Source organism: Anser anser (genome assembly GCF_964211835.1).
Source record: "Anser anser genome assembly, chromosome: 2".
NCBI lineage: Eukaryota > Metazoa > Chordata > Aves > Anseriformes > Anatidae > Anser > Anser anser.
The window spans coordinates 50635656-50779834 of NC_139721.1; the positions used below are offsets into that span (position 1 = coordinate 50635656).

General features: G+C 40.8%; 4 protein-coding genes and 1 long non-coding RNA gene across 11 annotated transcripts; 2 read left to right on the top strand and 3 right to left on the bottom strand.

Moving 5' to 3' along the window:
- The first annotated feature begins 12061 nt into the window (after window positions 1-12061).
- On the top strand, window positions 12062-44281 carry CLUL1 (clusterin like 1). Of its 3 annotated transcripts, none has more exons than XM_083821881.1 (8): window positions 12062-13008; window positions 32775-32884; window positions 34224-34372; window positions 37059-37226; window positions 39184-39628; window positions 40889-41026; window positions 42507-42721; window positions 43857-44281. In XM_083821881.1, the coding sequence occupies exons 2-8, from the start codon at window positions 32782-32784 to the stop codon at window positions 44022-44024; spliced, it is 1386 nt and encodes a 461-aa protein (XP_083678007.1). In that variant the 5' UTR covers window positions 12062-13008; window positions 32775-32781; the 3' UTR covers window positions 44025-44281. The 3 variants fall into 3 exon arrangements, with proteins under 3 accessions (XP_083678007.1, XP_083678006.1, XP_083678005.1); XM_083821880.1 differs by having other exon boundaries at window positions 39184-39291; window positions 39370-39628; window positions 42507-44011; XM_083821879.1 differs by lacking the exon at window positions 12062-13008 and adding an exon at window positions 17303-17574 and having other exon boundaries at window positions 42507-44011.
- Window positions 44282-44420: 139 nt separating this feature from the next.
- LOC310893234 lies at window positions 44421-48175 on the bottom strand. 2 transcript variants are annotated; one of them, XR_014578835.1, is made up of 5 exons: window positions 48038-48175; window positions 46992-47070; window positions 46740-46854; window positions 45188-45239; window positions 44421-45088 (listed from the first exon to the last, which is right to left on the bottom strand). It is a non-coding gene; the product is annotated as an uncharacterized lncRNA (long non-coding RNA). The 2 variants fall into 2 exon arrangements; XR_014578834.1 differs by lacking the exon at window positions 46992-47070.
- Window positions 47441-61208, top strand: TYMS (thymidylate synthetase). Of its 3 annotated transcripts, XR_014578833.1 has the most exons (8): window positions 47447-48143; window positions 48839-48912; window positions 50133-50307; window positions 56084-56185; window positions 57353-57528; window positions 58556-58603; window positions 59547-59618; window positions 60545-60611. XR_014578833.1 is itself a non-coding variant. In XM_083821877.1 (7 exons), the coding sequence occupies exons 1-7, from the start codon at window positions 47507-47509 to the stop codon at window positions 60680-60682; spliced, it is 1374 nt and encodes a 457-aa protein (XP_083678003.1). In that variant the 5' UTR covers window positions 47457-47506; the 3' UTR covers window positions 60683-61208. The 3 variants fall into 3 exon arrangements, 2 of the variants coding, with proteins under 2 accessions (XP_083678004.1, XP_083678003.1); XM_083821877.1 differs by lacking the exon at window positions 58556-58603 and having other exon boundaries at window positions 47457-48143; window positions 60545-61208; XM_083821878.1 differs by lacking the exons at window positions 57353-57528; window positions 58556-58603 and having other exon boundaries at window positions 47441-48143; window positions 60545-61208.
- Window positions 61209-63820: 2612 nt separating this feature from the next.
- ENOSF1 (enolase superfamily member 1) lies at window positions 63821-72253 on the bottom strand. Its single transcript, XM_083823789.1, is given in 8 exon segments — window positions 63821-65037; window positions 65439-65511; window positions 65513-65551; window positions 68318-68356; window positions 68869-68884; window positions 68981-69090; window positions 71692-71774; window positions 72232-72253. Coding segments are annotated over 7 exon segments (573 nt in total). The 5' UTR covers window positions 71767-71774; window positions 72232-72253; the 3' UTR covers window positions 63821-64816.
- An 8920-nt stretch (window positions 72254-81173) lies between these two features.
- Window positions 81174-133396, bottom strand: YES1 (YES proto-oncogene 1, Src family tyrosine kinase). 2 transcript variants are annotated; one of them, XM_083821876.1, is made up of 12 exons: window positions 133121-133396; window positions 100527-100799; window positions 92868-92967; window positions 91723-91821; window positions 88766-88869; window positions 88432-88581; window positions 88072-88227; window positions 87597-87776; window positions 85662-85738; window positions 85179-85332; window positions 84480-84611; window positions 81174-83656 (listed from the first exon to the last, which is right to left on the bottom strand). In XM_083821876.1, exons 2-12 carry the CDS (start codon window positions 100789-100791, stop codon window positions 83448-83450), a joined length of 1626 nt encoding a protein of 541 aa, XP_083678002.1. In that variant the 5' UTR covers window positions 100792-100799; window positions 133121-133396; the 3' UTR covers window positions 81174-83447. The 2 variants fall into 2 exon arrangements, with proteins under 2 accessions (XP_083678002.1, XP_083678001.1); XM_083821875.1 differs by lacking the exon at window positions 133121-133396 and adding an exon at window positions 132484-132507.
- Between the last annotated feature and the right edge of the window lie 10783 nt (window positions 133397-144179).

A 144179-nucleotide genomic window follows, 5' to 3' on the forward strand; every position in this document is an offset into this window, starting at 1 on the left:
GCTGACTTTGGTAGTTGCCTCAGAAACACAACAGACGCAGGAGGTAATTATCCTGGAGATAAATTTGTCCATTGATATAGTTCTGTGGAGATCTGATCACCAGACAAGAAATCTTGAAATGGATTTCTTATACGGTGAAAAAAAGGTGAAGAGTGCAGCACTGGGATATGATCTGCTTTGCTAACCAAGTAGGCTGCAGCATTTTATTCCACTGGAAGCTTTTTCAGGGTGGTGGTGGTTGTCATAATGGGTTTTTCTTAGCAAAAGGTAACTTGAATCAGAAAAGTCTCGTGAAGATGGGACTGCAACTAAAAATTGCAAAGAATGAAGCGAACAGGTCAATCTTCTGTATGTGTCCAGTTGAACCTTATTGAGTGGATCATTTTGTGACAGCTGAAATTACACATTAACGTCTCTATTCTTGGTGATTTGTGGCAGCTTGATGCTGGTCAGGCAAAACACCCTTATGACTGATGTATTCAGGCAGCATAAAGTGTTTGCTTGGTTGTAGACCCTGGTGTTACAGAATCAGCAGAATGACTTCAGACCCTCATAGCCCTGTGATCATGAGTTTCTTGTAAATGACCATCTTTAATTGTCCTATAATCTGCCAGCAGCTGACGTCTGATCTCATTTACACCCAAACCTAGACAGATGTGCAGCCAGTGCAGGGCCAGCTGGCCCCGCAGGGCCAGCCCAAGGGTGGCAGGTGAAGAGCCTCTCCTTCATGGTCCGATGTGCTAACTGTTCTGCGGGAATTAATTGGTCACGCAGCCAATGCTTTTGTTAATGTTTTTATTGGCAAGGGTGAACTGAAATGGTTTTTATATAATTACACAGTTTTACCTCCCAATTATGCTGATGGGCAGCATATTTGGCCATTAAGAAATCTATATATAATCTTACACTGTATGTAGTGATGAAATATGAATTGATATTGGAACGACTGAATTCCTTCATGGTTTATTAATACCATTGTGAATTTAAGCAGTTTTGATTGAATACTTACTTAGACTCACACTGTTTTATAGCCATGTGGTGCTTTGTAAAGAGGAATATTCTTCTAACTCGTTTGTGTAATATCAGTCCTGATCAAAACATGGAATTTATGTGCTCAGGAAATTTTGCCATTGCAAATATGATTTTATTCTGACTCAAAAGAGAGAGTACATGTGAAATGTATTTTCTCTATCCCCGTGGTTGTCTTTAAAATTGTGGTTTAAATTTTTAAAATATTTTCTGTATTTCTTGTTTTATGTTTTTATGTATTTATATTGATATTTATTAATGTAGGTTTTAGTATTTTGAAATCAGTATGTGACTTCGGTGGTACTATATTTTATTCTACGATTTTAAAAAATCATTAGTATTAGCTTTTGTTTGTTCGTTGAAACATTTTATCTTGTAGATGTAAATGTCTCCTATTTCTGTAGGTTTGAAACTGTTTATCAGATTGTTCAGTTCCAATACAAACAGGAAATACTTGGATGGGAGTGACATGCCAGTTCTTTGCAATAAACAGGAGACACTGTGATCAAGGAAAGTTGTTTCATTCAGTGTCATATAGCAGTTCACAATAATAATTTAAATAGATGATAACACCCAGTGAAGGAATAAAATATTTCATCTGTCATATTAGTATGTACTACATTATGTTATGTTGTCATGCCAACTGCACTGGTGTATAATATGTCATAAGTTTCAGAAGTGATTTTGAAATGGATGGAAGGCAAATACCATCATCATTTCGGAATGCCAAAATGAAGTTTGGTAAGGTATGACGAATTTTATTTTCTTGCAACAGTCAATGTTTGTGCTGAAAGCCTTTGGGGGTGGAGGTCATTTATATCAACATATTTTAAAATGTTTCAGTTTTGATGAAAAGAGCACTACTGTGTTGGAAAACATTTTGACGGAAAAGACAGCCAGTATTTTAGGTACTGTTCTGAGATGAGATGGCAATTTATTAAAACCTACACATGAAGGAAATGACCACATTTCAAGGATGCAAGTGGATGTAGATGCAGATATTGCTGCTTGTTTCTTGAGAGGCAGAGTGAGCTGCTGCTGAAGTCAATGGAAAAGATCTTATTTACTTTTTGTCTCTTACAGGAATCTGCATTGTTTAATTCTTTAAAAGCTGTTAAATATTTACTTGACATTCAGCTGCTCTTTGAAGAGGCTCTTTTAGAGCACTTTTACTACTTTTGCTCTTCTGATGGTGGTTTACCATCAGGAAGCTCTCCTAGCTCTAGAGAGACGAGTAAGGCACCATCTTTACAGACATCCTTTACTTTAAAATTTCACATTCAACATCTTGGAACCCCAGAAGCTGTCACTGAAATCTTGGCCCCATTGAAGTCAGTGGGATATTTGCCACTGGTTTCAGCACAGTCAGGATTTCACTGCATGTCAAGGGGATCACTTTTTCTTATTTTTTTTAATTTTAATTTTAATTTTAATTTGTTATTTTTATTTATTTTTATTTTTATTTTTATTTTTATTTTTATTTTGTATTTTATTGGATGAAGGGAAAGCTGTTTAAATCCAATACAGTTAAACAAACATATGATGGGTTTGGAAGTGTAACTCCTCTTTGTATCTGTATTAGAGGCAAATTATGTTGGAACCTGCCTGTGATCATTGCAATCAGGCATCAGAGTGATTGTGGATTCATAACAACACTCAAAGCTGTTTGAAAGCCAGAGTTTCCCATACATCTGTAGAAAATAATGCTGCAACACTAGCAGCACTGTGGAAAAGATCAAGGCAAGGCCCTATACAAGGAAAGCTGATTTTATTTGGAAAACTGAACAAAGTTCAGTCATACTCTCACTCTCGTGCCCATAGGCTGATGCTGACAAGCACGAGGAGGGGCATATTCCTAAACTGCCCGTCCAGCATTCAGGGATCCAGACATGAGTATCCAGGTGGTCTGGTCAGGACTCCCTGGCTGGTAAGACAAGGGACACCACCTATGAAGTCTTCTCCACATCTCCTGGTTTCTTCTCAGGTTGGCGACAATGCCCTGATTTTAGATGTGCTTTTTTCCTACCATCTAGGAGCTGAAAATAATTAGTTGCTCTAGCATGTCCTATCTCTGCATTTCCCCATCTGGTGTCCTGAGGAGTGGCCTACAGATCTGCTGGGATCTTCATGGACTGCTTCCCCTACTGCTCTGCAGGTGGTTGCCCACCTCGACCTTCCCACTCCCACGCCTTTCGTACCAGCCCTAATGTTCCTATTGCTGTCCTCTACATGTTGATGCAAAATTCAACAGGCTTTCTTCGTCTGAAATGTTTTGAAGGTCTATACAAATTTCAACTACTGTGAATAAATGCAGCCCTCCCTCCCTCCCCCCCCCCCTTTTTTTTTTAATTTTGAAAATGGCTCTGTTCTGATGCTAAGATTAGCTTTCCCTCTCAGGAAAAAGATCCATCATAACGGATAGCTTGTCAAGACTGCAAAACTTCACTGAATAATTCCTATGTTTATATATATTTTTTGTATTACATCATATCGAGAGGCCTCCACAAGACATATTTCTATGAGTTTGTGTTAAAAAGAATCATCTTTCTCAGCTTAACTCTTTGGCTGTGTGATTAAGAGACACACATTTGATGGGGCCCCGGGTGCTAAGCCCTGTGAGATGAGTAAAAGATACCACTTTCCATCAAGTTGTAAACATCACATACTTTTTAAAAAGATCTTGGATCAGGAGACAAGAGAGCAGAGAGGTATCTTAAATCCATTGTCTAATGGTTAGTGTAGTTTTAGCTTTTTATAGATAATTGCATGTGAAGAACAGTGAAGTTGACCAAATTAGAAACAAAACAGCTTACTATTGCAAGAATGAACTGAGGCTTTAAAATGAAATGAAAGAACAACCTTCCGCCCACAGAAACCAATCCAAAAGTAAGATTTTGATTTATTTGATTCTACACATATTTTTGTCATTAAGCTTCGTAGCATATTCTAAACTTTTGCTGTACTGTTATGCATGCTAAGCCACTGATTCCCACATGGTGAGCTAATGGCAAAGAAAACACTTGTGTCACCGCAGTTGTGGAAAAGAGAAAGTCTGAGGCAGAGGCACAGAAGATTTCAGTGCTCTCTCAGACACTTTAACCTACATGAAAATGCCACTGTACAGGATTTCTGTGCTCTTCTTCCCTGTTTTAAGGCACCTATTTGAGCTCCTTGAAGTCACAAGAGCAGAAGAGGGCAGAATTAATGAAACCACAGTAAGGATTAAAAAAGGGAAAGGAAAAGAAAGCTAAGATCAGCTAAGATCTTTAATTTTAGACAGCTAGTCCTGGTTAGCAGGGCAGTTTTGCAAGAAATGAGTCAAAATTGCAGATGTCCATGAAAAAGAAGAAGCGAAGTTGTTGATAGCAGCACTGAAGTTGCATCAGCTAAGCACATGTGTGTGTACACGCAAACGTTGGGATTCCCAGAACGAGACCTTGTGGCCTGATACGGAGCACGTTCACATCTGCGGGAATCCCACCACTGCTGGTGGCTGCCCCAGCTCCTGGCCTTTTGAAGACAAGGGGCTCCTTGGACTCTTTCTTCTTTCCTATAAACAAGTACAACAAATTGCAATGGCTGATATATATGACAAGATGTTCTCATCCTTTAAGTGGGTCAAATGATAATTTCCAGAAGGGTTTCTGTAGGTGGGTGCTACATATACATTAGGAGCTGGATATATAAACATTGCTTTTATATATTTGTTTGTTTGTCTTAAAGCTTGGCTCTTCTACAGAGTTCTGCTTGCTCAGCTGTGTCAGTGCTGGGCCTAAAGAGGTGCAGACCCTGACAGACACATGTGTCCTGCAGAAGCTCTCCTGTATTTCCTAATATCCACCGCCAACAGCTTTCTTCAGAGATGGGAGAAGAGGGCTGCAGCAGCACAAGTCCTTGGACATTGCCCATCCTCACCCACGCTCACACAAGGGGCAGTTCACTGCATAATAATCCAGGCAGGTACAAGCTCCTTCAGGAGATTGCAAGAGGGATGCTGTTCCCTCCAAAACAAAATATTGTTTCATGCGCAGAGATGCCCATCTTCACTTACTAGCAGAGTTATTTCATCAAAGTTGGCCTCCCTCCTGGTGGTTTTCAACAAGACTTAATGCTGTGAAGTGTGCTTGGCATACGTCTTATCAGAAAGGAGCAACTCCCAAAACTGACAAATTTTGCCAACAGACTCTGTGAGTATTTGCAATGTAGCTCCATGAAGTCTTTTTGCTGTGTAAACACAAAACTCTGTTTATCACTGGAAGCTGTGTCTTCACTAAAGGCACTTGCCTGTGTTTATCAGTCCTCCTTACTGAAGTACCATGTAATGATTTGGGGAAAGGAAAGTCCAAGGATCACCTTGCACGGCATTGCCAAAATAGTTTTCACTACAACCAGATACTGAGGCTAAGCTTCAAAACCACATCGGTTAGTTTTATTTGCCCCCCTTTTGCCTGCTCCCTTATTTGCATCTGTGGGAATATGTGTGTTTGCGTGTGTTTTCTTAATTTTTCACAATTGTTTCACTGTCTCCCTTCTGAAGTCTTGGAGACCACACATTAAGGGAACACTGGGTGTAGACTAATTGTAAGACTTTCCTAGTAGCACAAATTTAGCTTGAAATCCCTTCTGCTCTTTTTTTTTTTTTCCTTCCCACAAGCAATATCAAAATGCCAACAGAGAGACATTTTCCATATGGGAGCATCTTTATCTTGCATCATCCAGTGTGCTTGCTTGCTGGAAGGGTACACCCATGAGGGTATGAGAGAGACAAACAAGTTGCTCTGAAGTAAATTAAGAACATGAGCTTATAGCACAGTTGCATCTTGATAATGCACTTCCCTTCTATTTTCTCTTGATGTAAAGGGTTTTACCTGCAGTCCTGGCTGGGTGAGCTACCTTCTGCTGGGAGCACACACAGAAGTACTGCACAGTAAGGTCATGGCTGAGAGAATTGGTTCATCTTTCTGAGTATATTAATGCTAACCACAACGAAGGACGAGATCACTGAAACACGGGCAATGGAGCCATGAAATGTCATGGGAAAAAAATGAAGAAATATGTGCTTCATTGAAAATATGTATGTAAGTGTTATGCTCCTTCGACATAAAGTAAATGAACACACCACAGAAATAGTGCTTCATATTTCTTTTAAATGTGGGATATTTGTTAACATTGTTAGACAAACACAAAGCCAGATGGCTTCGTTTGGAATTGTTATATGGTGTTCTTTTTCCACTGTGCCTAACAAAAAATCATTTATGAAGCAAAAGAAAAAAAATAAACTTATATTACGTAACTGTTAATTCAGCTTCAAAAAAAAAAAATAGAAGAAGAAAGGGAACCTTTTGGGATCCCATGGCAATATAATTGGATTGTTGCTGAAAATTTATTGCTTAAGACAAACATTGGATTAAATGACAACTATTATGATGGCACCTTCGTGGCCAGTACATGTGTTCGTGGGAGAGCAGTTAATATTCCCGGCAAAGCAGCTCAACTTTTCGGGGAGGCAAAAAACTTTACAGGTTTTTCAGAGGCAATTGGAGCTTTCTGCAAACTTGCACTGCTGGAGATGCCCAGGAGCTGTGGGTGCCTGCAAAAACATCCTGCTACCAACACTTTCCTAATCACCACCCGTTCCCAGGGCACGTAGCACAGCCCAGACCCCCCAGTCTTCCCCTCCCCACATATGCTGGCTAGGGATGGAGACTCACAGGGTATTGCATGTGCTTCTTGCATGTGCAACTTGTATGTACAACTCCTTCACCAGCCTCCCTAAATAATAAGGATATGAGCTACCATTGCCACAGTCTTGCAACATCCATGCGTACCAGCGCTGTTGCATGGTGAACGATGGAAACAAGGCAAAGAAGAGCCGTGTGTCATGTAGTCTGATGGCGACAGGGCCAAGAATAAACCTAGACCTCCTGACTCCCTATCTTGTGATTTCACCACTAGACGTCTTCCTGTTTGCCTTTGAAAATGTTGACAGCTTACTGGAGAGGAAAATCTACAAACATTACGCATTCCTCTGTCAAAAAGGGGGCTTTGTTATTTGATATAGGAACTCTTTTAATTATTGTGGTAACTTCACAGCATGAGGTCAAAAAGGGCAAATTTGTTAGCAGCATTTATTAGTGATCTCTCCACGGGTAGCGCGCAATTCCAGAAGAACTGGTGTGTGACACGCTAGAGTTGTTTTACACAGTCCCATTTGAGAACATTTTAATAACATGCATCATAACTTTTTGACTGGAAATGGTGAAATTGGTGCTGATCCAGTGAGAAATGACCTGATTTTTCATGCACCGCTTGAATCAACACCAAAAGCAGTTCCAGCTCCTGTTTCTTTGGATTTTACTTTCAGATGGAAACAGAGGTACACAAATCCAAAGTGAGTTTTTCCCTGAAGGAGCCAAGAATTTAAACAAAACTTCGTACACCTCCATCACTCTGACTGCACTTCAATAGTTTGAGTTTTTGGATAATGGCAAACTTATTAACAGGATGGATTAGACATCTGGATATTCGGTTTAAATGTTTTCGTTAGTCACAAAATATATATATATATATTTTTCTCATGGGTATTTCTATCAGATTTGTTCACAATAAGCCATTCTTGTCACTTCTTTCTAATGGCAACATGGAAGAGGTTAGAACTAAACTATACCACTAGCAAAAGCTCTCTTCTCTACACATGGTAAATGCACGGTAATAAGGAAAAAAACATTGTCATGTAAAAGTATGATATGAAAATTATATTCTAAATTGTTCGCAGTCTGAAATCAGAAGCAAAATTCTGTTACTTTTTTGTCTTCTTATACTTGATATTACAAGGTACATTGGACTCAGCATTTGTACTAGGAGCTGATACAACCTGGCTTTCTTCTTAAGAAAAGTAATGTGTCAGCCTACGTCTAACAAGCTGAAACACACATATTCAGGAATTTTGCATCACTCTCAGAATACCCTGGGTATGGGTTTATACAGGAGGTGAGTCTGCAATTCAGATGGACCATGTCATCTGTCTCATCCCGGGTGCTAGCAGATCCTCTGCAAGGTGCAGAGATTTGCAGTGTTGGGGTTTCCAGGCACCGTGACCATGCAGACTGCTGTAATTGCATTGCTACTGCGGTGTCCTCATGCTAGAGCTTGCTGAGCTCTTCAGAACTTCCTAGAATGCCAGATTGCTAGGTTTATACTACAGGGAACAGAGAACCAGAGTTAGGGCATCTCAGCTGAGCAAACCCTTTGCTACAGGCAACTGTTTCAGGTGCCACAACTACTACAGCTTTATGTTCAAGAGCAGGGGGGGCTGTTGGACCTTGAGTCCCTAAATGATCCCAGCCTGCCCCGTGAGGGTCTCAGTGATGGGCCATGCTCAGGCTGCCTATCCCAAATTTTTAGCCTAGGTTTCACAACTCCTTATTCTCTTGAAAATACAGGACTCTGGGGTTTGGCAGCCTCAGGTCGTAGGTGGTCTGAAGGGCTCACGGAGCTCTTGAACTTTGGCATCACAGTAGCACCAGTGTCTTTCTTAAGAACTGGATTTGTCCTGAATGTCCTCTCCTGGCAATGCAATCTTCAGGGGTAGCTCTTTATAACCAACCTTACATATTCCCAAAGAAGCTCATGGGGCTACACATGAGCTGAAGAGTCTCAGCTTTAAATAGCTAACCCCTGAAAACCTTTATATCCCTTGTGGATGTTTGCATGAACATAATACCATACCTTCAGGAGGAAGGTTTGCTTTCTGCCTTCTCTGATCTTTACACGTGAAATACTTTAGATCATCTATATCATATAGCAAGGTCAAGCATTTTAATTTATGGAGGGTCACAGTTGCTACTCCTCTTAAACACCAATGGAATTTTTCAATATCCTTGAAGTAAATCCCCTTTTCAAAACAGTAAATGTTAGCATGACAGTATGTCAAACACAGATTTGTTTCAAGATTATTTACTTACAATTAGACAACTGTGCTGGCTCTCGGAGAGAACAGTCAGCAAAACCAACATTATTTGAAAGAGCAGCAGGGATGGCTAGTGCTTTAGAATCCAAGGAATGCGGTTTTCATGGATTCCACAGCCTTATGAGGTGCCACAGAGCTAACTAATTTGTTCTCTAAAGGTTTGTTTGGGCCTACTTTATGTGTAACTAAATTTGAAAGGGGTTACATTTTGTAAGGAAAAAGCGAACAGCAATTGCTCCATGTGAAAGCCTGTGGGATGAACATTCTCACATTAAGATCAGCATGTTTTCCATTCTTTTTTTTTTTTTCTTTTTACTTTTACTTTGACGTATGCATACATGCACCACATAGATAGTCCTCTTGGGCAGGGCAGAAGAGGGAATCGGCTGGTAAGCAGCTCCGAGGAGTGAAATGGCCAAACACAAAAAGGCAGCTAGTCTGTCTGAAACTCTGATCTGCCTAATGGCACCGTTAGCATTTCTGCACGCTGTGATCCTGACTCTTCTTTGAAACTGCTGTTCCTTAATAAGCATTCCTTGTAAATCCTTCCTGCTTGGTTAGCTCTTTCCTAAGCGGGATGCAAAAGGTAGAGCCTGTAGTTATGTGCAGGGAGGCAGTTTTTAAGGAGACATTCTTTCTGATGTGTGTTTTCAATAAAATCTTAATTACCCTCTTCACTGAATTGACATGCTTCTCTTTGTGGGCACAATGTAGCTCAGCCTGTACTTATGAAGGGACAGCTGAGGAGCTACACAGCCCACTCAGGAGTTTAAAAATGGGTGTTTGGACATCTCTTAGGCACACATGGAGAGGCTGGGTTCTGGCTTAGTGTAACCTGACAGAGCAATGGCAAACCAGACGTGCAGCAGTTCCCTGCCTGTACCAGGGCAAGAAGCAGGCAGCAAAGCAGAGAGCTCCTGGGGCAGAGCATCTGCATGGCCAGATAACGGCAGCCTGGAGGCTTCCTTCACCTGGGCCACAGCTCTGGACAGGCAGACATGCTGCTGCTTCTGCTTCAGCTGCTGAGGTGGCAGTTCTGGATGGCAAAGCCCTTCCAGGGAGCCCCGGCGAGTCCCCTGCCCCTGCCTGCAGCTGCTGGCATGGGAGCAGCCCCGCTCTTGGGGAGCGCAGCGGAGGTTCCTGCAGGTCTGGTAGGATGCAGGTCGTCTTACAGGGGAGTAAAGTGTGCAGGGGAAGGTCACTAAAGGAAATGTTTTAAATGGCTTAATTAACTTGCTGCATACCCATCCCGTTTTCTCTGCAGAGTAAAGAGTCTACATCCATTGTAGGAGAGGCTGCAAACAGAAGCAGTTTTCTGGGGCTTGCTACTAGTTTTCAGATTAACTAAATAAAGCCCTTGAAATCACTGATCTATTTACAGTAACCCGATGAGTTTATCTTGTTTATTTTTTTCAAAATTTAACATTTCTGCTTTCCCTCTTGAAGAATAATTCTGTGAGATGCTGAGTTGCCCCCCTCCCCCCCCCCCCCATTTTTCGCCCCATCACAATCAAGTGGGACTGGGCTTTACATGGATGAGAGCAGATAAATGAAGCAGCAGCCAACAATACTCCACATCAGAAGAGACAGCCAAGGAGGAAAAAAATATATAAAAAAAGAGACAGGAAATCATAAGGTTTTAATATGTGTTACAAGGCATTTTTCAAACTCAACCTGAAGAGAAAAAGGGTCAGTGAAAAAGACAGTGGATTTTCTTGCAGATTTGCGGATTTGTATTTACTTGATAAGTAAGGTAGAGTCTTGCTAAAACATTAAAGACATTTTTGTACTCAGCGTTCACATAATGATGTGGAAACAGATGCCAGGAACAGTCTCAAGGGAGGAAAAAGAAACAGTGAACTAGGAAACGAGGCTCCTGTTAGGGCAGATAATTAGAATATCTGAAGAGTGACAAAATTCCAGTGCCAGAAGAGCTCCATTTCACATCATGAAGGAGGTGCCACGAAGATAGAATATAGCAAAGAGCCCAGAAAATTGCTAGTTTCTGTTAAGCCTGTTGTGGTAAAGAGCCCATACACTGGGAAATTTGCTTCACAAGAATAATCTCTCCCGTTCTAGTCTTAGCCAGTTTGTGTTTTTGTTACTTGGGTATACATCCTTTACAAATTTACAAGTAATTTACAAATTTACTACCATGGGGACTCACACCACCTCGAGCAAAAGACATTTTAGGTGCTTCAGAACTAAAATGCACACAAGACCCAGGCCCAGGACCACACCAGGACTGGCTGTAGACCTGGGGATTTCAGCCCTGCCACAGTCTGCGTGAGACCCCCTTGCACAAGCAATCTGTCTTCTAAACTGGGGGACCTGGGGTGCAGTAACCACCAGGACTTATTTCCCCTTCAGAAGCCTGTTCTTTACCCCGGGTTGTGTAAGGGCAGGGGGAGGAGGAGGTATCTGGCAGCAAGGAGCAGAAGAGCAGGAAAGAACAGAGGCCGTGTTTTGCTCTGCTCCGTGGAGTAGCCCTGCCCTGGTCCATTTGTTGTGCAATCCAAAACTGCCTGTCAGCAGCGTTATTTATGGCAATGCACAGGCTGAGCCTAAGAATCAGGAAGCCAAATCCAGCTTCCCTGATGTCATTCTCCACCCAGGCTTTTAGATTTTCAGCCTGATTTCCTAAGAAAATGAATCTTACATGACTTTTGCAGCCCGACTGTATGACCATTTATCTGTCTGCTCTCAATCTTTTCTTGGTAACTTTGTAATGCAGTTCACCAGTTTCAGTCAGGTTTGACGGAGGGGCACAGGGCTCGATATTGTTTAGTCCCTAAATGTTTGATCAAACCATTTGTCCTTGTAAAGAAATGAGAGCCAGAGGGGCATCTGTTCCTCGAGGGGAGGCAGACAGAGCTCAGCATTTGTTCAGTCTGGAAGTGTCCACCCGACCCACCCACTTGTGCGTGTAGGCTGGCCAGATGGCACGCACACAGGTCCAAGCCAGCCGCAGCTTGGCTTCCCAAAAGATTTGGGGGCACTGAAGGACACTGGAGGAAGTTATCTGTGTTGCAATGGTCGGAAGCATGGGCAACGTGAGAGGAACTGGAGGCATGGGGCAGAGCAGCATGCTTGTGAGGACACAAAGAAGGAAAGGGAGAATTCAACAAGAGACATAGAGGCTATGGGATGCGAGTCTGTGGTGAGCCAGCTCCAGCCCTATGAAGCAAACCAGCCATCGCGGGGCTCCTGTGCTCAGCACAACCCCATCTACATCCAGCTGAAATTTGAGAGAAGTGGCCATACATCAAAAGCAAAACTGAGCACTCTTCATGGCTCTGTATATTTCTTGGCATAGACAAAGCACGGGAGATAAACCAGACTACGCATAAAGTCACAGATATTAGTTCAAAAGGGTTAAGGAAATGCGGCTTTTGACTTTAAAAGCTCCAAAGGAACCTTAAGGGTGGAAATAGGAATAAGAAGGGTCCAGGGACATGTCAATAGCTGAGATGATTGCATTCCTAGTAATAAACCAAGGGGCTCTGATTTAATCTATGGAATGACCAGACACAGAAGGAATTCGAGCGGAATTTTTCTGCCTGCAGAGCAGTGGATGAAGCATGCAGGACGAACAGCGTACTGAGAGGGGGCACAAGGTTTTTGAAAAAAGTGCTGTGGAGTTTATCTAGAAACTCAGAGAGGGGCATGCTTAATTGGAAAGGACTCCTAGCTTCCTTCAGTCCCAAAATGTCTCTTATTCACTATTAGCAGCTCAGCAGGGGTGGTATGATACAATTACTCATTAGGTAAAGGAATGTCAAACCTTTGCCCTAAGAGGGGACTAAACTTGTCACTCAGACTCAACCCTGCATCTTTTCGTGGGCCTGAGTAGTACTGAAACAAAGATCACAGAGCCAGAGAGACAGGCTCTTTTTTTTTTTTTTTTTTTTTTTGAAACCAGGAGTTTGCTCCTGCTTCTAAGTGCTGAGCTGTCGTGCACGCACAGTCCTGCTTGCTCCGTAAGACTGAGAAGGACTAGTCTCATCTGTGTAAGTTCGTTTCCCTCATGAAATGCATCAAGTACATTTCCTAACAAAATCATCAGCTATGAGTCTAATAACCATATTTTATATTCTGGGCAGAGGGGAAGATGCAGACAATGAAGCTGCATAACTTTGTGGCCATGTCTGCACTGATGATTAATCTTTCGTGTTGTCATGCTGCTGTTACTGCAGCTTCTGGGGTTTAAGGCTACAAGAAAGGTACTATTTTTTATTAGACCAAATATTTAATTCAAAAAATAGGCAAAGCTTTTTAGATTTGTGTCCTTTTTTTCAACTGTGGCAGCTAGGCTAGTAAAACGTATTTCCTCTCTCTACAAGTCCTGCTTTTCTGATTAAATCTCTGCAGACTAAATACTGCACTGACTTACAGCACATTCAACATTATTCCCGTGTGTCACTCTTTTCAATGACTAATAAATAAAAATATCAAGTTAATGTACATCAAAGGCGTTTCGAATAAAATCTTCAAATTAAACGGGAACATATGTAGCTCATATATCTTTATTTGAATAAAGAATATGGAAAAACTAACAAAGTGTACGATTTCAGCTGATCTGTTTTCCTCAGAAAACTTTGCTGAGTAAGACACTGAAATGTTAAACTTTGTTGCTCTTTCCATTTCTGTTGCTGAAGGAATTTTCTACAATACTGTTGAATGTGTGTTGGGAAAATAACACTACTTTAGCCTTTTTTTTTTTATAAGACACTTTGATTCTCTTTTGTTATGCCAGAGATTTAATGTTTCTTTCGACATCGTAATGGCTGTTTTTGCAAGGATTGCCTGGGACAGCAGAAAAATAATCTTGCCAGCTCCTGTCCTCATACGCAGAAAAAGAAGCTACCAGATACCAAGCAGTTTTAATGCAGCTTAGGTGGATAACAAGGAACTAAGAAAATCTCACAAAATTCTCATAAAGAGACTGAAAAAAAAGGAAGCACAAGTTATCCAGAAATAACACCACCCTCTTTGGGACCAAACCAAAGAGCAGCATCTGAGCTTTCTTTGGGTGGCCACTGCCTGGGATTAGGTGCTCCTACAGGACACATTCTGCAAGCCAAGTTGTTTTTTTTTCCCAAGACCTGTGTGGGACTGCCTCTGCTTTCCTCAGTGGAAATACCACCCGAAGGACTGAACTTGCTGCCTTTGCTTTTTCAAGGACTCTTGAGTGGGCAGGAGAGCTGTTTCCCCTAAGAAAGCGGGTTATCTGTCAGCAAGCGAGCCATCCCTCTGCAAACACTAGCTCTTTCAGAGCAGGGCTACTTTTGTGGAATCCTGTGGTTTCAGATGATTTCCACAAAAATCTCAAACGATCGATTCCCCAGACAGCGGACTGATAATGTTCTTTGCTTGATATCTCGAAATCCAAGCCTGAGCCTGGAGAACAGGTACTTTCCATCCCTCAATGCTTCCTTTTGTACAAGTGGTTACAGAGGCATTAGCATTAAACTCTCTTATGACTTCCTTATGAGGTTGCCCTAGTTAGAGACATACGGAAGAGCAGATTTTGCTTTTTGGAAAAACAGAAATTTTCAGCTAAAATGTATTACTTTCATCATCCACACAAATAGAAAGAAAACATTTAGAAAATATGATGAAGAAAACAGTGAAGCAGGTGGCCTAAAACTCAGAGTTATGGAAAAAGTGACAACGGGCAGAAATACCTTAATTCTGGCACGTTAGGCAGTGTAATTTTTCCTTTCCCGACCAACCTGGAAGAAGCTAAAATTCAGTATGAGTTGAGTGTACTAAGCAGTTTTTGCTGTATTACAGCTAGCACTCCAGGCAAAGAAGAGCAGGACAGGGCACAGGTGCTTGGGGTTACCTGAAGAAGAGCTAACAAGGAACTAGACACTACAGTGCTAATATGCAGCCACTGTCGTGTGCTAGCATCACCATACAAGCACTGAGAGGCAGGACAGGGAAGAAAACATCTTGTTCAATGGAGGAAATAAGAAGAGCTGGGTAAGGACAATGAGCTTACCTGTGTAATGGATTTTTGGTCAGAGGAGCAAATCCCCCTGCCAGCCCCCTGCCAGTGGGACTGCTAGATAATTTGCGGAGAACATTTGAGGAGCACTTTTGATTGCCGAGGCCATGAAGATGTCTTGCAAAATCTGCACTGGCAAGCAGAGCTACATAACTGGATTCCTAATATAATTGCCTCCACTTGCATATGCAAATATGTTTTCCATATACTCACAAAATGGAAGCTGTCTGTGAGCGAATCTCTGTCATTTTACTATCAGTGTCCTGGCTACTTGGAACAAAAGGGATAAGGAATGGAAGAGAAGGACCTCAGAGGGCCCAGTTAATAAGTGAGGAATAGAAAAAATATGTGCTAAGGATATAGATTTGGTATTTCTGGCAAATGTCCACTTTCAAGTGGACTGTTCACATGATATGGATAAATGTTGCGAGTTGTTGACAAAATTGCATTTTTCTGTTTTCTCCATAACATGAAAAATCTTTTTTTTTTTTTACAGTAAATCCAAACACTGAAGATTATGTTTATCAGCAAATGCTATTTAATTGCAAGCAAACATTACAAACATCAGTTGAGTGAAGTTTACATGCGTTCTTTTCGTGTGTGTGTGTGAAAAGCAGCTGCTTTAAGTGCAAATAATAGAGTAAATGCTTGGAAGACTGTTGATACACATTTCTCTTTAATTTGACTAGTGTTGAAATAAGTAGATTGTGAGGCTTTATTCTGTAAACTGCTCTTTGCTCTGACAGCACTTATAAGTAAGCATGAATGAAGGGTATGTGAGCCCTGATGAAGGATATGGCTATCTCAGTCCTAAATAACATTTGCAGGATTGTCAGAGGAGTGTCCTTCATATGGGTTATATGTGTGAAGATTTTCCTGGCACAGAAGATAAACTCATATTGTTTGCTCATGGCCTTTGGGTAGAAGAAAAAAACATTTTGTTGAAGAAGTTTCTGCCAAAAGGTCTCTATGCTCATTTCTCTGAATGAAAAAGAAATATCATCTGTAAGTTCTGAAGCTAGGACAGGAGGGATGATCTCCCTTTAGCTGAGGGGAATGGAAGAAGAACTTTCCATTGTGGGTATAAAAGCATGAAACTTTCTCAGATTGAAATATTTTATTTTTACGCCTGAACACTGAAAACATCTGAGAGAGAACTTTGTCCTGGCCCTCCAGACATGTGGCAAAATGAGGTACATAGCTTTCATTTTTGAAACCACTTCCGTTGTTCAAGAAAACTGGAAGTGGGTTCTGGACACAGTCTGACATTAAAACAACTAAGGTTTTCTAATGTCACAGAACATGATTTTTTATCATTATTTCTTCAGTAAGCATTCCATTCTCGATTTCATATTTCAGTGCATATTCTTCTTCAGCGATCAAAATCCCTAAGTCTGTTCACGTATGTGAGAACTGAAGCCTTACTTATCACGTGTAGAGAGAGCAGATGTTAGAGGCGGTTTCAGTGGTGATAAGTCATTCATTACCACTACGACCTACCTGTAAGGGAAATAGGGAGCCCTTACAACTTATTTGATAGCACCTCATATTAATCCACAGTGCCTTTAAAAATGCAGCTGTGCTGTTTTAGCACAAACACATCAGACAGATGGGGAATTGTCATCTACTTTTTTCCTCATTAAAGTTCCTGTAAATTACGTGCATGTTACAGAGAAAAATGAGTCTAATCTCCTTGAGGTCTCCAGTTGTGGAAATTTACAGCTGTAAGAAACAGTTGCAGTAAGAAATAATACTACTAAAGGGAGGGTATGAATGCTAAGAGATTGCAGCAAAGAACTGTGGAAAAGATTATTAGATAATTTTATTGAAAAAGTGAGATCTGAGTGCCCTACAGATCCACAGCACTGTGACATTTGACGGGTATCATTTGTCCATTTGATGCTTCCACGTTCCTAACATAAGAAAATGTTTCTCTTATAAAGGTTTCAGTCAGCATATAGCATTAATTTTTTGCAGTTGTGCAGACTAAAATTAAAGCCTTTCTCCTATGCTCCTGCACCCTGGTGTCTTACATAGCTGCTTACCTGAACCCCAGATACTTGGGACCTTGGGACGCTTGTCCTAGTTGCTCATCTCTACAGTTTCGGTCACATAAAGACAGCAGCTCTCAGCTTCAGTTTGTTTCCTGGGCTAGTGGCTAAAAATAATGTCTAAACATCAGTCTTTATGTAAAAAGAAAAGGCCTTACGTTGTGTTTTTGCTGGGCTAAAGATTCAGAAAGGGAACCATTTTCTAGGAGAGCTGAGGAGAAAGTACTGCTGGGTAAGTGTTCACAGGGATATGCCCAGGTTTTTTAGTGCTGCAGATGATCACTGAGAGAAGCCATACACAGAAATATCTACATTTCAACTCCCTCTGGGAACTACAGATGACACTCTTCAGTAAGACCTGGAGAAGAATCTGCCAACAAAAAGGAAAACTAAACCAAAATGCTGTCAGTGGATGTCCTCATCCTGACCTACATACATGAGGCATTGTTGGATTAAATGTTTCATGTTGTGGACAAAAGAATTAATGAGCAATGATGCAATGTGATTTCCAGGTAACTGATTGTATTTTGGATGTAGTTGATTATTTGCATTTATTTTATCTGAAAATACAAAACCTGATTTTACCTCTTTTCCAAGTTTTATATCCTTCTTCCATGGGGCTGACAGAAATCAAAAGTGCATCTTTGTTTGCTGATCATCTTAATTTAATCAGATTGCATTTAATATCTGAGCTGAGATCATAATTTGTCTGATAAGTACTTTATGTAGGGTGAGCAATGTACATAGTTTTGATACAGATATAATCATATTCCATGAGATTGTCAACATCACTTCAGGCTCCACCTGGCCAAGCTATAGCAAAGCAAGTGCCCTCCTGCAGAAAGTAAAATAACAACGTTTTCTGAAAAAGTCTCAATTTCATGTGTCCCGTTTTGTTCAGCTGGGCAGAATACTCCTCTCCAGATTTAAGAAATATAACATAAATGACAACTATTGTATTTTCATTTTGGAAAGGTTCATCTGGTTTAACCTCTTCTGTATGGAAATCTGTACCTGCCCCCAGTATTCCAGACAAAGATTAGTGGAATAATGATGCTGCCTTCACTATTAATAGTATGAGTTCAGGCTGATTAGTTGAGCTTAACCTACTTGCTTTGATAAGGTCTTAAAGTTTACTTCATTTTAAACAAGAACAGAAAGCTCCTTAATGATATTTATTAAGTATGAAACCATATTTTTCTGTAGTGGCAGTGAAAAGATATGAATAGCTCAAAGGTGCCAAACAAACATTTTAAATTATACTCTGCAAAATAAGTGACCTCTGTCTGGTTTGTTTCCTTAGATTTAGTGAAAATACCCCATCCACATAACAGCAGGAAGAGATCCAGCACCAAATTTCTTTGTTAGGAGGTGAGCAAGAAATATTGTTTTAAGTATTTACTACTCAAAGGAATTAGTCATAAGCATCATTTAATGGAAGGATCAGCTTTACTATCAGGAAACAATAGGTTGTGATTCTGTAGAGTAAATATTAATTAAATGTTATTTAATCTTGAAGAAAAGAAACCTAAACTTCAAATGCAAGTCCAGGGCAGATGCACTCAAGATTTTTAAGAACTGCAAGTCCTTTTATTTATTGAATTAAATGTGCTGGCCAAATACTTTGTTTTCCACCAGGTTTCCTAAGACCCCTTCTCTGCTATATCCTCCTCCTTCAGACAGTGACAGCTAAGTAGACAATTAAGCCCTTAGGGGAGGAATGTCACCAACACAGGTCAGGACAGGAGCCCTTTCATTTCATAATGCAGAACAGTGGCCGGTGGAAGGACACTTCCCTCTGGAGCTAAGGCTTTTAAAATAAAAACTACACATGAGTTCCTGTGCAGTTTCTACAGCTGTTCCTCGTCTCCCCTGGGCTCATCACCCAATTAGCGAAAGTTTTTGTGGTGAGTAACATGATGTGATATATCATGCCATATTTCCCCCTGTGTGTTGTAGCTTGTGTCTACGCACACATCCTAGGGCCAGTCCTCTGGTTGTGTAGGTTGTGCAGACATATCAGGGTTTGGTAGACAGGCAGGATGGCAAGCTGATGCTCACCTGTGTCTCACATCAACCTGGAAACAGCCCGGACCCAGAAAATGGAAGTGAAGACAGCTCTGATAACTTACAGATTGCCCATGCAGCCTCATCTGCAATGAAAACATCACTTATCAATCTGAGAAGCCACATAGCTCCATAATGATCCAATTCTTCAACCACAGCTCTGAACTTTCAGCCTGAAGCTTATCTGCCCTGACTTGTAACAACAACCAGCCTGGTGGAGCGGCACTGAGGAGCACGGGGAGACTTGGCCTTCGGGTCTGGTGGAATGGGGAAGGCGCAGAGGAGGAGCTGTCTGTGCAGCCAACCACAGGCGACTCGGCTCCTGGGAGAAGCGTGCTGGAGGCAGTTTCTAACATCTGGGTCGAGAAACAGCTGCGATTTGCTGATCTACATAATTGAGATGCCTCCTTGGAATTAGGTGTCTCCAGAGGCAACTCAGCATCTGAGTAAATTAGACAATCAGGAAGGATGTGGGATTGAGATAGGTGGAAGTCAGGTCTCCCGTCTCTCTAACTGTATGCTAAATGTCTTTCTTGGGTGCCTTGCTTCCTTGCAGGAGATTTATAACAGGCAGTGTCAGTGCTGCAGCCTCCTGGGATCACCATGTGGAAGCTAGTAGCTTATGACTAATCCTGTGTCTCTGGTCATGGTATTTGAGCTGACAGACACGCATCCGTCTGTCTGTCAGTGCAGAATTCTTGCCCAGGAAGTGTTTCCAGCCCCTTGTCCAGTCTCTGTCTTCAGACACAAAAATTTCCCTTTGGACCCCATTCCAGTCCAACAGCGCCAGGATATTTCCCCATATATTAGGCTTATTTTTCACTACTTTGATCTCTTTGTGCTACCCCACGCTGTTTGGCTCTCTCCTCAGCTGCCAGCCCCCATGGCACTGTTCCAGCATTTCACTCCATACTCGTGTATCAAATGCTCAATTTCTCCTGTTAAGCCTCTTCTTGAAAGAGCCTCTTCCCCTGGCCTCTGATCAATATATATTCTCTAAGAGACTCTGTAAGAAAGCTTTACGTACATATTTCCAATATATGGCTTTCCTGTCCTAAATGCTACATTAAGTAGCAAGCGGAGTAGGAGACAGAGGAGGCAGGGATCAGGAGAAATGAAAGCAAAAATGATAGAAATATTTCACATTCCCCAAAAATGCATGAAACCGTGCTTATCGTTTCACAATTAGGAGTGGGATTCAGCTGCCTTTCCCTAAAGTGTTTTGAAATGACAGGCACGGTTTTTGCAGTTTGTAGAATGCTATGACTAAAATGTTATTTCTAAAATATATCATATAGCAAAGGCTGCCTTTCCTGGATTTTTATTTTACTTTATTTTATTTTTTAACCAGGATAATTTCCTGTGGCAGCCTCTCTCTTATTAAAAAGCAAACTCACTACTCCTTGGGTGCATGCCTCTGACATACATGAAACCCGTCTTTCAGTCCTACATGCCAAAGTTATAATTTTTAATGAAAATGCAACAATTACATATAAATAATTGAAAACAAATGCTAACAAAGCAAAGATCACAAAAAGGGGGAAAAAATCCCTCTCTTATGAAAGTAGTTTATCATCTTAGCCAGAGGTAAATTTTCCAGATCATTATTCTCAAACAGAGTCCTTCTGTCTGACCAGTGACTTCATATTACACTCACATGTACATATTACACTCACACGTACGTACTTAATGGTTCACGTTTTTTCTTGCTTGTTCCCTCAACGTACTCCATGGCCATGACTTTGTTCTCTGCTCGCCAGTGCGCGAGGCTGACCCAGGCCTTGGGCTCTACACAGGGCCCCAGCCCTTGCAGTAGTTGGAGGTGACGCACCTTCAGCTTCTGCTAGGCCCAGGGCAGGCTGTACCACAGGACAATCCTGGGTACATCAGTACCACGTCCTTATCAGTTCAAGGGTCAGACTTGTGCTTGAGCCTGAATATCATCAGACTGTCCACTCTGCCTACAGGAGTGTTTGAGCTCTGGCTATTGTCCAAAGCAAGCTTACAGCTAGAAAAACCTAGGACAAAGGGAGGAACTGGAGCTTTCTTTCCTACAGAATAAAACCAGCACACTGAGGCACACAGTTCAGCAAATTAAAATCCAAATTTTGGTGAGGCTAACAAAGATAGGATACACGTAGCCACAGAGACCCAAGCTCTGGAAAAGAAATTTGGGGTGGTTATCACATTTGAAAATCAGGGTGTTTGTTATCGTGCCTGGTTAGCCAGCTACCTCCGTAATTTAATAGACCAGCATTGAGAAAATTGACCCTAATCCTTATATGCTTTACAATTTTTGGTCTTACCTGTGGGAATTTTGAATTGCCAAGTAGAGCAAACTTATATCGTGTTACCTTTGCCTCATGAATTCCCTATTTCAAGAACAGAAAGTGCAGAAGACAAATCTGCTGACAAAGACACAAAGCCATTACATGCAAATCTCCCTTCTTGTGACTATGCATAAAGACATTAATGTCACAAATTTGTCTTGGTGCTTGTTAATGCAACTTTTTTCACCTACAAAAGGTGAAAAATTACTTTTTTTTTTTTCAACTAACATTCCTAAGTATCTTATTATTTACATTTAAATGGCAGCCACATAAATACTGTATTAACACCTGTCTTATAACAATGGTGAATTTATATGTAAATATGCTTCTATTTCTCAATCCCTGCATAAATCAAAAAAGAAATGCAGCTTACTATTTAGCAAAAAGCCTAACATTTAAACTAGGATCATCTCACTGCCATGAAAGACACAGGAGTCATAAACTGCAATATTTTGGGGGAACGTACACAGTTAATTACTCCCAGCACTCTGTTATGTCTTGGGTCTAAAGCTGAGAGCTATCATACTGAAACTTGCAGGAGCTCTGGCTTAAAACTGCAGCAAAATATTACTGCAATGAACTAGATCCTTAGGATTATACCAGCTGTGCTTCTGGCCCAGAACATGACTCTTTTCTCATTTAAAATCCAGCCAATACTCATGTAAATTATGTGGGCTGATCACAGTTTTCTTTTGGGAAATAGACAAACTGTGGTGAAACAGTTTTTCTCTAGTGGCTGAATTCTGCAGGGGCTTAGACCGTAATAAGCTTCTCTTCTATGAGCAACATTCAAAGCTTTTCGCTTCAATGGACCTTTCATAGAGAAAGTTGATAAGAATATGCTCTGAAGATGTCTTTAATTGAGTGTTCACACATTTAATTTCTGTGATGATGCTATTGTTAGTCTTTTCTGAATAGCTCCGTTTGTGGTCATATAGGTACATGTATTTGTTGGAAGCTGAGCTGCATTCTCTTTAGACTCCTGTTGACTTGGGCAGAGGCTGTAGATTGAGCTGAAGTCCTGTTCGTGCACAGAGAAGTCAATAGGAGTATTTCCAGGGACTCTGATGGGCTTTGATGGCCCTGGCCCAGGACAAGAGTTTATAGTGTTTGCAGCCAGAAAAAACTGAATGAGATCATCCGGTCTGATCTCTGGTTAATCACAGGACATGCAAGTTTTATCCAGATATGCCATCACTGCAATAACATGTTTTTTTCCTCAAGAGATTGGAAAGTGTGTGCCATGGTGAGGAGAAATGGAGGTGCCTTCCTCACTGTGCAGCACCCTGGCTGCTGGGGCTGGCTCAGGCACGATGCTCCCCGGTGACCCTCGCTCCATTGCCAGCCACAGCCGTCAGAAAAGACTGCGAATGCTGGCCTGCCTCATCCCCTCACAGTGTGTGTGTGTGCAATTCATGCAGTCTCAAAAATAAACACGGTTGTAGTAGGTTAAATCAAGAATGCATGTAGTGCAGTACTACTTCCAAAAGTAGCAGATGCTTACAAGAAATGCAAAAAGCTGGGCAATAGAAAATCATCCTTTTCCTAATCAGTAGTTTGGGAATCTCTTGAACCAGAGGATGGAGCTGGACCATCATACTGAACTAATCTGGAGGGATCTCATCTTCAGGAACTACCTAATTTTTATTTATTTATTTATTTATTTTTACCTCGTTTATTTCATTCCCAAAATCTGGGTTAATTCCCTTTTTCTTTTAATATATTTAATCTCGTTATAAGAACTCTGCATGAGGGTAAATCCACTTCCTTCTCATAAGGTGTCTCAATATTTTCCTCACAGCTATGAGGAAATGTCTTATTTCAAGGCTGGATTTTTCCAACTCCAACTTTCTGGTGCTAGATCTTATCAGGCCTTTGTCAGCACACTTGAAGCAGGAGATGGAAAACAGATTTTTCTCTTTCTCTTCCCCTATTGTATCGTATCCATGTTTAAGTAGTAGCCATTTAGATTTTTAAAATCCTGATCCAGGGGACCATTTAAGCGCATGATTTACTTTAAGCACGGAAGTAATCCCATTGACTTCAATGGGACTACTCTCAGGCTAAAAGTTAAATGTGCGGTTAAGTGCTTTGCTTGAATAGTGTTTAAGTTCTTTTTAATTTCTTATTCGCTTTCATTCCTTGCTCATGATACTTGATCTGTACAATGTGTTAGAAGCACAGCATTTCAAGTAAATAGTTCAACATGGGATCACGTAGGTCACAACACAGCAATTTCCATTGCAGCTTTTGTCTAGCACTAAAGGAATTCTGACTGATGGATACCAAGGGCTTTTCTGGTGTTATTTCCTCTGAGGAGTTAATGCTCTTCATTCTTGTTAATTCCCTCTGCTGCCTGGTTTATTTGTTCAGCAGTGCCCTAAACAAGAAAGGTTTCCTTCAAACAATAGGCTGCTTTGCACTGTGTGTGTGTGTGGTTTACTGAATCCAGACCTAGGGAAAATGTGCTGGTCTTCAGCTGGTATGAATCAGTGCTGTTTGCAGAGATGAGGGAGATATGCTTATTTACATCAGCTAAGGATTTGACCTGCTGCCTACTGTGTTAATATACAAATGTGTGCGTATGCGCAGTTAAACATACACGACCCGGACAGATGAATAGGCCTTCAACAACCTGCTCTTGGGATATGAGATATCTTGCTAGAGATGCCAGGGCAAAAGAGTGAAATGAAAAATTTCTTCCTGAGGTCAAGTAGGAAAATATGTAGTATGATACTATCTTCCAGTGCCTCTAGCGAAATAATTTTGATTAATGTTAGCAAAAAAATCACATCTATACTTCGGACCTCCTAAAGCTTTCTAGCATGTAAGGTGTTTCAAATGAATCTGCTTTATTTCAGAATTTTTAGGATTAATCACTGACCATTCCTATGTCTTACGTACATGTGACCAGGTGCTCTGGCTCCTTTTGCAGATGAAACGAAGTGGCCATTTCAGATCAGCCGATTTAGGAAGTTAAGTACTGCCTAACTCACGGTTTCAATTATTTTCTGAAGGGTTTTATATCTCTCTGTTGACCAGATGCGGAGCAAAACCCTTTCTGCAAGGTGCCCAGAATGTGCAGTGAGAGTACATCTTAATGCATAGTACTAGCCCTGTACTCCAGATTTTTGTCAACATTCCAGAGTAGAACTTTTTGTCATGAAATTGCACATCAGTAATTTGCATACACTGACTATACTGGACATAACAAAGATCCAGTTCTTAAAGAACTAAATAAAACTCAACTTGAATGAGCAAATGGCTGTGTTTTTCTGCCCAGTTTCCAGTTGGAGCTGGAATGATTTTTTTTACTCTACATCTTACTAAAGATTTTACTCCACATCTTACTAAAATCGTAGTGTAGAGGTGCAAAATTGCCCTCAATTGTAGAGGAGGTATCTCAGTTTTCCAAAGCTCAAGAAAACCAGTGAAGTATCTAGTTTTAGCACTTTAGTGAGAAAACAAATATGTTCCATGTAAATGCACAAATAGGAGGCTACCTTTAATATTCTTCCAGCAGCACTGGAGACAGCATTTTCTCCGTTGTGTTAAATAACCAAAATGAGTCTATCTTCACAGATTTTTTTACATCTGTTACCTATAGGAAACAAAATAAAAACATCTGCATCAGGAATCCTGGCTAGCCACTGTCCAGAAATTAGGATATCTGATACTGTGCTGGACATTAATAAATATAGCTAACCCAAAAGCTAAGTGAAAATCTAGAAAGACTTTGAAGTGTTAGAGTCTAATCCCGAAGTAAATTACTGTGCTATGTTATGCTCAGTAGGAGTTTTCCTTTATCTTTTATGACTTTAACACTTGGATTCAAGTTTTCAGAAAGATGATGATTTAGATGTGGTAACTGCCATCTCGTCTGACTGCAGATGGTGCTAGGAAATGGTAGACAGGAATCTGTACAGCTTGAAATAATTTCTAACGCAGTTATGCTCTAAGTGTGAATGCTCAGAACCTGCCAACTTCCACGCATGCTGGAAGTTACATGTAACCATAATTAGCAGACTATGAATCCCATTTTGGCCCATGTCATACAAATATTAACAGGAAATCAAAGAATAGTTTAGGTTGGTAGGGACCTCTTGAGATCATCTGGTCCAACCCCCCTGCTCCAGCAGGACCACCTAAGGAAGGTTACCCAGAAACATGTCCCATCAGGTTTTGAATACCTCCACAGTTGGAGACTCCACAGCTTCTCTGGGTAACCTCTTCCAGTGTGTGACCACCCTCACCATAAAAAGTATTTTCTTGTGTTCAGATGGAACCTCATGTGTTTACTTCATGCCCAATTCCTTCTTGTCCTGTCACTGGCACCGCTGAGTCTGGCTCTCTCGTCTTCATTCCCTCCCACCAGTTATTTATACTTATTTATAAGATCCCCCTGAAGATCTCCAGGCTGAAGAGTCCCAGCTCTCTTGGCCTCTCCTCACATGGAAGATGGTGCAGTCCCTTAATTATCTTTATGACCATTCACTGGACTTGACCCAGTAACTCCATGTCTCATGTGCTGGCGAGCCCAGAACTGGATCCCACACTCCAGGTGTGGCTTCACCAGTGCTGTGTAGGGGGGAAGGTTCACCTCCCATGGCCTGGTGGCAGTCCTCTTCTTAATGCAGCTCAGGATGCTGTTGGCAAACACTTAGAAATAAACTAGTTCGTGCTGAAACTGCATGTCATATCAATGAGACTCATCTGTCCCAGTTTTAGAGATCTACATTTAGGTTAGTCTGCTACATTCACTTTCTACTTGCAACAAAAATAGGGTCTTCCAAACTGTGACTCAACTAATTCTGAGGTCAAGGTCTACAGCAGGTCAGTTCAACTGTGGCTTAGATTAAAGCTCTCGGTTGGCTACAAAGAAAGCCTAGCTCAGTGGCTGAGGTGCACACTGTGCACGCTCAAATCCAAACTGAAAATTCCCATATTCTTTTCTTAGTCCTTAGCATTTCACAGCACCTGGAAATGTCTTAAGAACTTTGAAGCATCAGCAAATTCCCAACTTTGCCCAAATGGTTTCATACCAGAGCAGAAGGAAACAGGAGGAAAGAGGAAGGATTTTAAGGTATATGTACTTCTCTTGTGCTGCCACATGTGCACCTTCATGGGCTTTCTACATTTTTGCTGTGTGCAAGAACGAATTATCCGTTGGTGGGGAATATAGAATTGCATTTTACTTCATATATTTCCATTTGGAGAGGCTGTCCCCATCAACGTTTCCCCTGGCATTTGTGGTCTTTCATGTCTCACCTTGTGGTCTTTCATGTCTCACCTTCATTTCCCTTTCTGTCTTTTTTTTTTTTTTTTTTTTTTTTTTAATCTCATTGCTAATTCTCATTTGCTCGGAACTGTGTGTTTCTTTTTTATTCTCCTCCCATTTGTCAGGTCTCTGTAATTGATGTTGTTTTTTCGCAGTTTTAAAAGCTCTGAGTACTGAGGCAGCTGCACGGGGCAGTGTACTAGTTATATAAAAGGACAGCTGTAAAAACATGTGCAATGGCAATTAAGCAAGAACTGTTAGGAGCATGAAGTCATTAATTCTAATTGCAGTAATGCTCTTCTTAGAAATTGCTTCTAATATCTGAAATGGAGAAAAAGACAACTTCAGGCAGCATTCCAGCTTTACTCCTTCCACTTCCGTGCTACTGCAAGCAAGGGGGCTGTGTTTGTTCTCTTACTGGTTATATTGAGGAAGTGTGATCTTCAGACATCCCTCTTTGGACTTTCGAACCCTCAGGCACCAGAGCCGGTTCCACTTTAAATGCAGCAGAAGCAAGAAGCCAAGTTTCTTGCCAGAGGATTATTCTTCACCAAAGCAATTTCCAGTTTTGCTGAATATTATTAAGGCCCTATCGTGAATGCCTTCAATTAACTTTTCAAGAAACCAGCAGATTGGGGCAGTTAGCAGCATCTTCAAGAGTTGTTCAGCACCTCACAAACTATGCACTGATAATTCATTCATCTTAATTTCATTAAACTCCAGAATTGTTTCCAACGAGCAACCGCTCTTTAACTAGCTGATACAGAACTGAATGATGAAGATATGTTTAAGCAAACCAGATGAAAACACACGAGGAACCCTGTTCCTTTGAGTTGCAGGCTGAAAGCTGATATATTACATGTCTGCATGCAATAAAACTTTTTTGTTTTAATGTTCCTAGGGAAGCTTGAAACTAAATCCTTGCAAAACATCTGGTTGAAAACTTCAGCATTTTAATATTAAATGCTTCCTGAAATCTGTTTGTGTAACTGTACCATGCAGATTAGCTTCACAGATTTATAATAAATTGTTTCTAACTCATTTTGTTATCCTTGCACTGACTTTGATATCTCCTGCTGATAACATAACACCAGTAATAGTGCTACTCCAAGTTCAATAGTTAGCTGATATCCCAAGCACAAATTCTGAAGACAACCACATAATTTTTAGGTTTCAACTTCATATTGTCTTACATTCAATTCTAAAGCTTTCATTCTCTGGTCCTTAAAAGTGTTTAAATCCCTTTACTTCATAAGTTTGTCTTCCCAAATACAGTGTTCCATATATTGCTATCGCTTACTGGCTTGATTGATCCCTCCTTTCTGTGTAGAGGCTTTGGATTAGACGTTAAGAAACTTTGCACAACTCTGTGAACAACAGACGTCACTTTACTGCTGGGACTGGCATTTAGAGCTTTGTGTCAAAGCCCTGGAGTGTTTGTGAAAAAAATTCAGCAGTGAAGTGGAAGATTTTTTCCACACCTTATAGTCTTCCTGAATGTCCATGGATAGATAAGCAAAAGAAAATCAGTCTCATACGTTTTAAAACACAACAAAACTTGTGAAGATGGTCCCTCTGGCATCAAAAGCTTAATAGTTTCAAATAAAGACACATTAATTAGTGATGCACTAAGCTATGCATGCTGATTTCATGCCTTCAGCTGGTTTCGTGTTTGCATGGAGCACAGTGCAGGGCCCTGATGTGGCCTTGCCTGAACCTCCTCCAGACAGGGCAATCACATCGGCGCAGCTCCGAGCTTTGGGGCTCATGAACTTTGAGATTGTGTCACGCTAAAGAGATGTACAAGATATTTACAAGATATTTACAAGATATGTAGCTTGGTCTAACTCCAGCTATGTAACTTAGGGTAGCCTCAGCTCCTTAGTCCCTCCAGCATGAGTGAGAGCATCTGTCTCCCGGCTGAGGAAGGAACCTTGTTTCCTAACTTCAACTACTCAGGTAAAGCTCAAAGTCAGACCGAAGGAGGGCTCCCATGGCCTCTGAAAGACAGGAGAAAGTGGAAACCATTTAGGGGCTCCTGAAGTACTGGAAAGTATTAAAACCAGAACAAAACAAAATAAAAACCTCAATTCCTATAGCCTTAAAAACCATACGAACTGCTAGCAAAGCTTTCTGCGTGCTTTAGATTAGGCATGTAATTAGACAATAAGCCCCCAGTAGGATTTAATTTCAATTGAAAGCACTGGAACTAATGGTGTGCTTACAAATAAAGCTAATTAAGATTTGGTAGAACTGGGGACTATTCCATAGAAGTATCAAGAGAATTAATGTCGATGTATAGCACTTTGCATGGCTCGTGAAGTCTGAAAGCAAGTAACCATACTTTCAGCATGATCATTAAACGACTGGCCTATCTCAGGCATAAATGTGAAAATGTATAGTAGAAAACAACTCTTCCAAACAGCAAATAATTGTATAAATATAAAACCGGAACAAAATCCCACAGCTAATGTATAACACAGGAAATTCCATTTCAACATATTTCTTGATTCTTAATCCTGCCAGGTGGAATGGATCAACAAAAAGGGAGAAGTCACAGTACATTGTGAAAAAATGTTATACATTTGTGGAGGTCATCCAGTAGGACAGAAGGCAACTCCAAAAATCAGCTACAACTCCCATTGCTAAAGTTCAGTTAGGTTCAAGTTTAATGTTGATCTGAATCATTGCAATTATTTCAGTTTCAATTTATCAGATTCTTGCAAAAGCCCTATTTTTCTGCAAATCCCTTTTCAAGTTATTTTCTTATATTTTTTTCCAATATATACTTATTACTTTCAGTAAATATACAGCAGTACTTGAATAACTGTTGGGCTGGGGAGAAAGAGACTTTTGCTCACAAAGGCGTCTTCAGACTGTGTCCAGTATGAGTAGTTGCTACAAGACTATATCTTAATTTGCAGCCACAGCAGTATGCTCTGAATTATCTGCTTGTATTAGCTTATGAAAAAATAGGCATGTCAGTACCATAATGTGGTGACATGGCACACTATGGGTGAGTGAATCACTCAAATTCAGAAGAAGATAACACATTAAGAGGAAACAGTTGAACATGGTAGCTGATACAAAAATTGGAGATATCCACAATGGGTCAGTGCAGAACAGATTTGAAACATTAAAAGAAAATAGAATGGATATTTGATATGTAACCTGAAGTTATAATTTTGGAGATTTCTATTTAATTAAATTCAAAATGGAAATGTGAGAGAAATGATTTCCAGAGTGAGCACTACTAGTAATTACCTTTCAAGAACAGAGTGTTGGGTTCCCAAGTGCACTTCAAAGATTAAATATAAGTCCAAGATTAACTTTAACAGGCATATTAGCTATAGATAATTTTGTCTTCAGGTTGAAATTTCCCAGGTTTCTTATACCTCCTATTTCAACCATCATATATATAAAAAATAACATTCGAGCAAAGAATCGGGATTTTTTTTTTTAATGAATAGATCTATATAAAAATGCTTATTTCCTTTTGCTTACATAGTGGGTATAATAAGACGAAGAATAACACCTAAGACAATGCAACACACTTCACAATGTTCAAAATCAACAGAATTGAGAAAAAAGAGCCTGACATGCATGAGGCTTCAGCACTGATTTCCCTTAAGGACTAGCGTTGCAAGGTGCATGAATGTGTTTGACTGTGGACCCACATGGGCGTTCATAAGAAGAGCAATTCTGAAAACAAGCTGTGGAATCTGTGCCTGAGGCAGCCTCCAGCCTCTCCACACTTTGGCAGGGGTGCTGGTCTCCCTCCCCATGGGGCTGAGGCTGGCTGCTTTCTTGCAAATTGCTATGAGCTTTGGGCGATCTGTTGGACTGCCATTTTTACTCTAGATCAAGTACAGTTTTGTCTACATTGAGTCAGGCTGCTCCTGGCAGGGGACTGCAAGTCCTTCAAGGGTGCTTGCTTGGTATAGTCACAAAAGATAATTTGAAATATTTTGTGCAATGATGAATCTTGGTCAAGAAGTCAGCAGTATTTCAGTGAACCAGCAATTCATATACATTAAAACAAAAAATGAATTCCCCTCCCCTACATCATTTTCAGAAAATAAGAGTGGAGCTATATGAATATGTAATGCAAGTCGAGGACTTGAAGTTCCCATTAAAAGCTAACGGGTTCTCCATTCTTCCTGACATGTTTTTAAAAATAATAACAATAAAAAAACAAGTCCCTTGCCTAAGCACCACTAGTTTTACTGGACCTTGACCATCAATCACCAGTTGACTCTTATGAACTACGAGGTAAACAAACAAACAAAAGGGATGTATTAAAACTGATGTTACTGACCACTAACCACATACATCTACTTTCACTGTCCCCTCTTTGACTTCAAGGGAGTACTGCTGGTGAGCATCACAGGTGCGATACGACCTGCCAACAATACTCATGCATATTTTATATCAAGCATCTGCTAGCATTTAAGTATCTCATTTCAAAGTATCTAAAACTTCATGCAGCTCAGAACCCAGATGTACTTCAGACACATGGGTTTACTGAAGAAAATCATTAAGGGGGCAAAGCCCCCAAACATCAGCAAGAATAATGATATACAAAATGCCAAGATTTGCTTATCTCATCTCAGACTCTACTCATATGCCAGACTGCACCTGGGTTCCCTAATTCTTCTAACTTCTGTATCTTCAGAAGGTATATGAAGAAAGCCGTGACGTAATTCAATGTTTTTTACAGCTGAAGAGATTAAATGTTGGAAGCTATTTTTAGCCAAACTAATTGTAACAATTTCACTAAGAACATAAGCTGCAGATGTCTCCTAAGGTAAAAAGCAAGATGACTGAATATCTGTAAAGAAGAGAGGACTACCGAAAAATAGCAGATCCACTTCGCGTTCAATTATGTAATTCTATCCAACACTCCCCCTAGTGGTTTTGCCCACACGGCTGAGCACGAAGTCCCATAGAAGCAACCCCCCCGGCCTAATGACAATATGTCCCATTAATAGGATTAAGTACCTTGTCATCAGATAAGTCGAACATGGCAAAATCCCTGTCACTCTGAGCAATTAGATCAGAGCGCAGCCCCAGCCCTTCCTGACGCGGGCAGCAATTTTTCAGAAGACGTGTTTCCAGTATTAATGGTAAATATGCTGCTTTTAACTTTTCTTTGGTAATGGGTTTGTATTTCTTTGCAAAGTTAATCAGTCTTTAATTATAAATGTAAAGGTAAAATGTGCAAGTGACTGTAGAAGTAAATCCAGGATATAGATAAATCCCAGCTCTTCATTTACATATGCACTTGCAGCTGATAATTGCATCTTCCAGAAGGCTGCACTGCCTAACAAGAAGGAACGTAAACACCGCATTTACTTCATGAGATGAGAACTATAAAGTGTAGTTGCATGGTTTCTAAAAAATAAACCTTTCTCTTGTAGCTGTATTTGGGAGGGAAATATAGCAAAAGTCATTTTTTCCTTTTTTTTTTTTTTTTTTTTTAGTAATTTCTTTAAATTGCTGCTACATTTACTTATAAAATTGATCTAATTGCCAGCCTCTTAGCACACCTATTACTGCCTTTGCTATGTTAAGTATTATCCTGTAGGACAATGAAAGCGGACACATATTTGGAGATAAGAAGGGGAACAATATTCTAGAAATTTCCTTTTCAAAACCTAGCAATAATGTTTAGCATGGATTCGTGTATAACATAAACTAACAATAAAAAGAGTAAAAAGCTTTTAGTGTAAGAGACAAGAGACAGACTGAGCTTCATAATCTTCCAGTTTTATATTTTTGTGCCCTGGTTCTATTACACCACTGTGTAAACTCAGTGGAATTGATCTATTAGTATGAATAAATAGAGTACGAATGAGGTCACCTTCTTACTCGTGTTTTTACTAACAGTAGCATTTAGGAGTATATTATAGATCTGAGAAACCATAGTTAGAGACAAAAATAAAGGGACTTGTATTATGCTTAGTAAAAATTACCTAGACATTTGGCCATCACAAAGACGCTTACATCTAACTTTATCAACCTGCTTCTTTAACAGAAAGACCATGAAGTCCTCTTGGGTATTTCTAATATGTGTGCTCTGTCTGAATGGTCACCAGTGTGCACCGACAAGGCAGGAGGAAACGAATCTCCGGGAGAGCCTCAAGAGTATGTATGCGTTTCTTGAGGGGTGGGTGGTGCTGAAAGCCCCTAGGCCCAGGTCTCCATTCAGGCTTGCCCTGGTGCACTTTGACTTTCACGCTCATTGCAGTCAAGAGATCTGTTTTCATGTGCGGAGCTTAGAAACTGACATAGCTGAATTTTGCTGAAGCAAAGCATACACACGCACAATGGGGAAATAAGAACAATTGAGTGAGAAACTAAAGGTATTAACAGAGAAGCCTCCTGTGACAAAATAAACTGCTTACATTTTTATAGGTTATTTGGTCCTTCATAGATCATTAGAGTTTAAGCTGAACTCAATGGTCAATCCCACTGATTTTTGTTTGTTTAAATAACCTTTGCAAATATTTATTCCAGAATTATATGCTTAGCTGGAAAAGATGATTATTAAAAATAAGTGAAATAAAATGACTTAATTTAGGAAAAAAAAACAACACGACCTTACAACAGATGTTCTGTGTATACTCACCTCTAAGCATGGCTTTATTGTGTAGGTAGGAATCCCAAGAGGATCAGCCATGAAATATTCCTTTGCTTCTGTCTATTTTAATAGTACTTCTGTGACAAACAAAATGTTAGAGAAGGGGAAGAGAGATATAATGGAATAAATGAATGCCATATGCTTTTGGCAGTCTCATGGTAGTGTGCCCTTTACTTGTTTTGTATAGCTCCAGTAATATTCAGGGTATTTCTGCACAGGGAACAAATACAGATAATGAATGTGCACTTATGAAGAGATTCAAGATGCAACATGGAGACCAGTCTGGCATTTCACCAAAACTCTATGGGTGTTACCTCACAGGAACTCTAGAGATTATATTTTTAGGAAAGCAGGTTGCAGGCTCCTGTAATCTACATTTTCAAAATATTAAACCCTCACAGACTGATTTCAGATCAAAAATAAATATAGAGGTTATGTCATTAAGAAATTAGTGAGCAACCTTTGGAGACACCCAAAACCCAGGATGAGGTCCTGAGCATCCTGCTCTAGTTGACCCTGCTTTCAGCGGGTGGGTTGGACACAGTGACCTCCAGAGGTGCCTTCCAACCTCAACTATTCTGGGGTTTGGTGATCAGAAATGGGACAGCCAAGTATATAGCTTGAATTAAACACAGCTAATCACTGTCAAAGACTCTGGGCCAAATTCTTAACTGATGGAAATTGCCTTGGCTGCATGTTATTCAGCATTCACTGACCCAAGGTTTGGCAACTGTAGGGAAACATAGAGCTGGTTTGCTTTCCTTTGTCATCTGTGTATGGCAATTTGCGCTAGTGCTCAAACTGGATTAAGTCACTCTATAATTTTATTTATTTATTTATTAGTGTTATCTGAAGTTGGAGAGAAATATGTAGATGAAGAGGTAAAGAAAGCTTTGATTGGTATTAAGCAGATGAAAATTATGATGGAAAAAAATGAAGATAAGCATGTAGATCTGATGAAGACCTTGAAGAAGAGCAGTGAAGAAAAACAGGTAACAAATGCATCCGTGTTTTTGTTTGTTTGTTTGTGTTTTATTTTTTATTTTTTAAGTTGTGGCTATTTTTAATCAAAAGATGAGGCAGATTGTACGTGGTTTTAGCCTACCTCCTGGATGTGGTATAGCATGCTATTATGCTAAGGCCAAAAACCAACCAAGAAAGGATCCCTTGGAGTCTCCCTTTTTCTGGGAAGAATTCAAGCCATATTGTATATACACTCTGAGGAGCATACATCTTTTTTGTGGTCACATAGCAAAGCCAGGAGCGATGGCAAATCTCTGCTTCTGCTTTTTCTTACCAGCAAAAGAAAACTCCTACAGCAGCTCTGTAGAGGTTCTCAATATATGTATCCTTGAACCAGGAGCTGGGCCAATTGACATCCTTTTCTAGCCTGGATTCACACTTCTGAAAAAGTTAAAATATTAGCTCACATTTGCCACTATCTTAAGAAAGAGGTTGTGTGTTTGCAGGAACCTGGCATATTGAGCCTTCAGTTCTGACTGAAGCTCTCAGACTGCACTGGAGTAAAGCACTGAATGAGACCAACGCCTGTCTCACTGGTGCCTTTTCCAGATTTTCTGGTTCTTTCAAAACATAGAGATGAAGAGTTTCCGTCTTTCCTCAGAAACACAGCTTCCAAACTGAGTGCCATAGTGTTAACTTCTCCCTTGTGGCTGAATGTCTAAGGCATTTCTAAACTGAAAATAAAGGAGCGAGCAGTAGACAAAATGCAGCTGAGTTACCACAAGTTAACACGTTACGCTGTCTCGGCCCATCCTGGTTGTACGTTAAAATGTGTCATCTGACACCATCCCCCTTGGGATTTGGGTTCTTGCATTTTATTCTGCAATTATTTAGTGACAAGAAGTGGCCTAGGCATAGTCAAAGCTGGTGGTGACCACCATGTGAAAACATAGATGTTCTGCAGTAAAAGGAGCCATGAAATGCTCTACGTGGTCTCAAACATTATTTAGGAGAAAGAACTTGAGTTTGTAACGTCCAGCAATGTGTTGAATTTATTTCTTTATTGCTTTTATGGTTCATTTCTAGAAATCACCTCCTTCACTGAATGAAGACCAAGGCAACTACAGGCAGCTTTGCAAAGTTGTTTAGTGCAGAAAGTCCAGCTGCTCTGCCCTCCATGTCCTCATACACTGCAGGCCTCAAGGCACTTCTCAGCTTGCTTTACAGACTTCAGACCTTCAGAAAAAAATTATATTGCTGCAAATAATAATGCTCTCTAGAGAAAGTACAGGGGATTAGAGGAAATCCTAATGTCCTGGTGCAATGCCTAAGATTAGAACAATGTTCTCAGATGATCCAGTGAAGTGGAGAATGCTGTATATTAAAAAAAAAAAAAAGAAAGAAAAAAAAAAAGATCCTAACTATTGCTTTCAGTGAGCTTGAAGGAAGATTCAATTTTGGCCCACCTTGGAGATTAGTTTAAGCTACATGTATTAGCAAGTCAAAAAGCTCCTAGTAACTTGCTAACATCTTTAGAAACACCACTATGTTCCCATTATTGAGTCCATTGTTGGTTCTTACTGGATGATTTCATTTGCACAGAACTTATCCCCAACAGCAAGAGTTCATAAAACACTGAATAAATATATTTAGAAAGATCAGAAAATAATTAAACATCAAACATGAATACCAAAATTACTAGCTCCACCAAGCACATTCTGACAAAAGTCTTATTTTCTCAGAGACTCTACTGAAATACTGCCAGGAAGGAGTAAGGCTGACCAATTAAATATTTCTGTCATACTTAGGAACAGCGTGAAATAGTGTTTGGAAACCTAAAGTATTAAAATATGTTGCACTGGGAGAAATAAATTTATGATGTGCAATCTACTTTAACAAGAAGAAGTTTTCTGTCTTTCCATTGTCCAGTCTATTCTAAAATTCTTCTTCTAATCATTGCTCAGCTTTGTGCTCTACTGGATGAAGAATGATCCAGTAATTAGAAGCAGCATTGCAAAATGCATCTTGTTTCCATTTGGTGTGGAAGAAGTACCTCACACTTCCACAAGGGGGGGAAGAACCCCCTCACTACAGTCTTTGGATTAGCATAATCCCAAAGAGAGGAAAATACATACTTATGAATACTTCTGCATTAGAGAGAGAATTTATGCATGGCAAAGACCTAGCTTCATGAAGCATCACTGGCCCTTAAAGAACAGAGCAAAGTAACAAAGCAGACTGTTCTTCCTTCCTTCCTTCCTTCCTTCCTTCCTTCCTTCCTTCCTTCCTTCCTTCCTTCCTTCCTTCCTTCCTTCCTTCCTTCCTTCCTTCCTTCCTTCCTTCCTTCCTTCCTTCCTTCCCTTCTCTTTCTTTCTTCTTTCTTTCTTTCTTTCTTTCTTTCTTTCTTTCTTTCTTTCTTTCTTTCTTTCTTTCTTTCTTTCTTTCTTTCATAACCTCAAAGATCCAGGTTGACTGTAGAGATAGTTTGGTTTTGTACATTACACTCTCTGAGTGTCAGGAAAACTCTATATGGGAAAGCTTTTCGATTTTCTCTTCCCTCCACATGTGAACGCAGCTGAAGAGGCAACCTACCCCAACGGTTAAAGATTAGAAAAAATGATCCATAAATAGGCAAAATGAGTGATCAACATTGGGATAAGTATCCAGGATATTAATCTGAAAATTGCCATCAACTGAATCTTTTTTCTTATTCAGGAAGCTTTGCGAATTATGGATGAAGTAAAGGAAAGATTAGAAGAAGAAGAGAGACAATGCCAAGTATCCTTGAAAAATCTATGGGATGAATGTGAATCTTGTTTAGAAAGTACCTGCATGAGATTTTCTACAACTTGCAGACGTGGTGCGTCAACATTTAGAAGCAAGGTAGGAAGAAATTTTGTATCTGGGAAATACCCTTGAATTCACATACTGGTTTTGGAGAGAGCACATCTTATTTTCTCAGTAGCCAGCTCTTTCATTTATATCAATTTACTAAAATTAATTTGATTTGGAGGGTCTGGAAATGTGAAGTTATAAGGCACAGATTACATTCAATTACATTCATTGAACACTGAGCCAAAGTGAGTTCTGTGGCACCCTGGCGTGGCTCCATGGGCATTGATTATTTCCCTGGCTCCCAAGGAGTCACTCCAGATACAAAGCGATGTATCTCACAGTAGGACTTGCATTAAGATGCTCAATAACTCTTTGTGAAAAATACCACATAGATTCTCTGTGTTCCATATGATAATCAGCAGAGTTAAAACTGTAGAAAGAGTTAGGAAAAGTCCCTGTGGAAAAAATAATCTGCTTACACGATATCATTCTTTTCTGTATTTAGGTTATTTTATATCTACTCTTTAAGTAACAAAATAGCTTTAAAGTATTTAATTGTTTTTAACAGAGGGAATTGCTAGCAGAGGTTTGTTAATTGTTAGAGAGATTCCCCAAGTTCTACCAGAAAGAAAGTATGCTTTCCTGGCTGGTACATTATTACAAGATTTAACAAAACTGTAATTTCTTTCTTCTTTTTCTTTCTTTTTTTTTTTTTTCTTTTTTTTTTAATTTGGTCATATGCTTTAACGGCAGCTTAACAACAGATCCTGCACAATTACTGCTACTGAAATTTTAGCCAGATTACCTAGCTTTCAGATCCCCAGGCACCGAAAAATATGCTAATTGAAAACTTACACATGGTGTGTCTCACAAGTGACAAGCTTTAGATCAAAGCTGTTTAGCATTTGTGCATATTCTTAAAATTATTCAAGTAAAAGTGTGGGATGTATTAAATTTAAGCCTATTGGTGATTCTTTGGGCTTTTAGATACTCCTTATTAATTCCTGATGTATCACCTGGACTTTCAGGAGTCTTTGGATGTCAGGTTGAAATCCCTGCAATAAAACATCCACTGCACCGCCACTGTCTTTGACACTCTCAATAACTTCCTCTGTGAGCTCTATGGTTTATTTGAAGCATTCAACGTGAGAAATGTAAATTATTTTTAAAAAAGAGGACAAAGACTCTAGCTGTGGCTGATGGCACACAGGCAGTGGGGGCAATACAAGCTGAGGCTGATCCTCCAGGATGGGTTCACAATGTACCTTCCCCCTAGTTCTGCCAAAATACCTGTCAATGTATACATGTACGTATACATATATGTATACACATATGTATATGTGTACATATATATTTGACATGGTGTTTCTTAACCCTTACCAGTTTTATAATGCCATAAACTGTGGCTCCACAAGGCAGTGTTTCTGCTCAGGTGAAGGCATTACGTCAAAGTGGGAAGTAGGGAACGAGCAGCTGAGACCTAGGGAATGGGAACCCCACGAAGCAGAGCTGTCGCTCAGTCTCCTCCGTCATCAAACCATGGACTCGGAGCCACTGATTTATTGATTTTAATGGGTTTCAGTTTGCAGAGGAATTTGAGCATTTGGCCATTGGTGAGAGGCAAGGGTGTTTACAGATTACGGTGAGAACAACTGCCTTCTGTTCTCTAGATGACACATAACTACCACAGAAATATTTCCAAGATAAAGTCCAAACTGTATGTTGGATAAAACCCAAAAGCCAATACTAACTTCAAGCCTCAACAGATTAAAGGCCAACTGTCAGCCATGTTTCTTCAGACCTGATTTGGAGTTAATAATTTAGACTAAACGTACTTGCACTCTTGAGTCTAACATCTTAAATTACTTTGGATAATTTGCTGTGATTTCGGTTGTTAAGAGAGTACATTGTTACTATAGGTATTTGAAAAAAGAGTTTAGAGCCACTTCCCTGAGAAAAATTGTTAAATTGTCTGGCAGCTGATCTATCTCTTTCTTATATTCAGGTTGAAGATTTTTTGAGGAAAATACCTACGCTTATTTTCACATTTCGTGAAGACCAAGGAAAAGACATCCAGGTTAATGAAAAGCCTGAGAAAGAGGATACCCAGCTAGTGAGAATGGAAGATTTATTTAGCCAACTATTATCGGACATGGGCTCAATATTTGACAGAAGTTTCATTTTTTTCAAGCACATGCAAAAAGAATTTGACCAGTCCTTTCAAGCATATTTCATGTCTGATCTGGATTTGAATGAGTCCCCCAGCATGCCTGCTTTACCCCAGGACACTACCAGAAGTGATGGCTTACAGAAAGACTGGGGCATACCGGGCGTCCTACAGACAGTCTTTGATTTCAGCAAGACAGTGTTTGAAGGTGTCAGTGCAGTGATTACTGAAGTATTCGATGAATACAAAGATAATAGAAGAGATTTGACGGAACAAGCCAAAGGCAAGTGTTGGAAAACAAAACTCAACTGCATGGTCAGTGACATCAAACCTCTCAGGCTTGCTAAACTATAGCTCATGGCTCAGTCCGTGGCATGTTAGTGTAAGACAAGGTATGGAAGCTCTAGAGGCTATCTTGGTTAAACAGGCATGCGTCAAGCATAAATTCATTGGATAAATTAAAAAGAAGAAATCACCTAGAAACCTCATAGAAATATTATAGTGGGACTTATGGGTCCTACACAGCCTGATTTTCATGGTATTTCTCAAAATGTTTTCAGGAGCTCCTCAGGAGCTCTTGAAATCATGGCAGATGCAGGTTTTCATAAGGCTGACTGACAGGTCTGATCTCAGCCTTTGTCAGGAAGACTTATGCATCATGCCATGTTGACATGTCTCCAACTCTAAAAAGTCAGGGTAATTCTGTGAGATGTCATGGCATATGCCTGCCCTTGCCAAATGACATTAAGCTCTGCCAGACAGCTGCAAGCCCTGCCTGAAGCTACTGGTGCAATGTAGTATACCAGTCAAATACAAAACAGCCATGGGATTTCCCAGTAAGCAGGAAAACACTGGGCATAACTTTGGTTTAGGTGATAACTCTCGATGGAGGAAACAACCCTCAGTCAACCTTCAGAATACAAATAAGCTTTATCCTTCCTATCTTATTAATGAAAATTAAAACAAACAAACAAAACAAACAAAAAACAAAGACAATCATTCCAATACATGCTGGTGCCTATCTATTAAGAGATCACAGTAAGGACATGCAACAACTCTGAGTGGGAGGTGGCATAGTCACTATACAGTCATCAGAAAACATAAATTGAAGCGATTCTACAAAAGCGATTTTTAATTTTTCCTGAATCATGACCCATGTTACCTAGGTACTGTGCTCTCATCTAGCTCTACACAATTACAAAACATCCTGATTTCTAAAGGTCAAACAGATCTTATCAGAATGCTCATGCTGTAAAAATGGTCCGTAGTAATATTAGGAACTGTTTGACTATCAGTGGGAAATACATTACCTGGCCTTTACAAGGAAATAATATGAATTCCTTGGAAGAAAACAGGGTTTACATCATCTCCTGATTTCTGTTTCTGAATGTTTAATCCCTATTTTTTGCTTGGACTTATGCCAGTTATTTTGCATTCAGTGCAAAAAGTATCTATATATAATCAATCGTAATAGGTAACAAATGCGTATTTATTAAGAACCTAAGCTTAACATCAGTCTAAAAATACTGTAATTTTGCCCTAGATTCTGACAGAAGTGGCATGTTCTCAAAAATTGTGTCTGGACATCAAAGAACTCTGTGCAAAGAGCTTCGAGAGAATTCCTCCGGATGCACACAGTTTCACGAGAGATGTCAGAAGTGTCAAGACAATCTTGTGCATGGTAAATACTTTCTGATTTTCTGATTTATTTCTATAATGTGTTGGCCATTGTTTTGTACATCTTGAGGCTGTCATTTTCTACTGTGCTGTTTCCATATTTTTGGAATTAACATCCAGTCACTGGGTTTTTACTGTAATTAGGAATTTAAGCACTATTAGTCATTCCAGATGATTTCAATTACCTTTCCCCACTGTCTCCACACAGTGTCAGTATAACTCAGTTGTTAACATGCTGCTGGAGGTCCGAACTTCTACACAAAATACCTATATACATTGTTAGAGTTGCCATCCTACAGAGCAGCAAGAGGTCAGGCAGCAATCAGTCCTGCCTGGGTGCACAAGTGCCAAGCAGAAAGCGAGGTGAAGCTGAAACTCCTGACACCGGCTCCTCCTGCAGACAACCAGACATAATGCCAGGCAGCATTAGCTCCTCAAAAGGAAAGCAAGCACTGAAGAGCTTGTAAAACAGGGCTGACATGGCAAATAAAAAGGAGAATGCTTCTCAGTATGTAAGAAGATGGCAAAGCTCTGGCATGCACTCTCCATGAGCACCTGGAAAAAAAATCGGACTGCATCACACAGAAACACTGTCAGGGCTCCCACTGCAGCATAACATGCCTGCGTTTCCAGAGTTATTTATGCCTCAAAAGCCACGGGAAATACTTAAATCCAAATTATCTTCAGAACATCTCCAGCGTTGCAGATTTAAATGATCCAATGACACATTTTGGAGAGAGCATTGGACCATTCCCATCTCACTAAAAATACCTTTTTGTCTACAGCTGCGTATTACACATACCAGTTTGTATCTGTGGTTGCTGTGCTATCAGCCTGAAGGTGTCCCTTGACAGTCCTATTTGACAGAGAATAAATTGAATGTGTCCATGGTAATTCTTGCATAGGAATAACATAATATTACTGTTTAAACTACACATTTTACAAAAGAAAAGAGACAGCAGTCCTCAGTCACATACTAACGTTTAGCAATTGTTAAATTGAGAAAGCAATTGATAAAGCAAATTAGGCCTTAACACTCATCAGGAATACTAACATCATGAATTACAGTCTTCTAACAACCCGTACACTTGGGATGGATTGATAAACGAGCAATTAAAAAAAGAGATAACATATAAGGAGATTAAGTAGTTGCTAAAGGTAACAACTACCACTTCTTCGTTACTATACCTGACAATCTATTGCTATGCAATATGATACAAACTTTAAAGTACTTGGTAAGTTGCAATACAGCAAACGGGTTAATTAATCCATTTAGTCATTGTAAGCCTAAACTAAAGCTACCAAAATAGGTCAGCAAGAATTAAACTTTTTTATTTAGCATTATTTAAACACTAACCCAAAAATACACCTCCTTGCTAGACTGTTTTTGTAGTTTTCCTAGATTTCTGTACTTCAGATAGAGAAGGCCAAGTAGAAGACACATGACTTTCTGTAAGCTTCATGCTGGCTGTCTTTCTAAACAGATTGCCCAAATGTTCCTGAACTGCACATCAAGTTTGACGAAGCCTTTAAACTGGTTAATCTCTCTGGCGAGCAGTATGAGCAGATTCTCCAGATGGTTCAGCGCCATACAGAAGACACTTCCTACTTGTTGAGCAAGATGAAAGAAAGATTTGGGTGGGTCTCTGAGCTATCCAATATGACCATTGGACCAGAAAACATTTTCAATATAGTTAAGGTAAGGGTTATCTAATAAAGGGAACTATTGCACAGTGCTGTCTTCCAACTATGACTTGCTCACACGCATGCTCTTGGGGATTGTAGCTGTTTGCATACATGTAATTTTTGGTCTTTACAATGGAAAGTTCCTGCTCTACTTGAATTTACATATGCTTGGTAATCCCTCAATGAGCTGAAACATCCAGAGATTAGAAACTATTTTCCTCTAAATACTTTTATTTGGATGGCTGCCTGACAGGCTAACACGAATCATCTCTGATAAGAGCAAATTGATACTAGCAGCTTTGGCTGGCCTCCGATTACCTTCTTGGACAAATTTCACTGTACCAGCTGGTCATACATCCTTAATGGATCACTGAATATATGTACCTGTCTCTACCTATATATCCCAAAGCACAAAGAAAGCAACTGTTATGCAGGTTATTGCAGTGTAAGCTGCATATCATAAAGAGCAGCTGTCAATATTGCAGTGAATACATCATGATTAACTACATATTGCCCACAAGAATACATTCAAGGTAAATTCAGTCGATTTTACTGGGCAGGGACAAAGCCCGTTCTCCCTTTCAATTCAGAAATCCAGCGCACTACTATTACTACAAGAACTTTATACAAAATAATTGTGCAGTCCACCAACACCCCCCTCACCCCCAAAATCAGGAACAAGGAGACGAGCAATATTTAAGCACACTTTCCCAACCAAGTCTGAGCTATCTGCTCAGGAAAATAAAGCTACAGAACTAAGTCTGGTTTAGAAAAATACATAGGAATGAGTAACATCAACCATGCAAACTTTCCTTTGAAATTAATGGAACAACTCACACATAAGTTTTCATTAAGAGATCAGAAGCTCTTTATAAGTGTAGTTCATGGTTTAAATATTAACTTACAGTTGTTAAACACGGTCTTGCAGTGCCATGTCACCTCTTCCCACTGCTTACAATAAGCTTTGGCATAAACTCAAGACACCCACTGTCTTTTCAGAACAAAGTAATTTAAAGAAAGTAGACAAGTTTAAAATATTCTTCTGTTTAATCTTCTCTTATTAAAGATGGAAGGCACAGTATGTATAAACAAAACTGAAAGCACACAGCAGGTTGTAGTGTCTAAAGTACTGATTTGCTCTCTTCTAGGTGGTACCTGGGGATCCCTCTGGTGCAAATGAAACTGTGGTAGATGTGAATATTCTGACTTCGCCTACTTTCACCATTAAAGTTCCTCCGAACTTAGACCCACAGAGTGCTGAATTCATTGAATACATAGCTGGAAAAGCACTGCAACTATACAAGCAGAATTTTTAAGTGGTAAGTTCATTCTCTTCTCCTTTTATAGAGAACACAGTTCTTCATAAGAGATGTTTACATTGCAATAAACATTAGAGGGAACAGAATTCAGTCATGGTATGTTCAAGACCGTCTCCTTAGAAACAATGTATTGATTGAGAGACAAACACAAGCGTTACAGAAAACAAAAACAAATGCTCAATGTTCTAGCCTGCAAAATGCAGACAAGATGATATTAAAAGACTTCACTTATTTAACTGTGAAACCCTCGATCTTTAAGTAACATCTGGGATGAGGTAATGTAATGACAAATATTCCATCAGAAAAGAATTGCCTCGTAACCACAGTCCAGTGCTTTGGCATCAGATACCATGTCTTCGCCTTCATTAATCAAGTACAAACTGAAATTACCACTATTCATTATGTTTTTTATTTTAGGTGGTGTTTAAGAGCATGCTCCATGTTATTTTTGACAATAAAGGACTGAAAAGTTAGAACCAGCATCTTGACTTGAAAGAGTTGCTTTGCCATAAGATTTGCACATTAGCAGTGCTCTGCTCAGAGTAGCAGTTAACCAAGTCTGCAGTTTGACTTGTAGGAGTGTGCAGAGGAAAATCCTTCCCACAGCCTTCTAACCATTTTTTGTAGGAATTGCTCATGGAGGCCTCGCTCCGTGTTTAAGAGGTTTCCAGATGGGGAGGGAGGAACGAGGCCAGAGAGGCAGTGGCAAACATTGCTTCACGTTATCTCACCCCATGGGGAAACTCCAGGAAAGATGGTGTGTTTTTTAGGTGGTATCATGCTACTGGTGATACCATGCTGCCATGGGGCTAGCCACAAAACCTGGAGAAAACGTGAGGAGCTTTGTCATGCACAGCTTAGGCAGCCACCTATGCTCACAAATGGCACTCCTAGAGGCCAGAGCCACAAGAAGTGCAGACCTACAAGCACTGCAGCGTCCCACGGATCTGCTGAAGAGGCACTAGACTCAGAGATGGCTCCTCTTCAGGTCACTGAGTGTCCGACAGCCTCATCTTAGCAAATGAAGCTGGGAAGCATAACCTGAATGCATGTAGAAGTCTCTGAAGGAAAATAAAAAGGATTAAAGTTAACAAAATAGATGAAGAAAAGAAAATGTCAGTGTTTTTTTATTGACTGTCATTATTTGAGGTCAGACTCACAATTTTTAAACAGATGAGATGTCGTCCATCAGAGAGGCTGAGGTGGCCTGGCCTGCAAAATTTAGACAGAATACAATAAGCCTCACCACGAATTTTTATTAGGTTTATGTTGGTGAAATTATATTATATTTAAAATACATAGTTTTTAATATTTGTAAGCATACAAAATAAAATTTTCCCACAGTTGATATACAGTTTGCCTTCAAAATTCTCTGTAATTTCTATAGTTATTGATAATATATACTCTTTCAGATCATATAAGACTAATCTTCATGTCCTTATGATGACAAAATTAATTTCTTTAGTCTGATTATAATTTTTAGCCTGAATTGCCTGTGCAACACATTTTGTATATGCATTTCATACCCGAGAAAAGTAAGTGGTGTTAATTTCCAAACTGCAATACCATTTTATGTTCCGTTTGCACAACAAATTCAGGGCACATGGAAGTATGATGAAAGAAAAAACAGAAGCTCCACAAGAAAATGGGAAGCTCTACAAGAACTGAAAAAGAGAAAAAAATCCACTTCGGCCTGTTTTTCATGTTGTGTATGTTTTTGCAACAGGACACTGATACATTCCCCATATATTTATTTGTCAAACATCTTTCAGATTAAAAATAAAATATTTATTTATTTTTCTCCTAGGAAAGAAGATGTGTGAAATCTTACTTCCTGAAATCCAGTATACTCTCCTTAGGTGAAATACTCCTTAGCTCGATGTACAGCTAATTGTTAAATGCCTATGGTTAAAGCAGCTGCATATAAATACAATTTTGCTTAATAAATACCATGACGTATGAGCTAGCAACTGATGACTGTAGCAATCTTTTAACTGGAAAACAAATTCAAGACCATTTTAAGTGTCACTTGTTTAAATAAAATATTATTTATGTTGTAAATTAGGTAATCTTTGATAACCAGCTATGGTCCTGTTTATGCAAAGACTTAAGGAAATAATCAGCTCTAAGCATGCAAATAATTCCTATTTGCATACTTAAATTCAGGCACATTTTTAAGCCTTTTCCAGATTGGTCCCTACAGATGTTGCACATTCAGCTAAGTCTGAATCAACCAGATTTCCATATGCATATAGCATATTATTTTCCAATGAAAACTTTCCATCTCTTCTTCTAGTTGCTTTTGATGTTTATAACGCACATTAATTGACTTTTCTGAATATGCAGTAATGAGTAAGTCTTCTGCCTTTGGCACTTTTTTACTTGTAGTTTGCCTCTGGAGCCATAATTAACAGGGAATCCTTTATCAGAAAAGATGTTTGTCTTTTCCTACATTATACACTTTAGCTTGCATGGTATTTGCAAATTATAATAAAGGTTAAGTACTGATACATCTCTCAGAAGCAGAGTTCTAAGTAATTTGGTTTCATTTACTGTGCCCGACATTTCTTAGAATTTTTGGCACATGGTTATCACCATTTTCAACTGTCTTTGCTAATTAAGTTTTATACATTTCAAAATGTACAAAACCATGCACGAGACACAAGAAAAATTGTAATTTCATTGTTTAAATAGTGAGAAAGATATGGTTACCTGCCTGCAGTAAGAAGCAATGTTTTCTAGTAAACAGTCCTCTGTTCCATTCAACCTCCATTACATACGCTTGTATTGCAGGATCCTAATCTTGAGAGATTAGTAGTCATAACTCCTGTAATCACACCAGTAGTTAGAAAGTTGGGTTTTATCTGAGAGATAAGTGACTCTTAGGAAATGCTCAACTTCTAAGACATACTAGTGAAGAAATATTCAGGGAAGAGTTTGTTTTGATGATCAGAGAAAATATACCTAGAAAAATCTCAGATGACGCTGCATCAGGAATCATTTCAGTCAGTTCAGAAGGCACAAGTCAGAATGCAAAACGATGCTGAAAAATGGGGGAGAGAAGCTGAGATCGACAGGATGAAACTCAATAAAATCCAGCACCGGGTGCTACCCTTGGTGAGAAGGTATGGCAGAAAAGGAGCCCAGCTGTAAAAGCACGGGTGGGTGTAACACAGCAGGCAAGCCTGTGCATGGGACATGGCGATGCAGGAGCATCTCACAGGAGATGAGGGAGGCAGGTGCCGGGCTGCACTCGGGGCTTTGGGTATTGAGGCTGGAGCGATCCCTCCTGAGGCGTTGCAGCCCGCCAGCACAGGCCGGAGCCTTCTGTCCTACCCAGCTCAGCACTGCCTGCTACGAAAGAGACCGGAGATGGATTAATTTGCCCGTGGGGTGGAACAAGTAAAAAGTCAGGACAGTTTGGTGCACAGGCTCGGTTAGGTTTTCGGGAAAGGCCTGTCTGGGTGCGTGCGAGGGGGATGCTACTGAGGATTTCTCTTGGGGTCCCTTCGGCAACTCAGTCACTCGACTGTGCCCGCCGTGACACCATTTTGCTGTCCCTGCAGCCCTCACTAGCGGCTGGGCGACAAGGCGAGGGGCCACGGCGCTCCGGGGGGGCCACTGGAGGCGGCACAGGGGCTGCCACGGCCAGTTGCCGAGCAGCGGGGGCTCAGCCGAGCCCGGCGGGCCTGGAGGGGTCCGCAGCCCCCCTCAGCCCCCCTCAGCCCCGGGTGGTCCCGGGCAAAGCCGTGGGGAAGGCCACTGCGGGGGGGGGGAGGAAGGGGAAGCCCTGCTCCGCCCGTTCCTCCGCGCTGCTTGGCGGGAAGGCAAAACTTGGCGTGCTCGGGCGAGAGGAGGCCGGCGGCTTGGGGAGAGCCCGAGCCGGAGCCGGAGCCCCCCCCAGCCCGCAGGGACAGCCCGGGCTGCCCACCGCCGCCATGCCTACGGCGGGGGAGCCGCCGAGCGCGGCCGCCGATGGCCTGGAGCCGATGGCCGGCGAGCCGCAGTACCTGCAGCAGGTCCGGCACATCCTGCAGCACGGCCACCGAAAGGACGATCGCACCGGCACCGGCACCATCTCCGTCTTCGGCATGCAGGCGCGCTACAGCCTCAGAGGTCGGCACCGAGGCGGGACCCGCGGCCCCAGCCCCGCCCGGGGCCGCCCCGCAGCGCCGGGGGTCGGGCGCCATCTTCTCTGCCGGGGGAGCCCCGGGGGGCTGCGGAGGTGTGTGGGGGCAGCCCTGCAGCCCCCTCGCCCTTGTCCAGGCTGCGACGGCTCGGGGACAACCCCCGGCAATGTTTTTGGTATCGCGGGGAGGGGTGGCAGTGCCCCTGGGCGTGGTGGTGAAGCGGGGAAGATGGGGAGGGAACCTTCCTGCCATGCGGGCAGAGGAGGGAGAACTGGTCAAATAGGTTTGTGTATCCTATAAACGTTTACCCTAAGCCTCCTCTGAAATAGGTTTGGTTATCCTATAAAAGTTTATCCGAAGCCTCCTCTTTGTACTTTCTACATATGAGGCCTACACGGCCCCGCATGCTGCCCCACAGTGTCTTATCAGCGGCGCTCTGCAAAATCCCCCTCTGCAAGCCATCGGCCTCCATCTGTTGCTGCACTTTGCTCCAGGAAAAGAAAAGTCAGGCTCTTACCTTCCTTGGTCCCAATAAGAGCATTACACATCCTTCCCCAGCTTCTTACCTTGTCTCCAAACTCCTGAGTATCAGATGAGGACACTGTCCTCTGGAGAAAACCCTAAGTCAGTTCACCCTAACAAATTGGTGATCATCTCTGACACCTTGTATCTGTTTTTCAGATCAGTTTCCACTGCTAACAACCAAGAGAGTGTTCTGGAAAGGCGTGTTGGAGGAGCTGCTGTGGTTTATCAAGGTTCAGTATTTGGATGTCTCTATCAGTAGCACGCCTGAGAATAATGTCAAAACAACTTTCTGGTATGGAATAGGTTAAGGAATTTGGGATGACTGCGGGTGCTTCTGTTCATACAGCAGAACACACTGCATGCACAAGACCATTATCTTCAAGACATGCCGTGTATTTTAGTGAAGACTATTGCATTGTTGCAAATTAAATTTTTTTGGACTGTTTCTTTTGAAGGGAAATAGTCTCATACAGTGAGTTCTTGTGCTATTTTAGCTATACTCTGCAGTTGGAAAGCCTAATATAGCCTCTTTTAGTAGCGTTTGCATAAGAAATAATAATATGAAGTAGCTTGTAAACAATTTAATGATCTGCTTTTTAATGTTGAGGTAGTTTGTATTGATTTGAATAGAAACAAGCAGTGAGGAACCACAGATGCAGTAAGACTGATGTAAACACTAGGCTTTTTAGCAGCAAAAAAATGAGACCTAATAGAGCTAATAGCTCTAGTTAGAGTACTAAAATTCTGTAGAGAATATGTTGCTATACAAGAGTTCTTGATACGTTGTGACATTTAACTGGTGTGCGAAAATCTACCTAGCCATTTGCTAAATAGCAATACTCAAGTACACGCATATTTTTTTTAAGTATCCTTTTTCCAAAGATAAAAGACTAGATACTCCCCAAAACAGAACACTTGTTGTGTTGAATTTCTGAGTTTGCTGATTCGGACTTGTTGAGGAGCTCATTGTTCAACGGTTATTATTGCATGACTCCAGGTCATTTTGTCACATTTTTAATTTTTGTCATGCTAACAAGAGGGATTTTAAGACCTTAAGCTCATTATAGGTGGCTTGGGAAAGACAATGTCTAGGCCATACATTTTTTGTTTACTTATATCCATCTAAAAAGCAAAATGTTTTTCTCTGTAGATGTGCATGTGAACTGATATACTGCAGGTGACCTTGAGACTGTACTGTTTGTGTGTTCACAGTTAGAATAATCCTGAGTTAAATAACAGAAGCATAGCATCTCAAACCTCAGTCTAGTATGTTACTCATAAGATTTATTCTAAGTGCAAGAACAGCATCTAGTATAATAATCAGACTGTTTATCCTTTATGTTAAAGGTGGAGAGATATTGTTGAATGGCAAAGCTTAATGCAGCTGTTTTGGGTCATGTCGTCTGTGCTGGGATTAGAAGGTAGACTTTGTACTGTCTGTATTTTGTAGGGTTCGACAAATGCCAAAGAGCTCTCTGCAAAGGGTGTGAAGATTTGGGATGCCAATGGATCACGTGAATTCCTGGATAAGCAGGGTTTTTGCACCAGAGAGGAGGGGGACTTGGGACCAGTTTATGGTTTCCAGTGGAGGCACTTTGGAGCAGAATACAAAGATATGCACACAGGTAATCACATAAAAATGCAACCTTGATTGCTTAGTGAGATGACTGTAGCACCTCGCTTCCAGAATTCTGTGGATGGTTTGGACTGTTGTTAAAAGGACTGTTCACAGGGTGAACTGAAAACCAGAATGAATAATCTCAGAGAGGGTGAGTTTTGCTTTTTATTTTTTAATTAACTGAATCTAATTATCCTGAAAGAAGCAGTGTTGTATATTGTAGTTTGGCATTTGTAGAACAGAGGAATCATAAGGCATGTGTTATTTTACTTTAATGTAGAATTGGCATGGGCATTGATAGATGGAAAGGTATCTGTATTGCAATCCAGAAATGTGAGCTAGCTCAGTTTGATTGGAGTGGAACACAGACTGCACTCTGAATGCTAACACAGGATCCTAATTCCGTGATGCACTTGTGCTGGCAGGAGCTGATGTTAGTGCACCATGGGAGATTGTGGAACAGAAAGGTATTTCCATTTTGCAGCTGGAACTATGTAGGATGTATCCACAGCTGATGATGCTGTGGATAGAATAGCTGTAACAAATTACGATGTGATGCAATATCTGTTGATATTATTTTCAGTGGAACTGGTCCATTAAACTTACTCTGAAGTGTCTGGATGGCTCTTTCTAAATCATCGAAGCAGAGGACATACAAAAACTTAGAAGGACTGCCATAAAAAAAAAGAATCAAAAAAAAAAAAAGAATATCCCTGTCTGGTTGGTGTGATTTTTTTTTTTAACTCATGTAGAATATCAAAATGGTTAATTATATTTTTTCCTGTATTTTCTTGTCAATGCATTCGCAAAGTTGACATTAAGATATAGATACTGTACTTAATTTTGGCATGTTGACCACTGGCAGAGTACAGTTTTATGTTAACACAGGTGATCCAAATGGTGAACTGACAAGTCTAAAAACTTACAGAAATGTTTTTGCATTACTGAGTTTAAAAGGACTGAGGCCTGACGTAGTGTAGCAAAAATGAACAAGATAAATACCCTTAACTTTTGTTGCTAATGGATTTTGTTATGTTTTGCTACTAATGGATCGGTAATTAGCTTCAGGAGCTAACAAAACCATTTGAAAAGGCTTCTGGCACAGTGCTGCTGGCAGAAGAAATCCCTGAGATGCTAATTATGTATTACTACCTTGCTTCCCAGCCAGCTTGGGTCTCTCCCTATAACTATAATTTGGTGTTGTGTTGCAATAAGAGTTATTAGAAAAAATTAGTTACCAACCATGCTGATTCACTGGCATGAGTCAGAATAATGAATAACAACTAATGACTCTTTTATTTTGGAATCCATTCTGCTGGTAAGTTAATTCCAGTGAATTGCATATATAATTGATATTGAGCCTAAAATCAGCCAGCACAATGGTCAGTGGGTGAATTGTAATATCCTGTGATATACGAGATGAAAGTTCCCTTCTGGCACTGAATGTTACGGAAATTTATTTTTTATAAATGACCTTGTGAGCTCTAGATCATAGAATCATAGAATGATGGTTTGGGTTGGAAGGGACCTTAAAGCTCATCAAATTCCAAACCCGCCTGCCATGGGCAGAGACACCTCCTACTAGACCAGGCTGCCCAAATCCCCATCCAGCCTGGCCTTGGACACTTTGTGGTGGCTTTATGCAGGTGGGCAGCTGAGCTCCACCACAGCCACTCTCTCATTTCCCCTCCTCAAAGGGAAAGGGGGAGAAAATATGATGGAAAAGGCTCAAGGGTTGAGATAAGTACAGGGAGATCACTCAACAATTATTGTCATGGGCAAAAATACTCAGCATAGGAAAATTAATGTAATTCATTACCCATTACTAACAAGTTAGAGCAGTGAGAAACTAAAAAAGCAAACAAAAAACACCTTCCCCCCATCCACTTTCTTCTACCTCCTACCCCAAGGCAGCCCAGGGGAACGGGGAATGGGGGCTGCGGTCAGTCCGTAACGTTTCTCTGTGCTGCTCCCTCACGGTCACTCTCTGCCTCTGCTCCCCGTGGGGTCCCTCCCACGGGATGCCGTCCTTCCCGAACTGAGCCTGCGGGGGCTGCCCACAGGCAGCAGCTCTTCAAGAACTGCTCCCACACGGCTCCGTACCACGGGGTCCATCCATCCCCCAGGAGCAAACTGCTCCAGCATGGGTCCCCCACGGGCGGCAGCTCCCCCCAGGCCCCCTGCTCCTGCGTGGGCTCCTCTCCACGGGCTGCAGCTGCAGCCCGGGGCCTGCTCCTGCGGGGGCTCTCCATGGGCCGCAGCCTCCTCCAGGCCACATCCACCTGCTCCACCGGGGGCTCCTCCACGGGCTGCAGCGTGGAGATCTGCTCCGTGTGGGACCCATGGGCTGCAGGGGGACAGCCTGCTCCACCAGGGGCCTCTCCACAGGCCGCAGGGGAACTGCTGCTGCGTGCCTGGAGCACCTCCTGCCCTCCTGCTGCACTGACCTTGGGGGCTGCAGGGCTGGCTCTCATTCCTCTCTCCCAGCTGCTGTTGCACGGCAAGTTTTTTTTTGTTTGTTTGTGTTTTTTTCCCTTTCTTAAATCTGCTCTCACAGAGGTGCAAATAACATCACTTATTGGTTCGGCAGGTCCCTTTGGAGCCTGCTGAAACAGGCCCTTATCTAACACGGGGCAGCTGCTGAATTCTTCTCACAGAAGCCGCTCCTGCAGCCTCCCTGCTACCAAAACCTTGCCACATAAACTCACTACACACTTCTAGGGATGGGGCATCCACAGCTTCTCAGGGCAACATGTTTCAGTGCCTCAACACCCTCACAGTGAAGAACTTCTTCCTAATGTCTGATCTGAATCTCCCCTCTTCTAGTTTAAAGCCATTACTCTTCGTCCTATCACTACACTCCCTGACAGAGGCTCTCTCCAGCTTTCCTGTAGGCCTCATTTAGGTACTGGAACGTTGTTGTAGGGTCTCCCTGAAGCCTTCTCTTCTCTGAGCTGAACAATCCCAACTCCCTAAGCCTGTCTTCATCAGAGAAGTGCGTCATCCCCTTGATGGTCCTCTGGGCTCACTCCAGCAGGTCCATGTCCTTATGTTGGTGGCCTCAGAGCTGAACGCAGTGCTCCAGGTGGGGTCTTACCTCAGGGAGCAGAGTAGAGGGGGAGAATCACCTCCCTCAACCTGCTGGCCACACTTCTTTCGACGCAGCCCAGGATAGGGTTGCATTACATTGTTAGTGTGTGTTGAGCTTCTCATCAACCAGCACCCCCAGGTCCTTCTTCTCAGGGCTGCTCTCAATCCATTCTCCGCCCAGCCTGTGTTTGTGCTTGCGATTGCCCCGGCCCAGGTGGAGGACCTTGCACTTGGCCTTGTTGAACCTCATGAGGTTTGCACATGTCCATCTCTCAAGCCTGTCCAGCTCCCTCTGGATGACATCCCTGCCCTCCAGTGTGTCAACTGCACCACACAGCTTGGTGTCATCGGCAAACTTGTGCCCTCAATTTCACTGTCTTTGTCACCGTAGAAGATGTTAAACAGCACCAGTCCCAACATTGTCCCCTGAGGAACACCTCTTGTTACTGATCACCACCTGGACATTGAGCCATTGACAGCAACTCTCTGAGTGCGACCATCCAGCCAATTCCTTACCCACCGAGTGGTCCATCCATCAAATTCATGTCTCTCCAATTTAGAGACAAGGATATCATGGGGGACAGTGTCAAATACTTTGCACAAGTCCAGGTAGGTGATGTCAGCTGCTCTTCCCCTATCCACCAGTGTTGTAACCCCACTGTAGAAGGCCACCGGGTTTGTCAGGCATGATCTGCCCTTAGTGAAGCCATCTGGGGTGTCACCAATCACCTCTTTATTTTCCATATGCCTTAGCATGGTTTCAGGGAGGATCTGCTCCATGATCTGGGCAGGTACAAAGGTGAGACTGACTGGCCTGTAGTTCCCTGGGTCTTCCTTTTTTCCCTTTTTAAAAAAGCCACGACTTCTCAAATATGATGGACAGTGGCTTAGCAACTTTATCTGCCAGTTCCCTCAGGACCTGTGGATGCATCTCATCAGGTCCCATGGACTTTTGAACCTTCAGTTCCTTAGATGGTCTCAAACCTGATCTTCTCCTACAGTGGGCGGTTCTTCATTCTCCCAGTCTCTGCCTTTGCCTTCTAGGACCTGGGCTATGTGGCTAGAGCTGAGTTTGGCCAGGAGCTCCTTGTTCATCCATGCAGCTCTCCTGGTATTTTTGCCCAACTTACTCTTTGTTGGTATGCATCACTCCTGAGTTTGGAGGAGGTGATCCTTGAATATTAACTAGCTTTCTTGGGACCTTCTTCCCTCCAGGGCTTTGTCCCACGGTACTCTGCCAAGTCTGCAGAGGCCAGAGTCTGCACTCTCGAAATCCAGGGTAGTGAGCTTTTTGTGCTCTTTCTTTGCCGTCCTCAGGATCCTAAACTCCACCTTTTCATGGTCACTGCAGCCAAGGCTGCCCTTGAATTTCACACTCCTTGTTGGTGAGAACGAGGTGCAGTATGGCATTCCTCCCCTGCCTGTCCTTCCTGAAGAGCCTGTATCCTTCCATCCTAACACTCCAGTCATGGGAGCTGTCTCACCCTGTCTCTGTAGTGCCAGTGAGGTTGTAGCCCAGCACGTGCATGTACATCTCTAACTCCTCTTATTTATTCCCACTGCTATAAAGACATCTAAGTTACTGCCTGGAGTGGCTGGAATTCCTTCATGCGGGTTTTCAGGTGCTCTCCTGCTGACCTGTGACCCTTCTCCAGGCTCTGGGCATCTCTCTTGACACTGGCATCAAACCAGGAGGAGTGGGATGTGCTGAGGTTCCTCTCCCCTGGCAACTCTAGATTAAAGCCCTCTTCACCAGCTTGGCAAGCCTATGACCGAAGGTGATCTTCCCCTTCTCTGATAGGTGGACCTCATCAGCCCCCAGGTTTCTCAAGGCAAGTCCCATGGTCTAAGTAGCCAAACGTCAATGCTGGATCTGACTGCACCTTTCAATCCCCTTCCCTTTGACTGGGAGGGCTGGTGAAAAAATAACCTGCTCTCCCGAGTTCCTTACTGCTGCTCCCAGGGCTCCCAGATGGATGTGTATATTCACCTGCCGAAAACTTTCTCCTTTTGAGCATTCAAAGAATTCGTGGCACTCCATGTTACTGGTCTGGATGTAAAATACATAAATATATATGTATATTTTTAAGGAGGTCTGTAGCATGTAAATTTAACATCTACAGACAAAGACGTCTTAATCCAGAAGTGCAATGGGAGAATTACTTTGAATAATGTGGATGACTAGATGACTAGAATGACTATCTTGTTGCTCATTCCAGTACAGCCTTTATCCTGTTTAGGTAACAAGTCGTCATGAATGATGAAGTAACATGCTTTGTACAGTTAATGTTTTTGTCCTGTAACCATTGTTTTTTGGGAGGTAGTGTTCATGCAGATTTCATTTTTGGTCTTAAAAAATGTCTAGTTGTTGATGCTTTGAAGAAAATGTTCTGAATAGGAATGTTCCCCTTTCAATGGGTGCTAAAGGTACTGAAAGCACACAAGAGATGGTGGGACGTATTGTAATACCATCATGAGAATTTCACAAGCCTTAAGAGCACCCAAAGGAAGACCAAGAATAGCCTACACTTGAAAGGTGCAAACTGATAAATCTAGTCACTTTCAAAGTTCCACGAAAATCTTCAGAGGCTGTTATTTGGGTATGACCTTTCAGTGGGGTGTGAGCTGGGCTTTGGAAATAAATCATGATTTGAATCTATCTGACTTAGATCATATTTGGCATCTTTCTTCAGATTATTCCAACCAAGGAGTTGACCAGCTGAAAAACGTGATTGATATGATCAAAACCAATCCAGATGACAGAAGAATCATTATGTGTGCTTGGAATCCCAAAGGTACTGAACAGCACACGTTAAGGGAATGCCGTTGAATGTTATCTTACTGTATGGTAACCTATGCTCTAAGTACTGTGTCAGCAATTGGTTCCATCTTGGTGTCTTTGCTATTCTTCATAAAACTACCAGGAGTGTAGGTCACTGAATGCAATAAAAATGGTCAGGGATTATCAGCTTGGTTCTCTTTCTACTTAGTTCTCATGTTCAGACCTCATAATTTTTGAACGATTACTCCAAAGTTTTTCTTAGCAGGTTAGAGTGAGGGATATACATGGCTACCAATGACAGAAGTTATGTTAAAAAGGTTAAAAAAAAAAAGTATACCAAAGCAGTGTGTCTGTTTTTCAGTCATATATTAAACCATAAACTTATAAAAAAGCCTTGCAACTAGAGAACAAAAATATTATTTGTGTTGTAATCATTTTCTTCGGAAATACGTTGTCCGGATGCCTATTCACTCTGTAGTGCTGCTTCTAAATAAGAGCTGCTGCTAGAGTATGTTTTACTTCAGCAGCGGTAGTTCCATGCCCACAAAAAAATCCCCCAGCATTTTCCACTCGTCTCTAAAAGAGGTTTCCACGCACTGTTGCTTGTATTTTTAAGGTTAAACATTCTCCGATATCAGGAGCGGGTTAAAGTTTTACTTACCTAGCTGTAAATTTACTATCTTCACTTTTAAGTGTAGATAAGCACTCAAAAGATCTTTTGTTTGCTAATTAGTTTATTGTTGATCACTCAGTTTTATATCAACAAGCAGTAAAGATACATTGCAGTGAGAAGAGCATAAGATGAAGCTGTTGGAAGTTGCTTTAGGGTACACGCTTAATTTTAGTCTTAATGCCTTCCTTTAGTGAAATCAATTGGCTCACCTAGGTGAGTAAAACCAAACTGCTGTGCAGCATTATGGCATAAATCTGTTCTGTGGAATATCTGTTTATGATTTTTCTAATCATACAGCTCAGGAGACAGCTTGTCATGACCCAGTCTTAATTGCTCAGGCAGCAGGTGTTTTTAAACAAGAGAAAAAGCAACAGAATGATAGTGCAGCTTGATGCTGCTGTCTACCATATCTCATCAAGTGCTCGTTCAGATTTTGCATTTTCTACATTTATGACACTAATGCTGTTTTGACTTTTTTTCACCTTCTTCCTGTATTGCAATTTGTAGATATTTCTCTGATGGCTTTGCCACCTTGTCATGCCCTTTGCCAGTTCTATGTTCTAAACGGAGAATTGTCTTGCCAACTCTATCAGAGGTCTGGAGATATGGGACTAGGAGTGCCTTTCAATATTGCCAGCTATTCACTGCTCACATACATGATTGCCCATGTCACAGGGCTGAAGGTAGGCTAGTCAATCATTTTTACCTGATATTGTTTGAAGAGTGACAAAGATAAGACTCTGGTGTCATGTCCAAAAAAAATGGAATGAACATACTTTTCAAAATCTTGCTGAAATATGTGTAAAAGAGGTTGGCAGTTGGGATCAGCAGTGTAAGAATGCTTAAATTCAGGTCAAACAGAGGAGATCCTCCAGGTCTCTTTAAATGAACGTGTCAAAACTGACCTGTTCCAGTACTCTACTCAGAAATCTTAACTGAGCAGTTGTCGTTAAGGGATAATAGCATACAAGTGATTAAATTTTGTAGAATTTGTTATTTTGTTGTAAGTGAACAGTAGCACAGCAGTTGCTGTCAAGATTCCAATTTGGATGTTCTGCCCACCTAACGTCCTGCTATAATTTCAGTTTTGTGGCTTTATTTATTTATTTATTTGTTTATTTTTCCTGCTGTAGATGGTTATGTAGAATGGCAGTATGTACTCAAATAGGTACTGCCCTGATTCCAGAGCTGTATTTTGCAGTTCGGTAGAATAATTTAAGTGGCCCACAGTCTTAAACAAGTGAACCCCCTTGTCTTTAGAGCATTTAAAAATTAAAATAGCAAGGCCATTTGGGCCTGATCCTCCTGCTACCAGCAACACGAAAGGGAACTTAAGTTAAAATAGGCAAGTAGGGAAGAATCAAACTTCACAGCAAGAGAATAGACATACTTTAAAAAATAGGCCAAAGTACTAGGAAAAGCAAAAATAACATTATGTCCATAAAGTAGCTCTTCCCCCTCCACCACTTCCTCTCACAGCTTTGATGGTTTCCTTTTTTTCCTGTGGAGAGATCCACAAATTTTTGCTTTTAAAATCTAGCACACTGTGAAATATTACAATGAGAAATGCTACGTGATACAGAGCTCTGAATAAGTATTTTAATATCTTGGTTTGTATAAAATTGCAAATTAAATAGATTTTTAATACGCATGTATAATGGGTAGTGATAAATTTTAGTTTTCAAATTTTTTTGCCCTACTTACCATTAGTTGAGAAGTAATGCAGCCTCTGAAGACAGACAATTTTGACCACTCAAGGTAGGTGTCTAAACTAATCATAAAATATCCTGAGTTGGAACGGACCGACAAGGACCATCAATTCCAGCTTCGGGCTCCACACAGGGCTACCCTAAAATCAGACCATGTGTCTGAGAGCGTTGTCCAAACACTTCTTGAACTCCGGCAGGCTCGGTGCCATGACCACTGCCCTGGGGAGCCTGTCCCTGTGCCTGACCACCCTCTGGGTGCAGAACCTTTCCCTAACACCCAGCCTGACCCTCCCCTGTCCCAGCTCCATGCCGTTCCTTTGTGACTAAGTACAAGGAAATTTTCCTTGCCCTTTCTGTACTGTAGCAGTGTAATCTCTGAGTGTCAGACATACAGCATTTAGCGTGATGTATCCAAAGGCTCATCTACCTTGGTCAGAGGTTGATAAAATAGCCAGTAAAACTTAAGTTAAATTAGACTTTTCTGGGTTGCTAAGTCACAGAACTTGCAAGCCTGCAAAACTCATTTGGATGCTGGATAAATGCTGTAGCCTGTGACTGACACCTCCATTGCCACAAACGACATTGTTCAGTAGTGACTAAGGTTGCTAGTTCGAAACAACTTCAGCAAGTCCTAACTTGCTGAGGATGTGGAAGAGAAAGCTGGATGTCACTGCCACACTTGTTCCCAACTGGGTGAACAGATCAGTAGTACTCCGTTCAGTTACTGTACCTGTTTCCTAAGGAAGATTTCAAGGATACATTTTTTAGTACGTTAATGGGAGTTTCATTATGTTTTTATTAACCATGCATGTGTCTGGGAAGAGACTGTCCTCTGAAGTTCGCAAGGATGTCTTGATAATGTAATCCAGTACAGAAGCTGCAGTTCCATGCCAGCTGTTTGATGCTAAGAATCAACACCATAGGCATTGTAATGTTGTGCTTTCTTGAAATCTGACTATTTGAAGACCACTTGTATTCTCCTTTTTCTTCAGCCTGGAGAGTTCATACACACATTAGGAGATGCTCACATATATCTGAATCATGTGGAACCTCTAAAAATTCAAGTAAGTACTTACTCTGTGTTCTTGTATCCTTTTATCTTCCACAATGCTCATCCAATACAAAGTTACCTTGGTGTTGTAATTGCTATTTTGCAGATACTCATTTGTATGTCTTTTCTTCACATTTCTGTGCTAATAATTGTAGTATCGAAAATGGGTATTATTGTAATAAACTGGCCTTTAACCTATGTTCACCTCTGTTTGCAAACAGAAATATAATACAAACATGACTGAAATGTACATCAATGTACCATTCCACATTGAAATGTACTGCTCTAGAACCAAGTTAGAGACCCAGAATCTGTACCTTACTTTTGACTTCGTCATTACAAAGCCTTAGAAAGCTGTTCTGCCTAATAGGATAAACACAAAATAAAATGTCTTTGGAGTACAGCAGAAAAGGATAACTCATCAATTCACATTAGTTAGTCGGTATTACTATTTGGCTGAATAAGGGTATATTTTCTTCAGGATCTATTTTGGTGCAGTAGAAACAATTAGAATTTTATTTGATTAGACTTTGCTCGGAGTGAACATCCTCACCATTCATATGGTTCAAAACCATCCAGAGAACTAGTTATTGGTTTGGGCCCTAATGTTCCCATGAGAAACTGCAGCACATTGGATGCACATCTGGGTCAGAATTTCCAATTTAGTTTCCTCTGGAAGGAATTTAATTTGCATCCATGAGAATTGCTCTACAGACTGAAACTGCTTGCAGTGCATTTGGACACTGCTGCTTCCAATCAAAATACTAAATTAGATACTGCCAAACTGTATTATTTTTGCCTTTAAGTCTTCTTGGGGAGGGGGGAGAATCTACATGGTGTAATCCGAATTGAGATTAATGAGATCAAATTTAGAACATAAAATCTCTGCCTCCAAGTATTACCTATGTACAATAAACTTAGGACATGCTTTTATTTCAGCTTCAAAGGGAGCCAAGACCTTTCCCCAAACTCAGATTTCTTCGTAAGGTTGACGACATCTGTGACTTTAAGGCAGAAGACTTTCAGATTGAAGATTATAATCCTCATCCACCTATTAAAATGGAGATGGCTGTTTAATGCGGTAGAACAGCTTCTATTAACACAGAAATTTACCTAAGCTACTTAGCTTTCTCTGTGCTTACAGTAACTTTTTTTTTCATATACTTCAAAAGGCATAAGCTTTATTATTGAAAAATAAATGGGCGATAATAAGTCAATGTTATATTCAGTACTGAGTTGTCAGACCAAATTTCTAGGCATGGAAAGCGCTGCTGTTTTTTTCCATCTGTTACAAAGCAGAGTAGAATTCTTAGCTTCCGTGAGTTGGAAGGTGAGTTTGGATTATTCCTTCTGTGTAAGCAATGCATGTACTATGCAGAGGTTACCCCAGCTTTAGGTTGCTTGTGAGATGGTTTCCTACACATCGTTTCAGTTAACAGCGGCCATTTCAGTTACCATTCATCTACTATTTCTGAGTCGTACTTGCTTAGATGATTAATTTAGTACTGAAAATAAGAACTTTTATGTGTGATAGAGGATTTCTTCAAGTTTATAGAAGTCTTTAAAATACATATGTATAATAAAGCTTTTTTTTAAAAAAGTCTTTTGGAATGGATGATGCACATTTAATTTTAGTATGTTTTTTCATAGTAGTAAGTAAGAGCTGGGAAACAAAGGTAAATGCTGTTAATAAGAGTTGGAAAACAAAGGTGAATTCTATTTTAGCAGTCCAATCTCTGCTACCATGGGCAACAGTTTCCTGTATCTTCTTCCATAAAGAAATCAACTTTCACTGTAAAACTAGTTGTGTCTTTCTGCCCTTATTCACTCCTATTCAGTACATTAATACTAATAGAAAAAATGTATTTTAATTTCCAACCAGTAGGACTTACAAAGCTTAAATTATTGTTTTCTTTCTATGACATGTAGCCCAACACACAGCACAGGGATGTCATTGTCTTTTGTAAGTGCACCAAATGTAAATAAGCTACTGCTTATTAGATAGGTTCTCCTCAGCATCTAATGTAGTCCACCTTTCTTGAACAGAGATGGTCAGACTGTACATACTATTTCACCTGAGATCATACCAGAAACTTGCTTAATACATGGAAGGATCAAACTTTACCTTTTTCTGATCCATTAAATGAATGCTCAGTGGCTAATCTGTGGTTAAACACACTGAACTCACAGACAGTAGCAGTATTCTTGTTACTAGACCTGAAAGTCATGTCACACGCTCTTTCCTGTAAATTTCATCCCAGCTCTAGCAGTTTTAAGGTCATCTAGTTAGGCTCTTCAGGTGTCATCTATATTAAGCATACCTCGCAGCTTTAGGTTGTCAGCAGCTTCTTACCATGACCATACTTTTCTAAGTTAACGATTCTTGTGTGTATTTACAGCCCTCTAAAGTACAAGAAAACAGTTTAGGTTGTGCAGTCACTTAAGAGTTCTGCCTGCACTTAGCAAGTTAAGTTCCTTTTGCTGGAAACCACTTTATGTAACACTTCAGTTAAGGTGGAATGTGCAGGGTGTTTTAGCAAGTGTAGCTAGAGAGAATGTGAAGCAGAATGTTGGCCTCAAGGCTTGAGTAGAGGGAATTAGCACATGGTGAAGTTGACTAGTACAGACACACCCAGACATGAGAAGAAAGAATTTAGAATGGGAATCATTGCCTGCCTTTCATAAATTGAAGAGGACTTAGTCCAACCATTAAAAAAAAAATCTTTTTAAGTATGAAGCATGACAAATGGTCTATCTTCCCATAGGTATATGGACATACACAGAGTGCTTAAACGTGGTAACAGACCAGTACATAGCTCTGGGAGAGCTACTTCTTTTCACTATAGGAATTAACTAAAACATCACTGTTCCTCTTTATTAGCACGATTTAGTACTGATAGCAGTTGTTGACCTGAAGCATGGACCTTAAAGTCCAAGCTAGTTTACGCTGCTCAAGAGATCAGAAAGATATAAAAAAGTAGTAGTTTATTATACAGCAGGCTTTAATGTGGTTTAAATTAATAAGTTTGAGACTTGCATGTTTTCAGGCAATGGAAATTAATATTCAGAAAATTTGAATATATAGACTTAAACAGGAAGTACTCGAAGTACTCAAAGAATTTACAGAATGTGAAGACTGTTCACTGCTGGCAAAGATGACTGGTATGACTGAAGACTATATTTAAAGCAGTATTTTAGACAGAACAGCACATTTCTAGATCTTTTGGGAAGCTATGAAAGGAACCCATAGGCCTTTTGAGAGAAGGGGGTGTTCCTGGACTTTCTTTCTGATGAATAAGCTGTCCCCAGCAGCTTCCTATCCTTCACACTTTCCAACTGATGACTTAAAGAGCCCTACAGGTGGCATTAAAGAGCCCTACAGGTGGCATTAGAAGTCAGTTTGTTGCTAGCTCTGCATACTGTAGCATTTCTGAGTCCTTGCCATTCGCCCTGCTGAACGCTACACTCATTCTGCCTCCCAGTTTGGCCTTGAAGTTTTCTCTTCCAGTCTTTCATCATTCCTTCTCCAAATGCATCCTTTCATCATATCTTTCCCCAGTTTCCAGGGGTAATACAATCAACTTGGAGATAGCAAAGAAATTTTGTACCACTTTGCTCAGATAGTAGCATCACAGGATGGTTTGGGTTGGAAGGGACCTTAAAGTTCACCCAGTTCCAACCCCCTGCCATGGGCAGGGACACCTCCCACCAGACCAGGCTGCCCAAGGCACCAGCCTGGCCTTGAACACCTCCAGGGATGGGGCATCCACAGCATCAACTTCTTCCTAATGGCTAATCTAAATCTCCCCTCTTTTAGCTTAAAGCCATTACCCCTTGTCCTATCACTACACACCCTGTCAAAGAGTCCCTCCCCAGCTTTCCTCTAGGCCCCCTTTAGGTACTAGAAGGTTGCTGTAAGGTCTCCCCAGAGCCTTCTCTTCTCTAGGCTGAACAACCCTAACTCCCTCAGCCTGTCTTCATCAGAGGTGCTCCAGCCACTTGATCATCCTGGTGGCCCTCCTGTGGGCTCACTCCAAAATGTCCATGTCCTTATGCTGGGGGCCCCAGAGCTGAATGCAGTGCTCCAAGTGCGGTCTCATGAAAGCAGAGTAGAGGGGAACAATCACCTCCTTTGACCTGCTGGCCACGCTTCTTTTGATGCAGCCTGGGATACAGTTGGCCTTCTGGGCTGAAATTATAATTAATAATAATTATTATAGATACAAACACATATATAGTATAATTATATAATAAAATATAATAATAATGTGCGGTATAATATAATTAATATTCATCAAGGCTGCTCTCAATCCATTCTCCGCACAGCCTGTGTTTGTGCTTGGGATTGCCCCAGCCCAGGTGCAGGACCTTGCACTTGGCCTTGTTGAACCTCATGAGGTTCGCACATGTCCATCTCTCAAGCCTGTCCAGCTCCCTCTGGATGACATCCATGCCCTCCAGCATGTCAGCTGCACCACACAGCTTGGTGTCATGGGCAAACTTGCTGAGGGTGCACTCAATTTCACTGTCCATGTCACGGACAAAGATGTTAAACAGCGCCAGTCCCAACTCTGTCCCCTGAGGAACACCTCTCGTTACTGATCTCTGCCTGGACATTGAGCCATTGACAGCAACTCTCTGCGACCATCCAGCCAATTCCTTACCCACCGAGTGGTCCATCCATCAAATGCATGTCGCTGCAATTTAGAGACAAGGATATCATGGAGGACAGTGTGAAATGCTTTGCACAGATCCAGGTAGGTGATGTCAGCTGCTCTTCCCCTATCCACCAGTGTTGTAACCCCACTGTAGAAGGCCAGCACATTTGTCAGGCACACTAACTGCATCTGTGTTAGTCAAGCTTCTGTAACCCACATTATTCCTTTTGTCTTATATGTTACAAAATTGGTCTTGCAGAAATACCACTAAGAGTATTAGTTATCTAGTTATGAGCGATAAGGGGTCATAAAAGAAGGAACTGTCTCTGAATTTTGAGACTAACATCTCATCAATCATCAAAATCCATAGTCTGTTCATTTGTCTGCCTTGGTAAGTTTGCCACCTTACTGTCTGGGATCCGTGAAGTGTCTTGAAGACTGAATATAGCCCAGGTCTCGAGTACCTTTTATTAAAAATAAACTTTTCACTTTCATATGCTTGAAATTTAATCACATTTCTAACTTCTCTTTGTAGCCCACATGGGTAACAAGGCTAATGCATATTGGGAACACCAAGTAGCAACATCTTTTTAATAATAATAAAAAAAGGAACCTCATGGTAAACTGTTACAGGAGTGTTTTGTATAACTAACATGCTTTCAAGACTTCCTGATGCTGAAATATCATCAAATATTATCAAGTGCTGGACCAATTCACAGAGGCCAACACTCTCAGCATGAGAGCAAACAGGCACTGAAAACACAACAGCAATGCCTGTGTTTAATTAAGCACACGAGAGGAATGTTCTAAATAATAGACTAAATGATAAAGGACTAAATGATAAAGATCAACTGTGTTTCTGTTCTTTCATGATTTTTTAAGACGGCTTCTGACAAGCTGTCCTAGCAATTTCTGGCCCACATCCCCCCCCCTCCCCCCCAAATCAATACTAAAGACAGTGTCCAATACTGGGGATCAAAAGGGATCAAAAGTCTCTTGGTGCAGCCCTATAGCATGACATGAAACAAAGAAAATTACAGAACTGCATACAAGCTTATGCTTAGAAATCACAGACATGACAGCTGAAGAAACCAATCAGACTAGTTCGGAGGGGAGGGAGAAAAAGATTTTCTTGATGCATTTTGCAGAGCCTTATTCTGGAGCTCTTTGTCCATCAGTGACAGACAAGGTTTCATTCACCCTTCCCTGCCTGCAGCTGTCACTTTGGCAATAACTCAAGGCACTAGCTTTGTAGGAGCTGTTTAAATATCACTTTGTTGTGGCATTGTAAGGGAAAAATAAAAGGACCTGAAGTCTCCCAAATTAACATATTACAAGAGCTGCTACAAGAGCTGCTGGCAACTGATATCAAAACATTTGTACAGTATCCCTTCTGTGTGGTTCAATAAATGCAAATTATTTTAATTACTCCATTTAAATGAAAGGTCGCATGAATATTTGGATGAAAAAATGTTCAAGGATGTTACCAATATTAAAAGAATCGGATTGCACTTGTAAGTTACTATAAGGGGACTATACCTGACCAAGGTCTGGATGAACTCAGTTACACAGAAGAAAAAAAAATCTGTGTGTGTGAGGGCAGAGCCTCACTGGAGTGCATTTGGAAATTCTTGCCCCTTAACTGGGTGTTGAACCACACAAGTCAAAGGCAAAGTGAAAATGGTTCTTCCATTGCAGGACAAGGACAGCGGCTTTCACCTAAGCAAATAAGGCTGTCTTTGTAGGGAAGCCATTAGGTAATGCTCACACAAACTGATCTGGCAGCTCTGCCAGGTAATTGCCTCCCAGATTGCCTCAAGATCATTTCAGGGTTTAGGGTCCTTTAGGAGCCAACTCAACTCCCTGAGGTCATCTAAGCTCAGTGTCTACAGGTAAGGACCACGGATGCCCTGGGGGCTGGACTGTCTTAGCCATACTTCAGCACACTCAGCAGCTTTGGGATCTGCTTGCCTTTGTGAACAAGCAGCTATTCCCATTTTGAGACAGCCAAAGTGAATACAGCAGTGATTCTGCTACAGGAAATCGTTCTTTCTCCTGGAGACCTGTCGAGATGAGAGATGGCCTGCTAGAAAAGATGCACTTGGTTAAGAGTCAGGGTTCAATTTCTAGCTGTGCTACAGATTTCCTGCCTGGAGCTTGGCTAAGTTGTTCAATCAGTTCAGGCTTCACGTTAATTTCCCGGGTTTGTAGTATGGATGATGGTACTCCCTCTATTCTCAGGGGAATTCTGTGGATAAATACATTAAACACTTAATGTGGTTCTCAGATGTTATGGTGAAAAGAAGAAAAAGATTACACAAACCATCAAGTAAAGCCAATACTCAGGACTTGCCTTTACTTTGTAAAGCAGAGCTATACTAATGGGTGATTCAAACACTTCCTAATAGACGTTCACCCCCCTCTGCAAATTAAGTGTCTTATCTACTGATAGAGAACAGCTGACAGCGAGAAGTACAACGAAATGTGTTGATAGCGGGGCTTGGCATGAGAAACTGGCAGCGGAGGAACTATGCTAATGCAATCATGTTGTTTCCAGTTGCTGCAGAGGAACGAGAATTTGTTAATTCGCGTTGTTTGGCTCTGTCGATTTAGTGTCAAGAGCTTGCAAGAAGATGGATGCAGCAAGAAAACATTTACTTCAGGCTGGAGACTGCTATTCTGAAAGGTACACGTTGGTCTATTGGCACCTTGCTGCTTATGGTATATTTTGACAGTTATGATATATGTTAGTTCTGGTCTTTGGACTCATTAAAATATTTAATGTGAAAAGTGTTTAGGTGTAGCTGATGGCAATGACTTAATACTGATGCTGACAAGGAGATTCCTTGGGGGAAAGGAAAGGTTACGTACAGCCTTATAACACAGGTACATATACAACATGCAGGAGCGCTGCGGGGAGCAGCCAGCCCTCACTGCACCCTGACAGGGGCACAGCACGTCATCTTCCTTCTGGTTCCTCTTCTCCAGAGGTTACTGCCTGCACAGCAGAGCTGGCCTTAGGGGAAACGTGTTCCTTCTCCACTGCTCCAGCTCACCCTGATGCACAGCACCACGGCTAAAGGCGCGGGCACGGCCGAGCATGTCTGTCCGAGCACGGCGCTGCCCATGTGCCAGCCTCACCTGAGCAAAGCCTGGTGGAGAAGCCAAATTTCTCCTGGGGTGATGTGGAGGTTGGGCTATGAAACCTCAGTGCTGCATCTGCTGCGAGCAGTGAGCGTGAGACGAGCATAATGCTGGACAGGTTACATTTCTGCGGGGTCTTCAGGAGACCCGATTCTCAAGCAAATGGTGTACAGGCACCCTGACAGGCTTAAGAGGATGAAGTACAACTTGGTAACAGAATAACCTTCCGTGGATTTGGTCTCTGCAGTTGAGTTAATGCAGCACAAATAGATTGGACACGAGAACAGGAGCCAGGAACCTCTTCATTCCTACAACCGTGCGCTCGTACAGCCACAGGAAGGTGTGCCGCGCTGAGCACAACCTGAGCACCACAGCCACAGAGGAAAAACTAGCTCTGCTAATAACCCTTGGGCTACCAGGGGATATCAGCAGCCCTGCAGCTCTGTCCAGACCACGTTGTCCAGACCATGTTGTTCTCCAGGGATGCTCCTGACAGCTTCAAGTCATGGACGTGGCTGCACTGTGCTTCATGCTGAGCAGCACGGACTTCTTGTGCCTCGCTTCTCTACCTGTGGTGTGGGCAATGATGATCACAGCTGCATACTTTCATGTTTCTCACAGCTGAGGGGATATAATGTCAGCAGTTACTCTCTTAATTAAAAAAAAAAAATCATGTATTTCCAGGTTGTTCACAAAAATTATGTGTGAGAAGAAAGGAACCAGGGAGAGCAGGTGAAGGGAGGCAGCCTTGGTAGGCAATAGCTGAAATAGATATCAGGTAATTTTCAGCTGTAATATTTAATTCTAGTGAGAAATGCAAAGGAGTTTTGGCACTAGCTCCAAAGGCTAGGTGTTGCATTAAATAAATAGTAATTAGGAAAAAGCCCACAGCGCTTACACATACACTTACCCTGTTGGTTGCCACACCAATTCCTAGCAGTGCTAAGGCCTGCAAGGAAATCACAAACATTCAAGACTTGCTTCTGGTTTTTAATTCCCAACAGAGTTACCCAGTAGCATAAAGGATGGAATAACAGTTGATTCAGCATACTCATTTTATAGAAAATGTTACACACTTTATAAAACATTTTATTGATATTTTTTTTTCTGCCTTCTCTGCTCCACAAACAACATGAAGAATTATATAGCAGTGTGTGCGGAGCAGTAAAGAAATGTATGTTCTGTATGTCTGGGGTTTTAATGGTGCTGCCAAGTGCAGCATGTGGGGAGCACAAATGCTGAACCAAACTTCCAGTTTCATTGGAAGCCACACATTTTAAAAAAAGTCCATTCACATTTCCTACTAAAAGTTGGCTGCCTTCCTCATACAGACATTACAGTCGTTTTACATATATATATTTTTTTTTAGGAACAAGCTATTCCTTTAAACTTAAGGGAATACAGGTGCAGAATGTGTGTCAGGGTCCTGTAGCAAATATATGTAATGATACCCTGAATAACAAGTTCAGCCTGAACTCTGAGTATGTCAAGGAGCGGTATCAACATTACACCACAATTTTCTAGACTGAACTCACTGTGTCATTTTTTAAACAAATAATAATAATAAAAAAACCCTCCAAAGAATATCGTCTGGAGGAGTTGACTCCATGAGGGTTTAAATTCAGCCAGTTTAGTGACCCACTCTATTGCTTTTATTTCCCCTTGTTGGTTTGCAACCAGCATCTGGGGATAAGGAAAATAAGAATCAAATACACTGCAGGATCCTATTTACTTTTTCTGTCAAACTCTAATAAAAAGAGCTGAAACATTGATATGAAGTGATGGGAATTCAGGAAATAGAAAGGAAATTAAAAGCTGGAATTCACATTCTGCCTGTATTGTGTGCTTTTGGCCACACTTACTCCAGGATCTCGCAATGACTATAGTAATATCCAAACTAGGTTTGAGCCAGGCAAATCAGGAGCTGCAGGAAGGAGAGCACAGTCTTCTGTGGGAATGAGTACATCTTGGCAGCATGTGTTGGATCAAAGCACCCTAAAGCACAGACGTGGCTGCCTAAAGTTTTCAATGGAAAATACTTTTTTGACAAAAAACATAGTTTAAATAAGATGGCTACCCAACCAGCACATCTTTCTCACACAAGGGAGAATTTTCCTGCCTTCAAAGAGTGAAACACCTGAAAAAGACACTACACTTCCTCTACAAGCTCTTCAGGTCCTTGTCATGCTGCATTCAGAGTTCCTGATTAGGCATTTCATGATATACAGCACCGTGAAAGCCCTGTGCTGCACTGCAGCACCCATGGTAAGTAGGGAACAAATGGGGCAGAGATTCCAGCCTATAGCAGTCCAACAGAGCAACATTTCTGAATCAAAATGCGTGACTTCCATCTAATTATTCCTTAACAAGCTTTCCTCTGGAAGCCTCCCTGAATATAAAAGACATGCTAAATCTTCTAGAAAGCAATCCTCTTCATGAGTTTCCTCCACAGACCTGAGTGAAAGTTCTGGCACGTAAAATACTTAGTCATACATCCACCTCAATCATGTCAAATAATGCTCTTTTTTTGGTATTATATCACCATTCATTGCCATTATTATTCAGGATCTGAAAAATGAAAAATAATCTTTATCAAGAAATGTATATAATGGGAGATATTTCATCCAAGGATTTTGAGGTAGCATAGTAACAAAAGGTGATATTCCCCATTATCTTTCCAGGGCCAGTCATTTGTCATATAAATCTGCATCTGTGAATATTGTACTGCAGATCTGCACCCACCTTTATTTTGAAGCCAGATGCACATTTGGAACAAGATATAGATCACTTCTGAATGATTAATGCAGCTGTAAACTGGGATCCATAAACTAGAATTCACAATTGCAGCATCACCGTCTTAATGAAAGAATTTTCTTATTACTTCTCTTGTGAGTAGGCTTCATCCTACTCTGAAAACAACAGCAATGTGTTTTTGTTTTTTTTTTTTCATCAATCAGTGGAAACGTGGTTATTGTCATTTGCAATCATCCCTCAGCTTTGCCATACCATTACTGTTTTTCTGCAATGCAGTATTATGCAGCAGTGGAAGTGGGGAGGTGTCAGAGATACACAGAAGCAAAGACATCACTGCCCTTCTCACAGACTTGAAAGAGTTAGACAAGATCTAGTCTATCTATCTGTTCAAAGCATAAAACACAGAATACCATTCAATATATTCAATAGAAGTGTTTTCTGCACCTTGTCCAGCCCTCTCTAAAGACCTCTGTGCATAGCTGCAAATAAAGTTATATCAATTACACATGTTCAAATAACTCTAGAATAATATTAATTTACGCATCTTTAGAAAAAATAAAAATATATAAATTTTATTTCTTCCTATGAGCCAGCAGAAAGCCAGCAGAAAATGAGATCGGACGTATGAATAACCTCCAGTTGCAATATAGGAACCAAACTCAACTCAGCTAAGTATAACATATGACAAATTTTTCTAAGTCAGATATGAACATCTCATGACTGAGCACTGCTATTTCTAGATATATCAAGAGGTGTATTTCCCAGAAGACAAATCCTAGTTGTATCAACTAAATCTGACACCAATAAACTGTCAAAAGCTTTCACAGCATTTCACTGAAAGCCAAGTCCATCGCACATACCACCTGCTCAGGCAGGAAGGATGCTGCTCCCCAAAGGAACATAAGGACCCTTCTCCTGTTCACAGTTTCAAAGTATCCCTCAAAGCCAAGGCAACCAGGGGTGGTAGAAGAAACCAGAAATTATTGGTCTTTAGAGGGTCATGTAATCAGCCAAGAAGACATCCCCACTTCTCAAACATGATTTTTCTGCAGGCTAACAGCACTGTGCTTCTGCTCATAGCCATCCTAGCACAGACTCAATGTGTTTGCATTAACTCATAACAATCACACCTTTGGTTAATACACATCACTTTCCTAGTATCCCTAGGTGCTTCAGCTCCTGGTTTAACCAAACACAGCTGCACCAAAGTAAACTCTGTTGTACACAGCATACCAACACGAAGAGACTTCCGTTTCAACCTTAACACCTAGTTCTCAATACTCAAATGCTTTGGGTACAATGCAAGGAATAGAGAGGACTGTAACTCTGTCTTACTGGGAGAATTAGTTAAATGGCATTGGGCCTGTTTTTTACCTCTCAAAATGTTTCTGCAAGGTTACTTTTTAACTCAGTCCAGCAAAACTTCAAAGTGTTCAGGAGCAAGTAGTGAGAACTGACCGTCGTCTGTTAGCATTTCCCCATTCCGTATACCATTTTAGGTCCTCCTGTTGCAAGAGAGAACATTCAAACCTGTTTTACCTGCTGGTCAGAGTAGTGCAGCCAGGCACAGGATGTTGCATAAGCAGGATATCCATGCTTCAACATTTGCTCTTCTGGAGCAGACGATGACTGTCTCAAGCCAGGTGGTGTTTTAGTCAACAGAGGATTATTTTGTTAAATGGCCGACCAAAGACTGCTCTTTGGGGAAACTGTAGGAGTGGAGGTGTTTTGACCTCTTTTTTTTTTTTTTTTTTTCTCCTTAAAAGTCATAATTTTGATTCAATAGATCAAATTTTGAATTACCCCCTCTATCTTCTCTCTAGCTATTTCATTGCAAGAGAACTGCAAATCAGAAAAATCCTTGGAAGGAGCAGAGAACAGCACGATCTCCTTGCTAACCCAACACAAACAGCTGTATGCAGCACAAACCAAATGCCTGTGACTTTGTGCTCCTGGGACACAAGAGAAGATGCTGGCAAACAACATCCTTCATCTCACACAGTCACCTTCCCATTCTCCATGAGATGCAGAGCAATGGTTTTCATCAGGTGCAGATCTGCTTTGGCTCATCCCTTTCCTTTTCCCCAAGCAGGCTATTCTGGAGTGTTTCTGCTGGGGAGCAAGCATATATTTCAAATTACACCAAAGGATTTCTCCTCGCCCTCTGGATTTCATCATTATGGTTGCCCCTCCAGCCTAAGTTGCACAAACTGGTGGGGTATTCCTGTGCTATTCCCCCCAAAACTGATGAAACAACTCAAGGATTAGGAAGAAGGAGGGTGCCAAGGTCTACCTTTGAAGGAAAGATGACTTGCTATGACCTTTGTTAGCACATCAACAACATATCTGAAATCTATGCAGCACAGCAATTGTTTGGCATCCTGATTTAAGGCTGGCATACAAAATAAAAAGCATAGCATAGTAAGACAGTATGATGAAAACAGGTGAAGTAATGTTAGCCACTTGAGGCATGGCTATCAATCTTTTCCCTGTTCCCCTTAAGCCATCAGGGAGCTCAGATGCTGCAGCTATTTGAACACAGCCTGTGTTGCACTGCCAGACAAGTAACTCTGTGGCTGTGAGTAGTTGATATAAGCTTCCTTTAAAACTCTGTACAAGCAGGAGTGAAAAACTAAATGGGAAAGTCAAGTCAAACATCTCAGCTGTCTTATTTACTCAGAGAAGCACCCCCTGTTGTCACACCTCCTGCTCTAAGGGAAAAGCAGGCTCTTTTAGAATAGGAAAGTTAATCTTGGAAGTGAAGAGAATTCCCCCCAAATGACTGATCCCTTCAGCAAACAGATCAACACACGAGGCCCAAGTATTTGATAGCAGATAGTGGTAGCGTATGAAGTTCAGTTACTTGGTTTTCAGTTTTCAGTAGGGAGCAAATGTTGAAAAAAAGACCCCAGCCATTAAAAAATGAAATCAAACACCCAATTATCCAAGCTTAAAGAAAAGTAGCTCCTCTGCAAAGTCATAAACAAAGACCTACAGATTAAAGCATAGTCTCCAGGTACACAGCTTCCTGCCAGCACTCGGCGTCAGTTCCCATTAGCTGTGACTCTAGAGCTGCACAAGGCAAACTGCAGCCACCTCCCTGGAGGATCTCCCATCAGGAGGGACACGGGCAGGGCTTGCTGGAAGGGAAGGGGATCTCTGAGCAGAAAGTAACACCCCCTGCTGGGGAAGTGGCTTCTCTCCAAAATGAGCTGTGAGAGCATTTCAGTAGGCACACAGTGCCCAGTTGCCTTTAGACTGGAAATACAAGAGGATTTCCTTACCGTGACACCTAGTAATTTCCACAGAAGCCAGAAGACAAAACAGACTGAGTAACTGGAACCACATGGATGCCATAAAGGAGGTAACATACAGATGCTTTTTTCTTCATTGAGGAAATGTCACAAAGTGCAAACATGTTTACAATTGGCACACAAAATTAATTACTGACAGCAAAGCGATGTGGTTCTCAACCCCAGGCAAGAGCATTTGATGCTTTCCCCTTAAAATCATTAAGGCTTGAGCATCCATCTTGGTTTCATTATGGAAGCAACACTGGTGGTTATTAAAAACGAAACGAAAGAAGTGAGCCTCATCAGCGACCTGAAGTGATGACCTTCCCCATGCTCCCCACCCTTGCTGGAAGGCATCACCATACAAATGACCCTTTTTACATTTAAGATGCCTCTTTGTGAATTTTTGGTGAACCTTTTTTTAAGGACTGTGTTACACTCCTGGACTTTGGTGAGCTGAAGGCTGCTGACCAATTTCCCGAGGAACGATACCCAAAGGCTCCATCTGACAGAGCTGAAGCAAGGACAAGAGTGGATGCTGGCAGCCCTGAGCCCATGGGATTGCCCGCCTGCAAGCTGCGTGCTCAGGGTAGAGCCGCATGGTACAGGAGCCAATTTCTGCCCAAGTAAGCTATTTTTAATATTCAATAACATGCTAAGTATATGAGATTTGGCTCCTGGGTCAGGAACATAGTCAATAAGGAAGTGACTAAAAGACTGAAATCTCAGATAAAAATCTCCAAGTGAGAATGACAAAATCAAGAGAGGGGCATACAAATATCTGAGAAGCAGAGCTAGGCAAAAATCTTTTCTTTCAGCCAAAGCTCCAACAAAATCACTCTGAAATGTTCTGGTCAATTCCACTTCTAAGCAATGCACAGTTGTTGCAGCCTTCCACACTGCAAAAACTTAGTCCTGTGCTGAGACTCCAAGAATTGTGATGCCTGTACTTTATCTGATATTTTAAAGCCAAACATATGTAGAAATTACTACAAAATCAAGACCAGATGTGCAAAAGAGGACAACAAGGAGTGGGGAATCTCTCTGGATTAATGAGAAGCCTTACGTTCAGGCCCCATGAACATTATCTTTCCCTCTTGCTAGGCCTACAGATCCCACAGAGCATTCAGGACAGCAGTGGTGGCCAAGAGCACAGCACCTTTCTCTGGTCCGATTTGTTGAACACACAGGTGTGCATGCACCAGTGGCATCCACAGTGCTTTGATACTTACCAGGTGCCTCTGCTTCTGTTAAATGACATTTGCTTCCCCAAAGATTAAAACACATCAGTGCTGATAACACAAAAATTACAAAAGAAATAGATGCTGAAACATGCAGTCTGTATCAACCGCCCATCCGGAGTGCTCTCAGTGGTCATTTTCACACTTCCTGCCCTTAGCACCTTATATGATCAGAGTTTCCAAGAATAAAAACTGTTTTGTGAGAATGCACAGCCTGCACATTTGTTACCTTCCCTTTCACAACACCGCCCCCAGCACATCTCACCAGCAGAGCTGCCCGTTGCTGGTGAGCTCTCTGTGGAAGCCAACAGAGCTTTTGGCAATTTCTTCCATGTCTCTTTTGAGCACTGGTAGCACAAGCAACTGCAATGCACTGTAGGATTTCCTGACTCACTACAGCAAAATACCTGTAGCAGAATGACTGTGGGCCCTTTCTGCAGGTGATGCTGAGAGAAGTAACCCTTTCCCAACAGCCTGTGAGCGTGATGTGTCAGTGTCAAACCACTCACTTGGCACCCAGGTCTGGGTGGCCACTCTCTGTCTAGTTGCATGGCCATGTTTCATCTCACACTTGTCTGTTTCTGGATGCTGATCCCTTCCTCAAAGCATATAATAATTACAAAAGGCTTTCAAGAGGAAGAGTTGCTCTTGTATCCCTTCTGCTCCACAGGGGAACAAAACCGCAACCGGTGTAAGCTCCAAACCGACAGCCCAGGACGCTGTGGAGGAGACAGAGGCTGTCAGATCCCATCTCCTTTGGAGAAAGCAGAACTTCTATAACTGGGAGTGGAGCGCATCTCCCAGAGCTGTTTTGGTACTTGCAGTCACGTCCAAGCACCCGTCTCCTAACAAGGCACCCAGCTGCTGGGAATGATGCCGCGGAGGTTGCAGTCCAACCATTTTGAGTCCCCAGGATTCAGGGCTGAGGCAGAATTATGTTTGTTTCCAGTCCTACATACCACTACTCACTCAACATATATTCCCAGCAAGGGGCTTTTGTTAGAGTAAAATGCATGCAAATCATGCCTAGCAAGCTGCAGAGGGTCAGAGGGAGGACAGGCACAGTATGAGACTGCATACAAACCATTGTTTTCTGCAGCAGCAAGGAATAAAGAGGGTCTTAAGGAATACAAGACCATGAGTCCAGTTCTGTAAGATCTCTCTTGTTCAGAGTATTTGTTTGAGATCCAAGAAACTAGTTTTGTAGGAGCCTCTTTGTGTGATTCTGGGCAAGACACTTGCCTGTGCCTCAGTTCCTCCACTGTTCCCACCTGAACTGTGTGGAGTACATCCCATCCTACTTGCCTTGGATGCAATGAATCATGTCCTAGGGTGACTAAGGTCATGTAGGTGTGCAGGCAGGTCGTACCAAGCTCATTTCACTCGTGAAGATGGAAGGGTGTTCAGCATCCTGCATTCCTGGGGCTGGAGCAGCAGGTAACAGGCAAGGAGGCATGCAGGCTCAAATCTTAGGCTGATTAAAAATAATAATGAATCCTTAAAGAAGCTTAAAATAGCTGAGTGGGTAGTTGCCAGATTGCTAGTTGAATTAATATACATATATGTGTGTGACTGTGTGTGTTGAAGTTTATATATAAGAAACAATTGCAAAGGTAGGCTGAGAGAGGAAAAACCATGATATCATGAGGCCACAGATCTGTGGGTGTTCAGCTGATTGCTTGGAGGTTTTTGATGCATGCGGCAGTGCCAGTGAAACACAGGACTTGAGTGGCAAAGGAATTGCTTGTACTGCAGCCTAGGGCACCCACTGGCTGAAAAGGACAACAGAAAGGCCTTATAAAATACTGCTGCAAACCAGTATTGTATGAAACACACAAACAAACAAAATCCCATGCAACTCAGCTCTGCCTCTTCGTGATAGCATAGCCTTTTGCATGCACAGGGGAGAGGAGATCCTTAGCTACCCTTCCCAGGAGGCGAGAAGCACAGACTTCTGCTTTGAAAGTGCAGCTGGTGGGCAGGACAGGGAATGAGTGACCACACAGAGGAAGAGTTCTGTATAAACAAGGGCAATGCTTACACAAATAAAAACACTATGTAGAAACCCCATTCAACTCACTCTGATCACAATTTTAAAAAAAAGTTCCCCCATGTATTTTTTGCTTGGATTTCTATCCTCGCTGTCAGGGCTGCAGCATGCCCCGAGGTCCCTTACAGACCCCTGCCCTGAGGCAAAGGGTGCCAGGCCCAGCTTGGCCACAGCATGGATGTGGCAGCAGCAGCATGAGCAGCACCCACCCCACGTGGGCTGCGCCTGAGCTGGGCCCAGGCCGAGCATGACAGGGGCTGGCAGGGTTTAATCCAGGTTTTTCCATTTTTCGGAGTAGGTCAGGTGTCTGCTGTGGGGCATAATGGGAAATTACTGCAGGCTTTTCTTAGGAAATCACATCTTTGAGACCAGGAGTTGTGTTTGATAGGAGGTACTAAAACCCACCCATCTGCAAGGTAGCTCCCAAACCCTGTATTTTGTCTGCTGCTTGGTCATAGTCTTCAACTTGATCCTGGATTAGACAAAATACCCTGCCTTGATTTCCCATTTGGAGATAATGAAACTGATTTCATTTTTGAAGTGTTGGAGAGTGAGAAATGCTATTTTGGGTATATAAATGCTGTAAAGACTGTGGGGTAAGATGGCAGATGCCTTGGAAACCCCAAAGAGAGATGCTGCCTATCAGTAGGTTTCCACTACTGCCTGGCAGAACAGTGTCAATTTTGGGATGAAGAACAGATGAGGGCTGTGCCAGCTTGTTGCTGATCCAAGAGCACCTGCACAAAGCAGGCTGGTCTGTCCAAGTGGATTTTTATCTCATTAACCTCCTAAACGCCATCAGCCATCCTTGAGCTGCAGAGACTGTCATTCCTTCTTACTTACCTCAATGGGCAAAAGTTGAACTCATTGGGCAAATATATTGCTAGGTATACGTAGACTTGGTCACAAAATATTGCTTAGCATTTTGAAAAGGCTGGAGCCGTTCTAATGACAGTGGCACCAGGGATTGTATTTAGCCTAACAGTAGTCTAATTATTATGATCTTAAACCCCGTGAAGCTGAACTTTGGTTTTGTATGAAAAAAAAATCTTTGCAAATGGCCGTCCTGTGATAAAGGTGGCAAGAAGATGAAATGCACAGATTTTGATGGGATGACCTTACCAAATAGCACTGAATTAAAATGTAAATACTGAAGGCATTTCTACTGTACTTGCAGTCCTTTAGCACAAAGAATATACATTTATGCTAGTCATAAGCCAGTTTGAAAGAGACAGTCATTCCTCAGCGCTTCCAAACACTGAAACAGAGAGGTATCATCAGCCACAAACCCCCTGGAAGACTGCCCTAAATGTGAATGAGCGTGGGGGTACTGAACAAGCAGTGAAAGCAGCACGTGGCACCTGTTGAGGCCCAGGAAAAAAAGGGAGTTGTTAGCACATACGGGATGGATTTTCAGGGATCCATCTGCCAGTACGCACTTATCAGTAGCCTCAGGGAGAGACTCAGTGACCTAGCAGCAGGGCACAAAGGAGAGGGGTGAAGTCTCCCACTGAGAGTAGCTTTCTGATAAAAAAAGGAATGCTTTCACAGCAGTTGGCTCCAGCGCTGGTGCATGACTGATTCATCATGAATGCTTGTACTCAGGTTTCCCTTTTAAACTTGCAGTCTGTTCTTCAGGCCCTGCTGAGTTTAACTAGGTAACCGTCTCCTCTCCTTTAGGGAGAACAAATCAAAAGCAGCACAAGGGCCAACGCGTGTTTCTACTCAAAATAAATGAAATGCTTGGGGGAGATGGACCGTGTTCTGTAAAAGCACACAGTGCTTTGAATAACTTGATGCCCCCAATAACAGTGGGTTTTACACTTTAACAATAAATATAACTTCAAATTTAAAGAAAATGTTTAAAATAACTAGTGTGTTATGCCCAATAAGCAAATGTTTGCATGCAGAACTGATAGGAGAAATGAGCTCAGTGGGTCCCATAAAGACTATGGGTCCTGTGGTGAGTGCCTGAACTCTAGTAGGTTCTGAAGCACTCTACACCTACACAGAGAGGAAGGAAACCTAATCTGAAATCCTACGTCAATATACCGCCACAAGGAAAGAAATGCTAAACTAAGCCAGAGTATCTGAAATGCCATCACTCTGAGGGCGAGTTCCAGAGGCAGGCAACCCCGTCAAGCCGGGATCCAGACCGGTATCTCTCTGTATCATTTTTGCCTAAGAACTGATCAAGGTTCTTTCTTCCAAATGACAGGAGGATGCTGCTCTCTTTTTATATTGGGACTACGTAACATTAAGGCACTCTGCTAGGAACCAGGCAGTGTGAGCTGGCCAGACACAAAAGCACCACAGAAACAGCACTCGGCATCAGCCCTTTTCCATTTCAACTGTGCACAGGACAGCAGAAGCTCCTCAGTTCCCCTGCGTGCCCGCTTCTACCTCCTCCTCAAAATACAACGCAGAGGAGAGCAGATGATATGAGCAGTGTCATGCCCCTCAACCTGCTTCCCTCTGCCCCGTGGAGAAGTGCTGAACTTCTTACCTCAGCTGCTCACCTCCGTCCTTCACTCCCGCTCTCTCCTTTTCCCACCCCTTTGCTGCAGAAGCAAGGAAGCTGTTGATGCTTCTCCAGCTCATCCTCTGCCCCTAAGTGTCAGTAGGGAATGCTGCAGAAACTAGGAACCTTGTCCTAGAGAAAACGCTTAAGCCTATGTCTGTGGATGAAGTCCTGCGCTGGGCTCCACTCCCTACCTTTAACACAACCCCTCACACTGAACATCCACCTACGTAAGATCCAGCAGCAATCCAGGACTCGAGATCAGAGCCCAAGTTTTCCACTCTAGGCCATTATATAAAAAATAAATGCAACCATGCCATTCCCATCCACTGCCTCTTCCCATCTGGCTTAAAAAGGCGTTTGCTGGAGATGTGCATCAAGAGGATTCCCTGTCCTGCACTGGCTGCAAGCCTCCAGCAATGCCTGGAAGGTCGACGGCAGCAGTGTTCCTGCTCTAGGATCAGGCTGACACAGGAGCAAGATGCGAAGGCACCTGCACTTCTAGGCATTCACATAAATAAGAGTCCAGGTACCCACCACACAAGACATGAGCTAGGTAGGGAACGTATGAATATCAATTCTGGACTCCAGCAGCTGTCCACCCAGACCTGCCTTTGGTGCCCAGATCAGTTACACAAATTTAACCCTGAAGTCTTGACTAGGACGTGACGATTTGAACCTGCTGTTTGCAACATGCTGCTTAGCTTAAGAGCGTGCTGTGGTTTAAAACCAAGGTGACTGTGTAGCTCCACAGCAGTGCTGTGTACTGAGGGAAAGTTGGTACAAGTACAAACAACTACAGCCTTTTCACAGAAAACATAAAAGCTGAGGATTTTATTGGATTAAACAGATCAAAATAAATAACAAGAGTGAGGGCTCTAAGTTTAGTTAGGTTTATATTCATTTTCCATGTTTGAGGTTTCTCAATGTGGTGTTGATGTTTCAGAACAAACATTATTCTAGATGACTAAGGGTAAGATAGCATTCTGGCTTGTCTCTATTTATTTATTTATTATTATTATTCATTTATTTTTTAAAGACCTTTCTAAGGCTAGTTTTCAGCCCAGTGAAATGACATTTCAGTGGTTGCAAGGGTAAGAACACATAAGGTTCTTTTCATCGTGTTTTATACTAAATCGGGATGTATTTTATCTAAACAGTAGGATCATAGACTTTTTTATGTTTGGAAGTTTACTTGAAAGTAGAAAAATATTCTTAAAACACTACAGCGTGAAAGAATGAGTGACAGAAACAATCTGCAGGCCTACCACGAAGACTGGACACGATGACACTCTGATGGGACAATGGGGAGCACACAGATTACCAGACATTACACGATTGTTGTCATTAAAAATAGCAAAACATTAATTACAGTACAGAACATATTTAAAATACAGTAAACCTTGCAGCTCATAGGATCAGTAAGAACACTTTTAGCTCCGTGTTATGAGTTGTTATTGAAACTCAAACCGTATGTTGGCAGCAATAGCTGCTTCATCTAGTGGCACTGCACATGAATTTCAGGATTTGTGATTTGAGCACACTGGTCTTTGTGACAGCTAACAGTCTATGAAGTTGAGATAAAACACCAGCTATCACAAAAACAAATTTACAAAGTTCCCTGAAAAAAACTGCACAAAAGTCAGCAGTGACTGCCAACAGCAGATAAAGGGAGAGAGGGGATGTGCGCGTGGCTGGCAGCGTGGCAGCGGTTGCCAGCCCAGAGCCTACTTTGGGATTTCTCATCAAAACCCCAAGCCTGTCTGTCCGTCTGTCTGTCCATCGCGGGGCATTTATTTTAAGTTTAGAGAGAATAGTTCTAGCCAATTCCTCCCAAGGACTTCTGAACTGCTCTAGAAAAAGTCTCTCTTTTCACAACAACAGTTTCTAACACCATGAACTCAGCGTCTTTTAAGGAAGTACATTAAAACAGTTTACAGAGGATAAAAATACACCCCAAAGTCATCAAGACAGCTATAGATTCAAAGTTCAGTTTTCCTTTTATTCCCCTCCTTTTTCCCTCAATATGAAGGCTTTTGTTCTCTCCCTGCCCCATTCCTCCTCCCCCCCCCCCCCAAATAAGCAGATGCAATCAAGGAGAAATTTATTTTGAACCAATTCTGCAAAACAGTTCAACAATGCCATACTTTATAAAAATACTTAGTTACATAATTAAACTTATTACTATTTATATAAAAAGTGTGAATGTGAATTTTAAACTCTGTTAGGGTAAGAACCACATCAAGATCCTCAGGTGAAACAAATACATTTTCATAAACATACAAACTCTTTTGGAGAAGTCTTATAATACACAACCATTTACAATGAACACGTTCATTAAGTTAGTGTTTTATTCCTTTGCTATACAAGTGTTATTACAATGAACTGTTCCATTCTGTAATTAAAATCCAAACAATGCCAGTGTCATTTCTGGCATTTTTTGTTATAGCTGTATTAATACATAAACTCATATGATTGTGTTATTTATTTTAAAATATTTAGAAAAATTAAAATTCCATTGTATTTTTCGATTTTGTTGTGTTTTTTTTTTGTTTTGTTTTGTTTTTCTTACATAAAGCCCTTTTAAAATTTGATAACCACAGATGCACAGGTGATGAGTGATGATGAAGGAAAATGGAAAATGATGGTACTGTACTTACAAAGATCTGTTTGGTAGCTGGATTCAGTGTAGTGTAAACCCATGAAAAATGTAGGTTTAGTACCGGAACTATATTACCAACTTTTCTGAAATTCATTTGTTGGATAGCTTTACAATGCTAATATAAATTCAAACCCGATAGATACGTAAGAGTTTAGTGTTTCAAAATTAAAGTATATAAGCTTGATCAGAAATTCAAAACCGTCATGCAAATTGCTGAGTAAAAGACATGATGTTATTGCTTGATATGTCAGTAGCCAAAGAAAATAAATCTAGATGTTGTGTGAGCTGAGCTGAAAGCCAGCAAATTTCAATGTCACTATATTCGGACAATATTAAATATATTTTCTCCCTTTAGTTTTTAAACTTTCACATTTTCTTTATTTTTAGTTAAATAATTCTGTAGGAAGGGCATAAGTGGGAAGAGCAACTGTGTAAGGGTGTCTTAATAGTCAAGAAAAGCAAAAGTGCAATCAAATCCCTGAACTAGTGACAATTAACATTTGTGGCACCCACCCTTGCTAACATATATAAGCCACATACAACAGTACCAAATCTGTCTCTGCAAAAGGACTAAAAAGTGGCCATTTACCAGCTTCAATCTTGCTTTCATGGTGAGCTTTGTTCAGGTAGTCTTCCCATACAAAAGCTCTCTGTAGGATCGGAGCTTAAAAGATTAAAGGATTTCCCCCCATGATTGTATCACATAGTTTCAAGTTCAAATATCATCATACTTTAGCAACATGATTTTATAAAATATTACCTCATTTTCTAGTTACCTTCATTATTCTTAATTAGCTACGCAGAAAGAAAAAAGAAAAATCTCTCATGCTACTTTCCAGTTATATTAATACAAGTATTAACACAGTGCATTATGCTCTCTAATTTCACTATTGAGGTCTACCATTTAGATCAAGTTTGTCATTCACTGTTCCAATTTCTCTTTTAACCTGCCTACCCTAATTAAGTCCATGCAAGAGGAAGCTTAAAGATCAAGACTATGTATCAAATATGGTTGTACCATCTTAAGGGGGGGGGGGGGAATGGGGACAGGACATGTAATTTTGAACACAGGAAGTTTTACAGAACTGGAATAGCATTGCTTGGTCCCACGACGTTCTTCTGCTTTAAAAATGTCCTACCCCAAGATCACTTTAATTCCAGACAATTCCCTCCTTAGTAAATGATTAAATGTTGGAAAAATACAGGATTTGAAACATTGTTTTTTTCTGCTACCATTCACACCAACACTCATTTTACTAGCCCATATTTTCAGTAAGCTTCCTTTGGACCCTGAAGTAAGTTGGGAAATAGGAAAAAAAAAAAAAAACATGTCATTGGTAAATTAGATTATAACACTTTAAAAGTGGTTTTGTGCAACTGTATTATGAAATTCCAGTTTGCCATTAAGAGCATGCAAAGTAGCGAAGATTTTCTTTCCTTTGATTCCTTATAGACGTCAGGAATTCTTTGCAAGTCTTTTACATTTGGCAGATTTGTGCATGTTACATAGACTGTTGGCTTATAAATTGTCTCCAGGCTGGTACTGTGGTTCTGTAGCAGTAAAGTAGTCCTCCAGGAAAGACTGTATATATTCGAATGTTGGTCTCTCATCAGGGTCCTTCTTCCAACACAGTTTCATTAACTCATGGAGAGACTCTGGGCAGCCCTGTGGGCAAGGCATCCTATATCCACGTTCCACTTGTTCCAGAACTTCCCGATTCACCATCCCTAATAAAAAGAAAGCATTTTACCTTTGAATGACATACAAAGAACAGTTAGCCAAGGCTTTTGAAGCTTTTCCAGCCACAATGTTGTTTACAATGTGCATGTGAATCTACCATTTCAGAATATTTCATGAACGCATTTTATGTTGAGTGAATTTTTAAATTCTTGGATTAAAACATTTTCTGAAAACTATTTCATTGTTCTGATAATCCCTCAATACCTGGTCCTTCCTCCATTTGTATAGTTACTTGTATGTTTTGCTACAGAACATTTATCACTGTTTTGAGCCTGTTATTTCAAAAAGGAGACTCAAGCACAGATACCTTCTGCTTGCCTGAAGTTCTATTAAAGGACCACTTAATTTGATATCATTATGCCTTTTTATTATGCATATGCCTAGCAGAACTACCTTACAACTCTAGTCACAGAAAAATATCTGACAGAACATGTTACATATGCTTAGTTTCAAGAACAGGTCTGGCAGGTTCACTCCAGGGATGCTTACTGTAGACTGGGAAAATGTCAACAAAAGTAGAAGCTTCAGAAACAGACAGACAGGAAAACCTAAGAACACCCACTAATCTGAGAAGAACTATCAGTCACATCTGCAAATTCTATAAGCTTAAAACACTTTAAGGAGCATGTAATAGTTAATCTGTAAATACAACAAGTAGCTTTGTGAACAAAGGAACCAGTGAAGCGTTACTAAGCCTTTGTCTCTGCTTGTCAACTGTGGGCTCTGGATGAAGGTAAAAAGTCAAAAAGGTAACTTCAGAAACACAGAACACTGCAAAGTAAAGAAAAATCTATCACATTTTCTTCTTACCTGGATATGGCACTCTCCCCTTTGTTACCAGCTCTGTCAGTAAAATGCCAAACGACCACACATCTGACTTAATTGTAAACCGACCGTACAGCGCTGCTTCTGGAGCGGTCCATTTAATTGGGAATTTAGCTCCTGCAGACATTGGAAAGACAGATACTCAATTTACCCTCGGTCATGCATCGTTTACTTACACTTCAAAATATTTTAAAAAGAATACAGCACTCAAAATTTTTTAGTTTGCTTTGTTGACCGAATTCAAGGTGGTTTAGTATTTTAGTATTTTAAGCTGGAAAGCAATTTCACACAAAAGCAGCGACTACTGGCTATAATTACTGGAAGCAGTTAAGACATCTGCGATTCTTAGTTAAAGATGTTTCTAAAAGTGGGGTGATCTTCAGAAAGTGAGGAATACCCTCTCTGGAACCTCAGCTCTCTTCAAACTGTAGCAAGTTTTTACCTGAAAAAATCATTTCAAATGTCCTTCAAAAACATAAGCAAGTTGCTAAATAATTTTGAACACAGAAAGTTTACAAAAAGTGCACTTAAGCAAGAGGGACACCTAAACATAGCTGTGAAAGCACATACATGCATTATCTTTATTCATGCAGACAGCATACATAGATATTCTGCTAAATGTAATAGTTCTAAATAATTTTAAGATAACTGGACTTATTTATACAGCAAATAAATCAACCTTACCTTGTCTTGCAGTGTACTCATTGTCCTCTATTAACCTTGCTAAACCAAAGTCTGCTATTTTACACACAAGATTGTCTCCTACAAGAATGTTAGCTGCCCGGAGATCCCTGTGGATGTAGTTCATTCTTTCAATGTAAGCCATGCCATCAGCAATCTTAAAAATAAAGTTTTATTAAAAATTACTTTCCATTTATGCCAAGCATTAAGTTATATCCTTTTATTTTAGCTCTATTCTCATTGTGTAAGTATAGGAAGTAAAGCACAGCTTGTGACAACATTGATTTGAGCATGCCTGGCTCTACAGTATCTATTAATTTCTAACAGACCATTTCTTTCTGACAAATTACAAAAACCTACAACAGAAAACGTAAGAAAGAACAGCATACAATTGCTAGTGTTTAATATTTATATTTACTTGATATTTGATACAGTTTTAAATTTCTAAGCAAAAAATGTACAGTTTTCTCGGTTTATAAAGTGTACCTGAGCAGCCATGTCGACAAGCTGTGGAAGTTTTAAGTACTTCCCTTCTCCTTCTTTTAGGAAGTCTAGTAAGCTGCCTGTAAAATATGACACAATTCAGTGAAAAACAACAGAAAAACACGCTAACTTGTCCTGAAAACATGAACAAGATTTTTTTTTCCTAGACATTACGATTGATGCATTCAGCTCCCAAAATCTGAGTTTGAAAATCCTCATTTACCAGAGCAATATTCAATGAGTATGCCTGTACAGTTGACTCTACGCTGCAAATTTTATCCAAGCATTTTTGAATCAATTTTAATAATTCAGATAACGAAACACTGATAAAGCAGACTGCCATTTGATGATTATATGCCTGATGATTATTTTGCCTGACCTTCCTGGTATCAATGCCTTTCCTAGCTGGACTTCTTTCCACAATTAATAATTAAATGAACAACAACGACAAAAAAAAAAAAAACCCTATCTGTTAGTTAAATCTTCTGCCAGCTCCAATTCTATACCAGAGAAGTGATTCTGAAATTGCTGCTTTTAATTCCTTACATGGGAAAACAAAAGTATCTTCCATACTTTATGATACATTATGTTCTCATATTTATATAACACAATTGTGTCCAGAATATTTCAACATTAGTAGTATTTGGAATTAATTCCAAGGACCTGTGCTTTTTTAAAGACAATAATTTTTACACGTATGTTGAAATCCTGTTTCTGACATAACAGCTTTCCGTAAGGGTAGAGGAACAGACTGAATAAAGACTAATCCCTAATCTGTCTTACTGCAGTCAAAGTAAGACAGACAAAATGAAAAGTGCAGTGATGGTGGGGGAAAAATCACTAAATGGCAGGTCTTGCAGTGGACTCATGGCAGTAGTAATGAATTAGATCTCTCTGATGTGTTTTTAGTCAGTCGCTGTATTTTTTCATCAAAAATAGGAGTGTGAAAGGCTCAAGGCTGCTTTTTCAAGGTAACATCCCTAGAAAGCAATTGTTTATCTTGACTGCCTTGCTAAAACCCAATTTCTGAACAATGCAAACTGATTTTGCATGACTAATTTAAGATCTGACAGAGAGACTGTCTACTGTTATCTAGAAAAAACAACAAAACAGAAGAAAATTCTTAGATTTTCTATTCCTATGTTTTCAAACTTGTAAAACACTTTAAAATCTTTTTAAATGGGGAAAAAAAACACACACAAAACATATTTGTGGAAGAGTACTGAACACAAGCAGCTACTCTCTTGGCTTTGGCATTATTTCTATTTCTTACCAGGATAGCAAAATTTCTCTGAGGTGAACACAAGTTTGCATTTTTGAAAAACCTGGAAAAATTGACATGAGAATCCGTTTCTTCTAAATACTAATATGCTTTTAAAGTTTATTTCCACATTCAGACTAAATCTCTATTTCACTAGCAGGGGGATATATCAAGGGGAAGAAGGGTGAAGGACTGAAAACAAGGAGAGATAACGGCCAGAGTCTGCTAAAAATAGCCAACCATTTTAAAATTCATCACTCTTCTAGACAAGAAACAAAACAAAAACAAAACAACTGATTCTGTAGTTGTGAGCATGGACAGAAGGAAGGCATATTCTTGTAATGGTATTCGTAGCTGTACCACCCAATTTAAATATACCAAGCAGTATGCACCAAAAAAATGAGGAAAAATGAAATGAAATGAAATGAAATGAAATGAAGTCATGTACTTGGAAGATTAGCAAGGGTGACACAGATGCATCAAAAAATTCATGCCTCCACCCATGATCTAAATCAGAACTGCTTCAAGTAGGTCAAGCATTGCTCATTTTAATTTAATCAGAATTACCATTTATACTCCAGCTAGTTTAAACCTAACATTAATTAAACATTTAATTTGTTCCTGGGATTTTAAATAATCTTTTAGATACAGTATCTTCAGACTATTCTGTCACACACCTTTTGTCATGAATTCAGTGACTATGTAGATTGGTTCCTCAGAAACAACGGCATACAGTGGAACAAGCTTGTCGTGTCGTAATTTCTTCATGATTTGAGCCTCCTGCAGGAAAGCTTCTGGCATCATCGTTCCAGGTTTAAGTGTCTTGATTGCTACTTTTGTGGTTCCATTCCATGTTCCTAGAGAAGCAAATTAAATGTTATTCTCTGCTACAAAAACAAAGAGGTTTTCTGCTAAGACTTTTCTTTTTGCTTCAGTTTTGTTAGATAACAGAGAAATCTTAAATTATTAACTACACTGAATATTTTTAACTTTATATTTTATATCTATAACTTGATATTTTTTCCTTCAACTGTTTATAAGATTACCTTTTCAGATGCTGAAACTGACTTACTTAAAATGCTATTAAATATTATTAAATACTTAAAATACTATTAAAACAGACAACTGAAAGATGTCAGATTAAGCTCTTACCCATCCATACTTCACCAAAACATCCTTGGCCCAACTTAACTTCCAGCCTCAAAGATTCTCTAGGGATTTCCCATGCATCTTTTGCTAGCCCCTGTGTTTGTGGTTTCACAGTAGGACACACAGTTGTTAGCTTATGACACAGCCCATCGGCATGTTCTGGAAAATGGAAAAAGTAGGCTTAATAGGTAAACTATAGCAGAAGTAATGTCCTAATGTTGATAAAAGAACTATTTCATTTACTGTTTGTCAAAATCAAAAGGAAACTTTGTAACTGTGAATTTTAAAAATAAGCTACATATGAAGTTTTTCTTCCTCATGATAAGCACAAACTAGGATTGGAACACTAAAATTTAGGCTTACCTCTGTAGTGCTTCACCAACTTCTGTAGAGATTCAAATTGTGCTCTGGTTGTGATATAGTATCCACCATTGTCAAGTTTTCTGATTTTGTAGTGTTTCACATTATCACCTCTGACCTCATCCCAGTCACGTATGGAAAGGGAGTAAGCACCTAGGAAATAAGTCACACCTGCTGTTTCACCAAAAATTTACAAATATTTTCAATGCATCTCCCCTACTGTCATTATACACATACGTGTGTGCACATGCATACGTATAACGTAATCGATGTTAAAAGAGTCATCATGCTCACCCTGGGGAGAAGAGGAAGAAGAGATATACAGAGATACACATACCTTTAGTGGTTTCACTCTCTCTTACTAAGAAAATGCCGCGCTGGTTCCCAGGATTTAAAAGTAGCCTTTCTGCATCCTTCCTGCCCATTTTACCAAAATACCACCTATAAAAAGTTAAAGGAAATACGTGTAAATAAAAGTCTCCTATGCTTTTCTAGTCATATAAATAGAAGATTTATAAATCTCAAGCATTGACTGGACTACTGATATTACAAAGCAGTTACAAATCAATAAAAGTAAAAACATCCATATAATTGGAAAATTAAGAAGACCTATTTCTACATGACTCTAATTGCTATTGTTCACAAAATAAGTATAAAGAGGCCTCTGTCTGCAAATATTATGTTTTTCTTATGGTTCAACAATAGACGTCAATAGTATTCACTACTGAAAGTAACACCTTCCTTGTAGTAAAGTTCATAGGTCAAGCTGAATCAGATGACAATGAAATACCGTTGGTGGCATACTCAAAATACTGCAGCAGCCAAAACTACCTTCTCTAGGAAGTTTCAGCTACATATTAAAAAACAGCATTTAATGCAAAGTGGGTGTGCAGCAAGATCATGGGATCACATGTTTATTCTGGTTGGAAGAGCCCCTGGGGGGTCTCTGGTCCAGCCTCCTGCTGCAAGCAGGATCAGGATCATCTGTGAGATCTGACCTGGCTGCTTAGGGGGTGTCCAGTTCAGTCCTGAAAACCCTAAAGGATGAATGCTGCATAGCTTCCATATGCAACCTGTGACCCTACCTGGCTGCCTGTCCTCAGGGTAAAAGGCTTTTTGTTACTTCCAGCTGGAACCTCCTCTGTTCAACTTCTGTTCTCTCTCATCCTTTTGCTGCACACCTCAGCAGGGGGAGCACTTTTTTCTACTGTTCATGTAGAAATACCCTTGTGGTAGGTATCATGTAGCTCCCTCTGAGCAACACTCCATCTCTGAATTCTAACATTGAAAAGTATGTAGATGTTTTAACACATCTGCTTCTTTTCTTGCCTGAAGTTATTTCAGAAAAGGAAATTCTTCTTCTATTAGAAGAAAATGATAATTTTCATAAAATTCATAAAAGTCACTAAATGATGCAAAGTGTAAATTTCCAACAATTTAATTTGGGACTGTTGTAGCATCAAGCTAATCTGGCTTTATGGTTGTTGGAAGTTGGCAAAAAATGTAGGTAAGGAGGGATCATTTTGTTGGCTTGTGATCAGAATGGCCTGTGCAATCGGTTAGGAATTTTAAACTTATTTTTACTTATTATTGTGCTCACAATTTGACTGTTTAAGTAGACATGCAAAATTAGAATTGGTCATGAATGTACATACACTTGAAACAACTTTGAAGTAACTCTTAGTCTTAATGAAGCAAAGTTGAACCCCAAGACTATGACAATTTAAAAATGATATTGTAAAGTGTTACTTTATTTTAGTACCTATAAAATAATAGCAGGTTTAACTTTTTTTTTTTATGAGTGTTCAACATCTATGTTATAGTAGCATTCAAAAGCCACAAGGATAATATGGACAAGCAGTTTGTGATATAAATGCCTTCAGGCTTAGAAAAGACCATTTAAAGGAAATTCTAGCAATTTGGGGATGTATATTGCTTTTGCACTCGTAACTCCAGCCGCAATCACAACACAAAATCTATATACACAATCAAGGCTAAGGGCTAACAAATGAGCTCTAAAGCAAATGAGCTCTATTCCAAATGCTGTAGTAATATTTAATAAAATTAGCACTAGTTCTTTAAAATAGTGTCAGTTTAAAACAGCTTCCTCACTCATTACCCCTCACTCTCATCTCCAGTCATCACAAAAACCTATAACAAATCCCGACCACCCCATTTTGCCTGTCTTTAGGAACAATACTTTCTTTGCAGAAGCACCGCATTCTTTGTTTGCAAAGGGCTACTGTTTCCATTTGACCACTACTGCAGCCGTAATGACATCATGCTTTTATTGCAGAGTTTAAAAAAGGGTAATAATAGTAATAATCTCAACTTTTTTCAAAAAAACTCCACTCAATTTTAAAAGCAGCTGAAATGCAAAGGCATAAAATAACAAGCCTGTGGCACAATCACTTTTCAATTGCAAAAAGCCAGGTGAGAGCAGCAGCATGCTTAAGTCTCAGATGAGATTCAGGAAATGTCCTGGAAATTGTGCTGTTTTCCCAAAAGTGCAGTAGGAAACACAGAAGCGCCCAGATCATGTATGGGGGAACTGCTTATTTGCAGAACCATGCCTGTATATCACAGCAAGAGCTGTGGAGCTTTACATTGGTAGTACAATAAATACTTGTTTCAAGGGATTAATTGTATCACCTGAAAGTATACCCCAACTCGCAACTACCAGAATAACTTTACACAATTCTGTAAGCACTCTGGGATGTTTGTAAATAAATGTAGGAAGTACTGGTACCCAAAGTCATGAAAGCTTCCCAACTCATAGTTGTCCCTAGTGTGCCTAACAATTTAGTCACCAAGAAGTTGCTATAGATTAATAGATTATCAATAGCTGTCCATACCACTGTTTTTTAATAATGTGAGAACGGGTACTACTGAGGATATAGCTGATATTAAACTTAGGGTTTAGCAAGCAAAAATAAGGATAAAAACCTACAGTTAAGGATGTGTGAACTCTTAACTAACAGCATGTATTTTTGCTCTACATGAAATAAAGTGCACATCCCACAGTTCTCATCTCCATTACTACACTCTACCAAACTTTCTCCTTTAGCCCTGCACATGGCAAGCAGGCATAAAACATTTGCAGAAGTATCCACTTTACCACTAGTAATAATTACATCTTTGACACTACCCACATAGCATTCCTATCCTTTAATTAGTAGTGTTACCCTACCATCCCTTAAGTGTTACATGCAGGGACTTAAGGGAATAGCATCACCATAGGGTACAAATGCAGAATGGATAATAAGAACAGATTGACAGGATACAGTGTCTTACTCTTCTGCTTGAATGGAGTCTGCAGGAGCTACATAATTGCTTGGGATGTAGCCCGTTTTTCCCGTAGCAATGGATCTTGCTTCCCACCAGTCTCCTTCCCTGCAATGAAAGATCAGTTATCTCTTCCACACATAAAAAATACATCATTCCCTAACAGCTATAGCATCCTCACGTATGAAAGACAGGTTAAATTTAGGTAGCATTTTATTTTAATTGAGAAGGAATCTGAAAGAATTTGTGCTACACCAGAATGTATTTTTCTTTTCACTGTGAACAGTGTGAGTGCTTCTTAGTGGAATTTTGTACTTTAAATGATTATTTGTTTAAAGTAAAAGGAGTTTACCTATATATGCAAAATACAAACCTGCAACAAAACATTTTATGATGGAGGTGTGTAGACAAAATTCCCTGTTCTCTAGTCTTATTCTGCCTCACCCACATCATTCTGCCTGTACGCTGACAGTAAGCAACAAAAGAAGCAGAAAGCGAGCTAATAAAGAGAACTGGATGAATGAAAAGTGCCCCATCTACATATTAGAACTATTACCACAGCCAAAATCTGCATGCAAAGAAATCTCCAAAGTGAAAAAAAAAAATCTTTTTTACTGGGCTTCTAGAAATCAGGCCATAACGCTCCAGAACATCAAAGTACTACTAAGCTACCCTAGTGTGGGTTTACTATGGAGGCCAGCGAGATGTGCTTCCACGGCCAGAAGTCCTCTCCTTCCGGCAGGGTGCTCACTCCAGCATTCGTGGTGCAGTGCTGCCAGTTCCCCCACCTCCCTGTCAGATGTGGAGACTGGCAACACGCAGAGCCTGTGACACCTCTGCTGCCCTGAAGGGGATACGTGTGCCTTGCTGCAGAAGGGAATGCAAGGATGCAGCCCTATCAGCAGGGGAGGAGGTGGCTTTGGGCTTCCCTGGTCACTACAGCTCTACATCTGCACCCAAACATGACCTCAGCCTGGAAGTTATCGCCTTCCCAGTATCATTATTTAAATCCCATGCGTGTTGACTCTGTCATTCAAGAAAAAAAAATAATCCATCTACTCTTCACTGACATATGACACACATTTGAAGACGGGCTAAGGAATTCATTCATTCTGTACAATGCCCAAGTGAAGTTTGTGAATGAGAACACTTACGTGTTGTTTATTATCTGGAACCGTTCACCTTTCTTAAATGAAAGGTCATCTGTAGTTCTAGCTTCATAATCATATAAGGCCACAAATACAGTAACACCACCTTAGGAAAAGGAAAAAAAAAAAGATATAGCAGTAATGCTGCAACTCTTGATTTAAGGACTTGCCTGTGAAAACAACTCATCAATTTTAATTTGGAAGCAACTGAACACTTCGGGTTCCATCTCATTTTAGCAGCTAGATCAATAATTGGTTCATTTCTTAAGATAAAGGAAAGTCTGTAAATAACCCTAAAAGGTATATTAATTCCACAGCAAAAAAAAACAGTTAGATACATCACTGGAAGTACCTTAACAAATAGAGTACTTACAGAGAGACATCCGCAAAACACATCAATAGTAAAAAACAAAAACAAACAAAAAAAACAACAACAACAAAAAAAAAACAAACAAAAGTTAGCTTCTTTATTAAGTTGGCTTCTTAAGAAATGGTATAATAAAATATTCTACAACACAAAAACAGTCAACTGGCAGACATTAATTATATTTTTTTTCCAGAAGTAGTTTCCTGTTGAACTCAGTTGTAAATAACTGTCGTATTTACAACTTTCTGGGATTACAGAACAACAATCTACACAAGGAATTCAACTAGAAATACAAGTATTCTGTTGAGGACAAAGACATTTCTCTGCTTTAATACTAACAATTTTTAAAAATTCCATCAAGTATCCCAACCACTGAAGCATATCCTTGCTGAGGATGATCCATCAGTGCATTCTTCTACAGAACAATGCCTGAGATATTTCACAGGACAAGCAGCTGCGCTCCCCCAGCCCTAGGGAATTTGCTTCCCTTGTCCCACTTCTGGTACAGGGCGCGTTGCTGAACGTGACCCACAAACATGACACAAGTGTGAGAGAATGATGGCAGGGAGGCTCCTACACTTACAGCGGGAACACGTTTTCTATGCTTGAAAGAACTACTTAATAAAACTGGGCTAAAAGAAGAGAAAGAGGGGAAGGAGAACAGGCTGTGTGAGATGTACAAGCCATGAGCAAAAATAAGTACCATAGCTAGAGGAAATTTAAAATCGAAAACTGCAGATGGGCAATTCAGAAACACTTCCTGAGCTCTCGAAATGCTATTTCACAGTCTAGTGGGCATTTAGGAAGCCTAATGATAATCCGAGGAATAAAATAATTAATTTTTGAAAGTACAATATTACATCTCTAACATGCATATATATGTACCAGGATATACACAGAAGACCACCTACAGAAACAAGCTGTGTCTAATCTTAGATGCGGCAATTAACATGATGGTGAAGAATACGTAATGCAATGGGTATTGTCTACATCTAGTGTTATTGTACTACGGATATTTTCTGACATTAAAGTTCCAAATCAGTAAAATATTTTAGTTTGACTTAGAGTCTTTCTGTGCTGATACTATCTCAGCAGGCCACAAATGGGAATGAATCTATAGTTCCTCTAGGAAAAATAGAAAAATCTCCCTAAGATTATAAAGTAAGTGAGAGTTTATTTTGAAGTACGATTTACAAACTGAAAATTAGACTATCCCCCAGAAGTTAACAGTACCTAACATACCTAACATTAGGGGCTGGAGTTAGATGATCTTTAAGGTCCCTTCCAACCCGAGTCATTCTGTGGTAAGTTAAAAATCAACACAGTTCTACCAATTTTTGCCCGCATTATTGTGCTAATGCGTTATTTTGATGATACAAACTGCTATATGGAGTAAGAAAATTGTGGCAACAGATATCATATTCACACAATCAGAAACTGAATGTTAAGGAAGTAAACTATCTCCAGAGAATTCTTCAGCAGATTATGAAAATCAATACTCCCAAGTCACAATATTACAAACACTTGTAACTGTTATAAAGCAACTTGGAGACTCCAAGAACTTCAAAATAAACTGTACAATCTCTAGAAAGATACCAGGTCTCAGGCTGCAGGGTATGTCCAAGTTTTTTGTCCGTGTCAGTTAGCAGCAGTAAGTACGCTTGTGGGACGTACGCCTAGGTAGAAGAACTGCTCAGCCTGGTGGTAGAGCTTCAGGAGGAGGTGGGCAGGCTGAGGAGCATCAGGGAGTCAGAGAGGATCAACTGGTGGAATCACACTCTAACACCGCAGAGACAGATGTATCAGCCAGCCGCAGCACAAGAAACGAAGGATCCCCTACCCTCTCGCCACCAAGTAGTAGTAGGGGAAATAAGAGATGGGGGAATGGAAGCAGGCTTCTCCTCTGGTTGGCAGGTGAATCCCCTCTCTGCCTACCTCACATTCCCAGGTACCCTTACACAACAGGCACAAGGTTCTGGAACTTGATGGACAGGCAAATGATGATGCAGGTGAAGGTCCAGCCAGGCTGGAGGGGTCACCTTGGGCAAGTCAGCCCACTCCCTGTACCACCTTCAGCACTAAAAAAACCCTGTTATTCTCATAGGTGACTCCCATCTGAGGGGAACAGAGGGCCTGACATGCCATCTGGATCCAACCCACATGGAAGTCTACTGCTTCTCTGGGGCCCCAATAAGAGATGTTACAAGAAAACTCCCTTGCCTGGTACAGCCCTCTGATTATTATCCTTTATTGGTTTTTCATGTTGCCAGCAATGAAGTTGCAAAGAGAAGTCCAAGGGCAATCAAAAGGGACTTCAGGGCTTTGAGACAACTGATTAAAGGATCAGCGGCACAGGTAGCGTTTTCCTCTATCTTTCCAGTAGCAGGGAACAATATTGTAAGGAACAGGCAGGCCCAGCTGATTGTTGACACTGCAATGAGGCACTGGCACAGGCTGCCCAGAGGAGCTGTGGATGCCCCATTCCTGGAGGTGCTCAAGGCCAGGCTGGATGGGGCTTTGGGCAACCTGGTCTGGTGGGAGGTATCCCTGCCCATGGCAGGGGGGCTGGAATTAGATGACCTCTGAGTTCCCTTCCAATGCAAACCATTTTGTGATTCTATGAACACATGGCTTGGAGGCTGGTCTCACCAGAAGTTTGGGTTTCTTGAACATGGGATTCTCGAACACCAGGCCTGCTGCTGCCTGACTGGATGCACTTTTCTCAGAGGAAATTTGAGGGACTGCATGCTAGTGAGATCCTTCAGTCGGCTTCATGAGGTGCTGGCTACAATGAAGCACATTTGAAATGTTTCTACACCAATGCACACAGCATGAGGAACAAACAAGAGGAGCTAGAAGCCTTGGCTCCCTCCCAGAGCTATGACATCATTGGCTTAAACAAACCCTGTGGGAAGGAAGAGTCCTGTGACTGGTGTGCTACAATGGATGGTTATAGGCTCTTACAAGAGACAGGCAGGGCAGGTGAGGTAGGGGGTGGTTGGACCATACAGAGCTCGCCTTTGGCGATGACACGGCTGAGAGCCTCTGTAAGGATTGAGGGACAACCAAATAAAGCTGATGTTGTTGTGGGAATCTACTACAGGCCACCCAGCTGGGATGACGACATCATAGAACTATTCTTTAAGGAACTAAGAGATACCTCTAGATCAGCCACCCTTGTCCTTATGGGTGACTCCAACTTGCCAGACATTAACTGGAAAAAAAACACACGGCTGATACAAACAGGTCCAGGAGATCCTAAAACACCTTGATGTCAAACATACTCCTTCCTGGCCTCTGTCTTCAACACCGATGATGGCCTCCAAGAACCCTGACTGTGACTGTGGGAATGATAAACTCCCAGCCGACCCCAAACTTGTGTGGGATTTGCTGCTCCAGCTGGATGCATGCAAATTTATGGGGCCCAGTGGGATTAATCCCAGGGTACTCAAAAAGCTGGCTGATGTCATCATGAGACCTCTCTCAATTATTTTTCAAAGTTTGCAGATGACACTAAATTGGAAGAAGCTGTTGGCTTCCTTGCGGGTAGAGAGATCTTGACAAACTAGAGAGCTGAGTATTCAGCTGCATGAATTTTAACAAGACCAAGTGCTAGATTCTGCACCTGAGATGGGGCAACCCTATGTATACGTACAGACTGGTGGAGGAGAGGCATGGAGCTAGGACAGGGGAGGGTCAGGCTGGGTGTTAGGGAAAGGTTCTGCACCCAAAGGGTGGTCGGGCGCTGGGAAAGGCTGCCCAGGGCAGCGATCACTGCCCTGAGCCTGCCGGAGTTCAAGAAGCATTTGGACAACCCATCCAGTCGGGTTTTGAGTATCTCCAGAGCAGGAGACTCTACAGCCTCTCTGAGCAACTTGTGCCAGTGCTCTGTCACCCTCACAGTAAAGAAGTGTTTTCTCATGTTCAGATGGAACTACTTAGGTTTTAGTTTGTGCCCGTTCCCTCTAGTACTGTCGCTGGGCACCACTGAAAAAGAGTCTGGCCCCATCCTCTTAACACTCTCCCCTCCAGATATTTATACACATTGATAAAATCCCCTCTCAGTCTTCTTTTCTCCAGGCAAAACCAGCCCAGCTGTCTCAGCCTCTCCTTGTATGGAAGGTGCTTCAGTCCCTTAATCATCTTCATAGCCCTCCTCCGGACTCGCTCCAGTAGCTCCATGTCCCTCTTGTACTGGGGAGCCCAGAACTGGACCCAGCACTCCAGGTGTGGCCTCACCAGGGCTGAGTAGAGGGGGAGGATCACCTCCCTCGACCTGCTTGGCCACAAGGGCACAGTGCTGGCTCATGGTTAACCTGCTATCCACCAGGACCCTCAGGTCTCTCTCTACAGAGCTGCTTTCCAGCAGGTCAGCACTCAGACTGTAGTGGTGCTTGGGGTTATTCCTCCCTAGGTGCAGGGCCCTGCACTTGCCTTTACTGAATTTCATGAGGTTCCTCACCGCCCAACTCTCCAGCCTGTCCAGGTCTCTCTGAATGGCCACACAGCACTATGGTGGATCAGCCTCTCCTCCCAGTTTTGTATCATCAGCAAACTTGCTAAAGGTGCACGCTCTATTCCATCATCCAGGTCCATGGATGAATAAACTGAACAAGACTGTGCACAGTACTGACCCCTGGGGGACACTGCTAGCGAAAGGCCTCCAACTAGATCGCTGAGCACAACCCTCTGAGCTCTGCCATCCGGCCAGTTCGCAATCCACCTCACCGTCCACTCATCTAACCCACTCTTCCTGAGCTTGCCTATGAAGATGTTATGGGAGACAGCATCCAAACCCCTGTATCAGAGTAATGAAACAATGTATTCAAGTGTAAACAATGAAATAAGAAAATTATCATTATTTGTGAGCTCAATTATTTGTAAGAAAGAACTGAAAAAGCTCATGTACAATCCTTGTAAAGTTTTGCTTTCAACACTTCAGCTATCATAAAACCTCTATTTTCACTCATGAGTGTAATTTTCTCCATAGCAAATAATAATAAAATGCTTCAGGCAAACAGCATCAGCACGGAATATTTTAAACAGATACAGCTCAAATGATTTTTTAAGTCTCTTGCAGATGTCTTCTTTGTGAATTACGAGTTGTTCAAGATATGTGGGATCAAAACTTTTCCCTGAAAGAGAATCCTCTCATTAGTGCCGATTTTTCATCCTCTAATCTAGGACTGGCTTTGGAGAAGACTTTATTTTCTTGTTCAGCGTAAGGACTAGAGAGCACTAGTGCATACATAGCTGCATAGAAGGCAAGAATGGCAGTAAATTATTCTGTTGTGGTTTTCAGTAATATTCTGTGTATTCATACTGTCTGATGAGAGAATGTGTAGTACAGGAGCAGTGCAACTAACTCACCTTTCTTCTCTTCTGCTCTAGAAGAATGGCTCAACTCTTTTTCAGCCTCACTACCAGCCATGATGACAACCGTATCGTCCTTTTATCAGACATCACTGATGGACTGGATAAGTACTACTGACACTTATGCCCTGTTTGACAAGCCCATCTATTCTCCTCTCTTGCAAAACAAAGGGCTCCACAATGTGATCTAGCGCTTTATTTGTGACAAAGACTGGAAGCTTACAGCCAGATGAAGTTTGTCATTTAATCCATTCACAAAAATACCCAGTTTTGATTGATCTGAAAAATCATAAGTGGATCTATCAAACAACTGCTGATGTAATTTTTATTTAAAAAGAAAAAAAGAAAAAAGGAGAGAGTGTGTGTTTGAGGATGGACTGGTTTAGCAAAACAAGATGGAATAATTAAGTACGAAGTATCATTTTACCTGATCATAAAATGATTGCGGCATTCACCCAAATCAACTTGCCTGCAAATAACTGAATGCACTCTTAATGAGATTCAAGCCTATCTTTTCATGAGAAATCCCTGCTGTTGACTCTGATCCAAGATACAACATGCTTAAGTACTAACAGGAACAGAGACATGCAGGAGACCAGCCCTGCTGGTCTAGGCAGAAAAAGATTTATGGTATCCGGGGGGGCTACATTCCTGATGTCTGGTAATGCCCAGGAGTGCCTGCATGCACTGCAGGAGATTCCCACGTGAAAGAACCAGATCTAGCAAGAAGTAATACACAGGGGTTTCTTGGAGGATATGAAGATTACTGTAAGCATGCTAAATAAAAAGAAAGGCTGCTGTTATTTCATTTTTGCACATGTTCATCCAAAAAGGATTCAGAGCAGGCTCAAAAACTTTGAGACAGGATAGATGTTCATTTTTTTTAAAGAATTCCCAAATAGGGAATATGACATAATCATTACTTGACAATTCATATTTTATTTTCCTGAATTTCTTAATGTCAAGGCCACAGTGGATTTTCATGGATCTCAAATTTTTTGTGCTTAGAAGTTTTTAGATGCTACTGCAGCAAACATTTTACCACTATAACTGTGCTAACAACAGAATTTTGTAGGAAAACTAGAAGTAGACTAATAAAGAATTATTTACCATATTTTGTGGAGTGTCTGTGTAAGGTTTCTTCCCTCTCTCTCTCTCAAAGAATAAATGACAGTTTCCTCTCAAAAATATACATCAAAAGTAAGTGAACTATTAAGATTACCCATGAGCACAAAACTAGTGTTTTTTAATGAAGTTTTAGAATTTTGATATCAAGTGTATATTGCTTTTAAATGTTGTATCTTCAGAGACTGTGTGTCAGCCAAGGTCTCCGCACCTTGTGAATTCTACCTTCTATATTTTCAAATTACTTTTAATATGACCATCAACAACGAGAATTCTACTCTTTTGTTTTATATTGCTCACATATTTAATAACTTTATAAAAAAATAGATTTCATACTGCCTTAATGTAAATAACTTACAGCTAATCAAAAGATCTGAAAAACAGTTTAAATCAAAGTATCAGCTTCCTAAATTTCAGATGCTTTACATTCTGCCTCTTCTCCAAAAGTTTAAAGCCATTACTGCATGTGCATCCCTTCCAGAGCTTAGAATTTCTAAAACATTTTTATCATCTACTCTTATTACTGCCTTTAATATGTCAAATATCTCTGTGCTGTGGTTCTAAAAAAACCCCAAAGACAAAAAAAATATCCACCAAGCCCCAGTTACTAGTTGGTATGGGCTGAATTATTATCTGAGCAGTAAAGATACTGAAAATTAAAAATCTCTAAAAGGCAATTTATTTGAAATTTGAAATTTATTTCTGTGTGGCAAGGGGTAGCAGTATTTTTTTTTTTTTGACTATGACTGTGAAGCTTACATATAAATAGCAATACAAAAAGAATTTTTTGTAATACTCACCTGTTAAAGTACTAGGATATGGACTTGGCACAGCTGAAAATGAAGACGATGCTCCTCCAAAGGGTGTCATTCCTGAGGGTCCTCCAAAAGGAGTCATGGAATGACTGTTAAAATTAACTGCTGATCCCTTTATTGCCGGCGACTGTGTTGCTTGGCTGGAGTCTGACCCGTAATGGCTGACGTGGGAACTAACAGGTTCTGGAGTGTTATCAGTCCTGTATTTCATGGCCGGACCTTTATCTTCCTTGCTTTTAATGCACCCCATGACTGCTTCTGTGAGAACAAGAGGAAAAAATTAGTTCTTCTAGATTTTGCATCTTTTGCTAGTTAATACAGAAGACTCCCACAAAGTTACTGAAAATGTTGATTTATTGATTTTGATTATTGATGTTGATTTATTGACAAAAAACAAACAAGCAAACAAAACCCTCCAGCAACTTCTACTATGTGCAGGTTATAAATGCCAATATTAACATGCTCTGGAATAAGATCTAAGCCATTCCTGGACTAGAGGGGACATAATTATTTCCCCCTACCACAACACATAAAAACATTACATTTGAATTATTCTTCACCCCAGATCCTTGCTGGACTGTACAAGGCAAACAAACAAAAACCCAACAAAAACAGGCAGCCGAACAGAGGAGGAAAAGACATCAAAGTCTGCTACAGCAGGAAACGTGGAGAAGACCAGGAATTCTGACCAGAGGTGACGAGTACGGAGTGATGTAAGCCATGACATGAGGACGAGTGGGGCACCCCTGTTCTCTTTTTTAAGCACTTGTGCTATAAGGTCCAGAGCTGCCGACGGCATAACAACTAAGGATATCTTTAAAGACGTAAAGAGGTTTCCATCCATTTCCAACCCCCCAAATGCAACTCGCAAGTAAACCCATAATATTCATTGCCACAGGATAGCATTATGCTCCAGTGCTGAAGCTGAATTAGAAAAAAATTTACAGGAGTAATTACAATATCCGCAGTAGCTTAGAAACTGACATCAAGGCAGGTGACAATTTATGGCCCTGGCAGCCCAGGATGGCCACAAATTTCCATTAGAGGCAGACCGCGCCAGACGTGCTTACTGCAGGGACACCTCTTACCTGATGACAGTCATCAGAGAGGAGACATGTCAGAAACAATTAAAATTACCATGTCTTAAGAAGCCACCACCTGTCATTTATCAGGTGGTGACAACTGATAGCGGGCATTTTATAGCTTCCCCAGCTGGGAAACAAATCAGAGAGATTTGGAGAGGAGCCTGTTTTAGATGCAATGCTAGTTTGACATGAAAATTTCTATGTTCTTAGGAGAAAAAAAAAACAAAACACCAAAAGCACCCCCCCCACACACTTTAACCTCAAACATAGAAAACCCTAAAAAATAGGAAATTAATTCTCTAACAAATCAATTAAAAAAAATAATAGCAGCAATCTGAAAGCACTAAAAATGTTTCTTTCAATAATTGCAAAAGCAGTTTCATGGATTCTTTAACTAGGAGTTAGGAAAACTGTTTCCCATTGTATATCTAATTATTTTTCCCTTTCAGTTCTCTCTTACCTTATTGATTATTAGATACTGAAATCTAGAGCAAAATAAATCTTACTAAGCAAATACTGCCTTAATAGAGTCACAAAGAGAAAACTTAGTTTTCCAATCTAAAAGTTTTCTCATTTCCTCTGTATAACTACTACAGTATTAAAAATGCTGCAATTTCCTCAAGAACCTTCAATCAGTGTTCTTGGAAAGAAGAACATCCATAGCTATTGAAACACCATATAAAATTTAAAACTAAGAATATTCATCTGACATTTCAGTCTCTAACACTAATGTGTTACAGAGAACTACTGGTGCAGAAACAAGAAGCAACAAAGTCAAATAACTGCATTTTTACAAATCTCATCTAAGGGTTTTATGTGGAATAATGAATCATCACAAAAGCACACCTTATTGTTTTTTTTTTTTTCTACTTCTGCTATTATTATTGCCAGCTTATTCTAATAACATTTGGGCACAATTAATGACTCATGTACATACATGAAGAAGGTAACATGTCTAAATACCTTCCAAAGGAAGCCTTATAATCTATAGTAGAAAAGCTAGTTATTAATTCATGATATAAGTGGATCAAATACACAAAACACATCCTTTTCGTTTCTCTACCTCTGTAAAATAGACACTGTAATTTGAAGCACAGTTTTTTGGCTGTTTGTCTGCTGTTTGTGAATTCTTGTCTTACTTTCTTTGATTCTCCTTAAACAACTGCAATCAAAGTTTTCTGTAAACAGGGAATACAAGTCCAAACACCTTTGTGAAAATGTGTTTGGAAATAGCACTGATTCCCTACCTTTGGTAAAAATTTAAGCATCATGCATGATTAAAAAGTACTTATGTTAATAAGTAGATTAAAAGGTAAAGGTAGGAACATTCGTACATGTTCATCGCAAATAATTTTCGTCCAATATTTCAGGCATTTGGTTAACTTGTAACAGGCTGACAAGACTTCGAGATTAAAAAAGAAAAAAAAAGATAGATAAAAGCAAGTTCACCAGTCCTCACAAAACTGGTGGATTCTGCCCACACTAAGTGACAGTAGTATCGCATGCTGCAATTATAACTAATATCACCCGTATGTGCTCACGTCCTTCAGTGGTGGTTTCACAGTAAAAAGTTAGCATTGGTGTAGTTCAAAGCAATGAAAAGCCCTTACTGAAGACCTGAATTCATTCTAGAGAAATACACTGTCTCTTTTCCTTGTTTCTTCCCTCCCCACCCATTTCACTGCTAAAGTAATCTTCATTCAGGGGTAAAAGGGATTAACAACAGATTCAATCAGCACTTCAAAGAGACAGACATTCACAATAGGCAAACAAAAATGTAATCATTCTTCTACTTTTATAATTGCATACCCACAAAACAAAATCACAAAAGCAAAATAATTTGCTTTTGAAAGTCAAAAACATAGGCGGAAAAAATTCTGAAAAATACTGCGTACGAATTTATGAGGAGAAAAGACAGGGAATATGGCATAAAGGGTGAGTAGTAGGGAAGAGACTGCCCACACAATGGAAGGGGGAAAAAAAAAAGCCTTATTACTGTTTAGCCTTGCAATATATTACTGAATAATGAAAAAAAACCTAAGCAGCTGGTAGTGTTTTTGTTTCTTCTAGTACTGCACTTGTTATTAAAAATTTATGTAACTGGAATAACTTACAACAATCTTCATTACTCTTTGACCAGAAACAAAACACTAAGAAATGTTTCTGCCATAACATCCATGGCTCTTTCTGAAGCACCACATTCTTTTTAGAAACGGAGAGAAATATAAGAAGTTCCTGTTGGCTCTGCTGAAGTCAGTCCATCTATTCAAAGAAATGCTAACCCAAGGTAAGTAATCTATAAACCACAGATCCATTCCCATTAGTCAAACCTTTATTGTAGATCAGACAGAGTAGCTTCAGTAGCTTTTTTCTTTCTTTGAACAAATACTTTCCAGTGTGCCAACATGTTTGGTGGGTGGGTTAGGAGTCGGCTTGGTGGAAGACTAGCAGGAAAGCACAGTCTGAAAGGCCTGGAGTGAAACCACAGATGTCTTGTCGTGCTATCTACAGGAAACAATCCTGTATTAGAATGCTTTCAAGAAGCAGAAGCTAAAACGATTACTGGAAGGATGGATGAAGGCTAGCAGGACGCCCACAAAAATCAATAGAATGAGTGTATGCCAGAAAGTAGTCGTCATCAAATACGATTTTAGTGACATCTAATTTGACTTGGGATTTTAGAAGAAGTCATACAAAGGGCAGAAGTTCATTGTCATTCAATACTCTATAAACACCTCAATAACAAAGGCACCTTAACAAGCCCTCTGTCAAACAGAGAGCTCCAAGAAAGTCAATGCTGCCCCCTTATCTTCCTATTTTACAGCAGAGTGCTAGATCATAAGGAAAACACTGTTCAATAAATGAAAAGGTATGGCTAGTAATGCCTTTGTGTTTTGTTTTTTCCTGCTTTCATTTCAGAAGGATGACCTACCAGCCCAAGAAAAACGAATTTTTCCTCAAGAGCTGTCATATCCTCAGGTACCACTCCCTTAGAGAATCTGCAGCCTTGATGTCCATCCAGCCCAGAGAGGTGGGTGCCACAAGGGAACCCACTCTTTCATTAAATTCATCTTTGTTCCTTCCAGTTGATAGTTACAGAAGTTATTTATTCACCGGTTTGTTGGAATATAAGGTTTCTTGGGAATGCTTCAAGAAAAGTCTCCTACTGGCATGAAAGAACATCAGGCAGATAAACCAACAATGCAACAGCTAGCATTCTCAGAGCAAAGCAGTCTGCAAATGACCTCAAAACTGTGTTATTATTTCCACTTCCTTCAAACTCTACCCATCAGCATCAAGATTTTGAGGGCCACAGGTTAGGCTCTGAAATCCTGAAGACCAGAAGCTGAGAGAGCCTCATGTTTGTTCTGCTTGCTGTCACTGATTTAATAACAAAACCTGTTCACTATGAAAAAAAAATATTTTTAAAATCAAGAAAAGTAAGGAGTTTCCTCCAGGGGCCAAACTGAAGGTATTCTGCTCTCGCACTTCTGTTACGAACCATCACTTCCAGTCCTCTGGAGACTTCATCACTACATAAGGCAGCAAATGGCAGCCACACAAAGAGGCTCTAACACACTGCAAAGGGAAAGATGCTCTAGGGAGTTGTTCTCTATTCAACCTCTTCACTAAATCAGGTACTAGAACCATACAGGGAATAAATGCAAGAGGTAGGGAAAAAAGAAAAATCAGTAAGGGGGATGGTGGAATGTAACACTTCTTTTCTCCACTCCTTTCAATTACTGAAAACGCTCACGCTGCTGAAAAGAGCACCTAAGTCCTTTCTCACTATGAAGAGGAGTCATTACAAGAACACTGGGGAAGTCAAATCTCTTTCAACAATAAAGTAAAACTGCAAGTATCTTTATTCCTAAAAAATAAAAGCAAAAACCCTATGTTACATAATATAAAAGTGAACTTTGAGATTCACAAATTGCTAATGAAAAGACCAAAAAAGTAAAGATTTCCACTGCTACTCTACTTTCGTTTCTCAGTATTAACAACAATAAAAATAGTTTCTATCAATAAAAGTAGCATCTTCAGTTCTCAAATGTAAAAAATGTCCTCCACAAAAAAGTCCTCTCAAGTTTTAAATAGAGCCATGATTTGAAGTTATTAAAGTTTCATGCTGTAACAAAGACGGGATATTCTACAGAAAGTACACTAATGGATCCATTAGCTAACAGCTGACTATTTGCTTAAACAAGTGCAGAGCTGACTCCGTATGTCACTGGAGACATGCAACCTCTACTGGCTTTTTGTACACCAGGCAAACAATGCGGAGCATTCACCAAACAGGTGGTTTCAGATGGCAGCATGTAAAACTCATTTATTAGAAGTGACACAGACCGAACCAAATGAAAATAATCAGAAAAGAGGCTAGTAACCCTTTTGGCCAATGCAGTTGCATTCAACTAACTCAATTTTAAAATTCACTGCTTTGATATGAAAATATTATTATTTTTATAACTTTTTTTAAATACAAAGCAATCCACCATATAGGTAAAGAAAAATACACTAAAGAACGACCACAACTAGCTTGTGTTCTCTGCACAGTATACACAATTTTCATTCTCAAATTATGTACTTTTTACCATGCGATAGTTTATCTTCTATAAGCTGTCATAACTTGCAACGTTTCCTTACTTTACTACGAACAACCCATGACATTTCAAAGAATGATGTTCCACTGGATTCAGTTTTATAATTAGCAGTAACATTAGCATAATGAGACCTCAGACAGTCTGTATGATTATGCATTTAAAGTGCCACTGACATGACCTTGTAGTTAATGATCTAATAAGGAGCGAAAAGTGAAGATAAAGGAAGAAGCATAAAACAAGACATAGAAGCAAGGACTCAGGCTGTTACAATTTCAATGTTTATCACTCATCTGAGCATAAGTCCATCCAGAAAAATAACTATAAACCAGCACTATTAGATCTTAGGTTGCTCATACATTAAAATACGTATTTAAATAAAGTCCTTTATCACTAACTAGAAACTTTTGATCCTAATTCTACAGACCAAATCCTGCTTTCAATATGACTGCAAAAACACATTCAACGAAAAATTACGAGGCTCCTGTGGCAATGCTTTTGATTTCACAGAAGCAGAACAAACTCCAGCTAGGCTGCTAATAAAGCTATGACTAACAGAACTAGTATAGCAAACAGACGACACTGCGCAAAGAGAAAAAATGAGTACAGAACTTCTTTTACAACTGGAAATTTTGGGTATTTCAGAGAGTTAAAAGCTGTTGCAAGTATTACATATTTCTGTTCTAGCTCCTACTTCTTACAGAAATCAGATTAAAAAATTTACATTAATGACTTTGAGTGTGTCTAGAGGAACTAGCTGGCAAGATCATTACAACTATTCTCTGAAGGAACAACAGATCCCAAAATAATACCTGAAAATCCAATATAAGCAGGAATTGCATGAGAAAGAATGAAGCCCTTCAATCTTTCCTGTTCTCTAATGATTTCTTAACATTTTGGTATGGAAGATGAGTCCGATGATGTGTGCTTCTTCTGAGGCTTGACTGGGTTACACGTGGGACACCTGCCTACATGTATCAGACTTTGGACATAACTGTCTATGAAGGAGAACAAGTATTTCCAGTCCTCCAGTTTGAATCGTCTCAGACAAAGGCTTCTCTCCAGAAGAAACACCTACTGTTGTTGGAACTAATATGTAGGAGGAGATGGAGCTGCTCCAGAGGGCAGGACTACCCTCATCCCAATCCACACCAGGTCCTATCATCCAGCTGCAAGGCTCCATCAGATGTGGGGTTACAGATGTAAAGGAAAAAATAACCACTGCAACAACAACAAAAAAATCTAACGACCAAAATGGAAATAAGGATTATTAGTGTGGTAATGTCAAGCAAAACGTGAGCATTCTGTTTTCCCTCTCAGTCACACTCTTGTTCTTTCTGGACAAAATATGTAGGATCTCCTCCCACTCCTTATGTACTTGGACAGCTCAAGCTGTAGAGGTGGTCTTTCATTTTAAAGACAGGCAAAAGTTTTGGGGGCATATAGGAGAAAATGATCATGTCATGGATGACACATGGCTTCCTCTGCAAAATATATGCTCATAAAACTGTTTATAATCACAGTTTTGCCTACACTATCTGAGATAACGTAGGTTTGCTTTGACTACATATTTTATGACAACATAGCTTTTCAATACTCTTTGCAGCTTTTCAATACTTGAAGGGGGATTATAAAAAGATTACGAATGACTTTTTGCTCAGGCAATGACAGGACAAGGGGGAATTGTAAAGAGGGGAGATTTAGATTAGAGGTGAGGAGGAAATTCTTCACTGTGAGGGCGGTGAGGCACTGGCACAGGCTGCCAAGAGGAGCTGTGGATGCCCCATCCCTGGAGGTGTTCAAGGCCAGGCTGGATGGGGCTTTGGGCAGCCTGGTCTGGTGGGAGGTGTCCCTGCCCATGGCAGGGGGGGCTGGGACGGGGTGAGCTTTAAGGTCCCTTCCAACCCAAGCCATTCTATCACTCTGTGATAGCAAATAAAGATGTTTTTTCCAACCAGAGTAATGTATGCTCAGGAAAGACAGACTGGACCTGGAAGACAGCAAGCCTACTGCAATTCTAATGACTTTTCTAACGAAAGATGACCTAGCTTAGTTAGTGTCCTGTCCTCAGTACTGGCCTTTGCCTCCTACCAAGAGCTCCCCATACACCACGTGCCTGGGCACAGCCTCTGACAACCAAGCAGGCTGTCTTTTTGTAGGAAGAGTGACCAGCAGCGAATGCCTTGGAAGAACAGAGGAGCAGGATAAGCACAGGCGAAATGTCCTCAGCCTTCAGTGATCCACTCAGGAATTCCAGTCAGATGGAGACGAGCGACTCTGCTGCACTGGAAAAGTCCTGCAGGTGCGAACCAGCTAATGGATTTAAACCAATGTATGTTACGTTCATGAAACACACGGATAAGATTTCCACCTCCACTTCAGCTGGAAGCTGCCCACCTTGTGCGAAAGGTAACAGAAAACATGAAAGAAAGCAGATGCTGGAAGGAAAACCAAAAAAAAAAAAACAGCACCCCAAACCCACATGTACTAGGCAGAGCCTAGCGAGACTGAGCCAAAAGGAACTGCTTCTAAATTTCATAGCACAGCAAAGACAAAATCATCAAATTTTAATGTTTAAGCTCAGTAAAAAATACCTACAAATTGCTATGCCGAACTTTTATTTTAAGAAAGTTTATGTTTTCGGGATCTACTCTGAATTTTCAGTGGAGTCAGCAAAGTGTTCGTACGCAGAAATTTGCCTTTTTATACATCCAGCAAAGACCTGCCAACAATCCTAAGGCAGATGATGCAAAATGGATACACAACACTGAGATTAATTTTCTTTATTCCAGAGGTCAAGATCACAAGGGAGAGATTAACTGAAATATCAGAACTGCAAAAGCAATTTTATGTGCTGAAATATATAATGCATATACATGAAGCTATTTTTAAATTTAGAGTTATAATGTCAAGCCATACAATTTGAAGCCTTTACCACACCAAGAAATTTTCTCTGACAATAGACTATACCACAGACAAAACAACCAATATATTGTCTAGACAGCATTATTGCTGCTCCATTGTCTTGAACATTTAAGATCACAATCAATAAATAAATTCAAGCAGAAAAGGACAATTTAGTGCAAGAGCTATTTATACTTCCTAATTTGTAAATAATTAGAATTATCTTGAAAACTAAAAGCCCGAAATATTCGAGAAGTCTCTCCAAAAGAATGTTTCAGATGACAGTAAGATGCATGTCATAACTTGTCAAGCTGTCTAGTCTATTTCAGACAGGATTTACGAACTTATTTATAAACAGAAAGATTTTGTTTTCATTGAATCCTATTCGGAAAAGAACAAAAAGTATGCCTGGTATCACATAATACTTTTAGATATACCATTTCCAGCTATTCTATTTAAGTATATAACTTCAGAAAAAGATGCCTCCAGAAGTAATTTAAAAAGCACATTTTATATATTGTTCACTAAAATGATTGTTCTGTTTTCAACAAGATGCATACAGATTTCCCACGGGAAATCTGTGTTAGAGAAAAATCGAAGTGAAATTTCTGCAGTAGAAGAACAATTTGCAGCATTTTTCTTCTGAAAATTTCTGTGAAAATTTAAGAAGTCATTTTTTTCAAAGTTCAATTATGAACTACATACAAAAAATAGGTTACATGAAGCACAAGCTCACAAAAGTTCAGATACTGAAATTCACATGAATCTACAGTATTTTGCATCTTCTCAGCTGGGCTTACGGATAAAGTGACAATTACATTTTAAGATGAGAGAACAGAGGAATTCAGTAATAGCAACACTCCAGCTGCTACTTCATTTACTCACTGTTAGTCAACTCAGAAATACTAAAGAAAGGACCAGTCACAGCAACTTAGAAAGTGAACCAAAAAAAAAAAAGACGTTTTAATAAATGATTGTTACCTCCACCCAACTTATAACATAGGAACAGTGCTAGGGAATCTGATGGAACTTAATTAATTTGGTGTGTGTTTGACACAACAGTTACTTTACATTTGCACATACCTACTTTGTAGAGATGAGCTTTTACAGCTACTGTTTGCCAAATGTCACTCTAAGTTGAAAGCACACTCCCCTTTATTCTAAAGCTATTTTATCCTCACTAACGTAATTGACATGATTAGCACGTTAACAAAAATCAGTAATTAAAGTATTTAAATCCAATTACTGATAAAACGTTACAGCTCATTTATTCAAAGACCATAGACCCAGATCTCCTTCAGCAATTAGTTCTTTGCTGAACAACAGGAATTTCAGGAAGCCAGCTGGAAAACATCACCCTTTTGACTAAAACAAAAAGTAAAAGTATGCATAAACAATTACAACCAGACATGTACACTCTTTTTCGTGTTTCAATAGCTTGTGTTTCCCTTTGCACATAAAAAACAAGTGAAGAGTACAATTATATTGTAACGAAATTCAAAACTAAACAGAAAAAATGTACGACACCTGCTAAATAATAGCCTTATTAAAAGGGAAGAGCTGGATGATGTTTTAACTAAACAAGAATTATAACCCTAATAGCTATCATTATGGCTGTTATGTTACTTTCTGTACTGACAGATCTAATAGCTGTCATAGGAAAGAAGACCGGAAGAAATTATCTTAATTAGCTAGTCAGGCATCTCGCACAATAGAGGCCATAGGGCTGTGCTAAATTCATGTCTCTTTTTCTGTGTTTTTGAAAGTACACACATGCTCGAATTCGTTCAATTTCAAAACGACCTGTTATGAGAAGCCACCCACGCTGGACAAGTAGCACGTTTTAAACACGGTAACCTCTGGAATACGTGCCCTGTATCACACCTGTAACACCTTCACCTGAGAGCCCCACCAGCACCAAGCCTCCGCTCCCTCTGCACACAGGCTCCTGGGCACCCTGCCCGGGCAGGGGCTGCCCCAGGGGACCTCCAGAGGGTCTTTCCCACCTCAGCCACATCATTCTCTGGGCATTTCATGACTCTCACCTTTCCCTCCAGTAAGCGTGATGCATCTCACTCGAGTGCAGTCCTGCGAGTGGCTTTCCAGACAATCTCATCTTCTCCAAGCCCCCTCAGTTTTTTTCAGCGCTTTCCTTTAGCAGGGATCTCCAGGCACAGATACAGCATCCCAGGTAAGGCATTTTCTTCCTCATCCTTCCTTGAGATTGCAGTATTTATTTCAGCTGCAGCCACTGTCCCTTACCATTCCCAGGGATTTTTCAAAGCTGCTCTAGAACAGAACACCCTCATCTTGAAAGCACAGCCCCCATCTTTCTTGCTACAGGTATATTACATGTCGCTGCACAAAACAGGCCCAGACTCTCAACTAATCCAGGTTATTCTAGTCATGGAGCTGTGAGGAAGAACTGGAAAAAGAAAAAGCGATCGTTCATCTGAAATCAGAGACAACTGGACATGGTAAGAGCAGAGTCTCACCGTTACCATGCCCAGGGCTTCTCACACATGCCCCAAACACTGCACAGTCCCATCCATAACCTGCCCTACAAGCACTGGGCACTGCTTTGCAACAAGCACGGAGCTCAGCCATGCAGCAGCTCTAGCTCCCAAGCTCATCTGCTGCTGTACGAGGAAGATATTCCTGCTGCACCACAGCACACACACTGCAGAAAGCGTCCACTTTGTCTTGGGAGACAGGAAAGCATTCACTTTCTTTTTGTCCTGGGAGGCTACACTGGACTATTTGCACACTACACCACTTGTCCCAGTCCAGGGTTGGCTCCTGTAAAGTAGGAGTATCCTCTCTTCAACAGGTTAAGTTTTGTTCTTCATGTGGGCATTTCACAAGCAATTTGTGAGCCTGCTACCAAAAAAAAACCCAAAACCTCAATTCTTTGCTTTCAAAAGCAAGGTGCTGTTTTCCCTCACGTTCACGCTGATCCTTTTGCCTAAAGGAATCAAAATACTCAACTCTTTCCAGCTCCAGACTAGCAATTAGAGTGGCATGTACAGGATGTACCAAGCCTGCAATGATGATATGTAATGGAAAACCACACAGCGTTCACTTCCCATTTCTCCTTTGTTTTCCTTCAGATGGATCTTCTGCTGATTTTTCGTTACCACTTAAAACTGCTCAAAGGACTTTAAAAAAAAAAAAAAAAGTTGAAGTCTTCAGGCATACTCTAAAGATATATTAAAGATTACAGCAGTTATCTAGTTATCTGTTATCTGTAAAGGGTTTTCCACACCAGGCAAGAGATATTCCCTTTCATTTAGCATTTTCCAGCTCAGATTACTCACTAACACGCAGTCAACAAAATCCAAGTGTGAAACTCCAAGTGAGCAACACATGAAACACATTATCAGTCACTAGTCTCCCCAGCGTGCAAAGTGAACACAACCGATGACAAGTTAGCTGCTGCACATGGTGCAGAAGAGGAATAGATGAGAGAAGGGTGTGAAGAGGTACAATTGGAGTGCTATGGGTTCTTATTAGAAAAGGAAAGAATATTAGTAATCAACAAAGGAAAGAACAACAGAAAATTTTTATTTTGAGGTATTTCACGTATGTAAATACTGTTCACCTACAATAAAGCACTCCGTAGTACAAGGACATCCTTCAGTTTTTATCTGTAGATTCTGATAACACTACTCTAAACAAGCAGACAAAATGCCTTAGCCTTTTTTTTTTTTGTTTTCAGTCATTCTGGTACTTATTTTTCAGAGCACACAGTTTATATTTAAAGATTCACTTCAAGCTAACTACTGTTCAGTAGCAAATTTTCTCATTCCTACCCAGTAAGCAGAGCAGAGCTCTTTTGACTTGAAGAGTATAACCAGAAGGAAGGGCAATTCCCATTTTAATAAAATGTTAAAGGTGGAAACACCGAAAGGTGAGGGGGGAAGATGGCCAGGATTCAGCAAAAAACATGCATGTCAAACAACTTATTCCTCGGTAACTTCTGGCAGTTATTTACATTTTGGTCACAGGTCAGAAGGATTTAAATTCTGAGTAACAACGAAGGAAACAAATTAACGACATTTAGAAAGAATTAGTGCTGCCTAAAATAGAAAGATTGCGATGCCAGAACTCATACTCTTCAAACATAAGCAGCATGCTTAAAAGAGCTGAAGTATGTACCCCACAGCAGAGCCGAGAAGCTCCAACAGAAACTTTCTGTGAAACAAAGTATTTATTAAAAACAAATAAAATTTTAAAAAGCATTCAAAATAATTCTACTATTTTTTTTTCTTTTTTTTTTTTTTTTTTCCAGAAAACGAGAGGGAAGAAAACCTTGTTCTGTGCCTTTCCAGGGGTGGTAGGGAAGGTATTTTAAGTCCTTTTATGTGGTTTTCCTATTCAGTTCAGTGCTCCAGTACTTACACTGATCTAAACTAGTGGCTTACAAATACTTAAAAACTTGTATTTGTCACTTCTTGTAAGTTTAAATAGGAAGTTGTATCTACCTGAAAGTTAAGAGGTATTCCCAATCCAGAAGAAATGGGATTGTTTTGCTTCAAATCTTTTAAACTTCAGAAATTCCTCAGGTCCTTACCAGCTCTATAACCATTGTGCTTCTGCATCTCCTCTCTCAAGCAGGGCAAGTGCAATGCCATCATCCCACAGGTTAACTTCAAGAACCAATTCTGTGTATTTTTAAAGCCTGTCTTCTAGACCAAACACTAACCCAATCTGCTGGAAAACAAGCTCTGCTGTTTGGAACAACTTGTGGACGGCTCGCTGCCAGAGCGCCCTGCTATTCACCACCAGTAACAGCAACAGTGATAACCCTGGGGCCGAGCAGGATTAGCAGGAGTAAATATCTGCACCTTCAGCCACCAGGGGAAGGTTGGCATGGTTCATTCACGAAGACTGGTAAAATCTACACAGTGTAATGGTAATCTCTATCTGAGAAACGCTCTGCGAGTGCTAAGGACAGGCCAGCAGTGTGCTTCATCCGTCCTTTTTCTACGGCGCGTCATAGTTGCGACTTCTGACTTTTGCTATTTCTGTGGCAGAGCCGAGAACTGTTTTACATCCTTGTCGGTACAAGTAAGGAGTGCACATGAAATGTGTCCGACACCCAGCTCCCCGCTGTGAGCTGCAATAACCCTGAGCTCACGGTGAGGGGCTCCTTTCCCCCTGGTGTTTCTATCTGGTGCTTTAAAATTCACAGCAAGAAAAATGTTTGAAAAATGCACATTTATCTAGGTATATATAACCTGAGATGATGATATGAGTTATTTTCTACCCCCAAACTACTTGTCTAGAATGTCAAGATGGATATAGAAAATGAAAAATACTAACTGTAATGGAGAAAAACCACAACACAACAAGCCTGACAAAACTCTGACTGCTTTTGATATGTAGCTGAACATAAATATAATGAATAGGATAGAAAAGTAGAAGTGTACAGTACAATCCCCCCCCCAGATATAAGGATAGAGTCTGGTAGCAGGACTTGATTAGTGTGATGAAGAAGATGAAATTGCCACAAATGATGACCTAAAAAGCAGAATTCCCCAAAGGAAATAAAAAGAAAACAACAAAAGATTTCCCCTGAAAGGAAGTAAGACCTATAAACAAGGAAAAATAAAGTTTAGGGGAGGGGGCAGGCAGGGGACAGAGTATTCAAGCGTGATGGAGTGCATGAGCACGGCACAGCACTAAAAGTTCTTTAAAAAAAAAGGGGGGGGGGGGGGGATATGAGCTATTCCAAGCGTCAACTTCAGAGAAATCAAAACAAAAGTTAAGGAAGGTATCTGTATGCCTGTCTTCCAGTCTGGAAAATCTGAAGGCTGGATCACCTGTACGTGGGCTTCCTGTGTAACCAACAGAGAGACATGGGCTGCTCTGGATACCTGAAGAGGTTTTCGTGTTTGTTTTTTTGTTTGGCTTTGTTGATTTTTTTTCTCTAACATTTAACAAAGTTCAGAGCGTAAAGCAAATTGTATTATATGCCCTGCTCTTCTCATTATGCCACTTAAAAATAAAATAAAACCAGCTGGCAACACAACAGCTTGCCTAATTTTAAGCATCTAACTCCACAAGGCTATGTGAATATACCCTAATCGTCAACTTTCAAATGTGCCATAAAAGCAGAGCAGCTTCAGAAAACACAAGACACAAAACAGGATACAGAGCACTGATTTTAAACCTCTGGAAACTAACTCATGGGAGAAAACAAAGGACTTCTACTCAATTGCTGTGCCAGTCAAAGCTAGTGTCCTTTTAAAAAACTCCCTAGCTTAAACAAATGACATTTATACTCAGCAATGGACTTCAGGTGGAATTCATCTTCCAAATTTAGAGATCTCGCTCAGGGCGAGATGAATCATGCAGTGGAAGTGCTTATTTCTCTCCACTGACTATAAAGGGAGCCTACAGAACCAGCTCACACACGGGCAGCCGAGGCTGGTGTTCACCAACCTGTCTCCTGATAGCTAATGCTGAAGTTCACGTTGCACGGCATGCTTAATGGTGCCATCTATTACTGAGTCAAAGAATTAGGCTGGGAAACTTTTCTTTCAAGAAGGTGAGAAGCAGCAATGCCCTAAATTAGCATCTGGAATTAGTTTAAGTTAGGTATAAACGTTAGCACCCACTACTATTTTCCCCTCACGCTATGGTTAGAGCACTCTTCGTATAAAAACGAGCACATCTTTCAAATATAAACCCCAGACATCTGACATCTTAGTACAAATTGTAACACCTGATGAATATGAAATGATTATTTTAACATAATGCAACCACATACAGTAAGCTTTTATACAGAACTAGATGAAAATGCTAAGATTATTAATTGCCTAAACTCAGCCTGAACTGTTTCTAAGGAAAAATAGGGACTTGGGATTCAAAACCACTGCCATGCTAAGGTACATTATTAAATCAAAATTATCAATTAAGATTGAACCAAAGAGTAAAAAATCATGAGTTGTGCAGCTGCCACATTAAGAAGAGAGGAGCTATATTAAATAGCAGTTTCTTTTTTTTCAAATAGCATGAATCTGCTCAAATGCAGTACTTCTATCCAGAACAAAGTATGTCTTCTTTATATTACTCCTCCACTTACAAGTAGAGAGCTCTCTCTAGTCACTGCAGAAAAAAAGAACTACATTTTTCATCAATAAACTGGTCACATACGACACGGAGATACAGGGTGCTGAGTATGCCTGTGGGAGGGCAGGGCAAGACAAAATCACTGCAAAGGAGTCTGAAGGGAAAGCAGGAATAACCAGCCTACAGACAGTCCAGGCCATGCATTTGTTTCACCAGTACCCACTCAAAAATGCTTCTCTCCCAAAATACCTCTTTCCCCAAAGGGCCTCTGTTGTGCATGGAGCATGAGACAGATGTGACTGGGAGGGCATCCGTTAAATAACCTAAAAAATACTAGGCAACAGTAACAGGACAAAGTCATACGAAATTAATCCACTGTCTGACATGTGCCAGCAGTCTTCTCCCTGCCCTGAACATGACCCTGGCTTCGTGGAGACTGTGTATTTTGGCAGAAAATACAAGGTCACACAGAGAATATGTAGCCTATGGACCTAAACCACCTCCTACAGAAGTTAGTGTCTCGTTATGGCCCAAAGTTTGAGTGCTACTGGTAGTAAGGATTCTGGAAAACGAGTCAACAGAGAAATCAGGGGAGGAAAAAAAAAAAAAGCTTTACAACAAAGGAATGCCTGTACTGACAAGATCAAAAGGTCCATTCAAATACCCTCTCACTAACAGTACCCGATACTAGATACCTAGAGAAGCATGGAAGAACATGATAAATATACAGCAATACTTCCCCAGAATACTCCTTAGTTGAGGAGCCTCCAACATCCTCCAACAGTTTGCAGAAGTATGGTTTCCTGAACAAGCAGGTATTTGCAACTGATGATTTTTCCTCCACGTTGACATCAGCGCTGAGGGGAAATGTTTAGCCTCCTTAAATTCCCGAGGCAAGAAATTCTATAGCTTAATTACACGTTCTGTCAAGAACCACCTCCTTTTGTCTGTTTTCAATTCATCAGCTGCTAGTTTCATTAGATACCTCTTGGTGCTAAAAACAGACAGTGAACAAACACTCCCTATTTATGTCCCCTTTGCTACTGATCACTTTACAGAACTCTACCACACCATTTTTCAGTCGTTGCTTCTACCCAAAAGAATTCACGTTGTTCCTCTTACACAATTTTTTCCTATTACTTTCATATTTGCTCTTCCATAACACTTCAATTATGTTCTGAAACTGCTTGATTTTTATTTCTAATTGTCTTAAGAAGTAGTAGAGGTGAGTGGGGCAGAACTAAATAAAATAATTCACAACTTTAAAAAAAAACAACAAAACAGTATAATTACCAGTCTCTTTATTTTCTAAACATTTCTAACCTTTGGCTGTTTTTGACATCAATGCTGAGGGGCAATTCAGCTTTAACCTCACCTTTTTAGATGTGAAGGTAAGCTTGCTCTCCTACTCCTCCAGAATGCACCACATTAGGCTATTGATGGCAAACAACTTCTGCTGTTTTAATGTCCACTTGCTGAGCATTATCAAGTCCTTACGTGGCGTTATGCTCTGTATTTGTGCCTACTACCTGTCAGTCAACTCTGAGAGCTCACCTTTCTCCCATACCCGTTATGAACATGAACATACCCCATGAACAAAACCATGGAGAATTATTACCCAGGACTCCTCTCTACTCTATTTACTCCAACCCTCTGTGTCTTTTATTTTAGTCATCAATTCAGCCACATGAAGTCCTTTCTCCATATCCAATGGCTGCTTAGTTTCTTCAAAGGTTTTTGGTGGGGGCTCCTGTCATATGACTGTTGGAAATCCAAATGAACTATTTCTGTCAGATTTCACTCATTCATGTGCTTGCTGACAGCTTCAAAAAGCTCCAGTGAGTCTGCAAAACATGACATCCCTTCATAGCAGGCTCCTTACTCTTCCTCACCACATCGTATTTGTCCAAGTTGTCTTCCATTATTATTTTTACTGATTTACTTGGCACAGGTGTCAAGCTTACTGATCCTCAGATCTCTCCTGAAGCCTTTTAAAATATAGTAATAATAAAAAAATCAGTGTTACATACGGATTAAGCCATAGCAAATCATCCATAAACGAATTTGTATCTTAACTACATGGTTGCTTTGTTGCTTACTGCGTACAGTAAGTACAATGTTCGTTTGCTTGCTTACTGTTTGGAAAGCTAGACTTAAAGGGTGTAAGCATACATGCAAGCCTCTAGAAAGAGATGTGTATGTTTTTATTTTCCTTAGACAGTTTAAACAGTATTTTTGGGGAGATCAGTACATGATAAAGATTTACTTTAACGGTAATACTACAAAGATTTAGTTGCATCAAAAGAACTTTCTTATCTTTCCAGTCTGTAAATTATAGTTCCATAAATACGCACTGCTGTACAGCAGGAGCTAGTCAACTATTTAAGAGTGGTCCTAATCACCAGAAGACACAAACAAATGTGTAAAAACACAGTTATTCATTTATAAATAAGATACTGTTCAAAGGAAAGTATAACTTTTAACATCTTGCTTGAAGACAGGAATTGAGAACTTCTACAGAAATTATAACCAACAACCAGGCAACTTGAGAGAAGGACTACACCAAGCCAACTTTTAATATACGCAAGTATTTTTATCCTTACCAATGGTTTGAAATTGCAGCTTCATTTTACAAGGTTGCTAAATGCTCTCTAAATTTCAAGTTGAAGTTCACCTAATTTTTCTTCAGGACGGTGCTGTCATTTTCTACTCACAAGTCCTAAGACAGAGCTGAAAATGAGTCCCATCTCACTGAACTCATCAGGTGCCTTTTTCTGATGTAAGCTCAAAAGTTTCATATATGCCTGCCTGTGACAGGTTTCCTTGTGACCATATTTCTAATATAACAGTGTATATAAATCCACATGCAACACTTTCAGATTCTTATCTATATTTTGTATTAGTTTAAGTCAAGTTTGTAGTTCTAACACCAACACAATGACAGTACAGATTCGACAATTCAGGGTGTTTAGTCAAATGTATGGAGGAAAAACAAAAAAAAAACACCTCATCACCATTAGTAAAGACAACATTGGAGCAAGTATAGAGTTCACATCCTAAGTTTTTACAGCATTAAGGAACAACAACAAAAAAAGATGATTCGATCACAGATGTTGAAAAACTACCTTTCCAAACACAAGATGAAAACATTTCTTCAACTTAAAAGCCTCTAGTGCTGCTCAGCCTTCCAGGCAGCAGAGAAATTAATCCCAACTCCTCTTCACTCCTTCCATGGAGCAGAGGGAGGCACGACAGACAACGAGGCCATACACAGACTTTATATTACTAGCAGAAAGCAAAGAAACCCAAGATAACAATGCAGTTGCAAACAGTTATTTCACCCCTCCCCAAGATGTCAGGAAAAAAAAAAAAAGTTGGCTGGCAAAACAAACAAACAAAAATATTCTGCCTTTAAACACCCGTGTTTTGTTAAAATTCAATTATGACACTTCTTTCTGTGTCGCTTTTACTCCTTACATAAAAACTACCCTGAACAGGTAAAGTTGGAAAGGACATCTGCAGGTTGTCTACTCCACCTCTGCTGCTCAAAGCCATGTCCACCACAGCAAGTTGGTAATGGCTGTATCCAGTTAAGTTTAAAGTTACGAGCAAGGATGGAGATGACACAACCTTTCTGGACCACCTGTCCAGTGTTCAATCATCCTTACAATTTTTTTTTCTATTTACACACGAGATCCTCCTCAACCTTCTCTTCTCCAGCTGGCAGCAATCCCAGCCTGTCTTCGCATGTCAGACACTCCAACCCCCTCATCATCTCTGTAGACCTATGTTGGTCTCTATCCAGTGTGGCCAGGTCCCTCCCGTACTGGGGAGCCCAGCACTGGACCCAGCACTCCAGGGGTGGCCTCACCAGTGCTGAGCAGAGGGGAAGGATCACCACCTCCCTCCCGCTGGCAATGCTCTGCCTAATGCAGCCCAGGTTACCAGGCCTTCTTGTCTGCAAGGGCACACTGCTGGCTCGTGTTCGACTTGGTCTCCACCAGGACCCCCAGGTCCCGTTCTGCAGAGCTGCTTCCCAGGGTGGTCCCAGGGTGTCCTGGTGCCTGGGGCTGTTTTTCCCCAGGTCTAGGACCCTGCACTTCCCCTTGTTGAACTGCAGGAGGTTCCTCTCTGCCCAGGTCTCCAGCCTGTCAAGGTCCCTCTGGACGTCAGCACAGCCCTTTGGTCTATAAACCGCTCATCCCAGTTTCGTACTCCCTGCAGATGTGCTGAGGACACACCTGTCTGATCACCTAGGATGGCGGTGAAGGTGGTGAACAGTACTGGCCCTGTTACTGAGCCCTGGAGTACGCCACTAGTGACCGGACCGCAGCTGGACATCTCACCACTGCTCACGACCCTCCACGCCCAGCAGTTTGGCCAGTTTCTAGCCCCCTTCAGCATGATTTCCCCTTCATAAAACCATGTTATGCTGACAGCTGCTAAACACCTTCCAGCCCGTCATACTTGGGAATTATTCCAGCTCCTGTTCTCCATCTTTTCCAAACTAAATATTTTTCACATCTACACAAATACATACACTCAACAGTAGTTGCACATCTAATAGCTGGGATGTCCTTAAAACAACCGACAATCTCACGCCGCTCCTTAAAAAACTGCTTAGTCCAGCTAGGCACTGAAACAACAATGCTTCTTTTTTCTCTGGCAAATGTATCTAAACCGATAGAAATGCTGTTGCAGCTGTAATGGCCAAATGATCTCAGAGAGGCTAGGAAAACACCCCCACCCCCCAAACACACTCGTTACTTAACGTTGGGAAAAGAGTTTACCAGGCACACTGTATGACAATCATGCCTACGAGACCTTTTCTCTCCTTTAGAGGAGACATTTAAATTAGGAGAAATTTAAATTTAAATTAAGCATTTTGTTAAAAACATCTTCTCTGCAGAGCTAGTTTTATTCCTGTATTTTGTCGTGCTCTTGACAGAAGTAGCTCCCCTTCACAGATTCCCAGGCCTCCCAGCAATCGAGACATTAGGAATCTTAGGGTTCATCTTCTCCATGTTTTTTTTCACAACTTTTTTCACCTTCTGTCTTCCCTTCAGGCTGCAGCGAAGACAATTATCAGACCACAAACTGTGCTAAGAAGGTGCCTTGTGCTTACACCATCACTCCAACGAAGGGCGGGTTTGGTACTGCCCAGTACGCGTATCCAGAACGTGAGCATCCTTTCAAACCCACTACAAATTCATCAAAAAACTTTGGCCCGCAAAGAAATGATGCAGTATTCCCAAATCCCAGACAGCTCTAGACATTTCCAGGTACTAGATAAGCCAGGAGCTGTGTGGCTAACTGGTGGCTCAGCTCTGCAAGCCTTACAGGGATGGCAGGCTGCAGTTGTGGTTTTGTACTGTATTATGCATCCGACTAAGTGCTTCAAACACAAGCTGTGGCATTACACTGCAGTGGAAGAGCAGATTACAACACGAATCCTGTATTCTTTCACCAATTTAGTGATGTACTGCCAAAAAAATGGAGCCCATTATAAAAGCTATGTTGTACATTTGGCCAGGGCACATCTACCATGGTTTTGATAGACCAAGGATGATCGTCTAACAATAGTTCCTACGATATTCATACCCGCTGCAGTGAAGTGGTTGACTAAAATATTTTAAACAAATTTGGACATACTCCCAATGAGATTATAACAATTTTCAGGCAGCTGAAACCTTGGGCCAACACTAGTTGACAGCATCCATTTAAAAACTCTTTCACACTTGTGCAAAGTTAAATCAACTTGGCACTCGCTCTGGTAGCCAATTGTCTCCTTAAAGTATGAGCTCTATTCATTCCATTGAATTGCTGCATTAAGGGGACAGTTGGCTGGCATGGGGAGGCTTGGGCTGATTGACAATGTGCTTTAGTCACAAAGAAGTTGCAGCAAGAGTTTCTAAAAACCAGAAAAGCAGTTAGGACGCTGAATAGATGAAGCTAGCTGAAGACAACAAAAGTACAGGATGTTTCCGGGAAGAAGCCCGTGCTTCAATAACCTTCCTAACTACGGCTAATCTTAAAGCCCCTTTTAGGTTTTGATTTGTAAATTTAGCACCTCAAGTATGACAGTGAATGTTAATTTACTGCTTAACCCCACCCCGGCGAAATATTGCAGCGGCAGTCAGGATTTGGGGAATTTTTATTTTTGCAGAGCTGCGAAAGCTTAAACAGCTTAGAGCGCCGTGGATCTGCATTCTTCCCACTGATGGGATTTCATTTTGCTTGTGAAACATTAATAAAGGAACGCTGAACAGCATTTACGCACTCATTCTACGATTATTCTACGGGGATTACAATGTGCCAGCCCTTCTTCCCTTTGTGGAGCTTCAAAGAGGCAATAAAAGAAAGCCATCCAGTGCTTAGGTCAAAATAGTTGCAGAGACTTGAATTAATTTGCGATCCCAACAGATACTAGAAGCACTGAAAGAAAGACTTGATAAGCAAAATTGACACACGATACATTTTACATGAAGTATTACACAATAGTACATGAGTAATCACTGTATTTCAGTTCATTCTGCGAATTCTCTCCCTTGTTTGCGTACACAACACAGACAACACCACTGCGTAAAGCACAAAAGAGATGCCAAAGACGCTATTGTCTGTTGTGGAAGTCGGTGAAATTACTCTGCATACCCCTGGTAAACACACAGGCTGACATCCAGCCCAGCTTCTGGTGTAAGCGCATCTCCTTCCCACCTCAGCAAGACCACGGAGAGCCCCTCAGAAGACCTGCCCAGATGCTAAGGCTACATGAAGCAGGTGAAAATACAGAAGCCCCCCAAACCCCACATAACTAGTAATATAAATCATATCAAATTTAAATGGCATATAGAGCCCTTTAAGCAACTGAGAAGGTGAACGGCTTGAAAATTTGCTAACAGTTCAGAAAGTGTTTGTGTTTTCTCCCCGTATTTCTTACATCACACATGCACAAGAGTTCATAAACAGGTTGTGGCTTTCCGGTGCTAAAAGACTGATACTGTAAAATATCTCTAGTCAAAAGTAAGTGACATCTGAAATTGCTCAGTGCAGTGAATCAGAACAACCGATTCTATCTAACTGGAAAAAGGAAAAAAACTTCTTTGATTCACTGCTAAATGAGCCTAGCTGTTTGAGACAGCAGATCCAATTTCACTCCTGTAAAGGCAGGCCACACTTCTTTGTCTTCATTTTATACTCCAGTGAAGCCTACTTCAATACAGTTGCCTCCACTTATCCCAGCGGACAATTTGGTCCTTTTATGTAAAGCTAAACCAACTCTCCCTGAAGTCAGGAGGAATTTTGCACTTAACTTCAACATGAAAAAGGATCAGGTCCTAGAACAGCAAAACTAAAATATCCGTGAATAAGAACAGATTCGGGTTTTTCCACTTCCTAATTAGTTGAAAAAAATCATACAATTGATTTGACTAAATGAACAATTCAAAAATGGAAAAAAGTCTGATTTCCACTTCAGTTTAAAGCATGTAAGAAGTTGCTTAATATGGCAAGGTTTTAAAAATAATAATAATAATAACCCCATTCCAATTTTCTGGCTGTAGAGCTGCATCATTTAATGCATCCTGCTTCGTCTTTTCAGTTTCACAGGAACCGAGAGGCGGGGAAAAGTCCAAGTCTAGGAAATAGGTCAACAGAAGCAACAGGTCAATTGCACGGTTTGCAAGCTGTACAAGTCATGCAGCAACAACACTTACACACTTCGCAATTGCCCATCAGCACATTGGGGTTTCCTCAAGAATCTCTCACGCTGCGATTGCTGGCTCCAAAGTTTTGGCAGGTTCCTTTGTCAGCCTGAAGATGAACTGATTCAGACATCTAAATTATCTGGTTACCTGCTTATACTATATGACATCTAACGCAGTAAGTAACATTAACTTCTGAGTATTCTTGCAAGAGCAAAAGGAAAATATACCAGTTCTGCACAGGCAAACAGAGTCATATGCTAGCTGGGCACAAGCCACGTTATAATGGAAAGTTACCTGTCCGGTTGCATTTTTTAATATTTAAAGTTGAGAAATAAGTATTTATTTTTAATTACAACATCTATTTATAGTAAGACCTAAATTTACTGTTAGGATAACCTATATTAAGTCCAATTGTATTCAAATTATGCTAGCTAACAAAATTTTAAACCAATTCAAATCAGGCAGAGCTCACTTGTAACCAGCGTTCAAATTCTGATTCAAGGTGATGTACCTTAACCACCAGCTTCTCTTACAAGTATGGAGGATTTCCATCCAAATTATATAAATATCAGTTCACTACAATCTGTGAAACATTCAGGCAAAATATGATCAGAAGAGGCCAGATTGTTGTTCATGTCTTCAAAGAAAACTAAAACTTACAAGTACAGATCCATTCATTCTAACATTTCAGAGCTTTTGGTAACCAAAACCAATTAACAAATGGAAGCTAACATTCCCTTTTGTAAATATACCCATCAGATTTAAAACAAAATGGGCTTTCCATTCAAATTATCACCTTCTAAAACCTTATCTAAAAGTCAACATGTTAACAACTTACACCTTAAAATATAACACTGGTTATTTATATGAATTTCAATCACAGCTCCCATTCAAATGCCACTGAACACAAAATGGAAAGAAAAAACTATCTCGCAAATAAATTTCGGTTTCATTGTTTAACAAATATACACGTAACTTAAAAGAGTTATTAAGACATTTTATTATTAAACAGTACAATTGGAAAATCCATGTCACTGGCAAAAAAACTAGCAAGATTAGCACAAACCCTACTATACAGTTATAGTCAACTTATTTTATTGACCTGGAATACTCAGCCTCTTTGTCTGGGAAAAGAGCTAAGAAGTACAAGTACAAAACCAGGTTAAAATATTCATTTAAAATACCATATAAAATCAAGGTGCCGTGCTTGCTAACTTAAGTCACTTTACAAATCACCCTGTATTAACTTGGCCATGGTTTTACCATGTACACACCAAATGTAAATAGTATTTGGATGGTACATCAGACTTAAGCTAAAGGTGGAAAAAAAAAGTTAATAAAAAAGTCCTACATTTAATAACCAATGCAAATTAATTCAAGAATACTTAAATATACCTACTTTGTATGAACAAACCAATTTTATTTTCAGAGCAATATGGTTTCCATCTCTAAACTATCACTTGTGCCTTTTTTCGTGTATCATGATAACCTGAATCAATCAGTTCTACAGGTTTTTACAGTGTATGAAATATTTCCTAAAATGAAAAAGGAGATTGATATCTTTAGCAAATTATATAATATATATAATTATTCAGCAAGCTACTTTTAAAGTGATAAGAGCAACCTCAATCACTATGATTTATGAATTGCGTTTTAAGTGTAGAACTGTACTTCAAGTACAAAGCTGTACTTAAAAGTAAAAAAAAAAAACAAGAAAATTATAGTCATATTACTATTGCATTTTAGCCTCTAACACCATGTACAAGTCACTGCTTAATTTTTGTGTTATTTCAGGAATTGAGAGTTTTGTCCTTGAATTTTGCTCGCTCATTTGAAAACTCCAGAATGCAAAAAAAAAAAAAAAAAAAGCCAAAACCAACAACATAAAACACCAAAAAAAACCAACATAACCTTTTTTTCTAACCTTCAAAGAATATTAATACAATACCTACTTACTTTTCAGGCTTGAAAAAGTATAGCTGCTGAGAAAAGCAATTTTATTCAGGACAATTTCCACTGACTACTGTAGCTCAGGAATTATCCTGTTTTTCCCTACAGTTCTTTGTTTCACAAGTACTTGTTTTCAAAAGGAATAGTATTTTACTATATACATTCCTGATTAGAATATTTAACTTTACAATGAAAAAGGAATTAAATATGGGTGTCTACAGTGAGAACAGTATACCCCCTCTCTCTCCAAAGCATGCTTTCCAGTTAGGTACAGATGAGATCTGGACTGTACTATTATAACTTTTAACAACCCCTTAAACCAATCTTCAAAAATCAGTTAAAACCCTCCCTTTGATTTCAGGAGGTTGTCATTCTATTAATGTGCCTTCTACCTAGAACTTGGGGGAGGAACACAGACATGCACAAAAAAAAAAAAAACAACCAAAAACATACTTTGGCAAAAGTCCCAAATATCAAGTGCCTCAGAAACTAGAAAGCACGTGTACATTTTGAGATACTACAGCTGGAAGAAAACCTGAATACTTTTCATATAAAACAGGCAGAATCAGAACCACCACCTGTAGCTGAACAAACCTACTTTGAAATTTTCCCCGTAAGTGATGTTCCAAAAACTTTTACTGGAGACTTCATTATTTCTGAGTTCAGGATAAACTCTTAATATCTCTAAATAATCTCTTAATAAAGAGATATTTGGTCTAGACTTTTGGTCTGATCCATGACAGCTGTCCTTTCAGGAGGCTTTATGTACTGAATATGAGCATCAAAGAGGAAAAACACTGTTACAACTTAAGATAAAAAAAAAAAACAAAACCAGACAAACCCAGGTTTCCAACGCCCATGCAGTAGGAACAGCCTTCTTACAACAGTGACGCACAACTCACCTGGGCTGGCCATCACTCAAAGCAGAGAAAGGCCTTTGCCCCAGGGATGTTACCTAAGCCTTACATAAATTTGCATTAGGAAACATAATAATCTGTGCTTTCAGGTTCACTTGTCGCATATTGCAAGACTTTCTACTAAGGGAAATTACCCAGTGGTACGTAAGGCGTGCAGCTTCATAGTAGCACCAAATGAGTTTGCACCTATGTGGAAACATGGACTATTTTGACTGAATTACTGAAATCAGAGCTAATCTAAAATACTAAATCATTAAAAAAAATCAGAAGTAAAACATTCTGCCTGCACATTTTGTTTTCAGCTCCAAACATTATGGGAAAAGGGACACAAAACATTCACTTCTACCACCATGTGCCTTCCTCCCATTCCATCTCACCCTTGCTTAGTCCTTACATGAACATAAAAGCCACGTCTTTAAAATGGGAAGTTTGCTACTAGGTTCTGTGCAAATTTTTCATTTTAAAATCATATAAAACAAATTTATATAACATTTTTAAACCGTGTTTGGAGACCACTCACTCCAAACATATTTCAGACCTACACATGGCCCTTAATTTTCAGTTTCTCACAGGATAACTTTGTTAATTTTTTTCTGAAACACCAAAAATTTTGCCTATGAATATGCTTCTGAAGACCTCAGTTTGGAAAGTACTAAGATAAGGTTTTAATCTCAAACTGCAGACATTCAGAAAAATAATATCAGAATCAAAGAAAATTTTTTAAAAAAGGAAAATTAAACTAAACTTGCTGATTTTAAGAAGTTTACAGTATAGAACTTCTGTTATTATATTTGGATTTCCTTTCTTGACCACATAATAGCTCCTTGAAACATTTTTCTGCCAATCTGTAGGAAAAAGCATTAACATGTAAATATAGATTTTGAAAACTAGAATATTGCCTATATATTAATTCTGTATTCATTTTTCAGTGGAGCATGCTTTGACCAAAACCTTAGCTGCGTCTCCTCTCCGATGCACACACATTATTCAGTTAAACCCACTGAAAGAACATCTCACCAGCAGTCCATCTAACCCCAATCTCCCCCTGAACTGGATCAGAAGCCTACCACTAGCATCTACTGCCTGGGATGGCAAGCTGTGCCGTGTCTTCAGGGTGTTCAGGAGCATAAGAACCAAGAAAGCCCGTGCCAAGGACGGTTTCTGGACTTTGTGGTACTGTCACTGGCAAAACAGAGTAGTTGTGTTGAACAAGCCAGGCTGGTGAAGACAACCAGAAGCATGAAGAGTGTAGAAGAGTAGAGCAAGGTATATACATAAGCACTTGGGAGGGTTTTGTTTTGTTTTTTAATTAATTACAAGTGTAGTGATTTTAGTTTCCAATAAAATGTTCTTGAAAAGCAAGGAAGTACAACACAACTCGGACCTATTTTTTCCTTCATCAAATTTTACGCATAAATATTAATTTTGTTGTCTAACCGCACTTAAAAATAACTTATTAGCATGGGATTGTTCAGCATTAATTTGTTTTATGTCGTCTTCTCCTGGCTGACTGCCAAAAGCAGTTACCACGCTACACAACTGCAATACACAAGGGATTCAGGGTACCCTCTAATTACTCTTTAAACACCTCACTTAAGCACTGTCTTTTATTACAGTTGTGAGGGCATTAAGTACGGTTGAAAATTTCAGAACCTTTAGCCCAGATAACTGCATTTTTCTTCCTGAAGCTGAACTTTCCCAGCACGGAGTAGAAGCATTAGAAGGTCTTCCTGAACCGTGGACAAACATTTCGAGCTGAGCACGGACAAACATGAATGCTGTCCTCTGCTCCTACTGCTCTTTTGCTATGGGGCCATCGATCCTGGTAAGCATACCTGAGACCTGACTGCATTTATGCTCTGTTATTCACACTGTGGATAAAACACTTCTACTGTCTCATTTTTATAAGGTTAGAAGGTGCTTTGGGCATGTGGAAAGGAAGGAAGTTAACCGCAGTGAACCAAAGCCCCCCGATATGAAGACTAACTTGAAATATCAGATTAACGCCACCAAACGTGCCGAAGTTTCCCCAGAAACAAGTTAGAGACCCCGATCTACAAAGATTAACTCCTGTGACCATGTTTACTCAGCTCACCAGCAGTGTAACTAAATGAAGATACTCACTTCTGTAAGCCTCATTCTAAAATCCAAACAGAAAGCATGGCTCTAAGCTTCTGAAGGATCATTTATTTTTTCTCAGACATCTCTAGACTTCTGGTGTGAAGAAAACCACAGAAACATGTATCTTAAACCACAGAAGTTTTGCTTCCTCCTGAAGTACTGATTTGAAAGACAAGCTTTTTGAAGTTCAGTAGCACCACCAGAATTCACAACTTACATAAACGCTTGAGATTTAAGTATGTGTATTGATTATATCTATCTTATATAATGCTATTACGATAACATTTGCCTTCCAAAAATACAAAGATAAAACAGAGCTAGCCTAGCCAAAAAAAGGTCATCTAACTCCATATGTGGCCTCTCAGAGTACTCAAAAAGTTGAAAACCATATAATGCCTGCCTGAGGTTTTGGTGGTCACTACTTCCTTGGCACTCTCCAGCCATATCCTGTAACATTACGTAAGACTACAGTCAAGAAAAATCGAAACAAAACCCCAAACTCAGCGATAACAGTCAGCATGGCTAAAGATGCGCTTGCTGACAATCCCTTCTGCAGCATCCCGCTCAGCTGCGGGGTCGGACAAAAGCCTACAGCAGGCAGTCCCCAGAGCAGACCCTTGGCCCAGGGACTCTTTGCAGCAGAGTGCAGCTTTCACTTACTAATTTTTGGGACAGAGCATGAGACCCAGTGCAAGACCCAGCACTCCACACAGGCACCTACCTGAAGGGACAACAGAAAGGGATGCTTGGTGGCTTTAATCCCATCGCCAGTCACGTTTTTAAAGAATATCCATTTAAATATAAAGAGAATAAAACTTGTGCGCAACTAATAACTTCTTTACTTCTCTCACTACCATTACTATCATCTTGATCTCCGATCCCTCGACCAGCCGTGTGTGTTAATGTTACCTAAGGGTGCAGTCCCACTCGCTTCACCAACCTGCCTCGGTGCTGATCGCTGCTTTGATGCACTGGCACCATTAAGAATAAATCCTATTCCCATAGGTGGAACTGGCAGTAAGAATGACCTCTGAAAGACTAAAATTAAACTTGTCCTGTAGTTAGCTGACAGCATCTTCTCAATACTGCTTCTTCCCTTCAGCATACAGATGGGAATTTGTTCAGGTTTGCCTTCAAAACCTGGCAACTGCTAACACGCTCTGGAACCCCACAGCTCCAAGTCACTGGTTTGAATGCAGCCCAGGACTGCAGCGACTGAAAGAAGTTACCATATGGCAACCGTAAGGCAGTTTGTATTCAAAATAAAAATCATTAACAAGAAATAGTGGTCGCTACATCATAAAATCCAGCACCAGAGAGCAGCACCCTACTGGCATTCTCAAGGAGAGAAATGAAATAAAGACAGAGAATGAGCTACCTTCTCGTAGTCAAAGGTGGTTCCTCTGGGACCCTAAAAATCAGCCCCTACTTTTAACAGTAGTTTTAGAAACTACATTTCTTCCTCAATACCGGACCTGTTCTGTCAACTTACAGAGGATTTCCAGTGCTAGAAGCTGAAACCTTTCAGAAGGGCTTCTCAAAAACTGGAGACTGCACAGGCATGGAAGGTGTCCTACCTGACAGTATCTGCCCAATACGACACAGCCGAATAAGCAAGCGCTCTTGAAGTAGTCTGCGTGTTAATACTGACACCGATTTCTAAATTAACATCAAGTTAGCGTACTCAAACTGTGATCAAAGTACAGGGCAAAACAGTCTGATCCAAATGGGAAATAAAGATGAAAGAATGTATTTCTCTTAACTATCAGTCTGAACATGAGGAATCAGCTACTGGAAACGTGCTGCTTTTGCCCACATACAGAGCATATAGGAAAGTAAAACCGTGCAGCTACTGCGTTCATAAAGTAAACTTTGGCCACATGAACTGACATGAGCCACAACGCAGACGTTCACATCCCTGTCACATGATGACAATCTTTTATCAGCGTGAACACAGTCCTGACTTATCTTCTGGAATTGCAGGAAGTACACAGGTCTCAAAACAAAGAATATTCCTCCGGTGCAGAACAGGATTGTTAAAAAAAAAAAAAACAACTAAATTATAAACTGCAATTTTTCTAGAAATAATTCTGGTACTCACTATGCACCACACCAAAGATTTATTAAGTGTGACACTCCTTTAGCTATTTCAAACAAGTTGGCTATTCCAATATACTTTTAGTGCCATTCATTTATTTCATAGCCAGAGAACTGTTAGGTCGTAAATATTAAAAAAATAGAATAAAATAAATCCCTCTTTATAATATGAAATACAGATTACAGCTACCACGGCCTCACCCTCACTCCAAATGAAATTCTCCAGATTTCAAAGAGGAGTACTAGGGGTTCAAAAATTAGGAAGTTATTAAAAACTACACGGGCAGCTCTGCGAACAGCAGAACCGGTGAAGCCTAATTTCCTGCGTCGATTTCCAGCTCGAATGAAGTGCTCATGTGAACTCTCCGGTGTGCAGCTTAAGAGCTCTTTTCTACCTGGCTTCCTTACTTTCGCAAATTCCGTACAAATTGTCCACCTGGGAGACCTCTGCTGCCAAATTTGTTTGAAATTGGCTAACAGCTGGAAGATTTGTTAGAGAGACTGACAGGCACACAGATGTTGCAGTTGCACTTGAGTTGCACTTCTTGAGGAAATAAAGCTAACAAAACTGGTGGAATAAAACAATTATTGGCAATCACTGTTACCAACTATTGACACAGTTTTATATACTTGGTATTGTGGGTGGTTTTTTTTTGTTTGTTTGTTTGTTTCTGAAATTCAGCACAGTCCCTTTGCGTGCCAGTGCTGCTCTCCTTCTGCTCATGTCACAAATGCTACCTCATCCTGAAATTAACCCTCGCACCCTGGCTGTACAAAACACACCCAGGGTCTCTGCTTTACGCACATGTTCAGTAGAAACCCCCTACAGCTGAATTTACAAACATGCATAGGAAACACACATACCAGTTCTGTTTTTTTTTTTGGGCTGGAAAGGAACAATCCTTAAACTTACCAAGCCTGCAGAAACATACAGTTGTTGTGGTGTATGAAGTACAGTGTTACAAACGTAACTGACAACACGGTTTTATTAGAAAGCCTTCTTTATAGTCTTGGTTTCCAAAAATGAAAAAGAAAAGAGACAAGTAAACTTTTGTATCTCACTTCCTCAACCAAAGGTCAATTTTGCTTGCAAAATTTGTCTGAAATTTCATTCAGCTGCTGACGAATTGTTAAGAAAAATACAATACACTTTCCTTGGCAACACGTCCTAGGTTTTAAGCTGGGTTTGTCTTAGCCTGCCAGTTAAAGTAAATTCATACAGCTATTTTCTAATTAACAACCAGCCTCTGCCTGGGCTCAAATTCAGCAGGTAGGCCTGAACGAACCTTCTCAGCAATCACGAGGTTCGCTCGTATTCATATCCTACTTTCTCTGACACAAACTGGCTCGTGCCTCTGTAGGCATCCGACATCTGGAAGGGACCATCCTGAAGCAAACGCAGTGAACCCGTGCAGTAGGGTGTAAGGCAGGGAGGCAACGCGCTGCTAGCCCTTCGCCTGGAGGGACGCGCACATAACTCCACTCACCGCACGCCTGGGGGTCTGCAGCAAGAAAAGTTGCACACGGTGTCTGCGGGGATGGGGGCCTGTGTGTTTTTAATGCTTTTTTAAAAAAAAAAAAATAAAAAAATGTAAGGAACATGAGGAGGTTTGATGAAGTGTTATGACTGAATATTCAAATTAATGACTCAGAAATCTCAAGCAGTCGTGTTCCTGCTAGGTGGAGGGACGCAAACCAGAACACCGAACGAAAAAAAAAAATACATATATATATACATATATAAAATAAAACAAGCCGAGGCGCGCACAGCCCCTTCGGAAACCAATTTCCCGGATCTCGCCCCAAGGCCCCCCCACAGCGACCGCGGCCCCGCTCCGAGCCCTCCCCGGGGGTCCCCGGGGAGCCGCAGCCGGCCCCGGGCCGTGCCTCCTCGCCCCCCCCGGGTGCGGTCCCCCCCAGCCCCGCCGCCTCCCCCCTCGGTGCCCCGGCGGGGCCCGGCAGGAAAGTTGGCGAGAAACTTCGGGCGGAGGAAGGGGTCGCGGCGCGGGGAGAGGCCGGGGGAGGGCGGCCGGGGCCTAGCGCCTCCGCTGCGGCCGCCGCCACCGCCGCCGCCATCGCGGCCGCCTCTCCCCGCGGGGCGGCGGAGCGCGGCCGGGTCCTCACCTGCCTGTCCTCGGCGGCGCCGGTGGGAGAAGGAGGGGGGAGAGGGAAGGAAGCGGGGCCCCCCCCGCTCCTCCCGGAGCCGCGGCGACCCGGGGAGGGAAGGGGGGGAGGAGGGGAAGGGAGGAGGGAAGAGGAGCGGGAGGAGGAGGAGGAGGAGGAGGGAGCCGGGCGCTCCGGTGCGTGCGGGGAGCCGGAGCCTGGCGGCGGGAGGAGGAGACTCCCCGCCCCTACGGCCGGGCTTCTCCGCCGGGCACCGCCGGCCCCTCCTCCGCCTCGCCTCGCCTCGCCTCGCCCGGCCTCGCCTCGCCCGCCGCTGCCTCCGGGCGAGGCTCCCCGCCCGAGTCAGAGGCCGCGGGGAGGAGCCGGGCGGCCCCCACGCCGCGGGATGGCGGCGGCGCGGCCCCCTCCGGCCGAGCCAACATGGTGGCGGCGCTGCCCTGACGGCGGGGAGGCGGGGGGCAGCCGTCCCCGCTCCCCGGGGGCGGCCCCCGCGGGCTGGGGTGGGCGTAGGGGGGTCCCCCGGGGTAGCAGGGAGCAGCCCGAGCTCGGCTGGTGCCCCCCCGGCTTCACGCCGGTTCAGGTGTGTGAGCTCCTTCCCCTCCGCCACACCGCCAAGTGGCTCCCAAAAGCCCGGCGAGGCGGGAGCAAGGCTCCCTGAGCTCCCTCATGTTTGGTTTTAAGGGTTTCCCACTGTCCTCTCCCTTAGCTCCGTGGTGTCTGGAGTCATGGGTTTCCCACCAGCCTCAATTCCAGACCCCAGCCTTTCACGCTGAAGAAGTAAAAAGGTTGGGTTTGTGTCGAGGTGGGCTTAAGGAGAAGGGTCACTGCAACGCATCCAGCCTTCCCGATTACGGACTGCAGGAAGAAGGGGAAAAAAAATAACACGAACCACCCGAAGGAGACAAAGTTATTGAAGTTTACGTGGGCAAATTGGTGGTTATCACTCAGAATTATCTTTTATTGCTTTCAGCTCGCTAATAGCAAAATTTGGTGCTGTAATAGTGTTTGTGTCTATTGCGTCTTTATTTGGTTCGCAGGCTGAATATAAAATGGTAATTGTATTGATCTGCAATGGTAATCTAATAGTGTAGTTTTAATCATTAAAGCAAGCAAAACATGAGATCTGTTCTCTAGGCGGGGATGCAAAGTAAAGCCATTTGTAATTTTTAATTTAAGAGAATACATGTATTTGCTTTTACAGGACCGTAAATACACTAAGCAGGCAGTTAGCAAAAAAAAAAAAAAAAAAGGCATTTCAGATTTTGAGGCTCCTTACCATAAATCATATTCATGCAATCCTGTTAGCGTGGTGGAGTTTATCATTTTCCTGCCCTGTCAGGAGCCTAAATCACATTATAAAGAATTGATTTTTAATTTAGAAATCAACAGCGAGTTTTATGAATCGAGCTGGACAGCGAATTACTTAACCGAGGAGTATTTGCGGAGTGGCAGAGGCCTGAGTCTGTCTCTGCTTCCCAGCACTGGTGGGAACACAGTCTGACCTCCAGCATCGGTCGCGTTTGCCTATACACAGGCAAGCACCGCCACGTGGTTAATTTTACATCTCAGTGGTAGAACTTGCATATCTGAAAAAATGACAGCCTCAAGGATGTCGTCATCATTACGCTTCAAAATTACTCGTTTTTGGTAAGAAATGGAGCAGCTTTGGGCTGAAGCTTTATGGTTAGAGGCATGCTGGCTCTTGGCACTGCCAAGTTTGGTGTCTAGGTTTCAGGCCTGCGGTAGGTGGATGGGATTTCTCTTCGCACCTGGCTGTACGCATATGGTAACGACAGGTTACCTGGGATTTTCAGTACATCGTACCTCTCCGATTGCTTTCTCTGCCAAGGAGCAATATAAGGAGAGTGTCGGTGGGTTTCTGAAAGGCAGCAGTTGACTGTGGCCTCCGCTTGCTCTCTTACAGCATATATGCTGTTGACTGCCCAGATGTGCCTCCACAAAGAGTACTAGGGCTGCACCAGCGATCGACTTCTCTCAATAGTGAAGAGACTGGCATGTTTAATTTCAAGCCCAGTGTGATTAAAATAGCACAGCAGTTTGGGGGAAGAGGAGATGACCGGTCTTGCAACTGGTAACAAGCTCAGCCCCGCACCATGTGGACGTGAAAGAATAGATTAGGGTTTGAGTCTGGAGTCGTGGAGGCTAGACATGCTTTCATTGCAGTGGAAAAACTGGCCACTTCTTAAATTGTCTTGCACTTGTTACTGGCAGTCTGAGCGCTCCTCGTTTTTATGAGGCCATGTGGAACAGGTGACTTAAACCCATCAAGCTGCTGGTGGCTCACTCTGTTTAATTCTGCGCTAGAAGGGACTCGGGACATCATTGCCACCTTCTGCCTGTGAGTCAGCCTGCAGCCTGTCGCCACATTTTACCTAGGTAAAGCTCTCTTCTGTTACTGCTCGGCTGCTATTGAGTGGGCTCTAAAATCTGTTGCAGTGCTGTAAGTGCCATAAGCCATAAAGGTCGGGCTTAAACCCCTCGCTGTGCACTCAGGAGGCATCAGCTGTAGCTGGTACCAGTCTCAGCTGAGAGTCAGCTAAGACCAGTGCCTGCTTTTACGAATTTCTCCACCCTTTTGGTTTAAATTTATATTTTTGACCATGTACACGAAGGGGAAGGAGGAGCTGTAGCACAGCTGGGATGCGGAGTGAGATGCTACCACTGCAGAGGTGAGCTGCTGCCATGTGCTGGCTATGATTTCCTGACCAGCCCCTCAGACAGGCTCAGCATTTGTTAATGCAACAACTGTGTTGTATTTTTAGTATTTTAGGAGAATTGCTGCTGTTGAGGTTGGCATTAGCATAATCACAAAGATTCAGGTAAATTCCTAAATATAGGCTATCTGTGAAAATTCTTACATAATTCTTATATCTGTGAAAATTCTTATAGATTTGATTTCTAAAGAAGGCAATCACTTATATTTATACAATTCTAAATGTGTTTTGGTTCAAATTACCTTGTGATTGGTGGGATCAAGAACTGAGTATGCCAGATGAAGTATTTTTAGGGATATAAGAGGGAATACAGGTATAAGAGAAGAAAGAAGGAGGAGCAGAGGAACAGATATGAAGGAAGGCAAACTGGGTTATTTCAGGTACTTGTATGGTTTCACTGATTTGTGACTGAGGAATACAGGACTTGTACCCTGAGATTTTGAAGGAGGTGGGCAGACTGATTTTCTGAAGAGCTTTAACAATACATGCTGAAGGTTAATATATGGTACACATTATAGGTATAGAGTAACTTGGGAACGTTGAGACATTTTTGAACACAACTGTTGGTATTATTTCCCAATAAATATGAACAAAAAATAAAATACTGTAGAGGTTCATGGCCTCCTCCTCCTCCAAATAACTTTTAAAAGAAACCTGGACCTAAATTCATCCTTTCATTTTGAGAAATAAATGGTAGTCAAGGCCTAATCTAAGCTTTAAAAGTGTGGAAAATAATGGCAACACCTCCTAAAATTCATCAGCAAGTTCCCATTGTCTATTGTGTAATGTAATCAAATTACAAAAAGCAGTTCTTAGAATTAATTGGTATTCATCGCATACTAACTTTTAAGCACTTATGTAAATATTTTAAGAATTGGGAGTTTAGCAAAGCATAGATATTTCTTTTGAATCTAATTATTCTAATTGTTAAGTGTGTAGTTTTTGTTTTGTCATGTTAAATTCTTAAAGTGAAATTATTAATAAGATCATTGATTTTTAAAAGTCAAACATCTTCCTTGGATATAACGCAAATTGCATATGCATGTAGTAGTTCAGTAAGGAAGGGGTGTTAAGTCACCAAGTGGTGGATCTGTCATTGTTTCTTATTCAGAAACAAGCAAGCTATTTAAACTTTATGTTAATCTTCAAAATGTTTTCTTCACAAATATCCCATTTTGCCATAAAATGATTCTGCATCTCCAAATAGCCGGGGTCTTTGTGTTTGCTACTCACTTCTATTTGCAAGATTAAGTATTCTGCTCTTACTCAGATAACATTTCCATTTGATCTTCTGAAACATGACCAACTACTTACACATATTATACTTTTAGCAAGTGTGTGGAGGTTGGTTTTGTTGTGATTTTTTAAAAGATTGAATGAAACATTATTTTTGATGTCTCAGAAGTAACTATTCTGAGAGCATGTTACACTCTTGGAAAACACTGCACTTCCAAACCTGTTGCTATTTACATTTGTGTCACATCCAGTTATATCAGACACGCTGGATTACATTGTATAATGAAAGCCGTATTGCTGTACTCTAATCTTTATCTCTTTATATCCGATCTCCTTTGAATTGCACATAAGTATTGCTTATGGTTACTTAAAATAGCTACTGCCTTTATTTCAAGGGCAGTGTTCTGTATGATGAGCACTTAACACCCAGCCCTGCTTTGGTAGCAGCTACAAATCCTGTATCTTTGGATCTTGCGTGATTTGTGAGTGGAAGTGCACAGACACAGGTATGAATAGGTACAGACAAGTGCTTTCATTTAAATTTCATGTTTGAAAAATCTGAAACCTGTGAAATCATACATGTGCAGAAAAATGTAATGCATTTTTTGAGTCACTGTGTTCTTCTGAGAGATTTGGAATTTATACTCTCTTCCTCACAAAGCGGGTCGTGCACTCTTATTCAGAAAGTGGGAGAAAAAGAAATACATGTGTTAAAACTGACCTGAACTAGTTTTGTTTTTGACATCAGTGCTAGAGCCGTTCAGAGCCTTTAAGAGACTTCTGACCTCATTTGGCAGCCAGTGTAAAGGAGCAGTTTCTGCTGACTTTGGGAGACTTGCATGTATAAATATTGGTTTTACTTATTAAGTTATTCTTGCACATTGTGCTGACTGCCTAAGATAGTACTGTGGAAGAAACACACTTATTAATGTTATTAGCTGCAAAATCCATGTTAATACAGAATTTAGAGAGAGTCGTTGGGGGATTCTGTGCCAAATTCAGTTCTTTTCCAGGGCGCCCTGAGTTTTAGCTGCTGGATACGCATGCTGATACAGAGATTTTATACATGACTTCGTAAAACTAAGCAAAATGAAGCAAAATTCAACTTTCTTCTTACAAAGACATAGGGGTTACATACGTCATCTTCATATGGCCCTGTGGGAGAAGTCTTTCCCTAATAAGCCTCTCCTCTGCCCACCCCATCCTTCACATCCCTGCCGTACTCCCCTGTCTTCTCCTCCTCAGGGCTGGTTGGTAGTTCCTGTGCTCAGCCTTGCTTGAATCTCAGGGTGGTCCTTTCCTCTCTGCTCCCACCCTGACTGAAGATGGACAATCTCTGGGGGCCTGTGTCGGTGCCCTTTGTTATGCATTAATCCTTAACAGATCTGAATTTTCCATGCCTGGTTGTTTATTCGTGCCCTGGTGTTTTGAGGATAATTGTCTGGCTGGTGTTCCTGGGCACCAGAAAGCTTTCCCTCTTCACTTGGAGATGAATGTGATGAAGTTTATTACTTTGGGAATAGCTCCAGGAGCAAAATCATGCCTCAGTCCGGGATGCCAGACAAATCCTTGGAGTGGAGCTTTGATCAGGATGGGGCTGTTCACTGTCATGGTGCTCACCATTACAGGTGAACACGAATGGTTTGCACCATGTAGAGATCTCAGAAAGTTGGACAGCTGTCAGATGCGATTTTCTTTATTTGGCATGTCCTGTATCTCTGTTATTTCTTCTCCCGTCTTCTGTTTTCTCATCACTATTCCTTCAACTGAAGGCTTCAGTCCCCTCAGGTCTGCCAGTACAACTACAGCTATCATTTTTTTCCCTGTATTTTTGCAGTTCTGTCAACACGATCGCAGTCAGTTTAAGTCTCTTCGCAGTTTTATAAAAAATTGAGGTAGGGTTGATACAACTTATCTAGGGAGTGAGATATATACAGTTGTACTCACTGCTGTGAGGAAAGAGGTAACCGCATAAGGAGGAGACCAGCGACTCCTTAATCCTCCTCAGCTGCAGCCACAGTCTGAATTCTGCTAAAATTCAGAATTTAGAAAACCCCAATGTGGCTACACTGATAGATGAGGAGACTGCGGTAGTGGTGGGGATGAGGGAAGAACCAGTGGCTCTGTTTCCCTAATATTTAACTGTTACTTGGCCCTACATGGCTCTTTTCCAGCTCCCACCCTGCTCCAGACGAATCCCCTTTTGTTCCCTCCTTGTTACCTGCTCTGCTCCGCTGCAGCAGCCACAGCCTCTTTTTTCGTCCTTCCATAAGTATCGGTGTAAGGACCAGTGGGACAGTCAGGAGCGAGGCATCCGAGGCAACAAATGCCAGACAAGAGGCACCGGTGGAAAAACTCATTTTTTAAAATGTGAGAAACACATCAACAGGTGGAAGAAGCCTGGATTTAATAAAAGCAGCGCTGGTAGCCTTGCTGCTGGTTAATGATGCCTAGTGAGTTTGCAGTTGCCTGCAACCACCCAGCCTCAACTTCTTAGGCTGAGGTTGTTCTTGGCAATTGTCTGCCTCGCTGCGGGGACACCTGCACTGTGAAAATGTGCTGTTTTCTCATGTCAGAAGAAAGTAACTTTTCCAGCTGATCTGTAGAGAAGTACTTCGACCTCCAAACTGGGAACAGTCATTTGAAATTTAGCAAATCTCCCATGCTGATGTCAGGGATATGACTTTTGCGGTATCTCTTAATAATACACCCACATTTGACCTGGTGGTGAGTAAGCCTCTGCACAGTCTCACTTCACATGTAGGGGCTTAGTTCATCTAAGCTGAGCTCTCCCCAGACTATCTACATATCCTCCCACAAGCCTTACTTGCCAAGCAGACTGGAGATGCTCCGCTCCGAGGCTTCAAAGGCTAAGCCAGCATTTCTTTGCAATTAGGTAGGAACGTAGCACTGGGATGGACCTCCCACCATGCAACAATTACTGTGGGAAAGTGGTAGCGGCCCTTCCCTTCTCCACCCCTTGCTTAAAAAGAACAAAAAAAAGTACAGGGAAGAATAAATAAGGAAGACTCTGCTTCCGAGTTCCTCTCTTTTCATGCTTCAGGCTGCGATCCTGCTCTTTTATCAGCACATTTCTCTAGAAGCTGACTCTCAAGTGGGGAAACGAGCAGAGCAGAATCCAGCCTGAGCCCCTTTACATGAGCATTTAAGTTGGTGATATGTCACAGCTTTTCAGAACTTTTTAGGTTTGTATTCCTCAAAAGGGGGTTGTGGTGGGAAAGCTGCTATAAAGACTCAGTAGAAAACTCTGTACGTGCCATGAACTCAGAACTGAAAATATAAAAACGACAATGTTAAGATTTATATATATATATATTTTTTTTTTTTAGAAAGTAGAACTTTTATTGACACGCGTTTCTCCAAATTTTGAGTCATTAAAAAAAAAAATGATCTGGTGGGTATTCTTTTTTTCCTCTAAATATGTAAGTAATAGACCCTGTTGTTTTGGAAAACTGCAGAGAGAATATTATTTTTTTATTTTTATTTTTTAAAGTAACATCTTACTTCACTATCTGCTTATGGTCCCTACCTTTCTTTAAACAGATTGTGGCAGCCGAATACCATCACATAATTAATTGTTCATAGAATAAATTGTAAATTATGGGATATAAAGAAACATTTATCATTCTCCTCACAATAATGGAACAATGTTAATTAATAATATGAAGGCAAAGAGAAATACTAAATACTCAAGAAAAATATGTGGTGTTAAAGATTACATTAATGTGGCTCACCTGCTGCTTCCTTCTGCTTGTTTTTCCCTTTCACTTTTGGTTAAAGTGGGATTTTCCAAAACACAGGAATTTGCTTATCCTGTTCCTAGTTCTTTCAAAACAGAGCCTACTGAAAATCAGACTGTCTGTCCTACACTGTCCCATATTTTTGCTTTTGTTCTCTAATTGGGAAGAAAAATAAAACATGGAAAGTTCCACAATATTTGGGTTTTGAAATGTGGGCTTAGGGCGCCTTTGATGGATCATCATACCACAGCTAGAAGGGTCTCTATTGTTCTTTATGGAAAATGTAATCCATTCAGGGACCTCAGATGACAGGGAGAAATGAGGGACCTAACCATGACAAACTCCTGATGAGTAATGACAAGCCATCCTGAAGGAAAACATTTAGATTCACTTGGGCAGTTCAAAACATTTTGGATTCTCTTTTATTCTCCCAAAGGGACATTACATTGTTTTGGCATAACCATCTTTTTTTCCTGTGGAAAAACAGAATATTGCAGAAACCACTTCTCTATTAAAAAGCATGAACAGAAAATTCTGGGGCAGCAATGGGGGAAGACGTCAAGCCAAAACCAAGCACATTTGAAAACGTCCTCCCTAGAGAACACTAGGACTGCTCCAACCTGGCAATAAGAATTTTATATTATCTCCATGTTTTACACGAAGCATAAAGGTAAGTATATTTCATAGACAGTGAATATAACAAAATGAAATCCATGTGGCATGACTTGCTATGTTTCAACACATTGAAAATATGATGTTTCACAGAGGCCCTCAAAAGCTGTGCTTGTTTAACAATGTAAAAGAACTGTTGTTGAAAGCTTAGGCCTTTGAGGTGAAAAATCCCACACAAGATTTCACAACTGTTTTGATGGGAGTGGGCACTTTTTTAAAAAACAAAACACTGCTTTTGAAAAAAAAAAAAAAAACAAAAAAACAGTGTACAAAGCAAAAGCTTCAGCTTTTAGCTTTGGAAACATACTTGTAGCTATAGAAACGTAAGGAAAAATTCATTGTTATTTATTACCCAGAAATATATTGCTAGGTTCAGTTCTAAGAAAAGGACACAAATTTTACTGATGACAGCAAAGTAGAAGATATGGAATAGGGTTCTCTTACTGAAGTTTGAGGATGCTGGTAGTGAGGATAACCTGCCAGGCTATCCTATAACCTTGGTGTTGCAAAAGTGGCCGTGAGTCCCTGATGGCAGATGGAGGCTGCAAAGTATAAGAGAGCCTCTGGCTTTCTAGAATTGGCAGACATCTCAATATCTATATTTCAGGGCAACTTTCACGTTAAATGTGGCAAACTTTGTCCTGGCTGCCTTTGTATCAGGGCAGACTTCATCATTACGATAGTGGATAGAGAGCAAAGCCTGTCATTTTCTGTAACCCAAATTAATCACATGCTTTGCTGAGGGTAATAAACAGGTAATTCAGCAAGTTTGGGAGCAGAAGTGATGAACAGATCAGTCAGTGAAGCTCTGCAGCTCACCACCTCTCAGTTTTTTCCCACACATGAACCCAGCCCCTGGGCCAGACCAAAGTGTCCCATATAGATCAGAAGGCACTGAGAGGTGGGGAGTCCACACCTTTGGGTGGCAGAGGCTTAAGGGAACAACAAGCATGAAGAGCAGAGCAACAAACCAGATCAGGAATCTGCCTGCTATTTGACAATGATGACTGCCTATCGGCATGCGGATCATTTGTCAGCTGTGTTACATGATCGCTTATCTGGTTCTTGCAGGCATGCATCATCTTTTTTTTTGTTCTTTGCACAGTTTTCAAAATGGAATGCTAGTCCCCATGGCGAGCCTGTTGGGTGCTTTCATAATAAGAGCTATAGGAATATAAAAAAGCCTTGCTAGGCAGACATGCAAAATAATCCTAACAATTCTGGACTTCATCACACATTCATCAATGCTCTTTTTGCTTCATGATCATTCTGAGAATGTCTGTGGAGTCAAATTAAAATGGATGGGTGTATTTCATAGCGGAGTACTTCCCTTTGGAGCACTTGTGGCTCTTCACTAGCTCAGAGTAAACAAAATACAAATGGATCTTGCTATGGTTTCAAAGGTACTTTAAATGTATAAATGTATTAGTGTTTGTTATTTTTTTTAGCCAACATCACCTGACAAAGTGCTGTTTATTAATGTATTCAGTGTGTTTCAATATATTTTTTCTTGTCTTTTTCTATAATTGCTTTTGTTAGTCATTTCTGTAGGCAGCTAGGCAGCTGCTGCTGCAATCCGTTTGTTATTTGTGGTTGGCTCCAGACTTAACAAAATGCAACTGCACCCTCTTGTGGTACCTAATATATGGATTATTTTGGTTTCACGGTACCTCCCGGTTTATTTTTTCTGAGCAAGAAAAGTAAAAACAAATAGCAGAAGTGTCCTGAGGCCACACAGAAACAAAGCTTCCTGGAGAACTTCAAAAACTTAGCTGCAACATAGGAATGTCTGAGCTCTGGCAGCCTTTGAAGGCAAACTTCTGTGGAGAACGCCTTCAAAGGCACCCTGGGAAACCTTTGTGCTCTTGATTTTTGGGGGGATTCCTATCATAATATATTCTTCAAGAAAAACAGAGTTCATACTGCTATATGCATATAAACAGTACATTTACAACTAAGTCTAAGGACAATAATTCATTATAAGTATCCAGCATGGACTTGACAACTAGTTTATATTCATTATTATCTATATGTATAAATTCATGAACAGACATTTGTTCAGACACCAGTCTCCTTGTATGCAATAATGGAAACATTGTATGTTCTTGGGTGGAAATATACTTGTGAAGAGTGTAGGTTAGGCTGCACATTAAGGGTTCAACTTTGAACAATTCTAAATCTTGATGTCTTTTTTTTTTTTTTCTTTTTCTCTGAGACTCCTGTGAAAACCTTATATAAAACAAGTGCATTTAAATTCATGAGTGCATTTATATGCTGGTCTCTGAGGAGCGGTGGCAGGTGAAACAAGAACTCCTTCAACTTGTGAAGCAAGTGTATGGGCATGTCCATCTTCCACCCTGTAGTACAGTGGCTCATAGAGAGGGGTTTATTCAATATTTCCCTAACTTAAAAAAATAATAAAGAAAAACAAATGTATACAGGAAACTCATTTTTCTGTAAAAGATCCCCAAAATATTTCTCTCTCTCTTTTTTTTTTTTTTTTTGCCCCCCTCCACTGTTAGTGAAAAAAGGAGATTCTCCATGAGATAAAATGGAGGAAATATATATATATATTTAATTATAATTCATCATGTCCTCCATAAGCAGAAGCAGTCACTGAGAAAAGGGGAAGAAATGCCAAGAAAGCAACACAGT

Excerpts from the sequence above, each read along its gene's own strand:
- CLUL1 (XM_083821881.1), top strand. The coding sequence starts at position 32,782 with ATGAAGTCCTCTTGGGTATTTCTAATATGTGTGCTCTGTCTGAATGGT. Across the intron at positions 34,373-37,058 it reads AGAGCAGTGAAGAAAAACAG|GAAGCTTTGCGAATTATGGA; the intron begins GTAACAAATGCA and ends TTTCTTATTCAG. Across the intron at positions 39,629-40,888 it reads TTTGACGGAACAAGCCAAAG|ATTCTGACAGAAGTGGCATG; the intron begins GCAAGTGTTGGA and ends ATTTTGCCCTAG.
- TYMS (XM_083821877.1), top strand. The coding sequence starts at position 47,507 with ATGCTACTGAGGATTTCTCTTGGGGTCCCTTCGGCAACTCAGTCACTC. Across the intron at positions 50,308-56,083 it reads ATACAAAGATATGCACACAG|ATTATTCCAACCAAGGAGTT; the intron begins GTAATCACATAA and ends ATCTTTCTTCAG. Across the intron at positions 57,529-59,546 it reads CCCATGTCACAGGGCTGAAG|CCTGGAGAGTTCATACACAC; the intron begins GTAGGCTAGTCA and ends CTTTTTCTTCAG.
- YES1 (XM_083821876.1), bottom strand. The coding sequence starts at position 100,791 with ATGGGGTGCATTAAAAGCAAGGAAGATAAAGGTCCGGCCATGAAATAC. Across the intron at positions 85,739-87,596 it reads CACTGAATTCATGACAAAAG|GCAGCTTACTAGACTTCCTA; the intron begins GTGTGTGACAGA and ends CATATTTTACAG. Across the intron at positions 84,612-85,178 it reads TGAGTACACTGCAAGACAAG|GAGCTAAATTCCCAATTAAA; the intron begins GTAAGGTTGATT and ends CAATGTCTGCAG.